Source organism: Panulirus ornatus, chromosome 19 (assembly GCF_036320965.1).
Source record: "Panulirus ornatus isolate Po-2019 chromosome 19, ASM3632096v1, whole genome shotgun sequence".
NCBI classification, from domain to species: Eukaryota; Metazoa; Arthropoda; class Malacostraca; order Decapoda; family Palinuridae; genus Panulirus; species Panulirus ornatus.
The window spans coordinates 4,209,627-4,353,805 of record NC_092242.1 but is presented as its reverse complement, the minus strand read 5'-3'; the positions used below and the strand labels follow the sequence as shown (position 1 = coordinate 4,353,805).

At 39.3% G+C, this 144,179-nt stretch overlaps 6 protein-coding genes across 12 annotated transcripts in view; 2 read left to right on the top strand and 4 right to left on the bottom strand.

Moving 5' to 3' along the window:
• LOC139755340 (uncharacterized) overlaps positions 1–5,566 on the bottom strand; it is a 28,976-nt gene extending 23,410 nt beyond the window's left edge. For 2 of the 4 annotated variants that reach the window (XM_071673499.1, XM_071673496.1), the window contains exon 1: positions 5,383–5,553. In XM_071673499.1, coding sequence (XP_071529600.1) covers positions 5,383–5,455 — 73 coding nt within the window. In that variant the 5' untranslated portion in view covers positions 5,456–5,553. Of the gene's footprint in view, positions 1–5,382 lie in introns of all 4 variants that reach the window. The other 2 variants (XM_071673500.1, XM_071673498.1) reach the window with 2 other exon arrangements.
• A 35,663-nt stretch (positions 5,567–41,229) lies between these two features.
• On the bottom strand, positions 41,230–63,522 carry LOC139755339 (uncharacterized). Of its 2 annotated transcripts, none has more exons than XM_071673494.1 (6): positions 61,831–63,522; positions 61,466–61,621; positions 54,367–54,486; positions 45,441–45,565; positions 44,884–45,033; positions 41,230–41,577 (listed from the first exon to the last, which is right to left on the bottom strand). In XM_071673494.1, the coding sequence occupies exons 1-6, from the start codon at positions 63,197–63,199 to the stop codon at positions 41,350–41,352; spliced, it is 2,148 nt and encodes a 715-aa protein (XP_071529595.1). In that variant the 5' UTR covers positions 63,200–63,522; the 3' UTR covers positions 41,230–41,349. The 2 variants fall into 2 exon arrangements, with proteins under 2 accessions (XP_071529595.1, XP_071529596.1); XM_071673495.1 differs by having other exon boundaries at positions 61,933–63,481.
• Positions 63,523–67,648: 4,126 nt separating this feature from the next.
• On the top strand, positions 67,649–77,646 carry LOC139755336 (serine/threonine-protein phosphatase 2A activator-like). The gene is made up of 7 exons (XM_071673490.1): positions 67,649–67,806; positions 68,441–68,523; positions 68,988–69,191; positions 71,882–72,099; positions 72,343–72,568; positions 73,525–73,632; positions 76,771–77,646. Exons 1-7 carry the CDS (start codon positions 67,791–67,793, stop codon positions 77,260–77,262), a joined length of 1,347 nt encoding a protein of 448 aa, XP_071529591.1. The 5' UTR covers positions 67,649–67,790; the 3' UTR covers positions 77,263–77,646.
• A 3,024-nt stretch (positions 77,647–80,670) lies between these two features.
• On the bottom strand, positions 80,671–96,342 carry LOC139755337 (uncharacterized). 3 transcript variants are annotated; one of them, XM_071673492.1, is made up of 5 exons: positions 96,029–96,165; positions 94,096–94,213; positions 92,990–93,092; positions 92,033–92,149; positions 80,671–87,980 (listed from the first exon to the last, which is right to left on the bottom strand). In XM_071673492.1, exons 1-5 carry the CDS (start codon positions 96,030–96,032, stop codon positions 87,804–87,806), a joined length of 519 nt encoding a protein of 172 aa, XP_071529593.1. In that variant the 5' UTR covers positions 96,033–96,165; the 3' UTR covers positions 80,671–87,803. The 3 variants fall into 3 exon arrangements, with proteins under 3 accessions (XP_071529593.1, XP_071529592.1, XP_071529594.1); XM_071673491.1 differs by lacking the exon at positions 96,029–96,165 and adding an exon at positions 96,176–96,342 and having other exon boundaries at positions 84,797–87,980; XM_071673493.1 differs by lacking the exon at positions 96,029–96,165 and adding an exon at positions 95,886–96,023 and having other exon boundaries at positions 87,672–87,980.
• A 1,307-nt stretch (positions 96,343–97,649) lies between these two features.
• On the top strand, positions 97,650–115,737 carry LOC139755335 (uncharacterized). Its single transcript, XM_071673489.1, has 5 exons — positions 97,650–97,758; positions 100,460–102,429; positions 106,343–106,470; positions 111,706–111,841; positions 115,567–115,737. Exons 1-5 carry the CDS (start codon positions 97,746–97,748, stop codon positions 115,690–115,692), a joined length of 2,373 nt encoding a protein of 790 aa, XP_071529590.1. The 5' UTR covers positions 97,650–97,745; the 3' UTR covers positions 115,693–115,737.
• A 2,430-nt stretch (positions 115,738–118,167) lies between these two features.
• The window catches only part of Pdzd8 (PDZ domain containing 8), a 65,769-nt gene continuing 39,757 nt past the window's right edge, over positions 118,168–144,179 (bottom strand). Inside the window, exons 12-16 of the mRNA XM_071674316.1 lie at positions 141,366–141,539; positions 134,068–134,256; positions 131,325–131,534; positions 130,369–130,549; positions 118,168–127,540 (exon numbers count right to left, since the gene is read on the bottom strand). Coding sequence (XP_071530417.1) covers positions 130,445–130,549; positions 131,325–131,534; positions 134,068–134,256; positions 141,366–141,539 — 678 coding nt within the window. The 3' untranslated portion in view covers positions 118,168–127,540; positions 130,369–130,444. The remainder of the gene's footprint in view (positions 127,541–130,368; positions 130,550–131,324; positions 131,535–134,067; positions 134,257–141,365; positions 141,540–144,179) is intronic.

The window sequence follows — 144,179 nt, the reverse complement described above, 5'->3', positions numbered from 1 at the left end:
CTAACCCCTGACTTCACTCCCCAGACATTTCCAAACCACTCTTCCCCTTTACCCTTGAGCTTCGTTTCACTCAGAGCCAAAACATCCAGGTTCCTTTCCTCAAACATACTACCTATCTCTCCTTTTTTCACATCTTGGTTACATCCACACACATTTAGGCACCCCACTCTGAGCCTTCGAGGAGGATGAGCACTCCCCGCGTGACTCCTTCTTCTGTTTCCCATTTTAGAAAGTTAATACAAGGAGGGGAGGATTTCCGGCCCCCCGCTCCCGTCCCCTCTAGTCGCTTTCTACGACACGCGAGGAATACGTGGGAAGTATTCTTTCACCCCTATCCCCAGGGATAATATACATATATATATACACATACACACACATACGCACATACACACACACACACACATACATATATATACATATGAAAAATGTAAGAATTTAGAAAACAAACTTTTAGCTTGAAATGAATGAAAAAATGAACGTCACATAATGGTTCAACCTCTGGCTATGGAAAAGGAAATGTACAATTTATTCACACAAACGTCAATAGCAGTTCTCATCAATTTCACCACTGAATCAATAAGCTTCAATGTCTAAGCTACATTTTTCTCCAACTTCACTATTTTCTTGTCAAAACACCATGCATGAAAACTATCACTCCAGTAACACAACTATAAACATTTTCTTCCCCTTTAAAAAGTTATGAGCCCGGCCGTTGTCCACAGATTTGAACGCAGCGTCGATTTTTCATATGTATATATATGTATATGTGTGTGTGTGTATATGTGCGTGTGTAGGTGTATGTATATATACATGTATATATATATATATATATATATATATATATATATATATATATATATATATATATTATCCCTGGGGATAGGGGTGAAAGAATACTTCCCACGCATTCCTCGCGTGTCATAGAAGGCGACTAGAGGGGACGGGAGCGGGGGGCCAGAAATCCTCCCCTCCTTGTATTTTTAACTTTCTAAAATGGGAAACAAGATATATATATATATATATATATATATATATATATATATATATATATATATATATATATAAGACAACAAAGGCCCCGTTCGCTCACTCAGTCTCCAGCTGTCATGCAATAATACCCGAAACCACAGCTCCCTTTCCACATCCATGCCCACAAAACTTCACATGCCCTAGTTCAATCCACTGACAGCACGTCGACCCCGGTATACCAAATCGTTCCAATTCACTATTCCTTGTACGCCTTTCACCCTCCTGCATGTTCAAGGCCCCGATTGCTCAAATCTTTTTCACTCCATCCTTCACCTCCAATTTTGTCCACTTCTCGTTCCCTCCATCTGACATATATCCTCTGTCAATCTTTCCTCACTCATTCTCTCCATGTGACCAAACAATTTCAATAAACCCTCTTCTGCTCTCTCACTCACTTTTTATTACCACCCATCTCTCTTACTCTTTCATTACTTAAACCACCTCACACCACATATTATCCTCAAACATCTCATTTCCAACACATCCGCCCTCCTCCACACAACCCTATCTATAGCACACACCTCGCAACCATATAACATTGTTTGAACCACTATTCCTTCAAACACACACACAATATATATATATATATATATATATATATATATATATATATATATATATATATGTTTTTTTTTTTTTTAATTTTCCAAAAGGAACAGAGAAGGGGGCCATATGAGGATATTCCCTCAAAGGCCCAGTCCTCTGTTCTTAACGCTACCTCGCTAATGCGGGAAATGGCGAATAGTATGAAAAAAAAAAATATAATTATTTTTTATTTATTTTGCTTTGTCGCTGTCTTCCGCGTTTGTAAGGTAGCACAAGGATACAGACGAAAGAAATGGCCCAACCCACCCCCATACACATGTATATACATACAAAGTCAACACACAAATATACATATACATTTCAATGTACACATATATATACACAGACATATACATATATAAACATGTACATAATTCATAGTCTGCCTTTATTTATCCCCATCGCCACCTCGCCACACATGGAATAACATCCCCCTCCCCCCTCATGTGTGCAAGGTAGCGCTAGGAAAAGACAACAAAGGCCCCATTCGTTCACACTCAGTCTCTAGCTGTCGTGTAATAATGCCCGAAACCACAGCTCCCTTTCCACATGGACCACAGGGGTGAAGAACTGTCAAGGGACCAAACTAGGGCAAATGAGTAGAGCAGAAATGGGAAACCATGGAAAGGTCTGCAGGGCCTGGTTATGGTTAGGGGGTCTATGGTTTTGGTACACTGCACATGACAATATGGTAAAAATATTGTATACATAAGTTACGGATACTTCATATAGCCATGGTATAATGCTGAAGCTAAAGATGAAATCTTGTTTTATAAAATTCAATACATGCGATTGTAAAATATACAAGAAATAAATGTAGACACATTTAGTACGACCATGGGAAGGTCTTGCGTATGTGTGCATTTAACATCTACATTATGTAGGCGAATTACTTGTAAATGTATAAAGTATGCCAATATACTTCACATGGCCACAATGTAAAACAACTAACAATTGTGCTAATTAAAAGGGGCAGAAACCAAGGGCACACCAAATATTTATAAAAATATCAGGATATAATGGCATGCAGTTGAGGTACAATTACACAAAAATCAGCACTATATGTGCAACTGGCGTGTCCTAGATAGCATACATACATACATGTCTCAAGTTTAAGGGATTCAGATAAAAGTAAGACACCTGAAAAAAAATAAAACCCTAGTCAATATGCAATCCAAGTCACACCCACACCAGTACCAATACTATGAGCAGCAAGGTGATCGACGGCAAAGCTATGCAGTATTTCAATTATTTTTGCTACTATACGATTCATTTACAAGATTCTTAATATATGTTTTTTTTTTTTTTAATTTTCCAAAAGGAACAGAGAAGGGGGCCATATGAGGATATTCCCTCAAAGGCCCAGTCCTCTGTTCTTAACGCTACCTCGCTAATGCGGGAAATGGCGAATAGTATGAAAAAAAAAAAAATATAATTATTTTTTATTTATTTTGCTTTGTCGCTGTCTTCCGCGTTTGTAAGGTAGCACAAGGATACAGACGAAAGAAATGGCCCAACCCACCCCCATACACATGTATATACATACAAAGTCAACACACAAATATACATATACATTTCAATGTACACATATATACACAGACATATACATATATAAACATGTACATAATTCATAGTCTGCCTTTATTTATCCCCATCGCCACCTCGCCACACATGGAATAACATCCCCCTCCCCCCTCATGTGTGCAAGGTAGCGCTAGGAAAAGACAACAAAGGCCCCATTCGTTCACACTCAGTCTCTAGCTGTCGTGTAATAATGCCCGAAAACCACAGCTCCCTTTCCACATGGACCACAGGGGTGAAGAACTGTCAAGGGACCAAACTAGGGCAAATGAGTAGAGCAGAAATGGGAAACCATGGAAAGGTCTGCAGGGCCTGGTTATGGTTAGGGGGTCTATGGTTTTGGTACACTGCACATGACAATATGGTAAAAATATTGTATACATAAGTTACGGATACTTCATATAGCCATGGTATAATGCTGAAGCTAAAGATGAAATCTTGTTTTATAAAATTCAATACATGCGATTGTAAAATATACAAGAAATAAATGTAGACACATTTAGTACGACCATGGGAAGGTTGAAAAAGGTCTTGCGTATGTGTGCATTTAACATCTACATTATGTAGGCGAATTACTTGTAAATGTATAAAGTATGCCAATATACTTCACATGGCCACAATGTAAAACAACTAACAATTGTGCTAATTAAAAGGGGCAGAAACCAAGGGCACACCAAATATTTATAAAAATATCAGGATATAATGGCATGCAGTTGAGGTACAATTACACAAAAATCAGCACTATATGTGCAACTGGCGTGTCCTAGATAGCATACATACATACATGTCTCAAGTTTAAGGGATTCAGATAAAAGTAAGACACCTGAAAAAAAATAAAACCCTAGTCAATATGCAATCCAAGTCACACCCACACCAGTACCAATACTATGAGCAGCAAGGTGATCGACGGCAAAGCTATGCAGTATTTCAATTATTTTTGCTACTATACGATTCATTTACAAGATTCTTAATTTCATGCAGGTTTTACCAACTTTTACATAAACCCAACATTTTCCAAGCAATACATAAACCCACAGATCACTATCAAAATAAACATGGTCCACATATAGTATTCTCTTAGAAGTAACAAAGCAGAAAAAATCCAAAGCTAACATATAATACTATACAAAAAAATTACAATACACTCAGAGAATCAACTTGCCCTTACATGTTTCTGAAAGTAACATGACCCTGTACAATCTGATGACTCAAACATGAAATAAAATTCATTTACCTACACACTATTGATTTTTGAATATGAAATAAAATTCATTTACCTACACACTATTGATTTTTGAATAAGTATTAGTAACCAACATTTGCTCATGAAGGAAAAATAATTTTGCAAAAACGGTGGCACAACTACAAGAGATAAACATCCAAAATCATAATACAAAAACTAATTCAACACAGAATAACCCCTGAAATTCCAAACACCATAGGCATGTAATCCAACTTGTATGCCATCTTGCTATACAATAGCACACACACACACGTTTCTTCTTACCGGTGAAGGCGCGAAAAGTTGGTCTAACATCGACATGACTCGTGCAGTTATTGTTACAACGTTCCAAAAAATCACGTTCCTCTACTGGCACCATCATCTCGTTCCTCTACAGAATCCATCACAAATGCTTTGCATTCAATCACTTTACACATTCAACTACTTCCGTCCATGTTACCCACCATTAGAGTCAGTGGCCATTTCGTAGGTGGTTAATAAATTACCAAACTATCCACCACATTCGTCAACACAAGGGGTATAATTACCTAAATTGTAATGAAAACCATTTTACGATGAACCGGTTCTACAAGTCCTAGTATTCTATGAACGTGTAAAAGAATCTTCGATATAGTGAGCAAAGTTACTGGTGCGAAACAATATTTTCATTTTAAAACACAAGCGTTAGCATTTACACTGGTTGAGTCTTGCAGCTCCACCTTCCACCCACAGTGACAATTTCCAAACACTTTCATAAATTCTTGAGAAGGTACGCATCACCAGTAACATACGCAAGTTATCCGCCATTACTAGTCCTACTTAGGTAAAGAAACATCGAAATGCAAGGTATAAAATCTCAGGTGCGACAACACCACGTGCTCGACACGCTAGCCATGGCTGCCGGTAGGGCAACCTCGTCCACCATCACCACTTTATTTACGTTTTCTTCACTCTCGGGAACTTACCAAGGACTTCTTTTTCTTTAACAGGAGCCTTGGGTTGGTCTTCAGGCTGTGTTTGTGTCTCCGGGTCCGCCATGGTGGTATAGATGGAAAATGGGTGGTTTATTGGGTGATACCCCTTCCCTGATGTTTCCTTCACTCGGCTCTTGCTCTTCCAGCCAACATGGCACGAGGGAGCCGCAAATACACCTCGGTCCACACGCGCGCTGATTGGTCGGCATGATCCTAAACGCTCACCAAAACATAGCCTCATTGGTCCACCTTCAGTCCACTTTCTTACGCAATTGTTGATTGGTCATGCTATATCGTACTATGTTCGCTTTCTCATAGACTTTTAACATATACGGGTTCTCAAATCGAATTTCAAAACATCAGTTTTATAAAAACAAAATTGCGTTGTTTTCCTATTTATTCTATAATCAGAAAAATTACTTGTGACTTTCTGAAAATAAATCTCTTGAAAACTATACACATTTACTCATTTACCTTGAGTCACTGTTAAAGATTTACAAAAATGCCATAAAGTAGTGATTACATAAAAAAGTGTAATTCAAGTTTCTAATTCATCGTAGTTTAAGTTAAGTACATAATTTTCAAATAAATTGTACTACCTTTAAAGTATCTAATGCCAGATGAATCTTTCACCTGGACATTTTCTCCTTGAAAATAAACGTCAACCCTATTTCGATAGAACTGCATTTATTCATGTGATGTTTATCTTTAATTTATGTTTATAGAGACAAAACCAAAGAGGGTTTCCCCACCAATATCGATTTTAACTTTACGGAACCCAGATGCACGACAAATGGACCTCCAACTCAGCTTTATCAACTGTGAACTCTGCATTAAAACTGAAACCTTCGCTACCCCTAGACTCGTCCTTACCCTGAACAATAGTATCTATTAGCTGACACAGCCATTTTATGCTTTCAACCAAAAAGGAAGGTGTAGAGTTATGGCAGCCGCCCCACAGCAGCCTTACATGTGTTGAGGAGCGAGTTTCCTGGCCCAATTCACGTTTGATTTTCATCCTTGATTCCTCAGTGCCTGAGGGTGAAAGTGGCGAATTTTCAATCGAGCATGATATACCATTCATACTCACGCACTTCATTTTGATCCTTTTGGGCTGTGTGTATACGGGCGACAGCCGGCATGGGGTGGTGTCCTACCTACGCTCTTGCACTCCTACAGTGATCATCTGAATGCTGCTTTATGGTAAGATGTTGGCAAATAGACTGGATTATCATGAACAATATCTACTATGAACTACAGTCACAGATAATAAATGATTATGTCCCCAGCAGATGTTGCAATTACTAATTGGACCACATCATGATTGCCAGTATACTCATGCATGAGCAAGGTTATAAGGTATAAAAAAAGAAAAAAATAATTGTGCTTCGCAACCCATGTATTAACGGGTAAGCACGTTCCTATAAACTGACCTCAATCAAATAAAACTATGGCGTATATAGATAACAATAACCCCTCAAGCATCAATTTCCAAAGTAAAATTTCCTTTACTCTGACAATCTCAAATCTCAAGGCGTTTGTTTGAGGTGAAAGAAAGATATCCCAGATAACAATGACAAGCTTTAGATATACACAACCTTTTAACCTACCAAGAGATAGTGGTGAACACAGTTTGAACAAGCGATGTCGGTCATAGTACAATACAGTCACTCTAATTTATCATTGATCTCCCTCCGAAATATCAAGGGTAAAAATGCTAACGTTGTAATATGAAGCTAAAGTTCGTGTTGGTGGCAGGAACCAGTGAAACGAACAAACAAGTGGAAAGCTCGAGTGCTTCTCCAAGAATACGTTCCCATGGCTAGCGGCCGCTTGTGAAGCCTAGCCTAGTAATGACATTGATCCAGCCACCGCGGCATCATAGCATTCCAAGATTATAGAAGAGAGGGAGAGAAAGAGAGCGAAAGACCTGGGCTGTAGATGAAGTTTGAAGAAAGTGATTTTTACACCTATGAAAAACACCTGCAAGAAAAACGTTGGAGAGAGACGTCGTCCGACCGAATATTTTCGGATTCTATATACGTCTGGCAAGTTACAGAAAACAATGACCCCGACATTCCAAATCTAGTCTCTGCTCAGCACCTGATACTCACTCACTCCAAGACTAATAACGCAAAGTGCCTTAAAATCAGTTATTTGGGCCCGGGGGTAGGAGACCCCGTGGACACCACATGTATCAATTCTCCAACTTCAGTTGGCATCAAGTGCCGTGAGTCATTTTATGTAACACGCAATTGTCATTCTCACCCAGTAGATTTATAACTCCCTCGCTGTACGTCATGTATACTGCACACAAAGTATTTTGACAATTCTGTCCTCCATTACCAACAAAGCCAGTAACCTGCTCACCCGCACCGACGGCATAAGGATCCAACACGGGTCCTTGGGTACGCTGAGGTCACCTGTCACCCTCCTTTGTCAATATTCTGTGCCCACTACAGGCTCCATGCATGCCTCTTTCTAGCTAGTAATAAGTGATATAACCTTTAATTACACTCTTGAGTACGACCATACGACCCTTGAGAAAAATGGCTTGACCTACGACCTCATCCAAGGAAGTCAGGTTAAAGGCGAGGCCACCACACACATGGGTCGTGCCGATGTGTAGAAATTGAGGATTTTTCTTTCTTCACATATCTGCAAGTAGGTTATGATTCTCCACCATTTTTTACACATTTCTTACATTTTACGCATTTCTTACCAGTTCTTATTCTATTCCTATGTTCCGTCTAACGATTCTCATAACCGTTGAAATCTTAAAGGAAACAGATTCTAATAGAACTTCGAGGAAAATAACCACTTTTAACATGAACTTCCCAGGATCAAATAGCCAGTTCTCGTAGAAATTATGTAGTGGACATATAGTGCAGGCAGCCGCACTGAAACACACACACACACACACACACACACACACATATACATATGTACATATATATATATATATATATATATATATATATATATATATATATATATATATATATATATATATACATATATATTTCCCAAAACGTCAAAGCAAATCTTTTCCGACTTTACAAAATTTCCTTCATTCTTTCTGTATACCTTAACCTAACCTTCATTAACCTTGTGTCTCGCTTCCATCTCCATAATCAGCTACGCTTGCTGCTTTTGCAAAACTTACCAAATTTACCATTAGATTTCAGAAGTATCGTATGAATAAATGTGTAATTCATCTTCCTCCTCTCTTGTCTTTCCTCGGTTTAAGAAAAAATTGTTTGGGGAACACACTGGACAACATCTCGAGAAAAAGAGTTAATTCAACTATGTTTAGTGGAGAGAGCATAGACCCCGATGAACCTGTAGCCAAATGACGGAATTTGGATATAAATGACTGCGACTTGTTGGCTAAGTGGAGCTAAATTTATGTATTTTCACGTAAAGATGACAATACTACCACTAATAAAATGATAGCTATTATTTTATTATTATCACTATTATCATTATTATTATTATTATTATTATTATTATTATTATTATTATCATCATCACTATTATTATCATTGTCATTATCATTATTATTTTCATTATTATTATTATTATTATTATTATTATTATTATTATTATTATCATCATCATTATTTTGACCTACACATCAGTACGTTTTTAAGTAAAAATACCTAACCATTTTCTGACAAGGAAAAAAAAAGCCAGCGCTTTAACTATATTTGTGACCAAGGATACGTAATTTGCAAGCACATCGAAAGGTGAAGTGTGGATGTTATACGTGCCATATGCAGTGTGGTGGAGTGCCACCACAGGCGTGGTGTAGAGCGTGACGGGGAGCGGCTGTGACGGAGGTCGTTAGTGTGACGCCCCGCCTCGCGCCACATACTTGTGGTCGACAATTTTTAACGTAATGTTTGAGGAGACGAGAAGGCTTGTTTGATCTTGACAACATGTAAAGTGAAATACCTCTATGTCTAATCAATATACGGAAATGTAAGTGCAGAGCGTGAGCTGGTCAGGGGCGTTACGCAACCTGGAATACGATTGTAGACCGTTACTGAAGGACGCACCAGCCTTGTCATATGTTCCCTCCATCACAGACGCTGACTTTAAGTATTATATAATCGGCCGAGTCTGGAAAGACCTTTCTATAACTTCGGCTACAGGGGTTTTCTGTGTTGACCTTATATAAATTCTGGTTTATATAATATCATCTAGCAAGACAACTACTTGGTGTGGAAGACTCGTCCACTTTTCCATCAAACCTAGCCTCAGCCCAACGCTGCCTCCTACAGATACTACAGATCAGACTGTCATGTAATCTATGGTAATGGCCGACCTTTAGAGCTAAGATGCCATAATTCTTCTGTAAAATGGTTGAAAACTTCTTAAGAGAGCAGTCAGGCGTGAACTGGAAAGAACTAAATTAAATAGTGAATGGATATAATAATAATAATAATAATAATAATAATAATAATAATAATAATAATAATAATAATAATAATAATAATAATAATAATAATAATAATAATAATAATACAACCCACTCAATGGGCTCGTGTCTTCGGAACTGAGACTCGTGTAGAGGAATACGGTAACACCCATCATATGTATATATATATATATATATATATATATATATATATATATATATATATATATATATATATATATATTCCCCGGGGATAGGGGAGAAAGAATACTTCCCACGTATTCCCTGCGTGTCGTAGAAGGCGACTAAAAGGGGAGGGAGCGGGGGGCTGGAAATCCTCCCCTCTCAATTTTTTTTTAATTTTCCAAAAGAAGGAGCAGAGAAGGGGGCCAGGTGAGGATATTCCCTCAATGGCCCAGTCCTCAGTTCTTAACGCTACCTCGCTAACGAGGGAAATGGCGAATAGTTTGAAAAAAAAAAAAAAAAAAATATATATATATATATATATATATATATATATATATATATATATATATTATAAAATTCTTGTTTGCCGTTTCCCGCCTTAGCAAGGTAGCGCCATTTATAAACGAAGAAAAGGCCTAATCCCCCCCCCCCTCACATGTTGTCTCTATTATAGCTGTCCTGTATAAATGTAACAAATTAAGAGCCCCCTATCCATAACCAAGTCCCACAGACCTTTTTGTCGTTTCCCTCCGCTGCTTCATACTCACTGGTTCAGTCTACCGACAGCATGTCGGCCCTCGTATAACACATCGCTCTAATCCAATCTATCCCGTGCACATCTTTCACCATCCTGCATCTTTAATTTCAACGGTGTTACTGGGTTACTGGACTCCACTTGCTAAGGAATCCATCCTTTTCCTGCTCCTGCGTGGAGAGCAGTGTCGAAGTGCAAAAGTCCTGTTAAAGGGGCCCTAGGATTTTAGTAAAAATAGTAGTAGTAGTAGAGGTGTACTGGTAGTAATAGTAGTAGCAGTAGTAATGATAATAATGATAATAATAATAATTTTCCAAAAGAAGGAACAGAGGGGGCCAGGTGAGGATAATCCAAAAAAGGCCCAGTCCTCTGTTCTTAACGCTACCTCGCTAACGCGGGAAATGGCGAATAGTTTAAAAGAAAGAAAAAATAATAATAACAGTAATAATGATAATAACAATAATAATAATAATAATAATAATAATAATAATAATGATAATAATAATAATAATAATGATTTTAGAAACCTACATTTGTTCGACTCCAGTCCCACAAACAATGGATGGCACGAGGCTAAAAGAAAAAAAAATAGCCGAGGTTTCTTTAACATGCAAGAGTAACGGAGTCCAGTTGTGGAAGCAGCCGTTCCAGGCAGGCAGCACAGTGTGGACAAAGATTAGGAAAAGAAGGGAGTTAGGATGATCAAGCTTGCCATATGACAGGATATGTGGCAAGCTTATGACAGGGCACCACGTCACAGGATATGAAGAAAGCTTTACATTAGTAATGCAGTCAGGAGGTAAATCATAAATGAAAGAAGGCATGAAACTATATGCGAGATTACGGAAAAGCATTCTAGAAACAACCAGGCATGGTGTTAGAAACGGGATCAGAAATAGAACTATTCGAGATAAAATACTTTACGGGAAAAGAAGGAAAGGAAACCACATTCACGAAAACAATATATTGTAACAGGCTCATATATATATATATATATATATATATATATATATATATATATATATATATATATATTCCCTGGGGATAGGGGAGAAAGAATACTTCCCACGTATTCCCTGCGTGTCGTAGAAGGCGACTAAAAGGGAAGGGAGCGGGGGGCTGGAAATCCTCCCCTCTGTTTTTTTTGATTTTCCAAAAGAAGGAACAGAGAAGGGGGCCAGGTGAGGATATTCCCTCAAAGGTCCAGTCCTCTGTTCTTAACGCTACCTTGCTAACGCGGGAAATGGCGAATAGTATGAATATATATATTTTTTTTTTTTTTTTTTTTATACTTTGTCGCTGTCTCCCGCGTTTGCGAGGTAGCGCAAGGAAACAGACGAAAGAAATGGCCCAACCCCCCCCCCCCCCCCATACACATGTACATACACACGTCCACACACGCAAATATACATACCTACACAGCTTTCCATGGTTTACCCCAGACGCTTCACATGCCTTGCTTCAATCCACTGACAGCACGTCAACCCCTGTATACCACATGACTCCAATTCACTCTATTTCTTGCCCTCCTTTCACCCTCCTGCATGTTCAGGCCCCGATCACACAAAATCTTTTTCACTCCATCTTTCCACCTCCAATTTGGTCTCCCTCTTCTCCTCGTTCCCTCCACCTCCGACACATATATCCTCTTGGTCAATCTCTCCTCACTCATTCTCTCCATGTGCCCAAACCATTTCAAAACACCCTCTTCTGCTCTCTCAACCACGCTCATTTTATTTCCACACATCTCTCTTACCCTTACGTTACTTACTCGATCAAACCACCTCACACCACACATTGTCCTCAAACATCTCATTTCCAGCACATCCATCCTCCTGCGCACATCTCTATCCATAGCCCACGCCTCGCAACCATACAACATTGTTGGAACCACTATTCCCTCAAACATACCCATTTTTGCTTTCCGAGATAATGTTCTCGACTTCCACACATTTTTCAAGGCTCCCAAAATTTTCGCCCCCTCCCCCACCCTATGATCCACTTCCGCTTCCATGGTTCCATCCGCTGACAGATCCACTCCCAGATATCTAAAACACTTCACTTCCTCCAGTTTTTCTCCATTCAAACTCACCTCCCAATTGACTTGACCCTCACCCCTACTGTACCTAATAACCTTGCTCTTATTCACATTTACTCTCAACTTTCTTCTTCCACACACTTTACCAAACTCAGTCACCAGCTTCTGCAGTTTCTCACATGAATCAGCCACCAGCGCTGTATCATCAGCGAACAACAACTGACTCACTTCCCAAGCTCTCTCATCCCCAACAGACTTCATACTTGCCCCTCTTTCCAGGACTCTTGCATTTACCTCCCTTACAACCCCATCCATAAACAAATTAAACAACCATGGAGACATCACACACCCCTGCCGCAAACCTACATTCACTGAGAACCAATCACTTTCCTCTCTTCCTACACGTACACATGCCTTACATCCTCGATAAAAACTTTTCACTGCTTCTAACAACTTGCCTCCCACACCATATATTCTTAATACCTTCCACAGAGCATCTCTATCAACTCTATCATATGCCTTCTCCAGATCCATAAATGCTACATACAAATCCATTTGCTTTTCTAAGTATTTCTCACATACATTCTTCAAAGCAAACACCTGATCCACACATCCTCTACCACTTCTGAAACCGCACTGCTCTTCCCCAATCTGATTGAGAGGGTGAAGGCATGTACAGAGCATCAGAATATATATATATATATATATATATATATATATATATATATATATATATATATATATATATTTTTTTTTTTTTTTTTTTTGCTTTGTCGCTGTCTCCCGCGTTTGCGAGGTAGCGCAAGGAAACAGACGAAAGAAATGGCCCAACCCACCCCCATACACATGTATATACATACGTCCACACACGCAAATATACATACCTACACAGCTTTCCATGGTTTACCCCAGACGCTTCACATGCCTTGATTCAATCCACTGACAGCACATCAACCCCGGTATACCACATCGCTCCAATTCACTCTATTCCTTGCCCTCCTTTCACCCTCCTGCATGTTCAGGCCCCGATCACACAAAATCTTTTTCACTCCATCTTTCCACCTCCAATTTGGTCTCCCTCTTCTCCTCGTTCCCTCCACCTCCGACACATATATCCTCTTGGTCAATCTTTCCTCACTCACTCTCTCCATGTGACCAAACCATTTCAAAACACCCTCTTCTGCTCTCTCAACCACGCTCTCTTTATTTCCATACATCCCTCTTACCCCCACGTTACTTACTCGATCAAACCACCTCACACCACACATTGTCCCCAAACATCTCACCTCCAGCACATCCATCCTCCTGCGCACAACTCTATCCATAGTCCACGCCTCGCAACCATACAACATTGTTGGAACCACTATTCCTTCAAACAAACCCATTTCTGCTTTCCGAGATAATGTTCTCGACTTCCACACATTCTTCAAGGCTCCCAGAATTTTCGCCCCCTCCCCCACCCTATGATCCACGTCTGCTTCCATGTTTCCATCCGCTGCCAGATCCACTCCCAGATATCTAAAACACTTCACTTCCTCCAGTTTTTCTCCATTCAAACTCACCTCCCAATTAACTTGACCCTCAACCCTACTGTACCTAATAACCTTGCTCTTATTCACATTTACTCTTAACTTTCTTCTTTCACACACTTTACCAAACTCAGTCACCAGCTTCTGCAGTTTCTCACATGAATCAGCCACCAGCGCTGTATCATCAGCGAACAACAACTGACTCACTTCCCAAGCTCTCTCATCCCCAACAGACTTCATCCTTGCCCCTCTTTCCAAGACTCTTGCATTCACCTCCCTAACAACCCCATCCATAAACAAATTAAACAACCATGGAGACATCGCACACCCCTGCCGCAAACCTACATTCACTGAGAACCAATCACTTTCCTCTCTTCCTACACGTATACATGCCTTACATCCTCGATAAAAACTTTTCACTGCTTCTAACAACTTGCCTCCCACACCATATATTCTTAATACCTTCCACAGAGCATCTCTATCAACTCTATCATATGCCTTCTCCAGATCCATAAATGCTACATACAAATCCATTTGCTTTTCTAAGTATTTCTCACATACATTCTTCAAAGCAAACACCTGATCCACACATCCTCTACCACTTCTGAAACCACACTGCTCTTCCCCAATCTGATGCTCTGTACATGCCTTCACCCTCTCAATCAATACCCTCCCATACAATTTGCCAGGAATACTCAACAAACTTATACCTCTGTAATTTGAGCACTCACTCTTATCCCCTTTGCCTTTGTACAATGGCACTATGCACGCATTCCGCCAATCCTCAGGCACCTCACCATGAGTCATACATACATTAAATAACCTTACCAACCAGTCAACAATACAGTCACCCCCTTTTTTAATAAATTCCACTGCAATACCATCCAAACCTGCTGCCTTGCCGGCTTTCATCTTCCGCAAAGCTTTTACTACCTCTTCTCTGTTTACCAAATCATATATATATATATATATTTATATATATATATATATATATATATATATATATATATATATATATATATATATATATATATATATATATATATTTTTATACTATCCGCCATTTCCCGCATTAGCGAGGTAGCGCTAAGAACAGAGGACTGGGCCTTTGAGGGAATATCCTCACCTGGCCCCCTTCTCTGTTCCTTCTTTTGAAAAAAAAAAAAAAAAAAAAAAAAAAAAAAAGAGAGGGGAGGATTTCCAGCCCCCCGCTCCCTTCCCTTTTAGTCGCCTTCTACGACACGCAGGGAATACGTGGGAAGTATTCTTTCTCCCCTATCCCCAGGGATAACATATATATATATATATATATATATATATATATATATTTTTTTTTTTTTTTTTTTTTTGCTTCGTCGCCGCCCCCCGCGCCCGCGAGGCAGCGCAAGGAAACAGACGAAAGAAACGGCCCAACCCACCCCCACACACATGCACATACACACGTCCACACACGCAAACACACACACCCACACAGCCCTCCATGGTCCACCCCAGACGCCTCACACGCCCCGACCCAACCCACCGTCTGTTTCCTTGCGCTACCTCGCAAACGCGGGAGACAGCGACAAAGTATAATAAAAATATATATATATATATATATATATATATATATATATATATATATATATATATATATATATATATATATATAAGGGAGGAAAGTGATTGGTTCTCAGTGAATGTAGGTTTGCGGCAGGGGTGTGTGATGTCTCCATGGTTGTTTAATTTGTTTATGGATGGGGTTGTTAGGGACGTGAATGCAAGAGTTTTGGAAAGAGGGGCAAGTATGAAGTCTGTTGGGGATGAGAGAGCTTGGGAAGTGAGTCAGTTGTTGTTCGATGATGATACAGCGCTGGTGGCTGATTCATGTGAGAAACTGCAGAAGCTGGTGACTGAGTTTGGTAAAGTGTGTGAAAGAAGAAAGTTAAGAGTAAATGTGAATAAGAGCAAGGTAATTAGGTACAGTAGGGTTGAGGGTCAAGTCAATTGGGAGGTAAGTTTGAATGGAGAAAAACTGGAGGAAGTAAAGTGTTTTAGATATCTGGGAGTGGATCTGGCAGCGGATAGAACCATGGAAGCGGAAGTGGATCATAGGGTGGGGGAGGGGGCGAAAATCCTGGGAGCCTTGAAGAATGTGTGGAAGTCGAGAACATTATCTCGGAAAGCAAAAATGGGTATGTTTGAAGGAATAGTGGTTCCAACAATTTTGTATGGTTGCGAGGCGTGGGCTATGGATAGAGTAGTGCGCAGGAGGGTGGATGTGCTTGAAATGAGATGTTTGAGGACAATGTGTGGTGTGAGGTGGTTTGATCGCGTAAGTAACGTAAGGGTAAGAGAGATGTGTGGAAATAAAAAGAACGTGGTTGAGAGAGCAGAAGAGGGTGTTTTGAAATGGTTTGGGCACATGGAGAGAATGAGTGAGGAAAGATTGACCAAGAGGATATATGTGTCGGAGATGGAGGGAACGAGGAGAAGTGGGAGACCAAATTGGAGGTGGAATGATGGAGTGAAAAAGATTTTGTGTGATCGGGGCCTGAACATGCAGGAGGGTGAAAGGAGGGCAAGGAATAGAGTGAATTGGATCGATGTGGTATACCAGGGTTGACGTGCTGTCAGTGGATTGAATCACGGCATGTGAAGCGTCTGGGGTAAACCTTGGAAAGCTGTGTAGGTATGTATATTTGCGTGTGTGGACGTATGTATATACATGTGTATGGGGGTGGGTTGGGCCATTTCTTTCGTCTGTTTCCTTGCGCTACCTCGCAAACGCGGGAGACAGCGACAAAGCAAAAAAAGAAAGAAAAAAAAAAAAAAAAAAAAATATATATATATATATATATATATATATATATATATATATATATATATATATATATATTTGTTTCCTTGCGCTACCTCGCAAACGCGGGAGACAGCAACAAAGCAAAAAAAAAAAAAATATATATATATATATGAGAGAAGACATTAGTCGCATTAGGCGACTAAAAGGGGAGAGAGCGGGAGGACTGGAAATCCTGCCCTTGTTTTACTTTTCCAAAAGAAGGAACAGAGAAGGAGGCCAAGAGAGGATTTTCCTCTCTAAGGCTCAGTCATTTGTTCTTGACGCTACCTCGCTAACGCGGGGAATGGCGAATATGTATGAAAAAAAAATTACTCGCATTTTTTTCTATCATTATTGATGCTTACGGATCAACCTTTGACTTTAATACAGCCATCTGCAGACCTGGACTGACTTCATGGCTCAGACAGAGCCTTCGGAAATTATAATAATGCCAGAGCACGCGTGAAAAACGTAAATATTCATGTGGGTCATGAAATCCAATGATTCGTGTGTTCTCGCTGGTTAGAACTGGCATGAATTTCGTTAACTGCCAGCATCTAACAGTTGCAAAGTTGCCGTCGACTTTCATGGCCGATAATTAAGGTTTCACAGGGAAAAAAAAGAATGATCACATGTTAGTGTCAGATATGAATATCTTTAAAGAGATAATAAGGAATATATGTAAGATCTTCCTTAATTCTAATATCCTTGTTCTCAGTGTAAGAAGAAACAGGTATTCTCTCCTTCGCGAACGGGATAAAGTCGGAAATAACAAAGTTGAGATCTTCGTTTTCAGTGATGACGTACTGGTCTCTCGTAAAAAAAAAAAGGGACAAACGATAATTATATTGATAGTCACAATGGATTCATCATGGAATTGCGTCGTTCACCAGTGAGAGTTCTCATAGCCTAGCCTTCACACCCGTCGTGCTCAAGGATCGTCCCGTTGTGCTCATGGGATTATAACGATATGTACAACTTCAAAACCGGCATCCAATTTCTGACGTCGGTAGGATTAACACAAGCTATTGCGGTAAATAAATATGATGCACAGTGAGTCATGGCGCTTATTGTGGTGATCCGACCGTTAATCAAGTTTCGCACTGAGAAATTGAACCACCGGGAACTTCTCATCAATATGCAGTTTTTTTTTTTAATGTTTACGTACGAAACTGAAAATATTCTCTCAATTCATCGTTATAAGATATGTCGCCCTAAAAAAGACATGGTTCTGCGGATGAAAAAGCTTGTGGCCCAGAAAAAAGTATGTGTGTGTGTGTGTGTGTGTGTGTGTGTGTGTGTGTGTGTAAAACCACACGCGTTCCAGTCAAACCTATCTTGAAGAAATACTTTGGTCACGAGAACAAACTCGGTCATGCGATCTAGTGACTCGCATTCAGGACACAACGACAGAGATGTTGAGTCACAGTGTTGAACGAGGTGGTCCCAAGTTTGGTATGAAAGGTAGTTACGGGTTGGGTTCTGAGATGAAGGCCTTCCAGTCATGGTTTTAAACCACGACAGCAAGTTTCGGGGGATGTTCCTAGACAAGTTTCGGGTCGTGTTCTGCTCAAGACAAGAAACAGTCACTACAGAATTAGATACGAAATTTGCGGTAGCGTTCTAACACGTTTCGGGTCACGTTCTAACTACAACTTTCAGGTTATGGGCTGACTTATATATAACTTCCGCGTCAAGTCTTTGCTAAGATAAAAAAAAAAAAAAAATCTGATCGGGTGCTGACTAGTAGTTTTGGGTCGCGTTCTGAATAAATGTGTATTCTCCCCCCCCCCCCCCCAGACGCGTTCTGATCAAGACCACACATTCCAAATGACTTTGATTTAAAGCGCGCGAGTTGGTTCCAATTCTAGTAATGACAGGTTCCACCTTAGTTTCCGCGGTTAAAATCGTCTCGGTAGTCATGTGATTGAACACAATTAAGTTTACAGATGTCGTTGACCTGCGAAGATAATTAAGGGTTTTGATCTAAGTACTTGATTAGGTCAAAGGTCAAAAGAGGTCATATGAGGGAGGGGGGTGGTCAAGTCGACCAGGAAGCCAATCAAACAGTTCCTTTACCTCTCAAGTGTAAAGTGTAATCATTCATAAATCTACAAAGTCTAATGATTATCAGATATGTGAACGAGAGTGACAACACAAATCACGTGACTCAGGAACAATAAATATATAAAAGTTTCTTCACGATGAGACTGCCATTATAGTCACTGTATTATCATCTTTTTTATCAAATCTACCTTTCACTGAACACTAGTCTTCACATCAGTTCACCGCCACTATAAAATATATATCTATATACATCTAGAGACCGAGTCTGAACGAATGTGGCATTTGTTGTACAACCTTTCCTTGCACTACCTCGCGCGGGGGAGGGGGGGGGGGGGGGGGGCATTACGTGTATGGCGGGGTGGCGACGAGAATAGATGAAGGCAGCATGTGTGAATGTGTACTTGTGTGTGTATATATATATATATATATATATATATATATATATATATATATATATATATATATATATATATTTATACTAATCGCCATTTCCCGCATTAGCGAGGTAGCGTTACGAACAGAGGATGAGGACTGGGCCTTTGAGGGAATATCCTCACCTGGCCCCTTTCTCTGTTTCTTCTTTTGGAAAAAAAAAAAAAAATGAGGGGAGGATTTCAAGCCTCCCACTCCCTTCCCTTTTAGTCGCCTTCTACGACACGCAGGGAATACGTGGGAAGTATTCTTTCTCCCCTATCCCCAGGGATAGGGATATATATATATATATATATATATATATATATATATATATATATATATATATATATATATATATATATATATATATATATATATCCCTGGGGATAGGGGATCAAGAATACTTCCCACGTATTCCCTGCGTGTCGTAGAAGGCGACTAAAAGGGGAGGGAGCGGGGGCTGGAAATCCTCCCCTCTCGGTTTTTTTTTTTTTTTCAATTTTCCAAAAGAAGGAACAGAGAATTGGGCCAGGTGAGGGTATTCCCTCAAAGGCCCAGTCCTCTGTTCTTAACGCTACCTCGCTAATGCGGGAAATGGCGAATAGTTTGAAAGAAAAGAAAATATATATATATATATATATGTCTGTGTATGTATATGCATGTATACGTTGAAATGTATAGGTATGTATATGTGCATGTGTGGGCGTTTATGTACATACATGTGTATGTGTGTGGGTTGGGCCATTATTTCGTATTTCCTTGCGCTACCTCGCTAACGCGGGAGACATGCGGCCAAGTATAATAATAATAATAATAAAATGTTTTTTTTTTTTAATTTTCCAAAAGAAGGAACAGAGAATTGGGCCAGGTGAGGGTATTCCCTCAAAGGCCCAGTCCTCTGTTCTTAACGCTACCTCGCTAATGCGGGAAATGGCGAACAGTTTGAAAGAAAAGAAAGAATAAAATGTATATATATATATATATATATATATATATATATATATATATATATATATATATATATATATATATGTAGGTTTGCGGCAGGGGTGTGTGATGTCTCCATGGTTGTTTAATTTGTTTATGGATGGGGTTGTTAGCGAGGTGAATGCAAGAGTTTTGGAAAGAGGGGCAAGTATGAAGTCTGTTGGGGATGAGAGAGCTTGGGAAGTGAGTCAGTTGTTGTTCGCTGATGATACAGCGCTGCTGGCTGATTCATGTGAGAAACTACAGAAGCTGGTGACTGAGTTTGGTAAAGTGTGTGAAAGAAGAAAGTTAAGAGTAAATGTGAATAAGAGCAAGGTTATTAGGTACAGTAGGGTTGAGGGTCAAGTCAATTGGGAGGTAAGTTTGAATGGAGAAAAACTGGAGGAAGTAAAATGTTTTAGATATCTGGGAGTGGATCTGGCAGCGGATGGAACCATGGAAGCGGAAGTGGATCATAGGGTGGGGGAGGGGGCGAAAATCCTGGGAGCCTTGAAGAATGTGTGGAAGTCGAGAACATTATCTCAGAAAGCAAAAATAGGTATGTTTGAGGGAATAGTGGTTCCAACAATGTTGTATGGTTGCGAGGCGTGGGCTATGGATCGAGTAAGTAACGTAAGGGTAAGAGAGATGTGTGGAAATAAAAAGAGCGTGGTTGAGAGAGCAGAAGAGGGTGTTTTGAAATGGTTTGGGCACATGGAAAGAATGAGTGAGGAAAGATTGACCAAGAGGATATATGTGTCGGAGGTGGAGGGAACGAAGAGAAGTGGGAGACCAAATTGGAGGTGGAAAGATGGAGTGAAAAAGATTTTGTGTGATCGGGGCCTGAACATGCAGGAGGGTGAAAGGAGGGCAAGGAATAGAGTGAATTGGATCGATTTGGTATACCGGGGTTGACGTGCTGTCAGTGGATTGAATCAGGGCACGTGAAGCGTCTGGGGTAAACCATGGAAAGCTGTGTAGGTATGTATATTTGCGTGTGTGGACGTATGTATATACATGTGTATGGGGGTGGGTTGGGCCATTTCTTTCGTCTGTTTCCTTGCGCTACCTCGCAAACGCGGGAGACAGCGACAAAGCAAAAAAAAAAATATATATATATATATATATAATACATGTCCAACTTTTCCCGAATCAATTGATTTTATCTTAATATTCTTCTTGTTCTCTTTTCTTTTAAATGTTTTTTTTTTAGCCACTTGTGAAACCTTAGTTTAAATACTCGTTATCATATTTTACTCCGAGAATCTTGTATGGTTCCGTCATACCTCCCTTCAATATGGCTGCGAATTATCTGAATGCTCTCAGTATTTCTTTATACATAGGAAAAGCACTACGGTTTAGCACTCTCTCTCTCCTCCTGCAACTATAAACGGATTAACTGACCAGGGTAGTAAATAATAGGCCAATACGAGCACTGAGTTTATGGTACAATTTTTTTTCTATCGCTTGTCCTTCAAAGAAAATCATGTCATCATACTATTTCACGAGGAACCTCTCCAGAGTAGGCCTAGACCTACTTACTGACCCTGGGAGGGCGCGGTAATACCCTTCTTAATCAATCTTTAATAACATTATAAGGGTGTATTTCAGATGCGTATATATATACATATATATATATATATATATATATATATATATATATATATATATATATATATATATATATATATACATATATATATATATATATATACATATATATATATATTTTTTTTTTTTTTTTTTTTTTTTTCTTTTGTCGCTGTCTCCCGCGTTTGCGAGGTAGCGCAAGGAAACAGACGAAAGAAATGGCCCAACCCACCCCCATACACATGCCTTGATTCAACCCACTGACAGCACGTCAACCCCGGTATACCACATCGCTCCAATTCACTCTATTCTTTGCCCTCCTTTCACCCTCCTGCACGTTCAGGCCCCGATCACACAAAATCTTTTTCACTCCATCTTTCCACCTCCAATTTGGTCTCCCTCTTCTCCTCGTTCCCTCCACCTCCGACACATATATCCTCTTGGTCAATCTTTCCTCACTCATTCTCTCCATGTGACCAAACCATTTCAAAACACCCTCTTCTGCTCTCTCAACCACGCTCTTTTTATTTCCACACATCTCTCTTACCCTTACGTTACTTACTCGATCAAACCACCTCACACCACACATTGTCCTCAAACATCTCATTTCCAGCACATCCATCCTCCTGCGCACAACTCTATCCATAGTCCACGCCTCGCAACCATACAACATTGTTGGAACCACTATTCCTTCAAACATACCCATTTTTGCTTTCCGAGATAATGTTCTCGACTTCCACACATTCTTCAAGGCTCCCAGAATTTTCGCCCCCTCCCCCACCCTATGATCCACTTCCGCTTCCATGGTTCCATCCGCTGCCAGATCCACTCCCAGATATCTAAAACACTTCACTTCCTCCAGTTTTTCTCCATTCAAACTCACCTCCCAATTGAATTGACCCTCAACCCTACTGTACCTAATAACCTTGCTCTTATTCACATTTACTCTTAACTTTCTTCTTTCACACACTTTACCAAACTCAGTCACCAGCTTCTGTAGTTTCTCACATGAATCAGCCACCAGCGCTGTATCATCAGCGAACAACAACTGACTCACTTCCCAAGCTCTCTCATCCCCAACAGACTTCATACTTGCCCCTCTTTCCAAAACTCTTGCATTCACCTCCCTAACAACCCCATCCATAAACAAATTAAACAACCATGGAGACATCACACACCCCTGCCGCAAACCTACATTCACTGAGAACCAATCACTTTCCTCTCTTCCTACACGTATACATGCCTTACATCCTCGATAAAAACTTTTCACTGCTTCTAACAACTTGCCTCCCACACCATATATTCTTAATACCTTCCACAGAGCATCTCTATCAACTCTATCATATGCCTTCTCCAGATCCATAAATGCTACATACAAATCCATTTGCTTTTCTAAGTATTTCTCACATACATTCTTCAAAGCAAACACCTGATCCACACATCCTCTACCACTTCTGAAACCACACTGCTCTTCCCCAATCTGATGCTCTGTACATGCCTTCACCCTCTCAATCAATACCCTCCCATATAATTTGCCAGGAATACTCAACAAACTTATACCTCTGTAATTTGAGCACTCACTCTTATCCCCTTTGCCTTTGTACAATGGCACTATGCACGCATTCCGCCAATCCTCAGGCACCTCACCATGAGTCATACATACATTAAATAACCTTACCAACCAGTCAACAATACAGTCACCCCCTTTTTTAATAAATTCCACTGCAATACCATCCAAACCTGCTGCCTTGCCGGCTTTCATCTTCCGCAAAGCTTTTACTACCTCTTCTCTGTTTACCAATTCATTTTCCCTAACCCTCGCACTTTGCACACCACCTCGACCAAAACACCCTATATCTGCCACTCTATCATCAAACACATTCAACAAACCTTCAAAATACTCACTCCATCTCCTTCTTACATCACCACTACTCGTTATCACCTCCCCATTTGCGCCCTTCACTGAAGTTCCCATTTGCTCCCTTGTCTTACGCACTTTATTTACCTCCTTCCAGAACATCTTTTTGTTCTCCCTAAAATTTAATGATACTCTCTCACCCCAACTCTCATTTGCCCTTTTTTTCACCTCTTGCACCTTTCTCTTGACCTCCTGTCTCTTTCTTTTATACGTCTCCCACTCAATTTCATTTTTTCCCTGCAAAAATCGTCCAAATGCCTCTCTCTTCTCTTTCACTAATACTCTTACTTCTTCATCCCACCACTCACTACCCTTTCTAATCAACCCACCTCCCACTCTTCTCATGCCACAAGCATCTTTTGCGCAATCCATCACTGATTCCCTAAATACATCCCATTCCTCCCCCACTCCCCTTACTTCCATTGTTCTCACCTTTTTCCATTCTGTACTCAGTCTCTCCTGGTACTTCCTCACACAAGTCTCCTTCCCAAGCTCACTTACTCTCACCACCCTCTTCACCCCAACATTCACTCTTCTTTTCTGAAAACCCATACAAATCTTCACCTTAGCCTCCACAAGATAATGATCAGACATCCCTCCAGTTGCACCTCTCAGCACATTAACATCCAAAAGTCTCTCTTTCGCGCGCCTGTCAATTAACACGTAATCCAATAACGCTCTCTGGCCATCTCTCCTACTTACATAAGTATACTTATGTATGTTTCGCTTTTTAACTTTCTAAAATGGGAAACAGAGGAAGGAGTCACGCGGGGAGTGCTCATCCTCCTCGAAGGCTCAGATTGGGGTGCCTAAATGTGTGTGGATGTAACCAAGATGTGAAAAAAGGAGAGATAGGTAGTATGTTTGAGGAAAGGAACCTGGATCTTTTGGCTCTGAGTGAAACGAAGCTCAAGGGTAAAGGGGAAGAGTGGCTTGGGAATGTCTTGGGAGTAAAGTCAGGGGTTAGTGAGAGGACAAGAGCAAGGGAAAGAGTAGCAGTACTCCTGAAACAGGAGTTGTGGAAGTATGTGATAGAATGTAAGAAAGTAAATTCTCGATTAATATGGGTAAAACTGAAAGTTGATGGAGAGAGATGGGTGATTATTGGTGCATATGCACCTGGGCATGAGAAGAAAGATCATGAGAGGCAAGTGTTTTGGGAGCAGCTGAATGAGTGCGTTAGTGGTTTTGATGCACGAGACCGGGTTATAGTGTTGGGTGATTTGAATGCAAAGGTGAGTAATGTGGCAGTTGAGGGAATAATTGGTATACATGGGGTGTTCAGTGTTGTAAATGGAAATGGTGAAGAGCTTGTAGATTTATGTGCTGAAAAAGGACTGATGATTGGGAATACCTAGTTTAAAAAGCGATATATATATATATATATATATATATATATATATATATATATATATATATATATATATATATATATATATCCCTGGGGATAGGGGAGAGAGAATACTTCCCACGTATTCCCTGCGTGTCGTAGAAGGCGACTAAAAGGGAAGGGAGCGGGGGGCTGGAAATCCTCCCCTCTCATTTTTTTTTTTTTCCAAAAAAAGGAACAGAGAAGGGGGCCAGGTGAGGATATTCCCTCAAAGGCCCAGTCCTCTGTTCTTAACGCTACCTCGCTAATGCGGGAAATAGCGAATAGTCTGAAAAAAAAAAAAAAAAAAATATATATATATATATATATATATATATATATATATATATATATATATATATATATAATCTTAAGCAGCAACGGCTATTACCGACTTTCCATTGTCAACTGCAGTGTCCAACTGCCTAGTTACTCCTAAACTAATTCTTTTAATTTTCGAACCAAAGATAACACTGCGTCTGTACTTACAACTGATTTCTTTTTCTGACATATACTGGCCTCCTTTCTTGTTTTGAATTACTGGAATATTAAATGATGAGGATATTTCTCCATTCCCCTGCTTCCTCTTCCTCCAAGCTGTTTGTTTGTGGAACATTTTGAGAATCGTCCACGCATATTTACAGAAGTGGAGCTATTGAATATCTATTTCATACTATTCTCACGTATAACCCACGAAATCGACTAATAATTATGTTCCACTAGTGGTCTACTTTATGCCAACTCCCCAAACACCACCACACACTGATGTAAACAGGTAACTAACTACCTTAGTGCACTCCCCTCTGGGGCCTCAGAAGGGATGCTTCACGTTGCTGCGGGCTCGAGATGTTGCTGACATAACACTTCTCCAGTTACCAATTCTTCGTTCAGATATGAAACTTGATGTTAATAATGAATATGAAAATTCTAATCGAGAAAATGCTGTCTCTAATTGTCTACAAGTCCCAACTCCCTGCCATACACAAACTACAGAAATATGACTTGCATTTTGCTGCAAGGCTCCAGATAAGCTTTCAGCCGTGCTACCAGCCCACCTCAGGATCGAGTACTGCCTGGTGGTGTGTGCCCTGCTGACAGGCAGACGTTGAGGGAGACACACTCAGCCATGAAGATGTCAACATTATACCCGACCAACACCCACCTCACCCGCCCACTAGCTAATATTTCTGAATCGTTCCACCATATTATTCAATATGTAAATGTTTAACCGTTGTCAGTGAACGCAGTTGCTCTAAGCTTTAGTGGTGTCTTTCATAAGAACAGCTTCTCTCTAGTGGTAATCACCTTGATTATAAAGTGTAGTTGGTGTCCTCCAGGTGGGAACTTGAGGCGCCACTACGCGGTTCCTCGAAGTCAGCACTTTTCTAAAGGGTGATGTTTACCGCCCTACCAACCATACATCACTGATCATACACTAAACAACTTACTCATCACACCCATTAACAATCATACATCTCTAAATCACCCTTAATCACTCACCACATAACAACCAGCGTCCGCTTGTTATCACAATACGAATACAATATTACGCGTTATAACAAGCATCCGAAAAATATTTGACACCATCTGAATTTCAGAAGACATAACAAGGTCACCTCCTTAATGATTTTTCCTTTTTCGTTTCTCTCCAGTTAATGGTAACATATATATTGGAAGTAAGAGTTAGTCTCTTCTTGAATAAATAGTTTGTTTTGATATACATATAAGTATCAGGCACCTTAACACAGTCGATATTGACCCCATTTGCAAAGAGCTAGTATTTTCCTCCATCATCTCTTAGCTTCAGATGTTTCTAGTCATAAGATCCCCATGCACTCTGAATACTTGTATCCATACCGAGGTCATTATATATACAGGATGTCCCCCAAAAAATTTACTCGCTTTTTGACACCCTATAACTCACTGAAGTTGAATCATTTCAATCATCAATCTTGTTTCTAAGTCAATAAACACTCGATATATATTGTCATTTAAAGAGTACATTTTTGGGGGAGTTCTGCCATTTTTAGAGTCAGTTGGATCTGGAAAAAAGAAAAGAAATTCAGTGTTATAGGGTGTCAAAAAGTGAGTACACTTTTAGGGATTTTGTGTACTCTAGAAGACCTAATTTAGTCTCTGATTATGAAGAGGTCAGAATGCTTCCGCATATTCAAAATATGCCCTAACTTGCGAGTCATAGATCGAACTGGTGTTTAATGTTTAGTAGCGAGATTCTTGTGGTGATTCAGAAGGTTCTGCTGGCTCTTAAGCTGAAGGTTTACTTTGTAATCGTTACTGACAATAACCCTAAAATCCCTCTTGTCTTTGACCTCTCAAAGACCTTTTGCCACCTGTATATATATATATATATATATATATATATATATATATATATATATATATATATATATATATATATATATTTTTTTTTGCTTTGTCGCTGTCTCCCGCGTTTGTGAGGTAGCGCAAGGAAACAGACGAAAGAAATGGCCCAATCCACCCCCATACACATGTATATACATACGTCCACACACGCAAATATACATACCTACACAGCTTTCCATGGTTTACCCCAGACGCTTCACATGCCTTGATTCAATCCACTGACAGCACGTCAACCCCGGTATACCACATCGATCCAATTCACTCTATTCCTTGCCCTCCTTTCACCCTCCTGCATGTTCAGGCCCCGATCACACAAAATCTTTTTCACTCCATCTTTCCACCTCCAATTTGGTCTCCCTCTTCTCCTTGTTCCCTCCACCTCCGACACATATATCCTCTTGGTCAATCTTTCCTCACTCATTCTTTCCATGTGCCCAAACCATTTCAAAACACCCTCTTCTGCTCTCTCAACTACGCTCTTTTTATTTCCACACATCTCTCTTACCCTTACGTTACTTACTCGATCAAACCACCTCACACCACACATTGTCCTCAAACATCTCATTTCCAGCACATCCATCCTCCTGCGCACAACTCTATCCATAGCCCACGCCTCGCAACCATACAACATTGTTGGAACCACTATTCCTTCAAACATACCCATTTTTGCTTTCCGAGATAATGTTCTCGACTTCCAAACATTCTTCAAGGCTCCCAGAATTTTCGCCCCCTCCCCCACCCTATGATCCACTTCCGCTTCCATGGTTCCATCCGCTGCCAGATCCACTCCCAGATATCTAAAACACTTCACTTCCTCCAGTTTTTCTCCATTCAAACTCACCTCCCAATTGACTTGACCCTCAACCCTACTGTACCTAATAACCTTGCTCTTATTCACATTTACTCTTAACTTTCTTCTTTCACACACTTTACCAAACTCAGTCACCAGCTTCTGCAGTTTCTCACATGAATCAGCCACCAGCGCTGTATCATCAGCGAACAACAACTGACTCACTTCCCAAGCTCTCTCATCCCCAACAGACTTCATACTTGCCCCTCTTTCCAAAACTCTTGCATTCACCTCCCTAACCATCCATAAACAAATTATGTACATGTGCACACATGCACATGTCTGCGTGTGCATATATATGTGTACACCGAGATGCACAGGTATGTATATTGTGCATGTGTGGATATGCATGCATACATATATATATATATATATATATATATATATATATATATATATATATATATATATATATATATATACATATATATATATATATATATATATATATATATATATATATATATATATATATATATATATATATATATATATATATATATATATCTGAAGTACGTTGCTCGACGCGTTTACAATATCAAAACTATTCCTGATATCTTCGCCATTACCTGTTTCGACATCTTCAGCAAATCTAATGGCATTAGCAAATTTAATTTTAGATCACTAATAAAAATATGCCTTATAGCACTGCACTAGTCCTCTTAAGAATTCCGTTGTTCTATTCAACCCGGCTCGTTTGTTTTCACTTAATAAGGAATTTTTTTTTATCCAATTCCAATTGTTTCTTAATTTCATTTGGACAGAATCCACCTCACCTAGCAAACTAAACGATATCTACCAACCTTCACACAGACACATTTATATGTAAACCTCTATGTGGTTGATAACATTACTGACCGTCACGCATGCATGGGCCGCCTGGGATCAAACCGTAATTGGTTCGAATCCTAGTTCCGGCACCAGTCCACAGGCCACCTAACCGTTCATCTTCCTCAGCGGGCTGGTTTATAAACACACACACACACACGATAATCACAAATTATAATTACATACACAATCACGCAATCAATGGCGCAGTGCTAAGCATTAAGGGGTCGCACGCGCAAGGATTTGTTTACACAGAGTGGCAGTCAACCTATAACCAACCCTGGTGTTCGTACTCTCCTCCTACCTGGTCGATAAATTGGTACCTGATTGGGTGTGTGTCTGTGGGTACAAATATACATAGGTTTGAAGACGTTGTATATATATATATATATATATATATATATATATATATATAGGAAAGTGATTGGTTCTCAGTGAATGTAGGTTTGCGGCAGGGGTGTGTGATGTCTCCATGGTTGTTTAATTTGTTTATGGATGGGGTTGTTAGGGAGGTAAATGCAAGAGTCCTGGAAAGAGGGGCAAGTATGAAGTCTGTTGGGGATGAGAGAGCTTGGGAAGTGAGTCAGTTGTTGTTCGCTGATGATACAGCGCTGGTGGCTGATTCATGTGAGAAACTGCAGAAGCTGGTGACTGAGTTTGGTAAAGTGTGTGGAAGAAGAAAGTTAAGAGTAAATGTGAATAAGAGCAAGGTTATTAGGTACAGTAGGGTTGAGGGTCAAGTCAATTGGGAGGTGAGTTTGAATGGAGAAAAACTGGAGGAAGTGAAGTGTTTTAGATATCTGGGAGTGGATCTGTCAGCGGATGGAACCATGGAAGCGGAAGTGGATCATAGGGTGGGGGAGGGGGCGAAAATTTTGGGAGCCTTGAAAAATGTGTGGAAGTCGAGAACATTATCTCGGAAAGCAAAAATGGGTATGTTTGAAGGAATAGTGGTTCCAACAATGTTGTATGGTTGCGAGGCGTGGGCTATGGATAGAGTTGTGCGCAGGAGGATGGATGTGCTGGAAATGAGATGTTTGAGGACAATGTGTGGTGTGAGGTGGTTTGATCGAGTAAGTAACGTAAGGGTAAGAGAGATGTGTGGAAATAAAAAGAGCGTGGTTGAGAGAGCAGAAGAGGGTGTTTTGAAATGGTTTGGGCACATGGAGAGAATGAGTGAGGAAAGATTGACCAAGAGGATATATGTGTCGGAGGTGGAGGGAACGAGGAGAAGAGGGAGACCAAATTGGAGGTGGAAAGATGGAGTGAAAAAGATTTTGTGTGATCGGGGCCTGAACATGCAGGAGGGTGAAAGGAGGGCAAGGAATAGAGTGAATTGGAGCGATGTGGTATACAGGGGTTGACGTGCTGTCAGTGGATTGAATCAAGGCATGTGAAGCGTCTGGGGTAAACCATGGAAAGCTGTGTAGGTATGTATATTTGCGTGTGTGGACGTGTGTATGTACGTGTGTATGGGGGTTGGGCCATTTCTTTCGTCTGTTTCCTCGCGCTACCTCGCAAACGCGGGAGACAGCGACAAAGTATAAAAAAAAAAAAAAAAAAAAAAAAAAAAAAAAAATATATATATATATATATATATATATATATATATATATATATATATATACGGGTTTTCAGAAAAGAAGAGTGAATGTTGGGGTGAAGAGGGTGGTGAGACTGTCAGGAGAGACTGAGTACAGAAAGGAAAAAGGTGAGAACAATGGAAGTAAGGGGAGTGGGGGAGGAATGGGATGTATTTAGGGAATCAGTGATGGATTGCGCAAAAGATGCTTGTGGCATGAGAAGAGTGGGAGGTGGGTTGATTAGAAAGGGTAGTGAGTGGTGGGATGAAGTAAGATTATTAGTGAAAGAGAAGAGAGAGGCATTTGGACGATTTTTGCATGGAAAAAATGCAATTGAGTGGGAGATGTATAAAAGAAAGAGACGGGAGGTCAAGAGAAAGGTGCAAGAGGTGAAAAATAGGGCAAATGAGAGTTGGGGTGAGAGAGTATCATTAAATTTTAGGGAGAATAAAAAGATGTTCTGGAAGGAGGTAAATAAAGTGCGTAAGACAAGGGAGCAAATGGGAACTTCAGTGAAGGGCGCAAATAGGGAGGTGATAACAAGTAGTGGTGATGTGAGAAGGAGATGGAGTGAGTATTTTGAAGGTTTGTTGAATGTGTTTGATGACAGAGTGGCAGATATAGGGTGTTTTGGTCGAGGTGGTGTGCAAAGTGAGAGGGTTAAGGAAAATGATTTGGTAAACAGAGAAGAGGTAGTAAAAGCTTTGCGGAAGATGAAAGCCGGCAAGGCAGCAGGTTTGGATGGTATTGCAGTGGAATTTATTAAAAAAGGGGGTGACTGTATTATTGACTGGTTGGTAAGGTTATTTAATGTATGTATGACTCATGGTGAGGTGCCTGAGGATTGGCGGAATGCGTGCATAGTGCCATTGTACAAAGGCAAAAGGGATAAGAGTGAGTGCTCAAATTACAGAGGTATAAGTTTGTTGAGTATTCCTGGTAAATTATATGGGAGGGTATTGATTGAGAGGGTGAAGGCATGTACAGAGCATCAGATTGGGGAAGAGCAGTGTGGTTTCAGAAGTGGTAGAGGATGTGTGGATCAGGTGTTAGCTTTGAAGAATGTATGTGAGAAATACTTAGAAAAGCAAATGGATTTGTGTGTAGCATTTATGGATCTGGAGAAGGCATATGATAGAGTTGATAGAGATGCTCTGTGGAAGGTATTAAGAATATATGGTGTGGGAGGCAAGTAGTTAGAAGCAGTGAAAAGTTTTTTCGAGGATGTAAGGCATGTGTACGTGTAGGAAGAGAGGAAAGTGATTGGTTCTCAGTGAATGTAGGTTTGCAGCAGGGGTGTGTGATGTCTCCATGGTTGTTTAATTTGTTTATGGATGGGGTTGTTAGGGAGGTGAATGCAAGAGTTTTGGAAAGAGGGGCAAGTATGAAGTCTGTTGGGGATGAGAGAGCTTGGGAAGTGAGTCAGTTGTTGTTCGCTGATGATACAGCGCTGGTGGCTGATTCATGTGAGAAACTGCAGAAGCTGGTGACTGAGTTTGGTAAAGTGTGTGAAAGAAGAAAGTTAAGAGTAAATGTGAATAAGAGCAAGGTAATTAGGTACAGTAGGGTTGAGGGTCAAGTCAATTGGCAGGTAAGTTTGAATGGAGAAGAACTGGAGGAAGTAAAGTGTTTTAGATATCTGGGAGTGGATCTGGCAGCGGATGGAACCATGGAAGCGGAAGTAGATCATAGGGTGGGGGAGGGGGCGAAAATCCTGGGAGCCTTGAAGAATGTGTGGAAGTCAAGAACATTATCTCGGAAAGCAAAAATGGGTATGTTTGAAGGAATAGTGGTTCCAACAATGTTGTATGGTTGCGAGGCGTGGGCTATGGATAGAGTTGTGCGCAGGAGGATGGATGTGCTGGAAATGAGAAGTTTGAGGACAATGTGTGGTGTGAGGTGGTTTGATCGAGTAAGTAACGTAAGGGTAAGAGAGATGTGTGGAAATAAAAAGAGCGTGGTTGAGAGAGCAGAAGAGGGTTTTGAAATGGTTTGGGCACATGGAGAGAATGAGTGAGGAAAGATTGACCAAGAGGATATATGTGTCGGAAGTGGAGGGAACGAGGAGAAGTGGGAGACCAAATTGGAGGTGGAAAGATGGAGTGAAAAAGATTTCGTGTGATTGGGGCCTGAACATGCAGGAGGATGAAAGGAGGGCAAGGAATAGAGTGAATTGGATCGATGTGGTATACCGGGGTTGACGTGCTGTCAGTGGATTGAATCAGGGCATGTGAAGCGTCTGGGGTAAACCATGGAAAGCTGTGTAGGTATGTATATTTGCGTGTGTGGACGTATGTATATACATGTGTATGGGGGTGGGTTGGGCCATTTCTTTCGTCTGTTTCCTTGCGCTACCTCGCAAACGCGGGAGACCGGGGGAAAAAATATATATATATATATATATATATATATATATATATATATATATATATATATGTTGGGGTGAAGAAGGTGGTGAGAGTAAGTGAGCTTGGGAAGGAGACCTGTGTGAAGAAGTATCTGGAGAGACTGTGTACAGAATGGAAAAAAGTGAGAAAAATGGAAGTAAGGGGAGTGGGGGAGGAATGGGATGTATTTAGGGAATCAGTGATGGATTGCGCAAAAGATGCTTGTGGCATGAGAAGAGTGGGAGGTGGGCTGTTTAGAAAGGGTAGTGAGTGGTGGGATGAAGAAGTAAGAGTATTAGTGAAAGAGAAGAGAGAGGCATTTGGACGATTTTTGCAGGGAAAAAATGCAATTGAGTGGGAGAAGTATAAAAGAAAGAGACAGGAGGTCAAGAGAAAGGTGCAAGAGGTGAAAAAAAGGGCAAATGAGAGTTGGGGTGAGAGACTATCAGTAAATTTTAGGGAGAATAAAAAGATGTTCTGGAAGGAGGTAAATAGGGCGCGTAAGACAAGGGAGCAAATGGGAACTTCAGTGAAGGGCGTAAATGGGGAGGTGATAACAAGTAGTGGTGATGTGAGAAGGAGATGGAATGAGTATTTTGAAGGTTTGTTGAATGTGTCTGATGACAGAGTGGCAGATATAGGGTGTTTGGGTCGAGGTGGTGTGCAAAGTGAGAGGGTTAGGGAAAATGATTTGGTAAACAGAGAAGAGGTAGTAAAAGCTTTGCAGAAGATGAAAGCCGGCAAGGCAGCAGGTTTGGATGGTATTGCAGTGGAATTTATTAAAAAAGGGGGTGACTGTATTGTTGACTGGTTGGTAAGGTTATTTAATGTATGTATGACTCATGGTGAGGTGCCTGAGGATTGGCGGAATGCGTGCATAGTGCCATTGTACAAAGGCAAAGGGGATAAGAGTGAGTGCTCAAATTACAGAGGTATAAGTTTGTTGAGTATTCCTGGTAAATTATATGGGAGGGTATTGATTGAGAGGGTGAAGGCATGTACAGAGCATCAGATTGGGGAAGAGCAGTGTGGTTTCAGAAGTGGTAGAGGATGTGTGGATCAGGTGTTTGCTTTGAAGAATGTATGTGAGAAATACTTAGAAAAGCAAATGGATTTGTATGTAGCATTTATGGATCTGGAGAAGGCATATGATAGAGTTGATAGAGATGCTCTGTGGAAGGTATTAAGAATATATGGTGTGGGAGGCAAGTTGTTAGAAGCAGTGAAAAGTTTTTATCGAGGATGTAAGGCATGTGTACGTGTAGGAAGAGAGGAAAGTGATTGGTTCTCAGTGAATGTAGGTTTGCGGCAGGGGTGTGTGATGTCTCCATGGTTGTTTAATTTGTTTATGGATGGGGTTGTTAGGGAGGTGAATGCAAGAGTTTTGGAAAGAGGGGCAAGTATGAAGTCTGTTGGGGATGAGAGAGCTTGGGAAGTGAGTCAGTTGTTGTTCGCTGATGATACAGCGCTGGTGGCGGATTCATGTGAGAAACTGCAGAAGCTGGTGACGGAGTTTGGTAAAGTGTGTGGAAGAAGAAAGTTAAGAGTAAATGTGAATAAGAGCAAGGTTATTAGGTACAGTAGGGTTGAGGGTCAAGTCAATTGGGAGGTGAGTTTGAATGGAGAAAAACTGGAGGAAGTGAAGTGTTTTAGATATCTGGGAGTGGATCTGTCAGCGGATGGAACCATGGAAGCGGAAGTGGATCATAGGGTGGGGGAGGGGGCGAAAATTTTGGGAGCCTTGAAAAATGTGTGGAAGTCGAGAACATTATCCCGGAAAGCAAAAATGGGTATGTTTGAAGGAATAGTGGTTCCAACAATGTTGTATGGTTGCGAGGCGTGGGCTATGGATAGAGTTGTGCGCAGGAGGATGGATGTGCTGGAAATGAGATGTGTGAGGACAATGTGTGGTGTGAGGTGGTTTGATCGAGTAAGTAACGTAAGGGTAAGAGAGATGTGTGGAAATAAAAAGAGCGTGGTTGAGAGAGCAGAAGAGGGTGTTTTGAAATGGTTTGGGCACATGGAGAGAATGAGTGAGGAAAGATTAACCAAGAGGATATATGTGTCGGAGGTGGAGGGAACGAGGAGAAGAGGGAGACCAAATTGGAGGTGGAAAGATGGAGTGAAAAGGATTTTGTGTGATCGGGGCCTGAACATGCAGGAGGGTGAAAGGAGGGCAAGAAATAGAGTGAATTGGAGCGATGTGGTATACAGGGGTTGACGTGCTGTCAGTGGATTGAATCAAGGCATGTGAAGCGTCCGGGGTAAACCATGGAAAGCTGTGTAGGTATGTATATTTGCGTGTGTGGACGTGTGTATGTACATGTGTATGGGGGGGGGTTGGGCCATTTCTTTCGTCTGTTTCCTTGCGCTACCTCGCAGACGCGGGAGACAGCGACAAGGTATAAAAAAAAAAAAAAAAAAATATATATATATATATATATATATATATATATATATATATATATATACAAGGTTAAGATACTGGGCAACACAAGTGTAAACTCCCTACCTCCCCTTCCCCATAACGTGCACTATCTATATATATATATATATATATATATATATATATATATATATATATATATATATATATATATATATATATATATATTTTTTTTTTTTTTCTTTTTTTTTTTTTTTTCCAAAAGAAGGAACAGAGAAGAGGACCAGGTGAGGATATTCCCTCAAAGACCCAGTCCTCTGTTCTTAACGCTACCTCGCTATCGCAGGAAATGGCGAATAGTATGAAAGATATATATATATATATATATATATATATATATATATATATATATATATATTCATATTTATTATACTTTGTCGCTGTTTCCCGCGTTAGCGAGGTAGCGCAAGGAAACACGAAAGAATGGCCGAACCCACCCACATACACATGTACATACATACACGTCCACACATGCACATATGCATACCTATACATTTCAACATATACATACATATACATACATACACATATACATATATACACATGTGCATAATTCATACTTGCAGCCTTTATTCAATCCCGTCGCCACCCCGCCACACATGAAATGACAACCCCCTACCCCCCTCACGCGCGCGAGGTAGCACTAGGAAAAGACAACAAAGGCCACAGTCGTTCAGTGCACCGAAACAACAGTTCCCTTTCCACATCCAGGCCCCACAAAACTTTCCATTGATATATATATATATATATATATATATATATATATATATATATATATATATATATATATATATATATTTTTCTTTTCTTTCATACTATTCGCCATTTCCCGCATTAGCGAGGTAGCGTTGAGAACAGAGGACTGGGCCCTTGAGGGAATATTCTCACCTGGGCCCCTTCTCTGTTCCCTCTTTTGGAAAAAAAAAAAAGAAAAAAAAAAGTGAGAGGGGAGGATTTCCAGCCCCCCGCTCCCTCCCCTTTTAGTCGCCTTCTACGACACGCAGGGAATACGTGGAAAGTATTCTTTCTCCCCTATCCCTAGGGATATATATATATATATATATATATATATGTATATATATATATATATATATATATATATATATATATATATATATATATATATATATATATATATATATATTTTTTTTTTTGCTTTGTCGCTGTCTCCCACGTTTGCGAGGTAGCGCAAGGAAACAGATGAAAGAAATGGCCCAACCCACCCCCATACACAATGTATATACATACACGTCCACACACGCAAATATACATACCTATACATCTCAATGTACACATATATATATACACACACAGACACATACATATATACCCATGCACTTAATTCACACTGTCTGCCTTTATTCATTCCCATCGCCACCTCGCCACACATGGAATACCATCCCCCTCCCCCTCATGTGTGCGAGGTAGCACTAGGAAAAGACAACAAAGGCCCCATTCATTCACACTCAGTCTCTAGCTGTCATGCAATAATGCCCGAAACCACAGCTCCCTTTCCACATCCAGGCCTCACACAACTTTCCATGGTTTACCCCAGACGCTTCACATGCCCTGATTCAATCCACTGACAGCACGTCAACCCCGGTATACCACATCGATCCAATTCACTCTATTCCTTGCCCGCCTTTCACCCTCCTGCATGTTCAGGCCCCGATCACACAAAATCTTTTTCACTCCATCTTTCCACCTCCAATTTGGTCACCCACTTCTCCTCGTTCCCTCCACCTCCGACACATATATCCTCTTGGTCAGTCTTTCCTCACTCATTCTCTCCATGTGCCCAAACCATTTCAAAACACCCTCTTCTGCTCTCTCAACCACGCTCTTTTTATTTCCACACATCTCTCTTACCCTTACATTACTTACTTGATCAAACCACCTCACACCACACACTGTCCTCAAACATCTCATTTCCAGCACATCCACCCTCCTGCGCACAATTCTATCCATAGCCCACGCCTCACAACCATACAACATTGTTGGAACCACTATTCCTTCAAACATACCCATTTTTGCTTTCCGAGATAATGTTCTCGACTTCCACACATTCTTCAAGGCTCCCAGGATTTTCGCCCCCTCCCCCACCCTATGATTCACTTCCGCTTCCATGGTTCCATCCGCTGCCAGATCCACTCCCAGATATCTAAAACACTTTACTTCCTCCAGTTTTTCTCCATTCAAACTTACCTCCCAATTGACTTGACCCTCAACCCTACTGTACCTAATAACCTTGCTCTTATTCACATTTACTCTTAACTTTCTTTTTTCACACACTTTACCAAACTCAGTCACCAGCTTCTGCAGTCTCTCACATGAATCAGCCACCAGCGCTGTATCATCAGCGAACAACAACTGACTCACTTCCCAAGCTCTCTCATCCACAACAGACTTCATACTTGCCCCTCTTTCCAAAACTCTTGCATTCACCTCCCTAACAACCCCATCCATAAACAAATTAAACAACCATGGAGACATCACACACCCCTGCCGCGAACCTACATTCACTGAGAACCAATCACTTTCCTCTCTTCCTACACATACACATGCCTTACATCCTCAATAAAAACTTTTCACTGCTTCTAACAACTTGCCTCCCACACCATATATTCTTAATACCCTCCACAGAGCATCTCTATCAAATGCCTTCTCCAGATCCATAAATGCTACATACAAATCCATTTGCTTTTCTAAGTATTTCTCACATACATTCTTCAAAGCAAACACCTGATCCACACATCCTCTACCACTTCTGAAACCACACTGCTCTTCCCCAATCTGATGCTCTGTACATGCCTTCACCCTCTCAATCAATACCCTCCCATATAATTTACCAGGAATACTCAACAAACTTATACCTCTGTAATTTGAGCACTCACTCTTATCCCTTTTGCCTTTGTACGATGGCACTATGCACGAATTCCGCCAATCCTCAGGCACCTCACCATGAGTCATACATACATTAAATAACCTTACCAACAAGTCAACAATACAGTCACCCCCTTTTTTAATAAATTCCACTGCAATACCATATATTCGCCATTTCTCGCATTAGCGAGGTAGCGTTAAGAAACATTGGAGTGAGCCTTAGAGGGAATATCCTCCTTGGGCCCCTTCTCTGTTCCTTCTTTTGGAAAAATAAAAACGGGAGGGGATTTCCAGACCCTTGTTCCCTCCCTCCTCTAATCCGGCAGTGATCTGATAAATCACAAATTTAATGCAAATTGTGTTTTCTTACAGATATTTCTATTATGTTCAGAAAGTAATACCAAATACATTATTTAACAGCAGTTACTAAAAACTTATTACTTTTGGTTGATTGATCAAGTTTCACTGAGAACAGCTGTTTCCTGATTTCCTAAGGTTTGCAGATGGATGGATTTTGGGTTGAGAATACTATGTCATGTCATTAATACCAATACTTTGTAACATATCACCAGATCCCTTGCTCTTATAAAGTTTATGTGTTTGATATAAAATTTCTAAATACCAAGACTGAGGTTTTCCTTTTCTAAATGTCAGTTGTAGCTACATTCAGGCATTTCGTTGTACTTAAAGAAAAACCTTTCATATGAATATTCTACTAGTTCCAGATACTGTAACACATTCTGGGATTTCTACTTCTGACACTGTGCTTTTATCTTTTATGTTTATCTGTGACTCTGGTGCTATAATCATTGCTGGGAATCTAAAATATCATACATAATCAGCTAGTATCTAAGACTTACGGTTTACCAAAAAAAGTCTCATTTCTCTGTTTTATGTTACCATCATGGGGTGGATCAGTTTCATTAAAGCCTCTTTCTCTGTCACATGTATCCTTAACAAGTGAGATTAACATCCTTAATCACATTGTTACCTTAAAAAAATCTCCATTGCCCACACTCAAAATCTAATCTCTGAAGTCAACTGTAATACCTCCAGCCCAAAGTAATTTACTCACTGCTTTGGTCCATAATTTACATTCTAACCCTTTTCCTTGTACCCTCAACTTTACAACCATATATCTTTATCCTAACATCTACCATGCATCCTACATGACCGCAACGTCTTGGTAGGTATCTTTGCATCCAAGCATGATTTTCTCAGGTTCTACTAATTACATATCTTTTCCTTTTTGATCTACATGAGCTGGACTCACTCAAAACAAATGCTTTAGAAATGCCTTGGGCTACAACAAAATATTCACCAAAATCCCTAAACATGGGTGACCTGAGGTGTATCACAAGGAAGAGACATCAGTAGACCTTGCACCAAAAAAGCTGTTCTGATGATTTGGGGGAGGGAAACAAGATTATGGTAAAGAAAGCGAGAGTTTATATGAGCTTCAAACATTTTGGAAATAACAGAGGTATGAGTGATGGAATTTAGAATAGTTTCATTTCTTGGGGATGGGCTGGACCATGTCCTACTTCCAAGTGAGGTGAAACAGGTAAGCAAGGCTGAAACCTTGTTCAGAAACATACTCCTTTAAGATGCAAGGAAGTGTGCTACATAATTACTATTTGTGTTATGAGGAGATGGTTCCACACTAGTGTTGCCCTGTCAACCTTGTATATATGTATCATGTCTTTATCCCTAATTATGTACATACACACACACCCCAGCCGAAGCCAGGTGCCTATTTGTTAACCAACCCCAGGCAGAAGATGAACACCTGATTAGGGTGTGAGCCAACTGCCAAGCCCAGGATGAGAGGTATACACTGGATAAAATGAATGGATGTGTTATATAGGAGGGTAAAGTGCTGTCAATGGGCTGAAACAGGAAATACAAAGGGGTGAAGGTAAAGTATGGATTAGATGAGTTTGTCTGGATTGAATATGGATGTCTTTATACATGATGTTTTGACTGGACATGTAAAAATGAGGTCTATGTTTGTTCATGACATTACCTCACTAAAGGAAAGAGGGTAATTAAGTATAAGAAAAAAACAATAATTTATATTAGTTACTGCATTAGACTATCTGGCTTTAGCCCCCATGAAGAACTGAAGATTGTTCTGCAATACATTAATTGTTCCTTTCTTAAATCACATTCACCCTACAGTAACTAAATGGTTTAGCAATGAAGATGAATTTCTCATCTTTCAAAGACAACCATATGTCACCCTTGTGCATTTTTTGCTTTCCTTTTTTTCTATAATAATTTTCTAATCCTTACTTCTACTTTACAGCTTCTTTTAAACCTCCTCAAGCAGTCCTTACTCTTCCTCCAGCCCATTTTTAACACTGCACTATAAACATTTGAAGCTTACATCACTTACAAGACAGGAATAACATGCACAACTTTTCAGGATCACACTCTACCATGCACCTTCAATACATGTAAAGTATGAAGATGGTCTAATAATAACCTAACTGTTTAGGGAAACTCTATTTACTATCCAACTTGATATATACGAAACATAAACAAAAAAAGAAAAAATAATTAAAATAATGTAATGTATACACACAGCAACTACATCTAAAGGATAATAATACACATATTATATAACTTATGTAATCCAATAAAAATACTAATATAGTTTTTCTTGCAACATCAATTATATATGACCTATTTCTCCACACAAACATTTTACTGCAAAGTTTCCTCAAGTGTAAAAATGTCAGTCTAGACTTCTGTAGCCATCATACCTTATCTGATTTACATTTCTATTCAACCCCAGGTAAGAGAGAGCTTTGTTGAAAAATGCTGGAAGTTTGGCCTCAATCGTTATATTCCTTCCATCCACAATTTCAGGTAACAATATGGACCGACTATGGAGGAACATGGGCAATTCCCTTACTTTGCTTTGTTTTAACATCAGATGATCCAAGATGTCCCCAGGAAGTCGCTGGTGAGAATGAGAGAAACAGATTGAACAGATGTAAGTGGTAATGAAAATTAAAGTCACTTTCAAGCCAATGAATCATATCTAACAAAACTTTTTATCAACAGTATAATTTTTGTACTAAAAGAGGGACACAGGATAAGGAGAGAGAAGGAAACAAATATTCATGTATAGTTTGACTTTTAAGACCAAATTTTTAGGCAAATAATTCAGGGGTCGACCTGTATGTGGGTAATAGTTTTGTTAGGTTAAAATCTGTGAATGATGGGAATGGCTAGGAGCAGCTTTTAGCTTCAAACATGAAAAATATTTACCAGTTACTGCCAGTAAACAATGGAAACGTAAAATATGCAACAGTTAGTAATTAAAAGTACCGTAACATTGTATCACATATTTCTGGAAATAAGCAGCAAGACAATAAAAGTTTTTTTTTTTTTTTTTTTTTTTGCTTTGTCGCTGTCTCCCGCGTTTGCAAGGTAGCGCAAGGAAACAGACAAAAGAAATGGCCCAACCCACCCCCATACACATGTATATACATACGTCCTCACACGCAAATATACATACCTACACAGCTTTCCATGGTTTACCCCAGACGCTTCACATGCCGTGATTCAATCCACTGACAGCACGTCAACCCCGGTATACCACATCGCTCCAATTCACTCTATTCCTTGCCCTCCTTTCACCCTCCTGCATGTTCAGGCCCCGATCACACAAAATCTTTTTCACTCCATCTTTCCACCTCCAATTTGGTCTCCCTCTTCTCCTCGTTCCCTCCACCTCCGACACATATATTCTCTTGGTCAATCTTTCCTCACTCATTCTCTCCATGTGCCCGAACCATTTCAAAACACCCTCTTCTGCTCTCTCAACCACGCTCTTTTTATTTCCACACATCTCTCTTACCCTTACGTTACTTACTCGATCAAACCACCACACACCACACATTGTCCTCAAACATCTCATTTCCAGCACATCCATCCTCCTGCGCACAACTCTATCCATAGCCAACGCCTTGCAACCATACAACATTGTTGGAACCACTATTCCTTCAAACATACCCATTTTTGCTTTCCGAGATAATGTTCTTGACTTCCACACATTCTTCAAGGCTCCCAGTATAAACACAATTTCATTTTTTTTTTCACTGCCATTTCCCACATTAGCGAGGTAGAGTTAACAACAGAGGACTGAGCCTTTGAGGGAATATCCTCACTTGGCCCTTTCCTCTTTTGGAAAATTAAAAAAAAAACGAGAGGGAAAGATTTCCAACCCCCTGCTCCCTCCCCTTTTAGTCGCCCTCTACGATACGCAGGGAAAGGGCCAATGCAAAAGTAAAGTATTCGTGACCAGGGCTATGTTGTATTTGCTAGACAGTATGTGTTTTTCAAATCAGATCATTTTCAGTTTAAAAAACTTACATCAAAAGTATATTTTACCATAACTGTGCCTGAATGAATATATTCTCAGAAACAAATGGTAGTTTTGTTGAAACATGATATGTTTCAATGTACAATAGGATAAAATACACGACAAAAACAAAAACCTTTACCTACAGTAACCTTTCCATGTTCAAGAGATGTTACTTGTTTTTTTAATAGTTTCTGGTTCAAATAAAATTATATTACGATGATATTCTACTCGTACTAAGCTTGATATAATATACTCATGGTAAAGTAATATTTTTGCTGAAATGATGCACGTATTACGAAGGAAAGTGGGATAAAATCATCATGAAAACAAATGACTTTCACTTTCTTTCACTGTTCAAAAGATGTTACCGTAATTGCCTTTTGAATGATTTTCATTTGAAAAAAAAAACTTGTATTACAACAATATTCTATCCTAACTGACTTGAATAAATACTTGAGTGGAAATATACAATATTTTTGCTGAAACTACCTGGATTTCAGTGAAAAGTGCTGTTATAATAAATGGCAAACAATTTGCCTTTGGTGCTCAGTGTTTCAAGCTCAGCGAACCTCAGTTTATAGAACATAGAGTGTTTTTTAGTGAGGACTTTCTGAGAAGAGTTTTATATGCCATAAAATATAATGCTTAATTACCCTGACTTGTTGCTCCATTACCCACAAAAACCTGGGTCGACCTATACACAAGGCATAACATAAATTAATGATTTATTGGCAAAAAATCAAGGGTCAACCTATACACAAGGTAGACTTGCAGATGAGTATATAGGTAAATGAAAGTATGAAGGATACAAACAAATTTCAAGGAAGCAAATGAGGAAGTATGAGGATGTAATGATGAGGTAATATGGGTAAACACAAAGAATGGGCAGAGGAGGAATTATTTCGTATGAAAAAATAAAGAAAAGTATGAGGAATGACAGAGTACATGTAAATCATATCATAGAGTAGTCCTTACTATACAGAAATGAGGAAAATCAAAGGTGAAGGAGTGATTGGACAAGGGAGTATGACAGACTGAAAGCATGTGCCCCAAGGGACAAACATATGAATGACTGCTGAGTGACAACATCAACTGCTCTTAAAAAAATTTACTAAACAGTGGTCTATATTACTCTTAAAGGATAGTATGGTCATGTAGAATGTATTGCAGAGGAAAGGTTGGTCAAGGAAATAAAGAACAGTACAGCAAACTGTACAAGGAAAAGAGGCAGAGCATGGATGTGTATGAGAGAAGCTGCGTGAGAACTGATTAAAGCTATGCATATTTCTGATGAAAATGTTAAGAGGACTGATTGGGGATTTGATGCAAAGGATGTATTCTGTGTATGAAAGAGAATGATTGGAGGTATTGGTCTCACTTGATAACTTAGTGTGTAAAGTGAAACAGTAAGAGGTGCTCAGGCAAAGCTGGCAGCCCCTGATTCACTTTCAAAATGCACTGAAAATGGGTTGACCATGTATGTAAGTGATTTTAGAGGCTACATGTAACTGATCCACACCATGAAAACTGGGAGTGGTATTAATGGTGAGTTAGTTATGCAACCCCAGGACCCCATTTCTGGGACTCTAGTAGCTTAAGGCTGAACTCTATTTGGGACACAGCAAGATGAGTTCCTTTTGGGGTGGGAAGGTCCTTTAATAGGCTGTACTTCCTTCTGGCCATGTCCAATGACGATGATATAGCCTTGTCAGAAAAGACTTGTCAGAGTCATCACTTGCAAGAAGAGCCCAAGAACACCAGGTAATGATAAAACAGATAAATACAGAATTACAAATAATAAGTATATCAACAATACCCTGTGATAATATTTCAAGTGCATAATGCTCCCATTTATGCCTAATAATACATGCATTTGATAAATTTAACAAGTCTCACCTGAGGAGCCAACTTCCGCAAGTGGGAGTATTTATGATCGCCAAGAACAGGACAAGACAGCCCAAAGCCAAGATGGACCCGGAGTTGGTGCTTTACTCCAGTCATAGGCAACAGTTCAACAAAAGCTGCACTGTTAGATTTTGCCAGGACCTGTGGATAATCAATTACAGTTAAGTAAGAAATGAGTACTAATGCTACATTAGTACTTTCAAGGACCAGAGTTAGATCACAAATTCCTGGTAAAGGTCCAAAGGGTATTTCATTCAAATTTTGACATAATGATCAATATGCCACTGTAAGATGGAGAAGCTAATTGTTCCCTGTCTCTAACTTTCATCCAGTTTAGTATGAACTGCTGTAAACACTGGTATTCTTTTGTTATCTAACATCCACTAAGGAATTAAGCAGTTGATGAAAACAGTGCATAATTCTTTGTGACGATGAGATAATTAATAACTACCATATAAATTCTGTTTCCTTGACTGTTGATATGCAACCAATCTTTACCTATATCTTAGACTGGGGATCTCTCATCAAAGATTTATGTGTCCACTTACTCTGAAAGTGGTAACAGCCATATGACTGTTACGAGCAAAGGTTTTTATTCCTTCAACATTTGGTGTTAGGATCATGCGGCGTCGACCATCAATGACACCTTCTGCTACTGGTATGTCAATAACACCTATAATGATAAAATCTATCACTTACACTTTAACTGATTCACTGCTTAAATTCTTAGATTAACTATCAAACTCACGTTAATCTAACATTAAGGTGTGTGAATTACAAGATTAAACATACCCATATGAAGGTATTGAAACCACAGGGCCTTTTTTGAATATCTCATGCCTTATATGCCTTCACTCTCAAATCAAATAAGGAGAGGGAGATTTCAGCCTCCGCTCATAATTTTATCGAATTACTCAATTAACTACCATATGAAATTTTGAAGCCACACTGCTTCCAATCTCATGCTTGTACATGCTCACCTCTCAATCCACTACCTCCAATAATTTACAGGAATACTAACAAATTAAGTAATTGAGCACTCATTTATCCCATTGCCTTTTGCAATGGCTATGCACGCATTCGCCAATCCTCAGGCACCTCACCATGAATCATACATACATTAAATAACATTACCAACCAGTCAACAATAAAGTCACCCCCTTTTTTAATAAATTCCACTGCAATACCATCCAAACCTGCTGCCTTGCCGGCTTTCATCTTCCGCAAAGCTTTTACTACCTCTTCCCTGTTTACCAAATCATTTTCCCTAACCCTCTCACTAACCCCTGACTTTACTCCCAAGACATTCCCAAACCACTCTTCCCCTTTACCCTTGAGCTTCATTTCACTCAGAGCCAAAACATCCAGGTTCCTTTCCTCAAACATACTACCTATCTCTCCTTTTTTCACATCTTGGTTACATCCATACACATTTAGACACCCCAATCTGAGCCTACGAGGAGGATGAGCACTCCCCGCGTGATTCCTTCCTCTGTTTCCCATTTTAGAAAGTTAAAATACAAGGAGGGGAGGATTTCTGGCCCCCTGCTCCCGTCCCCTCTAGTCGCCTTCTACGACACGTGAGGAATGCGTGGGAAGTATTCTTTCTCCCCTATCCCCAGGGATAATATAATATATGGGGATAGGGGATGAAGAATACTTCCCACGTATTCCCTGCGTGTCGTAGAAGGCGACTAAAAGGGAAGGGAGCGGGAGGCTGGAAATCCTCCACTCTCGTTTTTTTTTTCTTTTTTCTAATTTTCCAAAAGAAGGAACAGAGGGGGGCCAGGTGAGGATATTATACAAAGGCCCAGTCCTCTGTTCTTAACGCTACCTCGCTAATGCGGGAAATGGCAGATAGTTTAAAAGAAAAAAAAAAGATATATATATATATATATATATATAGGGGTGAAAGAATGCTTCCCACGCATTCCTCGCGTGCCGTAGAAAGCGACTAGAGGGGACGGAAGCGGGGGGCCAGAAATCCTCCCCTCCTTGTATTTTTTTAACTTTCTAAAATGGGAAACAGAAGAAGGAGTCACGCGGGGAGTGCTCATCCTCCTCGAAGGCTCAGATTGGGGTGCCTAAATGTGTGTGGATGTAACCAAGATGTGAAAAAAGGAGAGATAGGTAGTATGTTTGAGGAAAGGAACCTGGATCTTTTGGCTCTGAGTGAAACGAAGCTCAAGGGTAAAGGGGAAGAGTGGTTTGGGAATGTCTTGGGAGTAAAGTCAGGGGTTAGTGAGAGGACAAGAGCAAGGGAAGGAGTAGCAGTACTCCTGAAACAGGAGTTGTGGAAGTATGTGATAGAATGTAAGAAAGTAAATTCTCGATTAATATGGGTAAAACTGAACGTTGATGGAGAGAGATGGGTGATTATTGGTGCATATGCACCTGGGCATGAGAAGAAAGATCATCAGAGGCAAGTGTTTTGGGAGCAGCTGAATGAGTGTGTTAGTGGTTTTGATGCACGAGACCGGGTTATAGTGTTGGGTGATCTGAATGCAAAGGTGAGTAATGTGGCAGTTGAGGGAATAATTGGTATACATGGGGTGTTCAGTGTTGTAAATGGAAATGGTGAAGAGCTTGTAGATTTATGTGCTGAAAAAGGACTGATGATTGGGAATACCTGGTTTAAAAAACGAGATATACATAAGTATATTTATGTAAGTAGGAGAGATGGCCAGAGAGCGTTATTGGATTACGTGTTAATTGACAGGCGCGCGAAAGAGAGACTTTTGGATGTTAATGTGCTGAGAGGTGCAACTGGAGGGATGTCTGATCATTATCTTGTGGAGGCTAAGGTGAAGATTTGTATGGGTTTTCAGAAAAGAAGAGTGAATGTTGGGGTGAAGAGGGTGGTGAGAGTAAGTGAGCTTGGGAAGGAGACTTGTGTGAGGAAGTACCAGGAGAGACTGAGTACAGAATGGAAAAAGGTGAGAACAATGGAAGTAAGGGGAGTGGGGGAGGAATGGGATGTATTTAGGGAATCAGTGATGGATTGCGCAAAAGATGCTTGTGGCATGAGAAGAGTGGGAGGTGGGTTGATTAGAAAGGGTAGTGAGTGGTGGGATGAAGAAGTAAGAGTATTAGTGAAAGAGAAGAGAGAGGCATTTGGACGATTTTTGCAGGGAAAAAATGATATTGAGTGGGAGACGTATAAAAGAAAGAGACAGGAGGTCAAGAGAAAGGTGCAAGAGGTGAAAAAAAGGGCAAATGAGAGTTGGGGTGAGAGAGTATCATTAAATTTTAGGGAGAATAAAAAGATGTTCTGGAAGGAGGTAAATAAAGTGCGTAAGACAAGGGAGCAAATGGGAACTTCAGTGAAGGGCGCAAATGGGGAGGTGATAACAAGTAGTGGTGATGTGAGAAGAAGATGGAGTGAGTATTTTGAAGGTTTGTTGAATGTGTTTGATGATAGAGTGGCAGATATAGGGTGTTTTGGTCGAGGTGGTGTGCAAAGTGCGAGGGTTAGGGAAAATGAGTTGGTAAACAGAGAAGAGGTAGTAAAAGCTTTGCGGAAGATGAAAGCCGGCAAGGCAGCAGGTTTGGATGGTATTGCAGTGGAATTTATTAAAAAAGGGGGTGACTGTATTGTTGACTGGTTGGTAAGGTTATCTAATGTATGTATGACTCATGGTGAGGTGCCTGAGGATTGGCGGAATGCGTGCATAGTGCCATTGTACAAAGGCAAAGGGGATAAGAGTGAGTGCTCAAATTACAGAGGTGTAAGTTTGTTGAGTATTCCTGGCAAATTATATGGGAGGGTATTGATTGAGAGGGTGAAGGCATGTACAGAGCATCAGACTGGGGAAGAGCAGTGTGGTTTCAGAAGTGGTAAAGGATGTGTGGATCAGGTGTTTGCTTTGAAGAATGTATGAGAAATACTTAGAAAAGCAAATGGATTTGTATGTAGCATTTATGGATCTGGAGAAGGCATATGATAGAGTTGATAGAGATGCTCTGTGGAAGGTATTAAGAATATATGGTGTGGGAGGCAAGTTGTTAGAAGCAGTGAAAAGTTTTTATCGAGGATGTAAGGCATGTGTACGTGTAGGAAGAGAGGAAAGTGATTGGTTCTCAGTGAATGTAGGTTTGTGGCAGGGGTGTGTGATGTCTCCATGGTTGTTTAATTTGTTTATGGATGGGGTTGTTAGGGAGGTGAATGCAAGAGTTTTGGAAAGAGGGGCAAGTATGAAGTCTGTTGGGGATGAGAGAGCTTGGGAAGTGAGTCAGTTGTTGTTCGCTGATGATACAGCGCTGGTGGCTGATTCATGTGAGAAACTGCAGAAGCTGGTGACTGAGTTTGGTAAAGTGTGTGAAAGAAGAAAGTTAAGAGTAAATGTGAATAAGAGCAAGGTTATTAGGTACAGTAGGGTTGAGGGTCAATTCAATTGGGAGGTGAGTTTGAATGGAGAAAAACTGGAGGAAGTGAAGTGTTTTAGACATCTGGGAGTGGATCTGGCAGCGGATGGAACCATGGAAGCGGAAGTGGATCATAGGGTGGGGGAGGGGGCGAAAATTCTGGGAGCCTTGAAGAATGTGTGGAAGTCGAGAACATTATCTCGGAAAGCAAAAATGGGTATGTTTGAAGGAATAGTGGTTCCAACAATGTTGTATGGTTGCGAGGCGTGGACTATGGATAGAGTTGTGCGCAGGAGGATGGATGTGCTGGAAATGAGATGTTTGAGGACAATGTGTGGTGTGAGGTGGTTTGATCGAGTAAGTAACGTAAGGGTAAGAGAGATGTGTGGAAATAAAAAGAGCGTGGTTGAGAGAGCAGAAGAGGGTGTTTTGAAATGGTTTGGTCACATGGAGAGAATGAGTGAGGAAAGATTGACCAAGAGGATATATGTGTCAGAGGTGGAGGGAACGAGGAGAAGAGGGAGACCAAATTGGAGGTGGAAAGATGGAGTGAAAAAGATTTTGTGTGATCGGGGCCTGAACATGCAGGAGGGTGAAAGGAGGGCAAGGAATAGAGTGAATTGGAGCGATGTGGTATACCGGGGTTGACGTGCTGTCAGTGGATTGAATCAAGGCATGTGAAGCGTCTGGGGTAAACCATGGAAAGCTGTGTAGGTATGTATATTTGCGTGTGTGGACGTATGTATATACATGTGTATGGGGGGGGTTGGGCCATTTCTTTCATCTGTTTCCTTGCGCTACCTCGCAAACGCGGGAGACAGCGACAAAGTATAAAAAAAAAAAAAAAAAAAAAAATTTTTTTTTTTTTGCCGGTTTCCCGCGTTTGCGAGGTAGCGCAAGGAAACAGACGAAAGAAATGGCCCAACCCACCCCCATACACATGTATATACATACGTCCACACACGCAAATATACATACCTACACAGCTTTCCATGGTTTACCCCAGACGCTTCACATGCCCTGATTCAATCCACTGACAGCACGTCAACCCCGGTATACCACATCAATCCAATTCACTCTATTCCTTGCCCTCCTTTCACCCTCCTGCATGTTCAGGCCCCGATCACACAAAATCTTTTTCACTCCATCTTTCCACCTCCAATTTGGTCTCCCACTTCTCCTCGTTCCCTCCACCTCCGACACATATATCCTCTTGGTCAATCTTTCCTCACTCATTCTCTCCATGTGCCCAAACCATTTCAAAACACCCTCTTCTGCTCTCTCAACCACGCTCTTTTTATTTCCACACATCTCTCTCACCCTTATGTTACTTACTCGATCAAACCACCTCACACCACACATTGTCCTCAAACATCTCATTTCCAGCACATCCATCCTCCTGCGCACATCTCTATCCATAGCCCACGCCTCGCAACCATACAACATTGTTGGAACCACTATTCCCTCAAACATACCCATTTTTGCTTTCCGAGATAATGTTCTCGACTTCCACACATTTTTCAAGGCTCCCAAAATTTTCGCCCCCTCCCCCACCCTATGATCCACTTCCGCTTCCATGGTTCCATCCGCTGACAGATCCACTCCCAGATATCTAAAACACTTCACTTCCTCCAGTTTTTCTCCATTCAAACTCACCTCCCAATTGACTTGACCCTCACCCCTACTGTACCTAATAACCTTGCTCTTATTCACATTTACTCTCAACTTTCTTCTTCCACACACTTTACCAAACTCGGTCACCAGCTTCTGCAGTTTCTCACATGAATCAGCCACCAGCGCTGTATATATATATATATATATATATATATATATATATATATATATATATATATATATATATATATATTTTTTTTTTTATACTTTGTCGCTGTCTCCCGCGTTTGCGAGGTAGCGCAAGGAAACAGACGAAAGAAATGGCCCAACCCTCCCCATACACATGTACATACACACGTCCACACACGCAAATATACATACCTACACAGCTTTCCATGGTTTACCCCGGACGCTTCACATGCCTTGATTCAATATATATATATATATATATATATATATATATATATATATATATATATATATATATATCTTTTTGCTTTGTCGCTGTCTCCCGCGTTTGCGAGGTAGCGCAAGGAAACAGACAAAAGAAATGGCCCAACCCACCCCCATACACATGTATATACATACGTCCTCACACGCAAATATACATACCTACACAGCTTTCCATGGTTTACCCCAGACGCTTCACATGCCCTGATTCAATCCACTGACAGCACGTCAACCCTGGTACACCACATCGATCCAATTCACTCTATTCCTTGCCCTCCTTTCACCCTCCTGCATGTTCAGGCCCTGATCACACAAAATCTTTTTCACTCCATCTTTCCACCTCCAATTTGGTCTCTCACTTCTCCTCGTTCCCTCCACCTCCGACACATATATCCTCTTGGTCAATCTTTCTTCACTCATTCTCTCCATGTGCCCAAACCATTTCAAAACACCCTCTTCTGCTCTCTCAACCACGCTCTTTTTATTTCCACACATCTCTCTTACCCTTATGTTACTTACTCGATCAAACCACCTCACACCACACACTGTCCTCAAACATCTCATTTCCAGCACATCCATCCTCCTGCGCACAACTCTATCCATAGCCCACGCCTCGCAACCATACAACATTGTTGGAACCACTATTCCTTCAAACATACCCATTCTTGCTTTCCGAGATAATGTTCTCGACTTCCACACATTCTTCAAGGCTCCCAGAGTTTTCGCCCCCTCCCCCACCCTATGATCCACTTCCGCTTCCATGGTTCCATTTGCTGCCAGATCCACTCCCAGATATCTAAAACACTTTACTTCCTCCAGTTTTTCTCCATTCAAACTTACCTCCCAATTGACTTGACCCTCAACCCTACTGTACCTAATAACTTTGCTCTTATTCATATTTACTCTTAACTTTCTTCTTTCACACACTTTACCAAACTCAGTCACCAGCTTCTGCAGTTTCTCACATGAATCAGCCACCAGCGCTGTATCATCAGCGAACAACAACTGACTCACTTCCCAAGCTCTCTCATCCCCAACAGACTTCATACTTGCCCCTCTTTCCAAAACTCTTGCATTCACCTCCCTAACAACCCCATCCATAAACAAGTTAAACAACCATGGAGACATCACACACCCCTGCCGCAAACCTACATTCAATGAGAACCAATCACTTTCCTCTCATCCTACACGTACACATGCCTTACATCCTGGATAAAAACTTTTCACTGCTTCTAACAACTTGCCTCCCACACCATATATTCTTAATACCTTCCACATAGCATCTCTATCAACTCTATCATATGCCTTCTCCAGATCCATCTTTTTATTCTCCCTAAAATTTAATGATACTCTCTCACCCCAACTCTCATTTGCCATCTTTTTCACCTCTTGCACCTTTCTCTTGACCTCCTGCCTCTTCTTTTATACCTCTCCCACTCATTTGCATTTTTTCCCTGCAAAAATCGTTCAAATGCCTCTCTCTTCTCTTTCACTAATAATCTTACTTCTTCATTCCACCACTCACTACCTTTTCTAATCAACCCACCTCCCACGCTTCTCATGCCACAAGCATCTTTTGCGCAAGCCATCACTGCTTCCCTAAATACATCCCATTCCTCCCCCACTCCCCTTACCTCCTTTGTTCTCACCTTTTTCCATTCTGTATTCAGTCTCTCCTTGTACTTCCTCACACAAGTCTCCTTCACAAGCTCACTTACTCTCACCACTCTCTTCACCCCAACATTCTCTCTTCTTTTCTGAAAACCCCCACAAATCTTCACCTCTGCTTCCACAAGATAATGATCAGACATCCCTCCAGTTGCACCTCTCAGCACGTTAACATCCAAAAGTCTCTCTTTCGTGCGTCTATCAATTAACACGTAATCCAATAACGCTCTCTGGCCATCTCTCCTACTTACATACGTATACTTATGTATATCTCGCTTTTTAAACCAGGTATTCCCAATCACCAGTCCTTTTTCAGCACATAAATCTACAAGCTCCTCACCATTTCCATTTACAACACTGAACACTCCATGTATACCAATTATTCCCTCAACATTACTCACCTTTGCATTCAAATCACCCATCACTATAACCCGGTCTTGTGCATCAAAACCACTAACACACTCATTCAGCTGCTCCCAAAACACTTGCCTCTCATGTTCTTTCTTCTCATGCCCACGTGCATATGCACCAAAAATCACCCATCTCTCTCCATCAACTTTCAGTTTTACCCATATCAATCTAGAATTTACTTTCTTACACTCTATCACATACTCCCACAACTCCTGATTCAGTAGTGCTACTCCTTCCCTTGCTCTTGTCCTCTCACTAACCCCTGACTTTACTCCCAAGACATTCCCAAACCACTCTTCCCCTTTACCCTTTAGCTTCGTTTCACTCAGAGCCAAAACATCCAGGTTCCTTTCCTCAAACATACTACCTATCTCTCCTTTTTTCTCATCTTGGTTACATCCACACACATTTAGACACCCCAATCTGAGCCTTCGAGGAGGATGAGCACTCTTCGCGTGACTCCTTCCTCTGTTTCCCCTTTTAGAAAGTTAAAATACAAGGAGGGGAGGGTTTCTGGCCCCCCCCGCTCCCATCCCCTTTAGTCGCCTTCTACGACACGTGAGGAATGCGTGGGAAGTATTCTTAATCCCCTATCCCCAGGGATATATATATGAAAAATTCTCCTACTTGCTATATAGTACAGCTACTGCAACTGCGTATCAGACATGAATAATATGAAGAAATTATGACTTTAAACTACAATGGTTTCAAGACATATTCAATTCTTAAAGAAATCTCAATTTTTGTCTTAATTCTTAAGTTCTGAAGTGATTTCTAATAGTTTTTATTCTAACTGTTAAAAAATGAAATATAAAAGTACTTGTCAGTACTGAGATAATCAATCAATAGAAAATTATAAAGCAGGATGTACAAAAACATTAGTAAAATCAATATTCATTAATGGTTTATAACACATTATTCAGATTGGCGAAGTTCTTAGTGTCTGCTGACAACAAAATTTTTCACCTTGAAGTGGGCTTGGAATGCCTTTAGTGATAGCCCAGTATGTCTTCTTTAGTTGTTGCTCCTTAAACATTTCCTTCAAAGTGTCTGCCATAGCAGGAGTACGTGCCATCAGTAACACTCCTGGAAGAGAGATGAGGTGCATCAATAAAAACTGGTAATGATGAAGTCATTTCAAGAATATGGCTATAAATAAACTCGTTCATAGCATGACAGACCAGCAGGTCTACCTTTTAAACAATGAATGAGATCATATGAACCATCCACTACTAAACTCTAAAATGTCGAGTTAAAGCATACATGGTGGAAATGGTGACCTGTGAAACTGAGAAGAATATGACTCAGAGAGCTGAAGAATGTGTGCTGAAATGGTTTGCACATATGAAGAGGATGAATGAGGAGAGGTTTACAAAGAGGGTATTTGTGTTGGAAGTTTTTTTTTTTTTTTTTTTTTTTTTTTTATACTTTGTCGCTGTCTCCCGCGTTTGCGAGGTAGCGCAAGGAAACAGACGAAAGAAATGGCCCAACCCCCCCCCCATACACATGTACATACACACGTCCACACACGCAAATATACATACCTACACAGCTTTCCATGGTTTACCCCAGACGCTTCACATGCCTTGATTCACTCCACTGACAGCACGTCAACCCCTGTATACCACATCGCTCCAATTCACTCTATTCCTTGCCCTCCTTACACCCTCCTGCATGTTCAGGCCCCGATCACACAAAATCTTTTTCACTCCATCTTTCCACCTCCAATTTGGTCTCCCTCTTCTCCTCGTTCCCTCCACCTCCGACACATATATCCTCTTGGTCAATCTTTCCTCACTCATTCTCTCCATGTGCCCAAACCATTTCAAAACACCCTCTTCTGCTCTCTCAACCACGCTCTTTTTATTTCCACACATCTCTCTTACCCTTACGTTACTTACTCGATCAAACCACCTCACACCACACATTGTCCTCAAACATCTCATTTCCAGCACATCCATCCTCCTGCGCACAACTCCATCCACAGCCCACGCCTCGCAACCATACAGCATTGTTGGAACCACTATTCCTTCAAACATACCCATTTTTGCTTTCCGAGATAATGTTCTCGACTTCCACACATTTTTCAAGGCTCCCAAAATTTTCGCCCCCTCCCCCACCCTATGATCCACTTCCGCTTCCATGGTTCCATCCGCTGACAGATCCACTCCCAGATATCTAAAACACTTCACTTCCTCCAGTTTTTCTCCATTCAAACTCACCTCCCAATTGACTTGACCCTCAACCCTACTGTACCTAATAATCTTGCTCTTATTCACATTCACTCTTAACTTTCTTCTTCCACACACTTTACCAAACTCAGTCACCAGCTTCTGCAGTTTCTCACATGAATCAGCCACCAGCGCTGTATCATCAGCGAACAACAACTGACTCACTTCCCAAGCTCTCTCATCCCCAACAGACTTCATACTTGCCCCTCTTTCCAGGACTCTTGCATTTACCTCCCTAACAACCCCATCCATAAACAAATTAAACAACCATGGAGACATCACACACCCCTGCCGCAAACCTACATTCACTGAGAACCAATCACTTTCCTCTCTTCCTACACGTACACATGCCTTACATCCTCGATAAAAACTTTTCACTGCTTCTAACAACTTGCCTCCCACACCATATATTCTTAATACCTTCCACAGAGCATCTCTATCAACTCTATCATATGCCTTCTCCAGATCCATAAATGCTACATACAAATCCATTTGCTTTTCTAAGTATTTCTCACATACATTCTTCAAAGCAAACACCTGATCCACACATCCTCTACCACTTCTGAAACCGCACTGCTCTTCCCCAATCTGATGCTCTGTACATGCCTTCACCCTCTCAATCAATACCCTCCCATATAATTTACCAGGAATACTCAACAAACTTATACCTCTGTAATTTGAGCACTCACTCTTATCCCCTTTGCCTTTGTACAATGGCACTATGCACGCATTCCGCCAATCCTCAGGCACCTCACCATGAGTCATACATACATTAAATAACCTTACCAACCAGTCAACAATACAGTCACCCCCTTTTTTAATAAATTCCACTGCAATACCATCCAAACCTGTTGGAAGTAAAGGAGACAAAGAGAAGTAGACTGAACCACAGATGGAGGGATGGAGTGAAATAGGTTCTGAGGGGTAATAGCAATATAGCATTCTGGGGATAACATGCTGTTAAAGACAGCCAGAGAATAAGAAGTGGTCGGGGAAAAACACAGAAAGGTCAGTTAGGTCTAGCTGTGGATAGGAGACTATGTTTTTAGAGCGTTATACATTCAACCTGGGTAAGGAAAGTGAGCAACTAATGCCATTCTTTCAATTATTATTAAGTTTAGCAGAGTTAAGAGACAGTTTAGTTAGGGTATAAGTTTGAATGTACAAAAACTAGAGTAAGAAAAAGTTTTCAACACCTGGGAGTTAACATGGCAGTGAATGGAACCATGGAAGAAGAAGAGAGTCATTGGATGTATGAGAGTCAAAGGTTCTGAGAGTGCTGAAGAATGTGTGGAAAGAGAGATCATTATCTGGGAGGGCAAAAATGGGTGTTTAAAGGTATAGTAGTCCCAACAATATCACATAAAAGCAAGGCGTCAACTGTATATAAAGCTGTGGAAGGGTCTGTGGGGCCTGGATGAGGATTGGGAGCTGTGGTTTTGGTGCATTAAACATGACAGCTTGAGAAAGAGTGTGAACAAATGTGGCCTTTTTTGTGTTCCTAGCACTGCCTCGTTGGGGGGAGGGGGATGCTATTTCATGTGTGGCGGGGTGGATACAGGAATGGACGAAGGCAGCAAGTATGGATATGTACATGTGTATATATGTATATGTCTGTGTATGTATATGTATGTATACATTAAGATGAATATGTATGTATATGTGCGTGTGTGGGCATTCATGTATATACATAAGTGTGTGGGTGGGATGGGCCATTCGTCTGTTTCCTTGCACTACCTTGCTAACATGGGAGACGGCGTTTAAGTATAACAAATAAAAAAATATAATATATGTATATATCTTTTTTCTTTCTTTTAAACTATTCGCCATTTCTCGCGTTAGCGAGGTAGCGTTAGGAACAGAGGACTGGGCCTTTTTTGGAATATCCTCACCTGGCCCCCTCTGTTCCTTCTTTTGGAAAATTAAAAAAAAAAAACAAGAGGTGAGGATTTCCAGCCCCCCGCTTCCTCCCCTTTTAGTCGCCTTCTAGGACACGCAGGGAATACGTGGGAAGTATTCTTACTCCCTTATCCCCAGGGATAATATGTATATATATATATATATATATTATTTTTTATTATACTTTGTCGCTGTCTCCCGCGTTTGCGAGGTAGCGCAAGGAAACAGACGAAAGAAATGGCCCAACCCCCCCCCCATACACATGCATATACATACGTCCACACACGCAAATATACATACCTACACAGCTTTCCATGGTTTACCCCAGACGCTTCACATGCCCCGATTCAATCCACTGACAGCACGTCAACCCCGGTATACCACATCGCTCCAATTCACTCTATTCCTTGCCCTCCTTTCACCCTCCTGCATGTTCAGGCCCCGATCACACAAAATCCTTTTCACTCCATCCTTCCACCTCCAATTTGGTCTCCCTCTTCTCCTTGTTCCCTCCACCTCCGACACATATATCTTCTTGGTCAATCTCTCCTCACTCATCCTCTCCATGTGCCCAAACCACTTCAAAACACCCTCTTCTGCTCTCTCAACCACGCTCTTTTTATTACCACACATCTCTCTTACCGTTACGTTACTCACTCGATCAAACCACCTCACACCACACATTGTCCTCAAACATCTCATTTCCAGCACATCCATCCTCCTGCGCACAACTCTATCCATAGCCCACGCCTTGCAACCATACAACATTGTTGGAACCACTATTCCTTCAAACATACCCATTTTTGCTTTCCGAGATAATGTTCTCGACTTCCACACATTCTTCAAGGCCCCCAGGATTTTCGCCCCCTCCCCCACCCTATGATCCACTTCCGCTTCCATGGTTCCATCCGCTGCCAGATCCACTCCCAGATATCTAAAACACTTCACTTCCTCCAGTTTTTCTCCATTCAAACTCACCTCCCAATTGACTTGACCCTCAACCCTACTGTACCTAATAACCTTGCTCTTATTCACATTTACTCTTAACTTTCTTCTTCCACACACTTTTCCAAACTCAGTCACCAGCTTCTGCAGTTTCTCACATGAATCAGCCACCAGCGCTGTATCATCAGCGAACAACAACTGACTCACTTCCCAAGCTCTCTCATCCCCAACAGACTTCATACTTGCCCCTCTTTCCAAAACTCTTGCATTTACCTCCCTAACAACCCCATCCATAAACAAATTAAACAACCATGGAGACATCACACACCCCTGCCGCAAACCTACATTCACTGAGAACCAATCACTTTCCTCTCTTCCTACACGTACACATGCCTTACATCCTCGATAAAAACTTTTCACTGCTTCTAACAACTTTCCTCCCACACCATATATTCTTAATACCTTCCACAGAGCATCTCTATCAACTCTATCATATGCCTTCTCCAGATCCATAAATGCTACATACAAATCCATTTGCTTTTCTAAGTATTTCTCACATACATTCTTCAAAGCAAACACCTGATCCACACATCCTCTACCACTTCTGAAACCACACTGCTCTTCCCCAATCTGATGCTCTGTACATGCCTTCACCCTCTCAATCAATACCCTCCCATATAATTTACCAGGAATACTCAACAAACTTATACCTCTGTAATTTGAGCACTCACTCTTATCCCCTTTGCCTTTGTACAATGGCACTATGCACGCATTCCGCCAATCCTCAGGCACCTCACCATGAGTCATACATACATTAAATAACCTTACCAACCAGTCAACAATACAGTCACCCCCTTTTTTAATAAATTCCACTGCAATACCATCCAAACCTGCTGCCTTGCCGGCTTTCATCTTCCGCAAAGCTTTCACTACCTCTTCTCTGTTTACCAAATCATTTTCCCTAACCCTCTCACTTTGCACACCACCTCGACCAAAACACCCTATATCTGCCACTCTATCATCAAACACATTCAACAAACCTTCAAAATACTCACTCCATCTCCTTCTCACATCACCACTACTTGTTTTCACCTCCCCATTTGCGCCCTTCACTGAAGTTCCCATTTGCTCCCTTGTCTTACGCACTTTATTTACCTCCTTCCAGAACATCTTTTTATTCTCCCTAAAATTTAATGATATATATATTTGTATATATATATATATATATATATATATATATATATATATATATATATATATATATATATTCTTTTTCTTTCTTTCTTTCAAACTATTCGCCATTTCCCGCATTAGCAAGGTAGCGTTAAGAACAGAGGACTGGGCCTCTGAGGGAATATCCTCACCTGGCCCCCTTCTCTGTTCCTTCTTTTGGAAAATTAAAAAAAAACAAGAGGGGAGGATTTCCAGCCCCACCGCTCCCTCCCCTTTTAGTTGCCTTCTACGACACGCAGGGAATACGTGGGAAGTATTCTTTCTCCACTATCCCCAGGGATAATATATATATATATATATATATATATATATATATATATTTTTATTCTTATTATACTTTGTCGCTGCCTCCCACATTAGCGAGGCAGCGCAAAGAAACAGACGAAAGAATGGCCCAACCCACCCACATACACATATATATATACATACCCGTCCACACACAGCACATACATACCTATATATCTCAACGTATACATATATATACACACACATACATATATACACATGTACATAATTCATACTGTCTGCCCTTATTCATTCCCGTCGCCACTCCGCCACACATGAAATGACAACCCACTACCCCTGCATGTGCGCAAGGTAGGGCTGGGAAAAGACAACAAAGGCCACATTCGTTCACACTCAGTCTCCAGCTGTCATGTATACTGCACCGAAACCACAGCTCCCTTTCCACATCCAGCCCCCACACAACTTTCCATGGTTTACCCCAGACGCCTCACATGCCCTGGTTCAATCCAATGACAGCACGTCGACCTTGATATACCACATCATTCCAATTCACTCTATTCCTTGCACGCCTTTCACCCTCGTGCATGTTCAGGCCCCGATCACTTAAAATCTACTTCACTCCATCTTTCCACCTCCAGTTTGGTCTCCCACTTCTCATTCCCTCCACCTCTGACATATATCCTCTTGGTCAACCTTTCCTCACTCATTCTCTCCATGTGACCAAACCATTTCAAACCACCCTCTTATGCTCCCTCAACCACACTCTTTTTATTACCACACATCCCTCTTACTCTTTCATTACTTACTCAATCAAACCACCTCACACCACACCACATATATATATATATATTATCCCTGGGGATAGGGGAGAAAGAACACTTCCCACACATTCCCTACATGTTGTAGAAGGCAACTAAAAGGGGAGGGAGTGGGGGGCTGAAAATCCTTCCCTCCCATTTTCAAATTTCCAAAAGAAGGAACAAAGAAAGGAGCTAAGTGAGGATATTCCCTCTAATGCTCAGTCTTCTGTTCTTAATGCTACCTAGCTAATGCGGGAAATGGCCGAGTGAAAGAAAAAAGAAATTGTGTTTATACTCTTATTGTCTTGGTTAGCTACAACAAACACTCAACACTTACACAGTAAAACAAACATCCTCCCAATGAAATTGCATTTCAATACACTCAAGCTTGAGGAAATGTGCAGAAACATCATTTTGCATTTGTGCTGCTTACTTTTGTGCCCTCAGGAATCATGGGCCAAATTATACCAGTCCTATTTCTGAAGAAATCTGCACATTGATTTGACCATCACATAATGAAGCAGTCATTCACAATTACATTGCACAAGATATGATCATGAGAAATACAAATAGGATACCATCAGTGTGCAACTTCAAAGTATACAAAAGGGAAGGAGTAACACCAGAGAAGTAATGAAAAAGCTAAGAATGTTTTAGTAAACAGATTGATCTTATTAGTCAATGGGTAATAAAATCAAAATAAGAATATACCTGTGGTGTTTGCATCAAGTCGGTGGACTGGGTACAACTTTTCAACATTCAAATGTCTGGCTAACTCAGGAAGGTAGTCCAAGAGGACATGGTAGGGACTATTTGGTCCTCCATGCACAGACATGCCATAAGGCTTGTACAAGCCAACAACATCATCTGAAAATGAGAATGGATGAATCATGTTTATGAAGAAAACATCACTCTATCCATGCAAGACAGACATATTCTAGCTCATAAACTTCATCCAAACAAAATGGCAAATTCAACAAAAAAAATCTTCAACAGCATGTCAAAATAAGATTTTATAAATCTATCACAAGAAAGGAACTTTACATTTACATTACAAAAGATACATATATACCTACACCTATCGTATATCACACTCTTCTTAAGTAATTTACTAATTTCGTACTTTGTACAATTTTCTTTCTTCTGTATGTTCAATAAACTTAAAATTTTGTTCACACCTCTTCTTCCTTTGCCTCCATGCACTGTGTCCATACCATGACTTTCTTCATGCAACTCTTTCCTCTTCTTTATTACAAATTCATAGGCCGATTTTGGCAATGTGTCTGCCGCTGGAGAATTAGGAATGGTTTTTTCTTGTGCTTTTACAACATGTATATGAGGTGCTTCCTCTTCCTCTGATTTCCCTATCATGTATGACTCCACTGCAGGAGTACTATTCTTTTTGAGTACTTTCCTCAAACAAGACTCGGTTATGGTTTCTGTATCTTTACTTTTGGTCCTACTTGTTAAGTTATTGTCAACTTCTGGGATTTCAGCAGCAACTTCTCCATTCTCGCTTAAGGTTTCTGACGAGTCCTGAAAATAAACTTTGTCAATGTAACCTAGATCACCATCTTCAAGTGATTTTTGTTTTACATTGAACTGTTCGCTATCAATATGGATGGGTTTCTGAGATGCATTTACATTACGGTTATCACCATCATTGTGTCTTGACACGGCGCTGCCAAATACACACTCATCAATGTAATTCAGATCACTGGCATGAGCCGTACTTGTCCTTATCATCTTATTTATTTCTTCACCCTGATTATCACGAGTCTGAGAATGCCTCTCCACCGCTGTTCCGAAGTATAAATCATCTATGTAATTGATGCCATCATTGTCATTTAATGCTGAGCTATTACTACTTGATGATATATATGCTTCTTTTCCTTCTTGGAAGGTACTTTGTGAGACTGATAATCCTACCTGATGTGTTGCAGGAGTGGACGTGTGTGACGCGATCTCAGTTTCACTTGGAGACTCATTATCCACCTCATTATTCAATTCTTCACCCTTAATGTCTGCTTGTGACAGCTTCTTCTCCAATAAAACTTTCATGTCAGGGCCATAAGTACTATCATACTGTCCATGCACGGACGGCACATTTTCATTATCGAAACGAATACTGCCAAAGTTGGTCATATAAACTTTTTCTTGTACGTGTTCACCATCACGGATATCATTGATAAAATTGGTATATTTCAGTATCACAGGATCGATAGTGTCTATCGGTCGCAAGTCTCTATGAGCCTTGGCTTCCAATTCCCTTGCAAGGGCATCGCTCTCAACCTCAGCTTCTCCAGCATGATTTATTCGCCTTCTTACAAAGCTCACTGAGCCTCGAGGAAGATAACTGACACACTGAGTCCTCAAGTTCCGAAGAATCTCCAGAATTTCATTGTTCCTTTGCCGAAATCTTTGACTAAGAATACTTCTCAACATCACTACAGCCTTTATGTCTTCCTTGGAAATTGTCTGGTCTAAAATTCATGCGTGGCACCGGAATTCACGACGACATTAAAAGCACACGGTCAATCAACCTTATGTTGTTCTATCATGTTGCAGTCTGGCTGGGTGGTACGAAACTCCCACATAAGCCGGAATGTGCTGAAATACATCAGAATAACAAAGTGTATTACATCTGACATACTGAAATTGTGTTCAAATGAGCTGCCTGAACAACGTTTAGCTTAAAACCTGAAGATCCGTAGCCAATTAAAGAGAAAAAATACTCATTTCCACTTTGTTTACATCATGTCTGTCTCCCAAATATTGACATACATGGTATTTAAAAAATGTACCATTTTTTCCCTAAAATAAAAAACATAAAAACACAAAAAGCGATATAGGCCTATATACTGAAGAAGGATACAAAAAGATATTGAGGTTGCGTATTTGTAAGATAGCAGTGAGCGATATGAACAGTAACCCACCTCGACATTTGTTTACTGTTTAGGTTTAGTAAACTTGCCCTTATGGGGTCAGGGGAGGGTGTCTGTATCGTTGTATAATCCAAGCTGGCATCTAGCACCAGGTTTGCCAAATCTCTAAGGAGCAATAAGCCTCAGAGTCTTACTAAGGCGTTGGCAAGGGAATGCTCAAGAGCATCCCCCCAACCCCCTCAAAAAAAAAAAAAAAAAGAAATGAGGGTGTCTCTCCCTGGAGGACAGCCAAGTACTTTAAATAAGGGTTATTTGTTTTTTTTTTATCAATTTATTACGCTCAAGGAGCGACAGACCTTGTACATGAAACGTTCTGTATATACAAGTGACTCATGACTCGTAGGACAAGCCATTACATATACATGCTGTTGTTTACCGTACACTTAACACCCACCAAAGTGAAGGTGTCTCAAGAGAATTAAGTCTTAAGTGATTGTCCCTTTGTAGGTACTCATATACGTCTAATAAGGACTGTCCTTGTGGTAACAGTTCTGTAACACTGGGACATTCAGGGCAGTAATATTGAAGATTTTTGGCACTGGGTGTGTTGCACAGTTTACATGAGTATTGTGGCACATCTGCCTCAGCCACCTGCCACACTGGTCTGTATCGTAACCCAAGACGGCAGGCACCACGTTATATCTGCCAACCATAACTCAACGTCGACGGTACTTGTGGGGACGAGGGATAAAGTTGTCGTAATGCTGTATGGTCATACTCTGAGCGACAGGACGTATCATCCTCTTGTAGGAGAGGGAGCCGGGTGAGGAGGAATTAGCTGCAGGCGAAGCCAGTTCACAGGCAGTCTTTGCGAGGGGTTCACCTGTCTCGTTCGCTAGTATTCCCACATGGTCGATTTCCTTCACGGAAACATTGATATTCAGCCTCCCTGCCAAGGCCTGAGTAAACGGTTTTACCTAGGCTACCACCACCAGGTCGAAGTCAAGGCCTAGGTGCATTGAGGTCGAGTGAAGTTCTAATGATGTTAGAGCAGTGAGGAGGAAGAAGAGGAGAGTGAAGGTATGTAGCAGTTGTGAGGGAGAAGATTCTATTCTCCGGGGAAATTACGAGGCCACATGAGGAAGAAGACACAAATAACACGAGTGAAGGAAGCGCTGGAGATCTGGAGAGTTAGAATGAATGCAGATATCGTCAGCGAAGCAGGTAACTGTGGTTCCGGGGACGTCAGGGAGGAGGGAGAGGAGCTGGTGCATGAGAATATTAAAAAGGGAAAGGGACTAAGGACACCTCCTTGTAGGATACCCACTTCGAAGTTCCTCGTAGTGCTACGAGTCCACTTAATAAGAACGCGGGAGGATACAGGTAACCTTGCATTCATCATAAAAGGTTTCCTTTAACGTCAAAATCTACTAGCTGGTCGAGGCTGATTTCTATATTCGCGACATCAAATGCATTTTTCAGATCAATAAAGGCTACAACACTGGTAGGGGAGAGGCGGGTTTCCAGCGACAGGAGACAGTGATGTGTGCTTCGTTGTGACAAAAATCCATCGAATCCGGGTGAGAGCTTTTCCCTGAGCCGGAACAAGAAGCGGGTAAGGAAAATACGCTTCAGTACTTTGCTGAAGTAGGTCGTGAGGGAAATTGCTCTGAATTTACTGGTGCCAGGCATAGGAATGGGTACAATCAAACTTGAGGTCCAGGCTTGCGGCATGTACCCCTGTCGGAAGCCAAGATTGTAGAGCCGGAGAAGGGGGTCAACAGGTACTTCCAGAAGCAGGTGAAGGACTGAGTGTGGAACGCTGTCACCACCACCAGGAACTGTTGTTTGACCACTGGCAAGAGCATGACATAATTCGTCCTTGGTTATAGGTACATTATCCTGTTCGTCTGTCTTCAGTAATGGTGTAGTCAGGCGGAGTGCACAATGACTTTTCCGAAAGGAGAGCGTCTCTTGTATGTGTGTGTGTGGGGTTGCATACCCTAGTTTGCTCATACCATGCATCAATGAAGTCTTGAGCATATTGAGCAGGACTATGGTGTAGGGGACTGGTAAGTCTTCTCCCTTATTGCCTAAATGAGATGCCACACGGATCCTACGCTTGTTTGATGACTGATGCTATTTGTAAACTTGGGCCAGGTATCGGTTTGGCCACATTGTTGTAGGGCAACTAATGCATCACTGGACAACTGGTAGAGTTGGTTGCCTCTGTTAGGTGAGACCATCCTCCACTGCCCTCCTCAACGCTTGGATGATGCGACTATCGAGCATCCAACCATGAGCTTTTGATTAACTCTTGATGTGTGGCCTGCTGGACATATCAGGTGAAGAAGTCGTGCGTGGAGCTGACAAGAGAGAAATACAGTTCTTTTCAGGAGACTATAATTCAAATGTAGGAAGAAGGGTAGATGTATATGTAATGTAGATAGGGCAATACTTAGGAGGACCACTGATGCAGGCACGATGGTAGCAGACAGGGGAAGGGGCAGTCGGGACCGAGTAACGAAGGTTTAGGGCAAGGTGATCTGAGAAGATGGCAGATACAGAGGAACACTTCACCTGGGACGCCAAGAGTCCGGAAGTAAGGATGTGGTCAAGAATGCCTCCCGCGAGAGTGCGTGGCTCCACCTGTGTCCCAGCGAGAGTGCGTGGCTCCACCTGTGTCCCAGCGAGAGTGCGTGGCTGCACCTGTGTCGCAGCGAGAGTTAGTTGAGGCATATGTAATCAACAAGTCACGTCCCGTTTCGGTTCACAGTATTTGAGTGGTCACCTAGAGCAGGATGTCGGGCACGCCCTCGGCGCCACTTGAAGGGGGACGCCACTAAACAGGTTTGTTTTTTGACATATGATACTCGATTGATAGTTTGTATTCTGCGTAACATTATTTCTTTATACTCTTCTTCAGTGAAAATGTACAATGTTCTGTTGCGAAACTGTACAAATTACGTTAATGCTAGGAATTAAGTTCATACACTAACATTTCCCTACCATATCAATCGGCCTCTGAATATGTAATTAAGAAGAGGAAAGATTTGTATGCAGAAAGTAATGGTATAGACGCAATGCATGGAGGCAAAAGAAGAGGAAGACGTGAATAGAATTTTACGTTTATTGAATGAGAAGAAAAAAGAAAATTGCACAAAGTATGAAATTAAGAACACTCAAGAGTGTCATATATGAGAGATGTAGGTGTATATACATCTCATGCGATAGATGTATGAATCCTTATTTTGACGTCAAAGTTGCTCATTGATTTTGAAAACTTAAATCTGTTTGATTCTGCATATCACTATTGAGAAACAATTCCTGTCGATACCTGTTTTTGTTTCGAGCAGTAGAGTGATGTGAATCACTTCAACACAAATCGGCGAATTTGGATATCACAGACTATGTAGTTATAGTAAATTTCGGCTAATTCTGAATATTTACTAGTGTTTTCTCACACTGTGCAATATTGATCATATTTACATGAGAATGTACATAGATGACTGTTGTAAACTCTGTTTTCCATAGCATCTAGGAAAGCCAGCGAATATGTCTCCACCAGCAGCAAACATGTACAGCGAATATACAACTACCGAAAAGCAGCGAACAAAATGAAAGAAGAGGGTATATACAGTACATAACATTCATTTGGCATTGCAATTTTCATTTGTTTATATTGTATTATTCTTTTCTAAGTCCTACATAACTGATGATGACAGAAGGCTGAATTGTCGATTATGATAAGATTTCTTTTCTGGTTTATAGTTCTGTTTTCCTCAACAGTTAGATGGTACACTGCAAGAAAAAGAAATGTAGAATTCTTTATACTCTTCTTCAGTGAATAATGGAACCAAAAATGTTTCAGGAATATGATGGGGGTAACTTAAAATGTGATTCTTATGAAAAAGGGAAAAGGATACCAAATCAGGCTCTTGAGAGACATGGATTAGAGAGAGACTGTCTCGTTGTTTACTGGTGGGCGACATATTCTTCGCCTTTATTGATCGCTGGCAGTGTTCGCTCGTAGGACACAGTGGTGACATCAATGTTCTTCGGATTTTCTTAAAGTGACGTGCAATTTACGTTAAAAATAGGAAAATAAGAGTAAGGTGAACTCCTGGAAGTGAGAAATCGCCTACGAGAAGATGGTTATTGAGTGTGGTAAGTTATGTTAAGTGACACTTTATTAATTGTCGAAGTAATATTGAGTACCGCAGGCAAGAGGAACTTTAATGTCTTAAACTATCTTTGATTTACCTTCGATGACTCATCTTGAAGGAAGAGCAGCCTTCTTATTGCTAACTTATTGGGTCTCCCTGGTGAAATGTATGGCAACACGTTCCTACTTGACGCAGAATTGGAAATGATATCAAAGTAAATTAGTTTGAAAGGACATAGTGGTTATTTTGCCGACTATGATGTTTTTGACATTTCTTTCTCACCTATGTGTAAGTAGGTTAGGGTCCGGGGCTGTGGGGTAGATTGCCCCGAATTAATGGTTAGGTAAAGTTGGTTGGTTTGACAACCCAGCACTTTGCTTTAATCTCAAGATGTCGAAGGGTATGGGCTTTCTAGTGACCCTGGTTGACTTAATGGTAGAACTGGTCCTCACTCATGAGGGTTTGTATTTGTATGATCTCGTTGGTAGTAAAAATAAATCTGATCAAAAAATCAAGAAACCCAGTAAAAAGAAAGTTTGAGAAATGGAATTAGTTGGTAAAATAGGTTAGTTAATTGAATTATATTCATTTTACATATGATGCATTGTCATTCCATTTTTTTTCTTGTCAAACAGGAAATCACAAGTTTGAGATACCAAAACGTTCTGTACTTCTACCTTCGGATGTCAAGAAATGGGAGCACTCAAATGCTTACCAGGTAACAACCAGTTAATGAACTCCTCAACTTTGATGTAGATCTTTGAAAAGGCTAAATGTAAAAGATATATCCCTTTGTATCAGTTCCTGTCTTGTTGTAGACAAGATTTCTTAAACATGTATGTCTATCTAAAGACCATTATTTTATCATGAATTCTGTAATAAACTTCATGAGCAATTTTTTTCTACCCATTCAGTGTATGTTTGACTTTATTTCCTTTTCACACTGTTTCTTCTCAGCTTTAATTTCAGTATAGATATTTTTTAACTTAGTTGTAGAAAGGTCTTGCACATCAGAACAGTTTCTTGAAAAGAATATTTTTTAGCAAAGAAGATAATTGCAGTTAATGATTTTAATTGAACCATTCTTGCAGACATTAGGGAGTGGTTATGTTAAAGAATGAATTGATCTTTGAATATGATATTTATCTCAAGATGTTAATGGATATATACTTTCTACACCAGGACATACTAGGCTTTCTGACAGCAATGAATAAAGCAGTAGGAGGCAAGAAGCTAAGCGCAGAATGTGTTGAGAGTCCAGTGACAACGGGTCTCCTTAAGATGCTGGATACACTTAGCCAGTGGATAGATGGAATACCACCAGTTGATCAGCCTCAGCGTTTTGGCAATACTGCATTCCGTGACTTCTATTATAAACTTAAGGAGGTATTTGAATGTACATTTATACTTAACCCTTGTTAGGAGTTGATTATATTTTGCTTATTTGATGATTGCAGAAATATTTTATGAAAAACTACAAAAAGAAATTATGGATTGTATTTGTCATACAGAAATTCTTGAAAGGTTTTTTGAGTTAAGATTTAGTCACTATTGAAGATATTTACAAATTTTTACGTCTGTTTTTTCAAAGTGTATTGTCTATCGCCATTAAAATAGTGTCAAAGGCCCAACGGCACTACTCAGAACTCATATTGAAGTCTTATGTAATTACATGTTTGTTACCTGTCTGTATTTTATGGGGAAAGAACTGTACTTTCATTGGGCCCTTTCTCCTGACTGTCTGTGTCATCAAGTGGCCTCTTAAACTTTTGGAGACTACTGGTATCCAGTCCCCTTGGTCTCTTTATACCACCTATCTACCACCTTTATGCTAAACCAATGCCTCTTAGCATCCTTTCTAACAAATTTTTTAGCCTAACTTCTTGTCATGCCCCTGGTTATTTTGGTGTTGCATCTCTTGAAATTGTTCTCTGCCAGTATTGCATAGCTGATTTAGAAATGAAGATCAATATTAGGTTCCCTCTCTCCCTTGTTACCCCCATGGTAGACAGCTTGATATTCCTCTGGTTCTTAATGTAACTTAGTCCATTTAATTCATGTAACTACCATTTTAATTGCCATACTCTGTATGCTCTCAATCAAGTCTTAGTACTTATTTAGGTGTGATGACTAGTTGTTTGAGGAATAGTCCAGTTTTCAATGGTGCAAATGATTTACTGAATGTATCCTTATGCACATACTGTACTGAATATGATTCTGATGTTCTCCAGTAGACACTTTGCCTCTTTCACAGTTTTCCTGTGCAGCTTTAATGACAGATTATGCACCATGTTGACCCTAGATCTCTGTCACAAATAGATTCCTAAAATTTGTTTTTGTGTTGAAGGTTCCAGTCACAGACGAAAGTCCACATGAAGGCTGGGCCTTAATTAGAATATAGAGAGAATTATGAAATGGAAAAAAGGAAAGACACGGGAAAGTATTTACGAATTTGTGAGAAACTAAAACCCAGTCTTTTGAAAAGTGCTAGGTCATACTTATTGCGAAAGACATGAGAGGGTAGAGAGTTCCAGAGCTTCAACATGAAGGGAAAGAAACAGGTATCAAAATGGCCTTCCCTTGAGTTGCTGATGGCCACACGTTAACCATGTGATGCAACAGATTGCCGAGTATTACATGATCTAGCTAGTGTTGTGGGCACATGAGCAGCCAGCTCTTGGGAGAAAAACCAAAGTACAAACTATAGAAGATGGAAAGTGAACCAACATTGTGGCATAGGGCAAAGGGGTCAAGTTTGGAAGTTAGCCTGGGACAGTTTATAAGGTGTATTGCTTTCAACTCTGTCAAGTAAGGATGCGGAGCTAAAACTACCCAAAAGTGAGAACAGTACTCTATACAAGGACAAATCAATCCTTTGTATAAACTGAGCACTTGTTCAGAAGAGAAGTTTCAGTATTTAATAATTATACCTAGACCTTCTTTCACTCTGTCCCATACTCATTATCTAGTGCTTACTTTAATTGAATCTCATCACCCATTTTTCTTATCGTCTTTGGAGTTTGTCTGGGTCACTTTCTAAGTTAAAGCTGTTGTCATTATTTCTTATTCTTCTTATGATCATGGCATTATCTGCAAAATGTTTAGGAGGTGATCCAGTCCATCAAGCAAGTCATTAATGTGCACCAAGAGTACCTCTGAGCCCAAAACTGATCCCTGCAGCATGCTGCTTTTGATCCCAGCCCACTTTTAGAATGTGCCTCTTACCTGAGTCGTTTGTTCTCTTCCTTTAGTCTTCTGTCCAGTGAAGCAGTATGTCCCTAATTCCCTCATATGGTTCTAGTTTTTGGACTAACGTTTGCTGGGTGTTTGTCGTTAGAGGCTTTTTGACAAAGAACACATTTTACCCATCCTTATCTTTGATATAGGATGGAGCTTATCATGTCATAGAAGCATAACTTATAAGATTGGTTTTGCATGAATTTTCCCAAAAGTTGTGGTGCTTTTTGATTAGGTATTGTATTTTCTCTTTTGCAAGTTATCATTCACTGCTCCCTGGGTATCTATTCTTTTGTTTACAAATCATGCTTGTTGATAAAATTGGCTTGTATCTCAGAGCAGTTTGCCAGTCACCTCTTCTAAATTTTTAGAACTATACATCCCTCAAGTAATCTATTGAACAACATTTTGAATGGCTTAGGACACATTCCTTGAGCACCTGTGGGGAGACTTCATCAGGACTGTGGGCCTTGTGTGGGGCATTATTTTAATAGCTTGATTATAATATTACTGTCAATTTCTGTTTGCTTCCCTCTTAGTCACTCCCATTTGTCCTTTTGCTTTCCTCACATTGTTGCTGTGACATATCATCACTGTTGGGTTGGTGAGCCCCAAAAGTAAGTATCAGTCCTTCCACACTTATTTTTGGAGGATGAAGTTTGGGGGTGGGGGATTTTTCATGAATTCCCTTCACTTTTGTATGAGAGGTGGATAGATAGAATCTAACTTTTTGTGTGCAAGTGCTGTTTCAGCTGATCTTAGGTCCATTCCTTTGGCAGAGAAGTGGCTTTTCAGTCCTCAGACTTACATATTTCCCCAGTTTTTCTTTTATTTCTCAGAACAGTGAGCAGGTAGTAAAAGAGGCTTTACCAGAGGAGTTTCATGCAGCTGTCCCTGAGATAGCAGTCTATCTTGTGGAAAGTGTTGGCAATTCTACCCGTATTGACTATGGAACTGGACATGAGCTATCCTTTATTATGTTCCTTACCTGCATCTTCAAAATTGGAGCACTTAAGCAGGAAGACTCCATTGCAGTTGTTACAAAAATATTTAATCGGTAGAGTATTGTTACAGGATATTACTGGAATGTGATAATATGTAAATGTTATTGAAATAAAATTATGATAATATTTTGCATTTAGGAAAGTTAAAGCTAAAATTTAATTACCTCTTGTTTTTCAGTAGTTTTTTCTTATCAAGTCATATAGTAACAGTAAGTATGTGTTGTATTATGTGACATTTTGATACAGATCATGAGTGTATTATTATATGTATTACATGTTACGCTACCTGTTTTTAGGTACCTTTCCCTGTCCCGTAAACTTCAGATGATATACAAGATGGAACCAGCAGGTAGTCAAGGAGTTTGGAGTCTTGATGATTATCAGTTCCTTCCATTTATATGGGGATCATCACAGCTACAAATGCACCCCAAAATTTCCCCTGAGATGTTCGTGAATGAAAAGATTGTCAATGAGAACGCAGATGAATATATGTTTTTCAGCTGTATTAAGTTCATATTATCTGTAAGTTTTGTAATACGTACTTTATAATAGTAAGTAATTTAATATCTTCAACTCAATTTCAGATTAGATTTTAATATGGAAAGCAATTACATATCCATACAGTTCTCTCTACATTTATTCATGACTGAATTTCATTCACATGCTCTGCTAAATTGTGTCAGATTTTGATTTGATTTTGGTGTTTTCTTGGCTTAGACACTGCAGCTGAAATTCAGTTGGAGTTAAATCCTGTATTCTTACGTCCACTATTTAGAGAGGTACTTTTTCTGTTGTCCTGCATGTTCTTAAATATTCTTTTTGATGAAAACTTCAGTAAACATTTAACATTAGCTATTTGATGGAAGACTGGAATTTGTTTTTTATGGATGATGGTAAAGAAGATACGTAGGAACAGCGTAGAAGGAAGTGGACTGGAGAAAAGATTGCTTGCATCTAAGGGAATGAAATGTCAGGAAATTTATTGAGAAAAGGACTAATGAACTTGTGCGGGAGATCGAGCGAGAAAGGGAGGTGTGGTTGGATTGGGCAGTGAGGGTACTTTTCTGCCGTGCATTCCCATATATGAATTTAACATTTATTTAATGAATTAAAGACAATTAGCATCTACATCATATCAAGGATGTAGTCAGTATGATTGTTTGGTCTTTAAGCTGTAAGAATAAGGACCAAAGTTTGTGTAATATTTTATAGTTCTTTTCCATGAACTTTGATTCTTTTCCTGAGTAGCTGAACCATTGAAAGGTAAATGTTTTAATAGGGCTGCTTTAAGGCTTTAGATATATATAATCACACAAACATCCTTTATGTAAATTATATTGAACTAGGTTAAGTCTGAGAAAATTTGCCATTTTCAGGTTCTTCAGTGTTATATAAATATGTTCTACAGAAATGACATCTTCAAAGAATTAGTGATATGCATTAATGTTTAAGTGCTCACTATGACTTTCATCTTCCAGGTAAAAACTGGGCCGTTTGCTGAACATTCTAACCAGCTTTGGAATATCAGTGGTGTTCAGTCATGGAGCAAGATTAATCAAGGCTTAATCAAGATGTATAAGGCTGAGGTATTTTATTTACAATAGTATGGCTTGTTAGTGATGTTGTGTCCTACTTAGGGTGGTAATGAGGTTTGTGATTGTTCTTGAGGATCATGCAAATGTGGAGGGTTTATGTGTGGTAGAGGTCACCTGATTTAAAAGAAGAGAAAGCTTTAGGGATTGGTCTCAGTTTGCTTTTATTAGGTTGATTAACATTTAGCAGCAGTAGATTGATTTCTGACTGCTGAGTATAATTTTGATTTTTCTACACTTAATTGCCTTTCATGCCTTCACAAGGTAATAGCAGGAACAGATGAATGACAGCCTCCTTTGTACCTTCAAAGTCTGTAGCTGTCATACATAAGTTGCCAAAATCAAAGTTTACCATCTGCTGTGAAGCCCCAGAGATTACTTCATGTTTCTCCCTTTTCACTTAATATGCCCTGATTCAGCTCAGTAAGAGCTTTTTACCCCTGTACACCAAATAAAATTAACTGTTTGTATCTATTGCATACTTCTCACTCGTGAATGTTCAGGGACTTGTATCACAAAGCACCCTTCGATCTACCCTTCATCCTTCCATCTTCAGAGTCTGTTCCTCTCTACTCCTTTATCTTGATGTACAGATGAAAGTTTTCATTGAGGCCAGGCCTTCAGAGGAAGCGAGAAAAAAAGTTGTCTAAAGAGTTTCAGAGAAAATAAGAATTGTTTTATCCTTCTTGGGACAATTGATATCATAGGTACAGGTATGGTTAAACCTTACAACAGTTGTGGGCCAAATTTTCTAGTCCATGGTTGAAAGATCCATAGCCTCCTGTACTAACTAGATGTATGTCACTCTCAGCTCTGACAAGCACACAAATTTTTGTGATGTGGCACCACTTACTCCCAGGTGAGCAGGTCCCTGCTATACTATGTAGTGTGAATTAATGAGATTACATGTGGTGCGTGATGTTTCCATGGTTGTTTAATTTGTTTATGGATGGGATGGTTAGGGAGGTGAATGCAAGAGTTTTGGAGAGAGGAGCAAGTATTCAGTCTGTTGTTGATGAGAGGGCTTAGGAAGCGATTCAGTTATTGTTCTCTGTTGATACAGCACTGGTGGCTGATTCATGTGAGAAACTGCAGAAGTTGGTGACTGAGTTTGGTAAAGTGTGTGAAAGAAGAAAGTTGAGAGTAAATGAACAAGAGCAATGTTATTAGGTTCAGTAGGGTTGAGGGACAAGTTAATTGGAAGATAAGTTTGACTGGAGAAAAACTGGAGGAAGTGATGTGTTTTAGATATCTAGGAGTGGACTTAGCAGCAGGTGGAACCATGGAAGCAGAAGTGAGTCACAGGGTGGGGGAGGGGGCCAAGGTTCTGGGAACGTTGAAGAATGTGTGGAAGGTGAGAACATTATCTCTGAGAGCAAAAATGGGTATGTTTGAAGGAATAGTGGTTCCAACAATGTTATATGGTTGCAGGGCACGGGCTATAGATAGGGTTGTGCGGAGGAGGGTGGATGTGTTGGAAATGAAATGTTTGAGGACAGTGTTTGGTGTGAGGTGGTTTGATCGAGGAAGTAATGAAAGGGTAAGAGAGATGTGTGGTAATAAAAGATTGTGGCTGAGAGAGCAGAAGAGGGTGTGTTGAAATGGTTTGTACACATGGAGAGAATGAGAGAGGAAAGATTGACAAAGAAGATATATGTGTCAGAAGTGGAGGGAAGGAGAAGCGGGAGACCAAATTGAAGGTGGAAGGATGGAGTGAAAAAGATTTTGAGTGATCGGGGCCTGAACATACAGGAAGGTGAAAGGTGTGCAAGGAATAGAGTGAATTGGAATGATGTGGTATGCCGGGGTTGATGTGCTGTCAGTGGATTGAACCAGGGCATGTGAAGCATCTTGGGTAATCCATGGAAGGTCTGTGGGGCCTGGATGTGGAAAGGGAGCTGTGGTTTCAGTGCATTACACATGACAGCTAGAGACTGAATGTGGCTTTTTTTCGTATTTTTCTGGCGCTACTTCATATGCGGTGGGGTGGCAATGGAAATGAATGAAGGCAGCAAGTATGAATATGTACATGTGTATATATGTATATGTCTGTGTATGTATATGTATGTTTACATTGAAATGTATATGTATGTATATATGCGTGTATGGGCTTTTATGTATATACATGTGTACATGGGTGGGTTGGGCCATTCCTTGTCTGTTTCCTTGCGCTACCTCACTAATGTGGGAGGTGGCGATTAAGTATACATATGGTTCTGATGAAAACAACCAAACATCCTATTTACACATTACAAGACCATTAAGACTGATTCTGTTTATAATCCTAGTGGAATGCTTAACCTGTAAGCACAGTGGACTTCACTAGAGGGATGATTATATGCTGTAGTTGTTGGGTGTACAATCAAATTACACCGAGCTGGGATGGGAACATTTAACGGTCTTAGTGGGGATTCAAGGTTTAAATGTCTTTGATGCTGTGTTTAAATGAATTAGTTTGTTTGAATGTCTCTCTGATGATGTGTTATAATGGCTGGGATTGAATTTGGGCTTGTCATAGGTGTTAGGAGAAATCTTACAAACAATAACAAAAGTAAGGATGGTATGAAAAAGAATGCAAAGTTCCATATTAGCTTATCCCTGAATCCATGACACAGACAAGTGTTTAGATGCTTTTCTTTTGGTAATTGTATATATGTGTAGCGACTGTTTCTTTGTCCCTTTGTAAAAATAATTGTACCTTTGATGAAGTTCTGAGAATTTGCTCTCATTTCAGAGAACGCAGATTTTGTCTTATTGTTCTGCAAATTCTTTAGCAACCATTGTGCAGATCATGGCTAAGGTTTTGGATATCCTATGAACGAATTATCATGGATATTGATTTTGTATCCAACCCTTGGAGAAGCTTTTGTTACATATTTATGTTATTTATTCTGTGTTAATCTTGAAGTGCCAGGAGTGCAAAATTTGTAAGGTAGCTATTTCATGTGTCAGCATCATACAATGCTTCATAGTTTTATTTTTGCAAAATATGGTATTCAGAACTTGCTTTCATTCTAAACATGGGGAAGTTATTCATTTCAAGAAGCATAAAAAGATAAGTGTAGAATATTGGAAATATAATAGTATAAAGATCACAAATATTTTTGATGTCTATTTAAAGATATTTTGCAGGTTCTCCATAAATTTCCTGTTGTTCAACATATGCTATTTGGGACCATTTTGTCAATATCTCCAGCAACAGAGATCACCTTCCTTCCACCAGGCTCTGATATGCCAAGTGGAAGAATGTCTCAAATAGTGGGTAGGCAAGGATTTATGCCACCCGGTGTGAATCCTATGCCTGTGTATGGAGCAACATCTGCAGTGGATGAGATGGTCAAGAGTATGCCTCGTCTTGGAAGAACACCACAAGACATACCTTACACTGAAAAGATCTCATCAGGTATGTCCCCTGTTAGCAAACAGTCTCAAGAACTAAACCTTGAAAATAAAATAGGCTGTGGCATGGATTCTTCTTGCACTAAATCCACAGATGTACCATGCATAGAAAAAGGACATCCAACAGTGCCATTAGTAAATTCCTTACCTCCTGGAACATTTCAAAAGCAAAACACAAGTACCGGGGTGACGAGTAGAGAAAGTCCAAATGCCAACTTAAAATAATGATAATGCTCCAGGGTAAACCATATAAAGTATTATCTTCAGGTAAGTCAGACCGGAAATAGAAACTTGTATTTACAGTTCTTTATACAATCAGTGGAAGTGTCTTCTTGTAACCAATATTTACTCATTTTACATCAAAGGAACTACTCTATATTTAATGATAAATGATGAGTAGAATATATCTGACATAAATATTGTTATGTTGTTACAGTCTTCACTTCGTGTAACTGGTGACTGTAAAGCTCATTTTTAAATACCTGTGAAACAATCTAGGCAGGAAGTTGATGGCATAAATTTTCAGTACCATTAACAATTATTTCTCATTCCCTGCTACCTTCCATAGCAAAATGTATAATTTTTACAATAAAAAACAAATATACTGTTTGTGTTCTTTCTATGGAACTTTTTTCATACTTTTTCAGTTTCCCACATCGGTGCAGTAGCTCCAGGAAAGAGATAAAGAAAGACACATCCACTCACATACTCAAATATACACACATACATATACATAAATATATGAACTTGTACATATTCATACTTGTTCACTATCATTACTATTTTCCTGTGGGGTTGGGTGGCACCAGAAATGGATGAAGACAAGCAAGTATGAATATGCACATGTATATTTGTATGTCTTCGTATGCAAATGTATATGTATATATGTTGTTATGTATATGTGCATGTATGGGCATTTATCCCTAGGAATGGGGGAGAAAGAATACTTCCCACGCATTCCCTGCGTGTTGTAGAGGACGACTAAAAGGGAAGGGAGTGGGGGGCTGGAAATCCTCCCCTCTCGTTTTTAGTTTTCCTAATGGAGGAACAAAGGAGGGGGCCAAGTGAGGATATTCCCTCAAAGGCTCAGTCCTCTGTTCTTAATGCTACCTTGCTAATGCGGGAAATGGCGAATAGTATGAAAAAAGGGGGGCATTTATGTACGAGAATGGTTTGGTAAAGAGAAAGGTAGTGAAAGCTGTGCGGAAGATGGAATGCGGCAAGGCATCGGGTTTGGATGGTATTGCAGTGGAATTTATTAAAAAAGAAGGTGATTAAGTTGTTAATTCGTTGGTAAGGATATTTAGTGTATGTATGGACCATGGTGAAGTGCGTGAGGATTGGCAGAATGCATGCATAGTGCCATTGTACAAAGGCAAAGGGGATAAACATGAGTGTTCAAACTACTGAGGCATAAGTTTGTTGAGTATCCCTGGGAAATTATATGGGAGTGTATTAATTGAGAGGGTGAAGGCATGTACAGAGCATCAGACAGGAAGAGCTGTGTGGTTTCAGAATCGGTAGAGGAAGTGTGGATCGGGTGTTTGCTTTGAAGAATGTGTGAGAAATACTTAGAAAATGGATGGATTTGTATGTAGCATTTATGGATCTGGAGAAGGCATATGATAGGGATGGAGATGCTTTATGGAAAGTTTTAAGAGTATATGGTGTGGGAGGTAAGTTGCTAGAAGCAGTGAAAAGTTTTTACCTGGGATATAAGGCATGAGTACAAGTAGGAAGAGAGGAGAGTGATTGGTTCTCAGTGAATGTTGATTTGTGGCAGGGGTGTGTGATGTCCCCATGGTTGTTTAATTTGTTTATGGATGGGGTGGATAGGGGGTAAATGCAAGTTTTGGAGAAAGGGACAAATATGCAGCCTGTTGGGGATGAGAGGGCCTGGGAAGTGTCAGTTGTTTGCCATTGATACCGCTCTAGTGGCTGATTCGTGTGAGAAGCTGCAGAAGTTGGTGACTGAGTTTGGAAAAGTGTGTGAAAGGAGAAACTTGAGAGTAAATGTGAACAAGAGCAAGGTTATTAGGTTTAGTAGAGTTAAGGGACATGTTAATTGGGATGTAAATTTGAATGGAGAAAAATTGGAGAAAGTGAAGTGTTTTGGATATCTGGGAGTGGACTTAGCAGTGGATGGAACCATGGAAGTGGAATTGAGTCAAAGGTTAAGGGAGGGGGCAAAGGTTGTGGCAGTGATGAAGAATGTGTAGAAGGAGAGATCTTTATCTCAGAGAGCAAAAATGGGTATGTTTTAAGGAACAGTAGTTCCAATAATGCTATATGGTTGCGGGCCATGGGGTATAGATAGGGTTGTATGGAGGAGGGTGGATGTGTTGGAAATGAAATGTTTGAGGACAATATGTGTTGTGAGGTAGTTTGATTAAGTAATGAAATGGTAAGAGAGATGTATGGAAATAATAACGAGTGGTTGAGAGAGCAGAAGAGGGAGTGTTGAAATGGTTTGGACATATGGAGAGAATGAGTGAGGAAATATTGACAAAGAGGATATATGTGTCTGAGGTGGAGGGAACAAGGAGAAGCAGGAGACCAAGTTGGAGGTTGAAGGATGGAGTGAAAAAGACTTTGAGCAATTGGGGCGTGAACTTACAGGAGGGTGAAAGGTGTGCAAGGAATAGAGTGAATTGGAACGATGTGGTATATTGGGGTTGATGTGCTGTCTATGGATTGAACCAAGGCATGTGAGGTTTCAATGCATTAAACATGACACTTAGAGACAGTGTGAACAAATGTGGCCTTTTTTTGTCCTTCCCTCGCTGGAGGTGGGGATGCTATTTCATGTGTAGCGGGGTGGTGTCAGGAATGGATGAGGGCAGCAAGTATGAATATGTACATGCGTACATCTGTATGTATACATTGAAATGTATATGTATATGTGCATGTGTAGGTGTTTATATATGTGTATGTGGGTAGGTTGGGCCATTCTTCGTCTGTTTCCTTGCGCTACCTCACTATCACGGGCAACAGCGATTATAATAACATATATACTATGAAAATAGTACTTTTAACCCTTTAATTGCATATTTATCCTGTTGTGTGTATTCCCAGGGCACACACACAAAAAATCCTGTATACAGTATGATTTAAGTTATTCTCTCGGCTATTTTTTGCCACATTTCCTTGTTTGTAATACCCAGAGGGTTTATTGATTAAACTAAATAAAAAGAAGGTCCATCACATGATGGAAAAGTACAAAAGGATTGCTGAAAGCAACAATGGAAAACAAAAAGTATTTAATAATTAGGCCTGGGCTGGTTGTTGTGTTTCTGTGAATAAGCATAAGTTGGCTGCTAGACATGATGCTTCAAAAGGGTTAAATCTTGGAGCATACACCATATTTCAGGATAGTGTAGTGTTTTAACCTCCTTGTGTGCAAATGCTTTTACTGATGCTCATTAGGTTTAGGCCAAAACCAAAAACAATTGAGTTATATTCCACCAAAAATATTATACATCCACCCTATGTTAAATTCTAAAATATAATGCTGTTTCCTTCCAGGAATCTGTGAATGTTCAACATACCTTTTCAACAATATATAGACAACAAAAACAAAAAAAAATAGAAAAGTTACCACTTTGTAGTGAAAGGATAATTATTCTACATATATGAATTTGTGTAATATGCAATAATTTTATTAAGCTCAATTGTGTCTTAGTTCTTAAAAACTAACTTTTAAAGTAACAAATATTCATTTAAAATTTCAGATCTCAGAACTTTTCAGGAGACTTGCTTGAATATATATAATGGAAACCACATACAGATGAAAGGAATACTAAAACTCTTTAACCTTTTCACCCATACATCTACCAGTCTCTGAGAAAACTTTCCACCCATTGATCTATTGGATGATACATATGGGTGCTTTAGTCATCCTCCAGACAAGAATGTGGGTTTTAACATATGGTTTGTGTAGATGATGCCCCATTGTTACAAATTTCACTATTTTAGCTGACAGACAAAATACCTGTATAGATTTACTGATAAAGTCTGTAGATAAATTATAATATAAAAAAATAATCATTCAAATAACGTATATATATACTAGATCAAATAATGATAAAAATGCATTGTGGCAGCACTGTCCACCATTACCTAAAACAGTGACCTTGTACACCAGCAGTTTGTGCTTTCTACATGCCTTGATTTACTTTTATCTCTCAGTCTGCAAGGATAAAAATGCTTTTTATGTCACTTTAAAAAAGGCACTTTACAAGCATCATGTGAAGGTTTAGTTGTGAGGTTTTAGGGTTAAGAATATATTTGTGAGAACTATAACATCGTCTTAAAAAGCATCTTAAAGCTTTTGTTACACGGTTTATATAAAATTGAGACTATCAAATAACAGATACAATGGGAAAATATCCATGATCTGATATATATCAACTGAATGAATAATACACACTACAATTATTGTGACAGATTATTCATTATACTCATTTGCTTTTGACACCTTTTCTCATCTAGAGAGGCCTCAGGAGTAACTCCAAACATTCCACAGTAACTTGCTATGAGTACCAAATCCAGTTCAATGTTCTACTTTTGTTTGGCAGTTATATATGTCAGATTCACTCTGTTTTATTTGGCAGTTACATCTATGTTAGATACACTAATGTCTTAATGCTACAAAATCAGTCTACTCAAAAATATGAAGCAGACTTAGTTAACTGGACTATGTAACACAAACTTTCAAGTTCTTTTTATACAGGACAGGCTTACCTCAGATATGTTGTGGAACCTGCTTTGAAAATCTAAAAATGGGATGAATACTAATTCTAAAACACTATGGTTCACATGATAAATGTGATATTAGTATAGCTTAAATGGACAAAAGTACACCAATGTTTCCTTCTACAATTTCTACCTTCTTCTGTTGCTGTACCAGAACTGAGAAAAGATTTGTGACACCATAAGAGTTTTACAGCTCGCACCAGTTTAGCAATGTTCTGTTGTATGCAGCATTTTTAATCATATGCAAGGTCATAATCAAAATACTTTATACCACCAAAGTATACTTTTAAAATGCATATTTATCACAAGTATTAACAAGAAGTACAGTAAGGACACATTTGGACTACCTGTTGCTATCTTGTTTGTGTACAGTAACTTAGAATTCTGAATAATAATGGAGATTTATGTTATTACATTAACACCTTTTCATTTTCTTACAATATGTAAAATATTAACACCTTTTAATTTTATTTCAATCTGTGAGATTTTGAGATCAAATAATTTTCTTCACTTCAATTCATTCATTATTTGCCAAAGTATAATATGAAATGACATAGAACAAGATATAATAATTACATATAAAAGAAAAATCGGAAGACAAAACACTAGACCGATCTTTTTCATTTAAAATATAAAGCTTATGTAAATAAGAGTAATAGCAGTTCATAAATCATCACTCAGACATCAGTTACCAATGTGCTTTGGTTGGTAAGGTTATTTAATGTATGTATGTCTCATGGCGAGGTGCCTGAGGATTGGCGGAATGCGTGCATAGTGCCATTGTACAAAGGAAAAGGGGATAAGAGTGAGTGCTCAAATTACAGAGGTATAAGTTTGTTGAGTATTCCTGGCAAATTATATGGGAGGGTATTGATTGAGAGGGTGAAGGCATGTACAGAGCATCAGACTGGGGAAGAGCAGTGTGGTTTCAGAAGTGGTAGAGGATGTGTGGATCAGGTGTTTGCTTTGAAGAATGTATGTGAGAAATACTTAGAAAAGCAAATGGATTTGTATGTAGCATTTATGGATCTGGAGAAGGCATATGATAGAGTTGATAGAGATGCTCTGTGGAAGGTATTAAGAATATATGGTGTGGGAGGAAAGTTGTTAGAAGCAGTGAAAAGTTTTTATCGAGGATGTAAGGCATGTGTACGTGTAGGAAGAGAGGAAAGTGATTGGTTCTCAGTGAATGTAGGTTTGCGGCAGGGGTGTGTGATGTCTCCATGGTTGTTTAATTTGTTTATGGATGGGGTTGTTAGGGAGGTGAATGCAAGAGTTTTGGAAAGAGGGGCAAGTATGAAGTCTGTTGGGATGAGAGAGCTTGGGAAGTGAGTCAGTTGTTGTTCGCTGATGATACAGCGCTGGTGGCTGATTCATGTGAGAAACTGCAGAAGCTGGTGACTGAGTTTGGTAAAGTGTGTGAAAGAAGAAAGTTAAGAGTAAATGTGAATAAGAGCAAGGTTATTAGGTACAGTAGGGTTGAGGGTCAATTCAACTGGGAGGTGAGTTTGAATGGAGAAAAACTGGAGGAAGTGAAGTATTTTAGATATCTGGGAGTGGATCTGGCAGCGGATGGAACCATGGAAGCGGAAGTGGATCATAGGGTGGGGGAGGGGGCAAAAATTCTGGGAGCCTTGAAGAATGTGTGGAAGTCGAGAACATTGTCTCGGAAAGCAAAAATGGGTATGTTTGAAGGAATAGTGGTTCCAACAATGTTGTATGGTTGCGAGGCGTGGACTATGGATAGAGTTGTGCGCAGGAGGATGGATGTGCTGGAAATGAGATGTTTGAGGACAATGTGTGGTGTGAGGTGGTTTGATCGAGTAAGTAACGTAAGGGTAAGAGAGATGTGTGGAAATAAAAAGAGCGTGGTAGAGAGAGCAGAAGAGGGTGTTTTGAAATGGTTTGGTCACATGGAGAGAATGAGTGAGGAAAGATTGACCAAGAGGATATATGTGTCGGAGGTGGAGGGAACGAGGAGAAGTGGGAGACCAAATTGGAGGTGGAAAGATGGAGTGAAAAAGATTTTGTGTGATCGAGGCCTGAACATACAGGAGGGTGAAAGGAGGGCAAAGAATAGAGTGAATTGGAGCGATGTGGTATACCGGGGTTGACGTGCTCTCAGTGGATTGAATCAAGGCATGTGAGGCGGCTGGGGTAAACCATGGAAAGCTGTGTAGGTATGTATATTTGCGTGTGTGGACGTATGTATATACATGTGTATGGGGGTGGGTTGGGCCCTTTCTTTCGTCTGTTTCCTTGCGCTACCTTGCAAACACGGGAGACAGCGACAAAAAAAAAAAAAAAAAAAAATATATATACTTGATCACCATTTCCCATAGTGGCAAGGTAGCACCAGGAAACAGACGAAGAAAGACACATCCACTCATATACACACACACACATATCTATCTATCTATCTATATCTCTAACACCTGCTTCAACTGGAACTCCCTCAACAGGGTGACTCTCTCAATGGGGTGGCCGTGGCAACAGAGTCTCCATAACTAAAGAAATCCACTGCCGCTTCTTAACCTTTAGTGCCTCACCCTTAACAGGTCCCTGGCAGAGGGCAAGTCTAGCACAGTGTTTGCAGGAGCTCCTACCTAATGTTCCTAATGACTACTATTTAATGCTCCTACCTAAATTTTCATACCTTCTACTTCTATCTACTGCTCCTACCACTTTGCCAAAAGGCTGGGCTAGCGCACAGTGCGCACCGCACCATATATACATATAGTACCAGGAAACAGACAAAGAAAGACCCATCCACTCGTATACACAAATATATACATACACGCACATACATGTACATACACATATACATATATAAACATGTACATATTCATACTTGCTTGCCTTCATCCATTCCTGGTGCCACCCCACCCCAAAGGAAATAGCATCACTACCCCCTGCATCAGTGAGGTAGCACTAAGAAAACAGACAAAAAGAAAAAGGCCACATTCGTTCACACTCAGTCTCTAGCTATCATGCATAATGCACCGAAACCACAGCTTCCAGGCCCCACAGACCATTCCATGGTTTACCTCATATAACATCTCAAAAAAAAAAATTAATTGGACTCTGGTCTGAGTGCATGCACATCTCAAAAAATCATCAGTGGGATATTGGTCTGTCCGAGAGCAAGATCTGAAGTTTTAGTCCAAATGCACTAGTCCTTACTGCATATAACAGCCCATCAGAGGAAACTTACTTTCGCCACAAAAATCAGTTATGACTTACTAGCATATTCTAATAAGTAGAGAAATAAGTGAAAAACATCTTATTCTATTACAGTATTTACCACAACTGAATACTGTATAAACAGTTCTCCTGAGTATTTGTAATCACCAGCTTCTGCAAAGAAACTTCAGTTTATGAGATTATTCACAGTCATTATCTGCACAATATAATCTAGTATAGAATGACAGACAATATATAAAATCTGAGGTAAGCCAAGTACAAATATCTACAAAACAGCTTTATGAATACATGTGATGCATTTACAAATGAAATGAAAACAAAGCCTTTACCTGTTCTGACTTCACATTTGAAAAAATGAGCTTTAGCTTAATATTTCTTCCTAATATACATCCAACTTCATTCAGAACTTATAATAAATTTACATCTGGTGATGATTAAACTTATCATATGGCACCAAACTGTAAGAATACTTAATGAGTAAACTTCAGCATTATTTCACCAAGAATAAAGCACAAGTATATAAAAAAAAATATAGATTCTAGCAAGAAGTTTTAGTTTTGAGCACAGCAAAAAACTATTTCAGGTATTAACTTTCAAGGCAACCAATTTTACTATATTGCCTATGTCTATGATAACTAACAAAAGGGTGGCTTTGATAAAAATAATTATTATAAACTAAAAAACAATGCTTAACATTAATATATGGAAGACCAACATGCAACAAGAACATTTGTTCCGTTTAAACATCGAACAATACTCATAAACTCTTCACTGTATAACAAATACATTTAGTTTCTTTCCTACAACAAATACTATATTTGAACTTGTCTGATATGACTGGTTACCTAATCTTATGGTTCACTAAAATCAGTGACTACTGGTGTTATTTCTTCATATGATACTGATATATAAGTATAGTGATCGTGAATATATGGAAATTATTATTAAAAGAACAAAATGCAATAACTGAAGCCTTCAAGAATGCATGGCTATATTTTTTCTATAATTTAACATGACTAAAAAAAACATGCATACATACACATGGAGGTTTGTCAGTCATCTGACAGTTTGCTCTTGCTAATATTTTGGATATGAAGCACTTAGCTGCAATATGTATATTACAGCTGCAATACAGTAGTATTTCAAAAGAAAGCAATGAATCATCCTGACACTGCTGAGTAGAGTAAATTACTTTTTGAGAAATTCATCAGAGCAACTTCAATAAATTTCATCAGATGGAAAATCCAAACGCTATTTGTTTTCCTAATCCATGTTAAGGACACTGACATCAGGTGCTGATTTTATGATTGAAGTTGCTTAGCCTGAACTTAGAGTTATGAAGGAATATTCTCCCACATGACCCTGATGTATATATAGATGATGCTGACCATTATGGTAATTTACTTTTCATGAGTGGAAGGCCACAAAGAATCTGGCCTTGCCAACTGTAATACTAGCTATCATTCAGGTCCATGGGTTTCAACATTTCTTCTAACATCTTCATGCTTTTGTTATACATAATTATTTAATGTGCAAAAGAACAGCTAACTATGTAAGCAATGTACTGATATAATAAAAAACTTAAATCTATCTGAATTTCACTTGCAGTATCATAATATTTCATACTGTAACAAGAATACCAGTAATACCAAGCAAAGAATCCTTCTTATAATCTAAATTCACCACTACTCAACTCAGCATTATTATGATATATAAATTGTATGAAATATCTGCTTAAATTCAATACCAGTGAGCTTATAATACTACGGTAAACATTGTTGATAATGATACTGTTCCTTATAGATAACTAGCAATATTTCTTTTTTATAAGTCTACCTTAAGAATATGAAAGAGAAAAAAATCTAACAAAGAATCATTATAAAATATTCAAAGTTCTGCATTCAGTCCAGCAAGCTATGTCTGTGCTTTTCATGAAGAATCCAATATACTTTACAAGTGATTTTTTTTACTGAATCTTACAACAATCAACTAAACGAAATTGTAACAGTCTGTAATTTACATTTATAACTATCAAACAAATGTGATTATCCACAAAAGTTGGGATGAACACCATTATATATAATTTCACAGCCCCAGAACCCCTTAATGGGGCTCCTAAAGTAAAGCAGCTTCAAAGCTGTACGCGTCCAATAAAATGGGTCCTGGGACAGTATAACAATAATTTCCCTTTTTATATGTGTATTTTTACTTTTTAAAAACATTTGATTTGATTTGATAAATTGTTTATCAACTGACCTCTGAAAGACAGTCATAAAAAATTACAGAAGTTGGGAGATGAACAATATATACAACTTAAAGCTTGACTCAGAATCATTTTTCTCTCAATGTATTTATAAACAAGATTTTCCTTTTCAAAAGGAAGTGGCTGAGTAATGACAAGTATTAATGGAAAACAATATTTGTAAGCCTCTAAAGAAGTTGGGAAGAATGCCCCTCTCATCAATTCTTTCTTAGAACTATAAGTTTATGCATTCTGCACCTCCAATTCACGCACTTGAGACGGTGTAAAATCTATATCTTGGCATAAAAATGTTTTTTAAATGTAATTTTTTTGTAGCAAAAAATAATGACAAACATCAAAAATACTAGAGGCCTTTTGAAATGGAAAACCCTAAATATATTTAATAAAAAAGCTTCTGTTTCTCTAACTCAGAAGGTTTATGTCAAACACTTATCCAATAGTCATAATAATACTGATAAAGTTTAGCGTCAAGGTACATTATTAATCTGTGTATTTCCAACAAAGTAACACTTACCACAAACACCAACCTATCACAGGGAGCACTTTAAGTATACAAATTACAATGCGCGATGGAATACATAGTGCACACAGAATTAGTTGAATTTTCCTTGTAGAACTTGTCATTCTCATCCAGTTTTGATCCAATCACTAAATTTCGCAAGTTGCAGTAGTTTACCCCAAAGTCAATAACTGCAAATGATGCTGCTGACTCACTGTATGCCTACAAATATGAAAAAGCATAAGAAATACCTGTAATTAAACAAAACATTTGAATTTTTTTTTTTCGCTGTCTCCCGCGTTTGCGAGGTAGCGCAAGGAAACAGACGAGGAAATGGCCCAACCCACCCCCATACACATGTATATACATACGTCCACACACGCAAAATATACATACCTACACAGCTTTCCATGGTTTACCCCAGATGCTTCACATGCCCTGATTCAATCCACTGACAGCACGTCAACCCCAGTATACCACATCGATCCAATTCACTCTATTCCTTGTCCTCCTTTCACCCTCCTGCATGTTCAGGCCCCGATCACTCAAAATCTTTTTCACTCCATCTTTCCACCTCCAATTTGGTCTCACACTTCTCCTTGTTCCCTCCACCTCCGACACATATATCCTCTTGGTCAACCTTTCCTCACTCATTCTCTCCATGTGCCCAAACCATTTCAAAACACCCTCTTCTGCTCTCTCAACCACGCTCTTTTTATTTCCACACATCTCTCTTACCCTTACGTTACTTACTCGATCAAACCACCTCACACCACACACTGTCCTCAAACATCTCATTTCCAGCACATCCATCCTCCTGCGCACAACTCTATCCATAGCCCACGCCTCGCAACCATACAACATTGTTGGAACCACTATTCCTTCAAATATACCCATATTTGCTTTCCGAGATAATGTTCTCGACTTCCACACATTCTTCAAGGCTCCCAGAATTTTCGCCCCCTCTCCCACCCTATGATCTACTTCCGCTTCCATGGTTCCATCCGCTGCCAGATCCACTCCCAGATATCTAAAACACTTTACTTCCTCCAGTTTTTCTCCATTCAAACTTACCTCCCAATTGACTTGACCCCCAACCCTACTGTACCTAATAACCTTGCTCTTATTCACATTTACTCTTAACTTTCTTCTTTCACACACTTTACCAAACTCAGTCACCAGCTTCTGCAGTTTCTCACATGAATCAGCCACCAGCGCTGTATCATCAACGAACAACAACTGACTCACTTCCCAAGCTCTCTCATCCCCAACAGACTTCATACTTGCCCCTCTTTCCAAAACTCTTGCATTCACCTCCCTAACAACCCCATCCATAAACAAATTAAACAACCATGGAGACATCACACACCCCTGCCGCAAACCTACATTCACTGAGAACCAATCACTTTCCTCTCTTCCTACACGTACACATGCCTTACATCCTCGATAAAAACTTTTCACTGCTTCTAACAACTTGCCTCCCACACCATATATTCTTAATACCTTCCACAGAGCATCTCTTTCAACTCTATCATATGCCTTCTCCAGATCCATAAATGCTACATAAAATTTTAAATGAGAATTTTATCTTTTAACTAGAAGTAGGGTTATCATGAGACTTGGTCATCTAGTTAATTTCTTTAAGCTAAACTAACAGACTTTTTAAAGTGAAATACTGATGAAAAAAAGAATAAAAAGATTCAGTGCATGCGAATCCCCAAACACAAGATTCTGTAACCTGTGACTCGCTGCTATCACCTATTGCTTCATTCTTTTCAGAGAGAATGCTTCATATATCTGAGGGTACCTACAAAAAGACATGAAGCAGGGTTTGTGCATAGCATTCACAATAGTACTGTTGGTATCTACTGCCATACCTATATCATAGTTAGGAACCTTTTGGTTCATCTGACATCACTTTCAGCCTTCTATCTAGTCTTCTCTTAGAGGTTTCAAAACTCACCCTGTCAAGCTTATTTCACTGGGCAAAATATAAAAGTCTTTCTATCATTCATATACTCCTGTTAAGTGCCTTTCTGATATGTTCTAAGGAAAGCTTATGGCTTTCATTCTTCCATATTGTTAATTTTTTATTTTATTGTCTTTTCTTTTAATTCCAATAAATTTTGCTGTGCATATTTTACCAAACATCATTCTCTTCTTTCTAGACTGTACCAATCCATAAATTCTGCTTGTACAGTGCTTCTGAATCCTCTAAAGTTTATCTATTTCAACTTTTTTTCCTGATCACATGTCACAGCAGTATGTCACACATGTGGCCTGACTTCACATATATGATCAGGTCAGAGGCATTGTTGCTCAGGTTCTAGCGGGTCAGGCGAAGGGCCTGATTTCTAGATAGTGGAGGGTTAGACAGCAAGCTTTTTTCATTTAGTTTTGTTTACTTTGTATTATTCCTTCATAATTTCCCTTGAAGAGGTTTTGAAAAAATGAACAAAAGCTTGAGATGTTTTTCTTCATTTTTCCTGTGAATTTTGAAATTTACTAAAATGGTAACCATCATCAATAAAGTGCCAAGCTCCTCATGCCAACCTATAGTGCTCTATGCTCATCAGCACCATTAACTTCTTTTGCTAAAAAAAATACTGAATAATTCATACAGTTGCTTACAAGTTTTATATGCCCTAGATGTATGCATTTATTATGTTTTACTTCTCTAAAATGTCCACAACCAGAAATATTGTCTGGGGAAAGGCACCTAGAACATAAATCTCCTTGTTTGGATATTTTTTTTTTTTTTTTTGCTTTGTCGCTGTCTCCCGCGTTTGCGAGGTAGCGCAAGGAAACAGACGAAAGAAATGGCCCAACCCACCCCCATACACATGTATATACATACGTCCACACACGCAAATATACATACCTACACAGCTTTCCATGGTTTACCCCAGACGCTTCACATGCCCTGATTCAATCCACTGACAGCACGTCAACCCCGGTATACCACATCGCTCCAATACACTCTATTCCTTGCCCTCCTTTCACCCTCCTGCATGTTCAGGCCCCGATCACACAAAATCTTTTTCACTCCATCATTCCACCTCCAATTTGGTCTCCCTCTTCTCCTCGTTCCCTCCACCTCCGACACATATATCCTCTTGGTCAATCTTTCCTCACTCATTCTCTCCATGTGACCAAACCATTTCAAAACACCCTCTTCTGCTCTCTCAACCACGCTCTTTTTATTTCCACACATCTCTCTTACCCTTACGTTACTTACTCGATCAAACCACCTCACACCACACATCGTCCTCAAACATCTCATTTCCAGCACATCAATCCTCCTGCGCACAACTCTATCCATAGTCCACGCCTCGCAACCATACAACATTGTTGGAACCACTATTCCTTCAAACATACCCATTTTTGCTTTCCGAGATAATGTTCTCGACTTCCACACATTCTTCAAGGCTCCCAGAATTTTCGCCCCCTCCCCCACCCTATGATCCACTTCCGCTTCCATGGTTCCATCCGCTGCCAGATCCACTCCCAGATATCTAAAACACTTCACTTCCTCCAGTTTTTCTCCATTCAAACTCACTGTTTGGATATATAGCTACGAATTATTTGCTTTGTCTTTTCTATGAATATAACTCCCATTTATAATGAGGGGGGCCTTTAAATATATTGTTAAAGTATTAAGCTCTTTAGTACACTTTTCTTTAACATCCCAGAGATTTTTCATGACATCAAAACAGCAACATTTAGGGAGGAACTTAGATCCTCCCTCCACTGTGTACTGGCAACATGTACCGATCTGCTATCTTCAACAATACTACTACTTCCAAGGCTATTTCAACTGGCAGTTTTGTTGGTTTCAACTTATAGCTAGTAGTCCATCTAACTCCAATGTTTAAGTTTTCTGGAAATGTTCTTATGCTACCACTGTCATTTTAGTTCATTCAATACATGAAACCATTCTCATCAAACTAATCATATATTTTGTTTTCAACATTTTCTTTTCTTAACAACTTGTAATGAGTATTGACCAATACTTATATGATAGCATCCTGCTTATTTTTTCTTTGTTCACTGCTATGCGAGTCCATTACTGATGAAAGAGATAAGTGAAGTATGGGAAAGTGGATAAAAAGCAAAATTACAAATAGAGGGGAGGGCAAAGTATGAAATATCTGTCTGAAAAGATGGTTTATAAAGAAGCGTGTGATTAAAAGTCTAGGATAACTGCAGAAGTCAATCCAAGAAACATCAGATTATTGATGGCAAGAGTGCATTAGATATACAGAATATATTACCTTGACATGACAATTTCCATCATCACCATCACTGAGCGTAAAGTTGAATCTGTCTAAAAAAGACAGCCATGGTGTTATGTGAAGGCCTCGAATGGTGCTGCCAACGTCATCTAAGAACTAAAATGCAAAGTAAAAAAATTGGGACTAGTATTCCAGTATCTCATGCTGGACTCCAAAATATTAATGTCATAAATAAAAAAAATCAGTAAATATATCAAAAACATTAATTACTATTAATTTGACAAAGGAGAATTGATAAAAAAAATTATCAGTACTGCTGAAGGTTATGGACAACCGAGTTTATTTGGAGTATCATCTAATACTTGAATGAAAATGTTCTATTACAAGCACATAATTAACCGATTGATACACTGGATACCCATGCATATAGATGACTAAATCATCACCATGTTGGACTGTAAAACAAAGGTGTGGGAACCTTTGCTATATTTCTTAGTTTAGGCTCATTAATATAATATACCTCATCATGCCTTTTCTTTTTCCAATTTCTATAATACATAGTACAACAACTAAAAAAAATAAGAACAAACAGAAGTTGGCCAATTTCTATAATACATAGTACAACTAAAAAAAATAAGAACAAACAGAACTAATACAGCAAAAAAAATGATGATCAATGTACATGCAAGAAGGAAAGCAGAAACGTACATACAAAGTACGAAAAATTCTATAAACAACAAAGAACCTGAAATCCCTCTGGAGGTATGAAGTGCAGTTTGAGTGTGTGTGGTAGTCTACAATGAATTTAGCCCACAAGGCAAACCATAGTATGACAAAAGGACAATTCATCAATTTTTCCCAATGTAAGGCTTCCAAGGATGATGAATTCCACTAGGTCTATCACTGGACTTTCATAAATCTAAAAAGTCTTCAGATCAATCCCATTAATACCTTACTACTGTACCACACATTCACAGAAATACATGGAAACTATACCTCATAGTTGCACTGCTGCTTGAGTGAACAGTCATTATGATTCCAGGCCTCAATTTGATTAATTAGTGTAGATTTCACCGTAGAGCATGACTTGCCAAATATCCTGATGGAAACATAAAATTAAAAGTAAACTAAACAATTACTGAATTTTGTGATTTAAGGTATAAATGGAAGCATGTGGCTGAAGCAGATGAACAAAATAATGCCCAAATACTGTTTCCCAAGACAACAACAAGGAAAAGATAATTTCATTTATACAGGCACATTTAATGAATGCAATAACTCTCCATAGGGCAGACGAAAAATAAAGAAATAAAACCATGAAATATGGGTTAAAGTCACCAAAAATATTAATCTTATTACCAATATCATTTTACTAATAAACCTAAATTTTCTCATTAGAATTTGGTAACTTCACTGTTGAAAGGTTTGTGGATACTCAACGTTGCTCACCCATGAAGATTGGTTGAAATCCTTCCACGTGGTGTGATATTGCTGGTAGTTGGGGGGGACCCTAACATTTTCCATTTTTCATGACCTGGAGCAAATCTGCAACCACCCTACCAATTTTTCAGATTGTCAGAATCTTTTGTCTCCAATCCTTCATGCTATAGTAGCACAATCATGCCTCTTATTTTGTTCATCTGACCACCCTCTTATATATGTCTTCTTACTAATTGAACTTCTTCCAATGGATGCCCCCTCTAAATGTCAATACAGTAGTGACACTACATTAGCAGTAACTGGACCAACTTAAGAAAACTCTTTTACTTTACATGGGAAGATTAATGCCTATCTTTGGGTGACACTTCTATCTTTGTCATATGTAGTGTACAAGAAAATGTGGAAGGAATGGGTCATACATCCCCTCTCCATCAAAAACATCTTTTCTTCCAATCAACAGTTCAATCATTCTTGTTCTTAGGCCATACCATTTCTTCCAGTCTGATCTCAAAAGTTGATCCAATTGCCCTACTGTACAGTACAGGTTCTCTTTCTCTCTTCTATTGTTATAGGTTTCTGCTTCAGAGCATTGGATCCTTGCTAGCTCCTGCCATATAAGACAATACTATACTTGTGACATATCAACATAGAATTAAGCTTACCAATCAACATGACAAGATGCATGGCTGGGATATGGGAAGAAAGCTGCAAAGAGACCCATGCTTCCAGCAATGATGAGGACAGTCACAAGGAGGAGTACACAACAACATTTACAGCAACCTGAAAGAAAATGATTACACAATGAATTGCAAGTGTCTAACATAAGGGCTCCTAAATATGCTTGTTACAAGCAAAGTCACAAGGAAGAAAAACATTGGGATCAAGCACAAAAACAAAAACATTTTCCATGTATATAAAATCAGATTTACCAAGACATAAAATCCTGTTCATTAAAGCTTTACTGACTGAAGTAAAAATCATGTTTGTAGCCTTCACAGAAACTCATTTGAGCTATGGGTATTAAATCACCCCATATACAACAGTGACAAAATAAAAAGGACCAAGCAGCAAAAATCTTTAAATCATGTGGCGAAAGTTTTAGCTGAAACTAAAAGAAATGAAGTTGTTGCACTTATCTAGAGGTCATCAGACAGAAAACCGCAAAAATCCTTAGAACCAAAGAGCCTGGAATTTTGCCCTTATAATCTTAGAAACCCAGTTCTAAGTGTAACTCCTAAAGTTTGATCTACCACACCTATAATGGAACTGAATATGAAATGCCTTGGATTTATAATGGAAATGAATAGGAAATGCTTTGGATTTATAATGGAACTGAATATGAAATGTCTTAGATCTAGTACAGACAACAACAAAATAAAAGGAAATCACTTAGAATGTTTGAGAAGTTCATTCTCAGCCAGAAAATAAGAGAACCACCGAGGAAGGAAAATATGTTAGACTATATTTCCACAATGATAAAGAAGTAATAAGTAACATCACCACCTCAAGTACATGAATTAATTTAGAAAAAAAGCTAACTTGGATTTGTTAACATAGCAAAACAATACACAATGCAGCCATCAATCTGTACAGTTCAATTTCAACAAAAAAAATTATCAAGCATGGATAAATAAATGGTGAACTATCTATGGTTCAACAAGTCATTAACATTTATGATTTGCCAAAAAATATACAGTGGTATGGTTGAAAAGAGAAGGCTGAGGAGGAGCTCCCATTTTTCTAGTCAGAGATGACCTACACTTTCAGACGCTGCTCGTGACTTATGAAACAGGTTCTAAGGATAATTTGGTTTCATTTGTTTTTGTCATCACTGCACTAAAGAACTCACAATACACCCTGTTTTTGTATTGCAAAAATAATGTGTGGAAAAGCACAATGCAAAGCAAACCCATACAAAGTGAACCTAATTTCAACCCATACAAAGTGAACCTAATTCTAAACATAAAAGAGAGGAGATTATGTTCTAGGTCCCCTAGACCTAACATTCACAATCTGTCTTAAAAATGCAGACACAAAATAGATACATTTACAGGCTATAATAACAAAGTCCAGCTACAATAATATATCCGAAACTCACTGATCTTTGCTGACAGTAAATATTTCAACCTAACAAAACTTAATGAAAATATCTACCATCAATTGTCAGTTCACACCAGTTATAAACTGGACCTTGCATCATTATACTGCTACCACGCTGTCAATTAAATTAGTAATGCACTGTTTCACTCACTCTTAAACCACTGCTCCAACACCATGTGCCAGATCTTCACAAGAACCTGCATATATTAAGAAAAAGTTCCTTTTCACGCGCCAAGAACAGTGAATCAACCATAATATGAAACTTACACGGCACAAATATATCATATTGACAATAATCCATTCTTGCAACTGTGTTATTTGTCAAATGCTGAAAACACACTCCCATTCCTACCCATTATATGCAAGCTGTACGACAGAGAACTGCTCCATGGACAACCAACGACCAAACTTCCAGGAACACTGCCTCGTTAATCCCTCCTACATCCTAAGTGTTATATCCTGTACGGTTAAGACGTTGACTAAATGGATTTGTACCCATTGCAGGTGAAGCTCTAGTAGGATCTGGACGGGATTATTCACTACAGCAGCAAATCTTAGAGCTGCGTAGATGGTAGGAAGGTCAGGCGAAAGTCCTTAAGCGTAAGTGATACATCCTGTGTCAGCTGACCAGGTAAACAACACCTCTGCCTCTCCTCTGGGATTTAACTTCCTTCATCTTGCGCCTTATGTCCTTCTATGAACATTTCTCATGATGGAAACACACACATATTTTGTGGTGATCATTAAGATAAATGAATCTTCAAATAACCATATTGTTTTCAATTGCTTTGTTATGTAGGATACGTGGGCGTTCGAGATTGAGAGTAGAATAAGGAAATGACAACGAGTTATGCAAATTACACTTGATAAGCATCAGTAGTCAAATAGCAATAAAACCCTATTTAATAAGCTCACAAAGAGAAATACTCAAAAGTGAAAAATAAATGGGGAGGGAATCTTTCAGAAAAGTTTCACAGGACGCAGCCTCCTCATGATGTCTACGTACGTACACTTGCTTACAGGTTATCAAGAGGCTCTAGTCTGTACTACTGATCTAAGGTTCCCATTCCATTTCTTTTTTTTTTTTTACTCTGAACCTCAGAATTACTATTTTATTTATTCGTTAGATATAATACTGATAGCGATATTTGGTCGCTAAAAATTTCTGTAAAAGTTCACCTGCCTGGGTCTTCAAGGGGGTGAACTAGAACTATGGTGCAACCCCAGAAGTGGTACATGATCAAAAGACATTATATCTGGACTTGAATCCATATTTCAGACACCTCAAAATAAAATAAGTGATCTTTTTTTTGAGAAACTGTCCTCTGGCGAAGGTGAGCAACATGGGCATGAGGGTCTTCACTTGCATAGCTCACTCAGAAATTCTGCTGGATGTATGAGGGAACCTTTCCAACACGTTCTGCAAGATTGTTGTCTCCAAAGCGAGAATAGTGTCTTATCAAGAAATTCAAAACATCTTGATCATCAAAGCTTACAAGATTTTGTATTTAGCAGTGCTGATAATCAGTGAACTGACCAGCCCGTGTAGAGCATGATCACACTGGCCATCACTGAATTTAGCAAAGTAGTAAGAGTGAGCTGATCAAGAGTGATCCAGTTATATACCTTTCGTTTACAGTTAGTCGTGTTGATAAATCTAACCGTCGGTGTCGGTGAGATTCTTTTGAGAGAGAGAGAGAGAGAGAGAGAGAGAGAGAGAGAGAGAGAGAGAGAGAGAGAGAGAGAGAGAGAGAGAGAGAATGTTAGTGGTGCATATAAAATCTGAATGTGATATTGGATGGTCTTGATGACAGAGTCAGGAAAGGAATAAAAGGAAGTCCAGGAAAGGTGCCCATCTGAAAATCTAGCTGATAAGTAGATAGACTTAAACAGATATAAAACTAAGTATTCCCGTCTGGAGGCATGCTAGAACAAGATGATCATCTGTGTATGTCAATAAATGCATGGAATGTATTATCATTTTACGTGCTCGTTGGCTTTTATACATAGATCACAGAAATGCCTTTGATAATAATTCATGGCAGTCAGAATATGTGTGAGAGAGAGAGAGAGAGAGAGAGAGAGAGAGAGAGAGAGAGAGAGAGAGAGAGAGAGAGAGATGTTTAGTGCGCATCTCAAGTGTCACATGTCTTCGGCCATCTTTCTTTACGTATGTGATCTGTAAGGTCTTTCTAGTGCATCAACAGGGGCAATGCCGCCGAAAAGTGAGTTTCTTAACAAATTTCCTGACTTTTTTTGTAATATACACGTCCAGAGTGGAGTAGAATGGGACGAATGATAGTCCTCAGACAGATATGTAATATAAAGTAGATGTATTGGTGGGATATTATATGTTATAAATGAATTAGTAGCGAGAATCATTGGCCAGACCCACGTGCAGATGTCAACAAGCTCAGGTAGAGTGAAGCACTTCCCACCCGGCTTAACATAACATAAGTCAGGACATTGGAAGAGACCTATTGGCCCATGCTAAGGAGTTCCTGAGTTTTCACCCTATATCAACCGCCTGAACACGTCCAACCTTCTATAAAGGCTACATAAAGACCTAGCTTCCACTACTGAACTTGGCAGCTTGTTCCATAAATCTTGCTACCCAGTTCCGGAACCAATATTTACCCTTATCCAACCCGAATTTTTTTTCTAATCTAAATACATTATTTCATGTCCTATTCAGTGGCGCCATTGTATGGACATACTTAATTCAAGATACCTTTTCTAAAAGCCCTTCACCCATTTAAAGCGAGTGTAAGTTCGGTCTTTTTAACATTTCTTCACAAGTGAGGTTTCTAATTTCAGGAATCATTTTTGTTATTCGCCTCTGTACTTTCTAAGTAATCTATATCATCTGCATAGTATGGAGCCCAAAACTGTACCACATAATCCTAATGTGGTATCACCAACACAAGATAAAGTTGCAATAATATTCTAGGAGTTTTATTGATAAGTCCTTACATCATGTTAGTCTTATTACACACTTTAATACATTGTTGCCGCGGCTGAAGATCCTTGCTCACTAGTATTCCTAAATCTCTTTTACATTGTTTTACCAATAGTATTATTATTATTATTAAGGTTGTAATCAGTGTTTTTGTTTTACCAATAGTATTATTATTATCAAGGTTGTAATCAGTGTTCCTGTCTTTACTCACATTAAGTGTTGTGCATTTATCTGTCTTGAATTCCATTTTCCATTCGTTGAATTTTCGTCTGTCAATTATGGCCCCTAATTTTGTATTATCTGCAAATTTACTTGTCGCTGGTTATTCCCATATGAAAATTGTTGATATATGCAGAGAACAAGAGCAGTCCCAAGACTGACCCCCTGATGAACACCACTGGCTCCATTGCCCCGTCTGATGTAACTCTGTTGATCCATACCCCTCTTGTTTTCTGTTGGTGAGCCACACCAAAATCCAGTTAAGTACCCAACTCCCGATGCCATATTCTGGTATTTTTGTAAGCAGATACTCATGAGGAACTGTCAAAAACCCTACTTAAGTATGCATCATAACTTCCCCTGATCAACAGTTTTTCATTACTAAAGAAGAAGTTACTGAGACATGACTTCCCTTTTGTAAACTCATGATGAGAATCCTTGAAATCATGATTCTCCATATGTTCCCATATTTTGTACCCTACAATTGATTCAAGGAATTTCCTTGATAGATTTCAAGCTGATAGGATGAAAATTAGCGGCAGTGGATCTATCCCTTCTTAAAGATGGGAACGACATTTGCTGTCCTCCATATCTTAGGAACTGTGCCTGATACCAGAGACTGAAAACATTGAAAAGCAGAACACTTACTTCCTCCTTACATTCTGTTAAGACCTTCACACAAATACCATCTGGCCCTGGACTCTTGTTTACTTTCAATTGTTCTGTTTGTTTCAAAATTTATTTTTTTATCGCATAGGTTTTGTCTGGCCCTATTAATTTGCTCTGGAACCAGAATGTTTGTATTCTTCTCTAGTGAAAATACTGATATGAAGTGATTGTTTTAAAACTTCACACATTTCAATCTCATTATCAACTAATCTACCATAATGCGATTTGATAGGTGCAGTTTTCTCCTTAACCTTTCTGTACATTTGAAAAAAATCCTTTGCTATTGTTTTTTGCTTTGTTGATTATCTTAATTTTGTAATTTCTTTTAGCCACCATAATCTCTGATTTTGCTATTCTCTTAATTTGCATTTGCTGATCAGTAAACTGTTTCCCCCAGTTTTCCCTTGTACAAGCCCTTCTGCCTGATAAGGTATTGGAAGAAGGGTAAGCTGTTGTGTTGAATTAATGCTCCAAACATTATCCTGTTATGTTCAAGATGGGAATAATGGAGTTTGAACATAATGGGGATAGGTTACAGCGGTATAAAATCTCGTCACAAAATCAATGTTCTTGAGGAAAAACTATTTTGTTTTTAAGATATTTAGGGATAAGAGGAAATTTCCATCCATTTGTCTTGGAAAAAATAAATTTAAAGGTGTTAGAATGGTTTGTTTGAATGTATGATTCTTCTTATGTCAGGGTTTAAGGTGCTCACATATACTGCTGTTTTACTATAATGTTTTTCCTGGTAACTGCTTCACTTTGCTTTGGAAGGCTCTTAAATTTTGAAATTAATATTTTTGTGTACCTCAAGTATATAGGGCCACTCAAGTTGGTTATCATCTCTTGTTAATAATTTTTTAAACTGAAAGCTGAACCGATTGAAGTTCTTGATGCATAGCAGTTCTTCTCTGATGACATTTTGAACTATTTTGTGGTAAACAAGTCTTTAGTGAGAAGTTTAAATAGGCCCACGAGGGGATTTTCTTCTAGATTTTAATTTAAGGATTGTTTAGTAGACATTTAAGTTACAGATTTTGTAATTGATCATGGAATTAATTTTTATGTAATCATTTCAGAGGAAAAAAAGCCTGCTGATGGTGATAAACCAGCAGCTGGTGCAAAACCAGCTGCTGGTGCAAAACCAGATGCTGGTGCAAAACCAGCAGCCAGTGCAAAACCAGATGCTGGTGCAAAACCAGCTGCCAGTGCAAAACCAGCTGCCAGTGCAAAACCAGCTGCCAGTGCAAAACCAGCCGCCGGTGCAAAACCAGCCGCCAGTACTAAACCAGCCGCCGATGCAAAACCAGCCACCGGTACTAAACCAGGCGCCAATGCAAAACCAGCCGCCGGTGCAAAACCAGCTGCCGGTGCAAAGCCAGCCGCCGGTGGAAAGCCAGATGCCGGTGGAAAGCCTGCCGCCGGTGGAAAGCCAGCCGCCGGTGGAAAGCCAGCCGCCGGTGGAAAGCCAGCCACCGGTGCAAAGCCAGCTGATGGTGCAAAGCCTGATGCCGGTGCGAAGCCAGCCGCCGGTGGGAAGCCTGATGCCGGTGCAAAGAATGCTTCCAGTGCAAAGAATGCCGCCGGTGCAAAGAATGCTGCCGGTGCAAAGAATGCTGCCGGTGCAAAGAATGCTGCTGGTGCAAAGAATGCTGCCAGTACAAAGGCACCTGCCGATGCCAAGCCAGCCGCCGATGCCAAGCCAGCCGCCGATGCCAAGCCAGCTGGCAGTGCAAAGGCAGCTGGTGGTGCAAAGGCAGCTGGCAGTGCAAAGGCAGCTGGCGGTGCAAAGGCAGCTGGCAGTGCAAAGCCAGCCGCCGGTGCAAAGCCAGCAAAGCCAGCCGCTGGTGCAAAGCCAGCCACCGGTGCAAAGCCAGCCGCCGATGCAAAGCCAGCCACCGATGCAAAGCCAGCCACCGGTGCAAAGCAAGCCGCCGGTGCAAAGCAAGCCGCCGGTGCAAAGCAAGCCGCCGGTGCAAAGCAAGCCGCCGGTGCAAAGCAAGCCGCCGATGCAAAGCAAGCCGCCGGTGCAAAGCAAGCCGCCGGTGCAAAGCAAGCCGCAGGTGCAAAGCAAGCCGCTGGTGCAAAGCAAGCCGCCGGTGCAAAGCAAGCTGCTGGTGCAAAGCAAGCCGCCGGAGCAAAGCCAGCCGCCGGAGCAAAGCCAGCCGCCGGAGCAAAGCCAGCCGCCGGTGCAAAGCCAGCCGCCGGTGCAAAGCCAGCCGCCGGTGCAAAGCCAGCTGCTGGTGCTAAGCCAGCCGCTGGTGCTAAGCCAGCTAAAGGTGCAAAGCCAGCTAAAGGTGCAAAGCCAGCCGCTGATGGAAAGCCAGCTAAAGGTGCAAAGCCAGCCGCTGATGGAAAGCCAGCTAAAGGTGCAAAGCCAGCCGCTGATGGAAAGCCAGCTAAAGGTGCAAAGCCAGCTAAAGGTGGAAAGGCAGCAGCTAAAGGTACAAAGCCAGCAGCTAAAGTTGCAAAGGCAGCAGCTGGTGCAAAGGCAGCAGCTGGTGCAAAGGCAGCAGCTAAAGGTGCCAAGAAAGCAGCACCAAAGCCTGCTAGTGCAAAGCCTACAACAGGTACCAAGAGACCAGCTGAGTCTGGTGCTAAGGGCCCTGCTGCCAAGAGGCCTGCAAATGCAGCGGCAGCAAAGAAGGCTGCACCCAGTGCAGGGGCAGCAAAGAAGGCTGCACCCAGTGCAGGGGCAGCAAAGAAGGCTGCACCCAGTGCAGGGGCACGAAAGAAGGTTGCACCTGGTGCTGGGGCACGAAAGAAGGTTGCACCCAAGAAGCCTGGAGTGAAGGCACCAGCAGGAAAAGGGCCTGCAGCAAAGGCTGGAGTGAAAGGTGCTGCAGTTAAGAAGCCAAGAGCAAAGGGAGTTGGAACTAAGGCTGGTGTGGGCAAGAAGCCAGTTGCTCTTCGTTCCAAGGTTGGAGTGAAAAAATTAACTGTTGCTGCCTCAAAAGACCGGAAAGCAAGAGCCAAGACAGCTAAGGGTATTGCAATCAAGAAAGCTAAGGGTGTTGCAGTCAAGAAAGCTTTGCGAGTTGCTTTGAAGGTATGTTCAGCTACAAACTAAATAGTAGTGGTTAGTCTTTTTGCAGCTGCAGCTTATTTCAACTGTTTACAAAAATAGGAGAATTCATATACCTTGTCTGTTTTATGTGCCCATGTCCATCATTGATGGTATGATACCCCCTACTCCATCATGTACCATATTAATGTAATTCTGTTCCATTGATACCTCATTTTGTCTCTCACATATGTATAATTTCTTAGTGCTTCATTGATATTTCTGTTTTTCTTAGCTTTATATTCAAGGCCCAGTGCACTTGAAACACTTGGGATTTCTCTACACCCATCCCTTCCTTTATTTGGGATCAGTATATGCGATTTAGCTACTGTGTGGATGTATGCAGTATAAAGTGCCATTTTTCTCTATGTATATTGGAATGTCATATGTTATTTCTCTAAGGTTTTTACAGATGGGTGTCCCTACAAACATACCAATATTTGCCTTAACAGTTGCTGACCTGCTCCTTAATGCTCTCAAGACTTTAGTCTCTTTCCATCTCATGATTATTTCATTCCCATGGTCCCATTCTCTGACACATCCACTCCCAAGTACTTGAAGCACTTCACCTCATATTCTCGAGGTAGGTCATCTCCTTTGAAACTATATCGAAGTATTACCCAGATTGTTACACCACATTAGTTGTTCACATTTACAGTGAACTTTCTCCTTTCACATCACATACTTCTAAGATTTTTCTGCTGATTCTTGAGTTTCTGTTTTGATTAGCCATCAGACTTGTGTCACCCTCCTTCTGCCTTCCTCTGTTCTCCAAATACTTCTTGCATAAATACTCTGTTAAAAAGAAAACCTCTTTACACCTACTTCTGAAGTGACAGTGTATTCCTCACTTCAGGTTCTGTACCATTTCCCTCTCATTACACTCATGTGCTCCAAACCAGGTTTGTTAGGTAGACATTAACATTTGTTGTTCAAACATTCACTTTTGCACCTATTAACTATATATAAAGGCACTATATATGCAATGTCAGTCATCAGGCGCTTCAACTTAGGCCATTTAGATTTTGAATAGTTAGATTAACGAGTATGCAACACTTGTCACCCCCTTGCATGAGAAACTCAATTGCAGTCCCTTCCATTCCTGCTGCTTTGCCATTCAACATTATAAGCAAGGAGAGGATGAGTACAGAAGACTGAATTAGAGGATATACATGCCAGAATTGGAGGTGAAAGGATAGAGTGAAGGAGCCTTTTGGGTAGCAGTGAGTGATCATTCAGGGAGATGAGAAGCATGCATGGGATAGAGTGAATTGTATTGATGTGGAATACATGGGATGACATGCTGTCAGTAGACACAACCATATCTGAAGTGGTTAAATCATGAAGGAGTGTGTAGGGTTTGGCTGTGGGTGGTGGGCTCTTTTTTCATCACATTTTGCATGACAGCTTGAGGGTAGATATATGCAGGTGAGGCCATTCATTTGTTTTTGATATTACCATACTATGACAAAGCAGTGTATGTGTTAAGAAATAATATTTTATTTGATACCCCTGGACCCCCATTTAAGATGGGTCTTCATTGTTAATCCAGGACCTCTTTTTCAAGGGCTCCTGCAGCTCCCTGTTGCACTACACTATGTAGCAGGAAGAGGTTGGACTCCTTTGAGGTGAAAAGTTCTTTAATTAGATTACACTCCATCACCTGACAATTGTTAGCTCACCAGGTATCTAGCTTTTTTTTTTCTTTTTAGACCAGTCACAGACAGAAGTCCTTGTTAAGGCCTGACCATAATTGAAATATAGAGGATAATTTAAGGGAAAAAGAAGAGACAGTGGAAAACATTTTGGAGGAAATAGAAAAACATCTTTTAAAATGTCCCAGGTTATAGGTACTGGGAAAGACATTGAGAAGGTAGAGTGTTCTAAAGTTTCAGATTATAGGAAAAGAAAGTTATCAAAATGGACCCCCCTTGAGTTGCCAATGGCCATACTGTAATCATTATAGGGAGTCTTGTAGTTGCCCTTGACATATCTAAGGCTTTTGACAGGGTGTGGCATTGGGGTTTTATCTTTTGGCTTCACTCCTTCATATCTCGCTTCCTTTCCAGTTGGTCTATCTCTGTGGTTATTGATGGATCAGCCTCCCCCCATCTCTCCATCAACAGTGGTGTCTTTCAAGGTTCTGCCCTCTCTTACACTTTTCCTCTTTTTCATCAACGATTTCTTCTCCACGATAATCCAATGTATTCATGCTGACAGCTCAACTCTGCATTCATCCTCATCCTTCAATTCTGCTCCCCATTCTGTCACTCGATCTGTATCTTGTCTTGACACAGCTTCCACAATAAACTTAGACTTGGACAGGATATATCAGTGGGGTAGACAAATCATGTTAAATTTAATGCCTCCAAGACCCATTTTCTACCCATCTCTTGAAAACCCTTCACAATTTGCACCTCTCCTTTGACAGTTAAAGTAATTCTGCCTCTTGACTCAATGAACATACCTTTATATTACTGTAAGAGCCACTCTTTCTTGGAAACCCACATTACAGGAATAGCTAAATCTGCCTCTTAAGAAACTGGGTGTCCTGATTAGATGTCATAAAGAGATTGATTTATCCTTGTCTGGAGTACTGCTCTCACATTTGGGGTGATTCTATCTCTGTATCCTATCTTAACAGAGTTGAGTCAAAAGCGGTCTGACTTGTAAAATGTCCCAGGCTAACTTCCATATTTGACCCCCTTGCCCTCCACCATAATGTTGGTTCACTTTCCTTTTCTTCTATAGGTATTACTTAGGTTTTTGCTCTCGGAGGTTTTTGCTCCCGAGAGCTGACTGCCTTTGTGCCCCCACCCCTAGCTAGACCATGCAATACTCTGCAAGTTGCAGTGTTACATGATTATTGTGTGGCCATCAGCAACCAAGGGGGGACCATTTTGACAACTGCTTCTTTCCCTACACTTCAGAGCTTTGCAACACTCTACCTTCTCTTGTCTTTCTTAGTATGTATAACCTGGCACATTTCAAAAGACAGGTCTTTCACATCCTCAAAAATTTGTAAATACTTTCCCTTGTCTTTTCTTTTTCTGCTTCATAATTCTCTTTATTTCACTTAAGGCCCAGTCTTGATGTGGACTTTCATCCATGATTGGAGCCTTCAGTTTGAAAAAAATTGACCAACGATGCGTACTGCATAGTTTAGTTAGCGGTGGAGGCACATAAGTAGCCAGCTCTTGGGAGCAAAAACCAAAGTAATACCAGTAGAAGAGGGAAAGTGACCCATCATTATGATGTATGGCAAGAGGGTAAAGCTTTGAAGGTAGCCTTGGAGAGGAGTATAAGTCATACCGCTTTCAACTTTGTCAAGTAAGGATGCAGGGCTAGAAAAGAAATTTCAACATCTATAAAGGACCCCAGTTTCTTAGAGGTAGACTTGGTTTCCATAATGTGGGGTTTGCAAGAAAGAGTGGATGTTACAATAATACTAAGTTCATTGAGTTAAGAAGTGGAATTACAGAGCCATCAAAGGAGAGACCAGAGTTGTGAGGAGTATTTGATTGAGGAAGGGGTAGGAAGAGGCATTAAACTTAGCTAGATTTAGTGTACCCCACTAAGATATCCTGTCCAAGTCAGAGTTGCAGATCAGATGAGAAATGGAGCAGAGGGATGTAGATGAATGCAGTGTTGAGTCATTAGTGTATGAATGCATTTGGTTATTTGTGGAAGAGAAGAAATAGTTAAAAAAAAAAAAAAAAAAATGTAGGGGACAGGACAGAACCCTGAGGGCCACCACTGTTGAAGAAAGTGGGGGAAGGTTTGAAAGATGCTAAGGGTAACACCAGGACTTTCTTAGAAAGAGGTCTTGGAGTAATTATGAATAGATAAAGTATCGTATGTAAAGTATTTTGAACTTTATTTGAAATTTTTTTTCTAGGTTGTTAAAGGAACACATGGAACGAGGATTAAGAAGATCAGGACCACAGTTCGGTTCCGTCGTCCCAAGACCTTGAAGTTGCCACGTAATCCCAAGTACCCTCGCCGCTCCGTTCCTCGTAAGAGCAAGTAAGTTGTTAGAGGGGAAATTTTGAAAAGGATTCAGGAACAGAAACTGTAAAGGTTGATACTTATCAAGGAGTGTGTTGAGTAGAAAATACTTAAGTATGCTTTGAAGTATCAGGTATGGTTTAGTCTGAACATATAAGGTTGTGGACAGAATGCTAAAACTTTTGATTTTGCAAGATATTGTTTTGATATATGCAAAACTGGCAGCAGATGGAACCATGGAAGGGGAACTGAATCATAGGGTGGGGGAGGGAGCGAAAATCCTGGGAGCCTTGAAGAATGTGTGGAAGTCGAGAACATTATCTCTGAAAGCAAAAATGGCTGTTTGAAGGAATAGTGGTTCCAGCAATGTTGTATGGTTGCGAGGCGTGGTCTATGGATAGAGTTGTGCGCAGAAGGGTGGATGTGCTGGAAATGAGATGTTTGAGGACAGTATGTGGTGTGAGGTGGTTTGATTGAGTAAGTAATGTAAGGGTAAGAGAGATGTGTGGAAATAAAAAGAGCGTGGTTGAGAGAGCAGAAGAGGGTGTTTTGAAATGGTTTGGGCACATGGAGAGAATGAGTGGGGAAAGATTGACCAAGAGGATATATGTGTTTCGGAGGTGGAGGGAACGAGGAGAAGTGGGAGACCAAATTGGAGGTGGAAAGATGGAGTGAAAAAGATTTTGAGTGATCGGGGCCTGAACATGCAGGAGGGTGAAAGGAGGGCAAGGAATAGTGAATTGGATCGATGTGGTATACCGGGGTTGACGTGCTGTCAATGGATTGAATCAGGGCATGTGAAGTGTCGGGTAAACCATGGAAAGTTGTGTGGGGCCTGGATGTGGAAAGGGAGCTGTGGTTTCGGGCATTATTGCATGACAGCTAGAGACTGAGTGTGAATGAATGGGGCCTTTGTTGTCTTTTCCTAGTGCTACCTCACACACATGAGGGGGAGGGGGATGTTATTCCATGTGTGGACGAGGTGGCGATGGGAATGAATAAAGGCAGACAATGTGAATTGTGTGATGTGTATATATGTATGTGTACATTGAGATGTATGGGTATATATGTTTGTGTATATGGACGTGTATTTATATACATGTGTATGGGGGTGGGTTGGGCCATTTCTTTCGTCTGTTTCCTTGTGCTACCTCGCAAACGCAGGAGACAGCGACAAAGCAAAATGATGATAATAATGATATGCAAAACTACTACTGAATATCAATTAGTGTATATTTGATAATTGAGACCTTGCTGAACAAGATGATAGATAGAGAGACTGCCTTGTAAGACCCACTGGCATTGCCTAAAAACATGTAGATAAGATGAAAGGATGGTGTAAAAGAGACTTTTTAGGTATCATGGCTTGAGGGTGCGAGGCATGCATGGTGCAAAATGAATTGGATTGATGTTGTATACAGGGGTCATTTTATTGCCTGTAACTGAACCAGGGCACATGAAGAGGTAAGGTAAAATCACAGAGCAGTGTGTGGGGCTTAACAGTGGATGGTGTATTATATAAGAGCTAGGCATAGGATTTAAGCAAACATCAGACAGGCACAAAAAAAATACATGGATATATATATGCTTGTAGGTCAAGAGAAAGGTGCAAGAGTTGAAAAAGAGGGCAAATGAGAGTTAGGGTGAGAGAGTATCATTAAATTTTAGGGAGAATATAAAGATGTTTTGGAAGGACTTAAATAATGTGCGTAAGACAAGAATAAGAGCAAGGTTATTAGGTACAGTAGGGTTGAGGGTCAAGTCAATTGGGAGGTGAGTTTGAATGGAGAAAAACTGGAGGAAGTGAAGTGTTTTAGATATCTGGGAGTGGATCTGGCAGCGGATGGAACCATGGAAGCGGAAGTGGATCATAGGGTGGGGGAGGGGGCGAAAATCCTGGGGGCCTTGAAGAATGTGTGGAAGTCGAGAACATTATCTCGGAAAGCAAAAATGGGTATGTTTGAAGGAATAGTGGTTCCAACAATGTTGTATGGTTGCGAGGCGTGGGCTATGGATAGAGTTGTGCGCAGGAGGATGGATGTGCTGGAAATGAGATGTTTGAGGACAATGTGTGGTGTGAGGTGGTTTGATCGAGTGAGTAACGTAAGGGTAAGAGAGATGTGTGGAAATAAAAAGAGCGTGGTTGAGAGAGCAGAAGAGGGTGTTTTGAAGTGGTTTGGGCACATGGAGAGAATGAGTGAGGAAAGATTGACCAAGAGGATATATGTGTCGGAGGTGGAGGGAACAAGGAGAAGAGGGAGACCAAATTGGAGGTGGAAAGATGGAGTGAAAAAGATTTTGTGTGATCGGGGCCTGAGCATGCAGGAGGGTGAAAGGAGGGCAAGGAATAGAGTGAATTGGAGCGATGTGGTATACCGGGGTTGACGTGCTGTCAGTGGATTGAAGCAGGGCATGTGAAGCGTCTGGGGTAAACCATGGAAAGCTGTGTAGGTATGTATATTTGCGTGTGTGGACGTATGTATATACATGTGTATGGGGGGGGGTTGGGCCATTTCTTTCGTCTGTTTCCTTGCGCTACCTCGCAAACACGGGAGACAGCGACAAAGTATAATAAAAAAAAAAGACAAGAAAACAAATGGGAACATCGGTGAAGGGAGCAAGAGGGGAAGAGTAATGGAGTAAGTATTTTGAAGGTTTGTTGAATGTGTTTGATGATAAAGGAGTAGCAGATATAGGGTCAGGGAGAATGATTTGGTGAAGGGAGAAGAGGTAGTGAAAGCTTTGTGGAAGATGAAATCCAGCAAGGTGGCAGATTTGTATGGTATTGCAATGGAATGTATTGATAAAGGGGATGACTGTTTTGTGGTTGGTAAGGATATTCAGTGTATGTTTGGACCATGAAGTGCCTGAGGATTGGTGTAATGCATGCATAGTGTCATTGTACAAAGGCTTAGGGGATAAAGATGAGTGTTCAGACTACAGGGGTATAAGTTTGCCGAGGATTCCGGGGAAATTATATGGGAGGGTATTGATTGAGAAGGTGAAGGCATGTACAGTGTATCAGATTGGGGAAGAACATTATGGTTTCCAAATTAGTAGAGGATGTATGGATCAGGTGTTTGTTTTGAAAATCTATGAGAAGTAGGTAGAAAAACAAATGGATGTATATGTAGCTTTTATGGATCTGGAGAAGGCATATGATAGGGTTGATAGAGATGCTTTGTGGAAGGTTTTATGAATATATGGTATGGGAGGTAAGTTGCTAGAAGCAGTGAAATGTTTTTACCAAGGATGTAAGGCATGTGTACGAGTATGACGAGAGAGTGATTGGTTCCCAGTGAATGTCGTTCTGTGGCAGGGGTGTGTGATATCCCCAAGATTGTTTAATTTGTTTATGGATGGAGAGCTTAGGGAGGTAAATGCAAGAGTTTAGGAGAAAGGGGCAAGTATGCAGTCTGTTGTGGATGAGAGGGCCTGGAAAGTGAGCGTTGTTGTTTGCTGATGATACAGCTCTAGTTCATGCAGAGGTTTGTGATTGAGTTTAGAAAAGTGTGTGAAAGGAGAAAGTTAAGAGTAAATGTAAATAAGAGTAATGTTATAAGGTTCAGTAAGGTTGAGAGACAAGTTAATTGGGATGTAAGTTTGAATGGAGAAAATTTTGAGTAAGTGAAGTGCTTTAGATATTTGGGAGTGGACTTAGCAGTGGATGGAACCATGGAAGCGGAAGTGAGTCACAGAGGGGGCAAAGGTTCTGGGAGCGATGAAGAATGTGTGGAAGGAGAGGGTGTTATTTCAGAGAGCAAAAATGGATATGTTTGAAGGAATAGTATTTCCAACAATGTTATATGGTTGCGAGGCATGGGCTATTGATAGGGTTGTACGGAGGAGGGTGGATGTGCTGGAAATGAGATGTTTAAGGAAAATATGTTGTGTGAGGTGGTTTGATTGAGTAAATAATTTAGGGTAAGAGAGACTTGTGGAAATAAAAAGAATATGGTTGAGAGCAGAAGAGGGTGTGTTGAAATAGTTTAGACATATGGTGAGAATGAGTGAGGAAATATTGACAAAGAGGATATATGTGTCAGAGGTGGAGGGAAGAAGAAGTGGGAGACTAAAATGGAGGTGGAAGGATGGAGTGAAAAAGATTCTTAGTGTTCGGGGCCTGAACATACAGGAGGATGAGAGGTGTGTAAGAAATGGAGTGAATTGGAACGATGTGGTATACTGGGGTCGACGTACTGTCAGTGGACTGAACCAGGGCATGTGAAGCGTCTGGGGTAAACCATGGAAAGGTGTGTGGGGCCTGGATGTGAATAGGGAGCTGTGATTTCAGTGCATTACACATGACAGCTAGAGACATGAGTGTGAACAAATGGGGCCTTGTCTTTATTCCTGGTACTGCCTTGCTGAAGCAAGGGATAGCGATGTTATTTCTGTAGGGGCGGGGTTGCGACAGGAATGGATGAAGGCAAGCAGGTATGAATATGTACATGTGTATGTATATGTTGATATGTATGTATATGTGCATATGTGGGTGTTTATATACACATATGTGCATAAGTGGATGGGCCATTCTTTGTCTGTTTCCTGGGGCTACCTTGCTTACACTGGAAACAGCAATTATTTATTTATTTATTATACTTAATCGCCATCTCCCGCGTCAGTGAGGTAGCGCATGGAAACACGAGATATGGCCCAACCCACCCACGCACACATGTATATACATAAACACCCATACATGCATATATACATACACATTTTTCAGTGTGTACATACATATACATACACATACATTTCAGTGTGTACATACATATACATACACAGACATTTACATCTATACACATGTACATATTCATACTTGCTGCCTTCATTCATTCCCGTTGCCACCCAGCACACATGAAATAGCATCCCACCCACCACCACCACCACCACCACCACCACCAGTGAAGTAGCACCAGGAAAAGACAAAAAAGCCACATTCGTTCACACTCAGTCACCAGCTGCCATGTGTTATGTATGATGGTAATAAACGTTTGTAGATTGAATTTTTTAGACCTTATTGCCTTTCCACCCCAACAATGTAGCTTCAAGAACAAATGAGGACTAACCCCAGGTATACAAATGCACTTTAGCTGCATTTATACTATAGTGTTTAAGTATTTATGTTGGAGAGGTTATAGATATTGGAAATATAGAGGAAATAGGTCATTTTCTACATGTTATTATTTCTTCCAGAAATTATTTATTGAGACAGAACAGGTAATTTTCTACAGAAATTTTTATTTCTTCTAGGTTGGATGCTTTTAACACTGTCAGGTACCCATTGACCACTGAGTCTGCCATGAAAAAGATTGAAGATAATAACACCCTAGTCTTCGTTGTTGATCGTCTAGCCAACAAATTCCAGATCAAAGCTGCAGTGAAGAAAGTAAGTTCAGATTTTTTAATTATTTGTTAGTATTTATTATGTGCCCAAGCACGTCGACCCCGGTATACCACATCGTTCCAATTCACTCTATTCCTTGCACGCCTTTCACCCTCCTGCATGTTCAGGCCCCGATCACTCAAAATCTTTTTCACTCCATCTTTCCACCTCCAATTTGGTCTTCCACTTCTCCTCGTTCCCTCCACCTCTGACACATATATCCTCTTGGTCAATCTTTCCCCACTCATTCTCTCCATGTGACCAAACCATTTCAAAACACCCTCTTCTGCTCTCTCAACCACACTCTTTTTATTTCCACACATCTCTCTCACCCTTTCATTACTTACTCGATCAAACCACCTCACACCACACATTGTCCTCAAACATCTCATTTCCAGCACATCCACCCTCCTGCGCACAACCCTATCCATAGCCCACGCCTCGCAACCATACAACATTGTTGGAACCACTATTCCTGCAAACATACCCATTTTTGCTTTCCGCGATAATGTTCTCGACTTCCAAACATTCTTCAAGGCTCCCAGAATTTTCGCCCCCCTCCCCCACCCTATGATTCACTTCCGCTTCCATGGTTCCATCCGCTGCCAGATCCACTCCCAGATATCTAAAACACTTTAGATATTTGTTAGTATGTTATATTTTAGATATGAATGGGAAAAGATCCAATATTGTTATTTTTTTTTTCTTTGTTGCTGCCTTCCGCGTTTGCAAGGTAGCGCAAGGAAACAGACGAAAGAAATGGCCCAACCCACCCCCATACACACGTACATACATACACGTCCTCACACGCAAATATACATATCCATATATCTCAGTGTACACATATATATATACACACACACACACGTACATATATACACATGCACACAATTCACACTGTCTGCCTTTATTCATTCCCATCGCCACCTCGCAACACGTGGAATAACATCCCCTCCCCCCTCATGTGTGCGAGGTAGCGCTAGGAAAAGACAACAAAGGCCCCATTCGTTCACACTCAGTCTCTAGCTGTCTTGCAATAATGCCCGAAACCAGAGCTCCCTTTCCACATCCAGGCCCCACAGAACTTTCCATGGTATACCCCAGACGCTTCACATGCTCTGATTCAATCCATTGACAGCACGTCAACCCCAGTATACCACATCGATCCAATTCACTCTATTCCTTGCCCTCCTTTCACCCTCCTGCATGTTCAGGCCCCGAGCACTCAAAATCTTTTTCACTCCATCTTTCCACCTCCAACTTGGTCTCCCACTTCTCGTTCCCTCCACCTCCGACACATATATCCTCTTGGTCAATCATTCCTCACTCATTCTCTCCATGTGCCCAAACCATTTCAAAACACCCTCTTCTGCTCTCTCAACCACGCTCTTTTTATTTCCACACATCTCTCTTACCCTTACATTACTTACTCGATCAAACCACCTCACACCACATATTGTCCTCAAACATCTCATTTCCAGCACATCCACCCTCCTGCACACAACTCTATCCATAGCCCACGCCTCACAACCATACAACATTGTTGGAACCACTATTCCTTCAAACATGCCCATTTTTGCTTTCCGAGATAATGTTCTCGACTTCCACACATTCTTCAAGGCTCCCAGGATTTTTGCCCCCTCCCCCACCCTGTGATTCACTTCCACTTCCATGGTTCCATCCGCTGCCAGATCCACTCCCAGATATCTAAAACACTTTACTTCCTCCAGCTTTTCTCCATTCTAACTTACCTCCCAATTGACTTGACCCTCAACCCTACTGTACCTAATAACCTTGCTCTTATTCACATTTACTCTTAACTTTCTTCTTTCACACACTTTACCAAACTCAGTCACCAGCTTCTGCAGTTTCTCACATGAATCAGCCACCAGCGCTGTATCATCAGCGAAGAACAACTGACACTTCCCAAGCTCTCTCAACAGACTTCATACTTGCCCCTCTTTCCAAAACTCTTGCATTTACCTCCCTAACAACCCATCACACACCCCTGCCGCAAACCTACATTCACTGAGAACCAATCACTTTCCTCTCTTTCTATACGTACACATGCCTTACATCCTCGATAAAAACTTTTCACCACTTCTAACATTAACTTGCCTCCCACACCATATGTTCTTAATACCTTCCACAGAGCATCTCTATCAACTCTTATCATATGCCTTCTCCAGATCCATAAATGCCACATACAATGGAAAAGATCCATTGATATTATTATTTTATACTTAATCACTGTTTCCCATGTGAGCGAGGTAGCACCAGGAAACAAACGAAGAATAGCCCATCCACTCATATACACATATATGCATAAACACTCATACTCACTTATATTTATTTATTTATACCTCGCAAACGCGGGAGACAGCGACAAAGCAAAATAGTAATAAAATAAATGTATGTATATACATGTGTATGGGGGTGTGTTGGGCCATTTCTTTTGTCTGTTTCCTTGCGCTACCTCGCAAACACAGGAGACAGCGATTAAGCAAAATAAAAAAAGTAAAAAATTATTTTATTTTGTCGCTGTCTTCTGCATTAGCGAGGTAGTGCAAGGAAACTGACAAAAGAATGGCCCAACCTACCCACATACACATGTAAATACATACATGTCCGCACATGCACATATACGTACCTTGTTGGAAAGGACCACTATTTTGCGCATGATCAAGATATTCCTATGAGTCCACGGGGAAAATGAAACACGAAAAGTTCCCAAGTGCACTTTCGTGTAATAATCACATCATCAGGGGAGACACAAGAGAGAAATATAACAGTCAGTTGATATACATGGCGTCCTAGCTTCGTCTCTTCGATGTATATCAACTGACTTATATTTCTCTCTTGTGTCTCCCCTGATGATGTGATTATTACACGAAAGTGCAGTTGGGAACTTTTCGTCTTTCATTTTCCCCATGGACTCATAGGAATATACATACCTATACATTTCTATGTATACATATATATACATACACAGACGTCTACACATATACATAATTCATACTTGCTGCCTTTATTCATTCCCATCGCCACCTCGCCACACATGAAATAACAACCCCCTCGCCGCCCTCTTGTGTGCGAGGTAGCACTAGGAAAAGACAACAAAGACAACATATACAGCCATATACATACTCACTTGTTTTCATCCATTCTCGGTTTTCCTGTCTTGCTGAAGAGTCAGGGAATGTACTTCCAACACAAGTGTTTCAACCATATGTGATTTAGTCTGTCCACTAGAGGAAACTTCATTGACAATTAAAGGATATCCCTTGAATGTCATGTTCTGAACTCTGAAAAATGTGTTCGGATTGCTTCTTTAAACCAGGAATAGAGTGCCTATTTACTTAATGATGTGAGTAATTAGATGCTTAGATTGGAGGCAGAATTGTAGGGGGGGGGGGGGTCATATCATCAGCAGAGATAGCAAGCAGGGCTTTTTGATGGGATTGGTAGTGTTTGTATACTCTCAAGTAAGCAAAGGGCATAGTAGATCCCTGAGGCGCTCTAGAGGCACTTCGTATTAAGAGATTGTTTCCATTTTCCAAAGTAGCTTTTAAGCCACACAAAGTATTCAAGCTTGTGTAAGAATGTTAGATTGTATCATATGCTTGTGAGAAACCCATGAAATATAACACATTTGTGTACGTTGTGCTTTTATAGTTGGTGAATTTGTTCAGTGCACATCCTTAACTTTTGTGTACATTTTTTCACAGTTGTATGAGATTGATGCTGCACGTGTAAATACACTACATAGACCTGATGGACTCAAGAAGGCATATGTGAAGCTTGCTCCTGACTATGATGCTCTTGATGTTGCTAATAAGATTGGTATCATTTAAACATTGTGGTTACCATGAAAAGGTTTATTAAAAAAAAATGCCATAGATGTATTTTAATTTCCTAGAACTGAAGTGCATTTGTTATATGTTATATCCTTTAATTACTCTGAGCTAGTTCTGACATATGGAGAAGAGCAAAAAGAGGATGACTAAGAGGATGCACGTAATTATGTGTTTGTAGTATATGGAGAGGGAGTTTCATGCCTGAGAGGCCCCACATCTCTTAAAACATTTTCTGATACAGCTACTTAAATGTATGTATTGCCTTTACATTAACTGTGTCCTTGGTAATGACAGTCTGTTCCATTCATCCACTATTCTAATAAGAATATTACTTTACATCCTTTTTAACAAGTTTCTCAATTTCGTTTTATGTTCTTTGGTTGCTCTATCCATGCATCTCTAATAAATGTTAACACTGTTGTTAATATTAATAACTTAAAGGCTGTGATCAGTTCAACTCGCACTCTTTGCTCTTCCAAGGGGTGCAAATGTAGACTCCAGTTTGGCTTCACTTAAAAATGTCGTAAGTGGAACAAGCAAGGTGGAGTGAGTGACCAAGATGGGAGACTAAAGTTAACGAGACTTTTAGGTAAAATAGTTAAGATATTCATGAATTACCACCAACACTGTGCTTCGGATAAAATAAAAAAGATAACAGTGAAAACAAACAATAGACAGGAATAGGGCCATTACCATGTCTATCTCTTTTAACAGAAGCTGTCATTCACGTTATTCGTACCCTTCAGAGCACTGCATGGTACAGGTTCAGGCCATTGTAAAGGTGTCTTATCTATATCTGGCACCTGTTCCAGTTGGAACTCCCTCAAGATGGTGGCCACGGCAGTAACTAGTGAACTCTGCTGCTGCTCAACCTTTAGTACCTCACCCTTATCAAGCCACTGGCAGAGGGCAACTCTAGTTCAGTGTTTGCTGAGGCTCCTGCCTCATGTTCAAACTGATTACTACTAACTAATGCTCCTTACAACTACTACTACATAATGCTCCTGCCTGAATGTTCCTACCTACTGCTCCTACCTAAATGTTCAATACCTACTATATCTACTGCTACAATTTTGTCATAAGGCAGGGCTATTGCATCAAGCTCGCCAGAGGAAAATGTAATTATGAAGATAGCTATGTGAGCTAAGTGTTATCAAGTGTTACATATGACAAGGAGAGATTGCACATTTGTGGACAGAATGTCAATAGTCCATTTGTTAGTGAGGCAGAAAGAAAAGACAGCAACCTGGGTCGGAGGACTGTAACTTTGCAACCACTAAAGTGCTGGCTCACTAAGCAGGTATCACTAACACTCCTTATACCCACGCTGGTAGTATTGGTAATACACCTCCCAGGTCATTGACTGCCTATCAACTATTATCCACATAAAGGTAATGTATTAATATAACTTTGATTTTTTTTCAATGCTTTTTTTTTACATAAGGAATTTCCAAGCTATACTTGCCATTCAAGGGATGAGTTGTATGGTAGTGTACATAGCAAAGGACAGAACTATGGGAACTGAAGTGAATCATTGGATGGGAGAGGGAACAACCATTCTGGGTACATTGAGGTGGAAGGAGAGGTCACTGCCTGTAAGGGGCAAAGATTGGTATGTTTGAGGATACTGTAATTCTGACAGTGATGTATGGGTGGAAGTTTTGGGCTTTGAAAGCAGAACAGACAAGGATGACAATGAAAATGAAGGACAATCTGTGATATTAGTAGGGATGATTTTGTAAGGAATGACTGTGCGAGACAGAGGTATGGTAGTAAGCACAGTAAGATTAATAAAAGGGCTGACCAAGGTGTGCCAACATAAGGGGATGAGAAAGGCTTGCAGATATACATGTCAGATGTGGAGGAAGAAGCAGACCAAGGATATACAATGATAAGGGTTTTGAGTTATCAGGGCCCTTTTTGGGAGGAGAGGCATGCATAGGATAGATTGGAGGTTTACAGGTGATGACTCGCTCTCAATAGGCCAAACCAGGACGTGAAATCTATCTGCCTATATCTCTGATGCCTGTGTCTTTCTGGAACTCCCTAAAGGGGCTAGCCATGGCAATAGCCTCAATAACTATTGAACTCCAGTGCCACCTCTTATCCTTTGGTACCTCACACTTAATAGGCCTTTGGCAGAGGGCAAGTGTTTGCAGAGGCTCCAAACTAATGTTCATTATAACTATTTCTACCTAATATGAAATGGGCAGTGTAAACTTTGGAATGGTGTGGGGCCTGATAGAGGGTGGAGCTCTGCTTTCAGTGCATAATGCATGCCAGCTGGAAAGTGGATGTGAATAAGTGAGGCTATATTTCATTTGTTCCTGATGCAACTTCACGAACATGGGAAAGGGCAAACAGGTACAAAGAAGTGTATCTCTTTCCAAGTACTTTTTGCTTCTCAAGACATCTTTCCATTTGCTGAAGGTAAATTTTAAGATTTTATCAGTTGGATCAAATAAATGGAAATGTTCAAAAATTTTATTGAGAACTTACAATACTTGGTCAACTTAAAATATGAATCAGTCTTTCTTTTGGCCAGGAATATTGTATTATCTAAAATTAAATTTACTCTGGCAAGATCTCTGTTTGCTGATATAAGATTATCAACAGTGTTTTTCATGTACACATACAACTGATATTATGCATGAACAAATTTCTCATAAAATATACAAAAAAAAAATCCCTCAATCACTTAAACCAAATTACAGAGTGAAATAGTTTTAAAAGGCAAGTATTTTAATCGATAAAGCATGTGAATATTGCTCTTAAAATTTTTTTAGAATGCAAATGAAATCTTATGTGCTTATATATTGTGCAGACTTTTAAGCATAGGTATACTTGTATGTGCACACATAGATGAGAATATGTAACGGTAACGTTTGATAAACAAAGACTATGATTACATGGGTAATATAGTACAGTACAACACAGTATAGTATAAAAAAATACAGTATTTGTAATGTAACTGTAAAAGAAATTCTTTTGTAAGTTATATCTTCACCCTGTAAATAGTTGTCTGTAATTGCAATGTTTTGCTCTTGATTAAATTGGAAAATATTAAGGTAAAAGTTTTATGCACATGAATACTACTACTACACCCAGAGGTTGTCTTGTAGAGAAGCACAACGATAGATTGTCTTTTAGGAGAATGCTTTGTCATCTGGCATAAAAATAATCTTGAAATTACTGGCTTATGGCAGTTTTAACAATACTGTCAACATCATTTATTCAACTAATTCTCCAATGACTGCATTCACTGAAGCAGTGAATTAAATATTGGTTAAAAAATCCTGTGCAAAGTAGACAATAACATGATTTTTACAGTATAAAAAAAGTTCATACTTTGTGGGAAGTTCATGAAAGTGTAAAGAACATGTAAAAGTCCAACACAGACCACCAATAATAATCAGATTCGTTAGTCTATTCCCATGTCCCAATCATGGTATTGGAAAATAACCATATGAATGATTTCGGATGTAGTGCATAAACATTTTGTGGTTTGTCTTTACACTGGAAAACCTTTTATTCCTAACTGCATGTACAACAATAATTGTTCATACTGAGATGGAAAAGTAATTACTTTATTAATGAAACCACACATCTGATGATGCAATGTTTTGCTTCAATATTAATGAAATATGTTCCCATAGGTGCACTGTATAAAGGATTAAAGGCTACATAAGTATTTTTTTTTTTTTTTTTTTTTGATTTGGAGTCCAAAGTGCTAATCACATACAATATACAGGTGGCTAGGTGGTGTAGATTGGCTGAACCAGGGAATATGGGTCGAGGTAAACCATGGAACAGTCTGTGAGGGTTGCTTATGGATGGTAGGCTCTGGTTTTGGTGCATTATACAAGACAACTCCAGAGTGGATAAGTGCAAACGAGGTTGTTGTTCCTCTGGTCCTGACGCTTCCTTGCTCAGGTGGGAGAACAATTGTGAAAGAAAAAAAAAATCATATGAAGGAAAGAAAATATTCATATACTATATGATGGGCATTTTCAGCAAAGTTTTAGGCTATAGAATGAATTGCCAAATTCACAATTGGTCCCTGCCCTCATGAAATCTTAAGGATCTTATTTTTATTTGAATATCATCTGTTCTTTGAAATATATATCATATGTGGTATCTGAAAATCATTTTGCATTTCTATCCATTTTTCTATGGGCTCTAAAAAAAGTATCATTTGAATAATAATTCAGAATCTATATACATATAATTCAATGTAATAAAGAGTCACTTATTACATAATGGTTACATAGAGGTCCAACAAGTTTCATGTTTAGATTAACAATTGAAAAACTGGAAAGACCCAAAAGATACATTAGGTTAGTCGGAAGTCTTCAACCTTTAATGTGAAAGTAACACTATTGTATTGATAATTAACCTAGAACCAATTTCTGAGTCCAGGTGTTATTCAAGACTCCTTCCTATAGGATCCTGCAGCTCAAGGCTGTGCAACTTCCAGTAATAGGGAAATGTGTACTGTCTTGGTGTGAGGAGTTCTCAGACAAGATTACAGCCTTACCAAAAGTGACTTTCCAATCAAGGCTCAGCCCATTAACACCTGAAAGTTCTACTAAACATATGTATTTCTCTTAAGTTATTGAAGTTCAAAGGTAAGTACTTTATACATATAATTCTTAATATTGCACCAAGACAAATAGCCATTAATACTTATAAGTAAAAGATATTCTAGATAGCCTCTGATGTTTTACAAATTTGTAATTCGTTTTGTTGAAGTTGTAAAAAAAGACGCAGTTTGAAGAATTGTTTTACAAAAGTGAAGAACATCCTTCCTTTTCATCACTAACATTTATATTTTATGTGCAACATTATTTTAATATTAAAGACAAATTTGCTGGTGATAGTTATGTAGTTAATGCTTTTAAGCATTAACTGGTTTAGAGCTACAAATAGCAAAGAAAGTACTATTTCAGAGCTTGAGGTAGCAGATTTGTTTTCTGGGTGATGAAATGGCAGTGATTACCATGCAACACAATTCTCCTCTGCTTAAAAGAGGCAAACTATAGATGCTGAGTGCTATATGGTATGGTATGCTGTACATCCTGGTAACTGCTAATTTCATACAAAAAAGGAAGAATATTTTCAAACTGCTGGTGAATGAACAACTATGGCAGCAACTATGAATATAAATTAAGAGATGACCAAAAAAATATCTAGGTTTTATATACACTTTAAGTGCCAAATATTACATCAAAAGATGAATATGAGAAGACTATTCACATAATCTCTTGGAAAAATGAAGCTGTCTTCCTCAAGGTAATACTGTATCACCCAAGAAGACATACCTAACAATTTTTACATTGTACACAGGATACAAACTATAACTAAATTTTCCTATGGGATAGGATTCATGGTTACATACCTGGCTAAAGTCAAATGTTCAAATTTTGATATCCATATTGGCTAAAAGTCTTCGTCTTGTACAATTTCTTAACGAAAAATATTCATACGATTTTCAACAATGAAGTTATGAATGTGACATTTCTTGGTGTAGGGTAATTCAACCTTGCCAGAATGTGATAAAGGACATCTAATTAATACACACAATACAATATACTAGTATAATTATTCAACATAACTGTAAAAGGCAATTCAGTTTATCATAAAAATAGATTGATTATAAAAGACTAATGAGTATTATAAAGAAAGAATTACCATATTGAGAAGCAAACACCAAAGCTTTACTAAAGAAATTTTGTGTCCTAAGTCTATACACTCTTAAAATCCTATTTTCTACACTAATCTTAGCATTAATAGTATGAGATCAGAGCATTCCAATAATGCAGTCTTCCACAAAAATATGCTACAATAACTATCAAGATGAGACAAATACCTTGAAATTAAAGCTTGCTAACCTGATCCATAAACCCGTGCAAAAGTAAAGGTAGTCTTATTTTAGTTTCATAATTTTAATAGTCTACAGAGAAATTTTCCTGGAAGAATACATAGCTAAGAACCTGTATGAGTATATTTCATTGCTATACAGTATACTGAAGTGTATGTACATATGTGTATTTGCGTTCTTAGAAGATGCACGCTCTACATCCAAAAATGAAGTGCAGAAATGAAAGTCAATGTATACTCTTTATCTTTTGAGAAATGTCATAACCAAGACCATAACACCACTTATTTCAATATATGCATATGCTTACTTTTAACTGTTACAGAGCTTAAAATGAGATCATAAACAACTAACAATAAGATCACAGAATGACATGGAATGGATTAAGACATTTTTACATCCGCATTAAGTGTACTTATATTTGGTCAATGGTCATATCATCACAGCAATAAGTTGACATAGCTACCATAAAGAAAAAGAATTGTTCATGATCCACTGGGAAAAAAAAGACTACTCCCCATATATATGTTATAACATGATAAAAATCTAATATAATTCAAAAGGGGAATGGTTAACAATTGCAGCGTCAATTTAAACACAACGAGCATGGACCACCTTATTTATAAGATATGTGTTTACCCTTCAGTATCCACAAAAAGCTTTGTCTGCCCCCACATATCTTCAAAGATAAAACATGACAAGGTTTATTGTGGGTACAAGCACATGATGCTCTCAAGGTGAAATCTAACTGTGCGCTCAGGCTACCTCTAAGGAAGGATACTTTTTCTTTACTCCTCCAGGCTGCCACTTCACTTTAGGAATTTCTCTTCTGGGCATTATATTTCTTTTACCTGTGCTCTTACCTTTCTAAGGCAAAGAAAGCATGAATTCTTGCCTGGAAGCATGAAAATGTGGGTATATGTGAGATCTAGGCGCACTGGAAATTTAGACGTTACAATCAGGTGGGTGATTCCTGCAACACCTCACCAAAACATGAACATAGGATGTTTCAGGAATCTTATTAATTCTGTACCTAGACATCTGCAGATGGTAATCATAGTCAAAGGAAAGATGACAAAATACTAAAATGTGCAACATTGCCTTTGAAAATATATTGGGAGTGGGACAAGGCCTTTTGCAGACACTGTACTTGTGACATACGGAAGTCACTTCATGTATGGAGGACTTGAATATCCTTTTTAAGAAGTTCTATCATCTCCCATACAGCATTAGGATTTTCTCAGGGAACCAATACTCCAGTCTACTAAATCTAGTTAAAATATTCAAATCAAAGGTGACCATAAGGTTGCTGTGGTGTTACCTTATGGTTAACTGAAGGGAGGGTGAGTTGTCACAGGTAAGACTGGCTTTGCTCATTTCTTACACACTAATGGACTGGTTCATTATGCTCAGCCAGTACTTCATACATGATGTACAAATGTGGCTGTCTCGTGTAGCAGGAGACTGAAAAAATAGATGAATGCGAGTTTTCTCAATGTTTATGTTATCTTCAGTGTTTTGAATGCGCTGCTTTTCTAATACTTATATACATATATATTTGAAGCCAACAGCTATATTTTCTTTCATCAGTAGGATCTTCAACATTGTTGTACTTTATCTTTAAGAAGTGGGTCTTGCTGGCAGTCTACTATACAGGAAAACAAGTAAAAATAAAAATTGTACAGTTAAAATAGGTTATTATATCAGTGTGTGGGTAATAAGCCTATTATTTACATGGTATATTAGAGGGTAGTCACTGAGACCACTCCAAATACAACTAAGTGCATGTTATTCAAACCTATCTGTCTTTTGTGTAAAATAAGTAGCATTAGCCACCCACTTTAAACTATCATGGAATTGGAATGGGATTTCTTTCTCCCATGGGTGGTTCTTTGGCCAGACTTGCAGACTTCTTGGTCTACCACACACAGTCTTAAATTCCACACTACCCTGTAAAGATTGCTATAGCCTTTTTATTCCATCTTTATCTCTTCCTTCTCTCTCTCCTCCCTGTGTCCTATTGCTGATACAATGCTCAATTTTCCCTCAAATTCTTACTTATCAGTTTATGCAAGAGGTGGCTGCTTCCAATCTACAATGGTATGGACATTATTGTTGGCTTTTTCTGTTTAAAAGTGAAAAGAAAGTGGTTTACAATGATAAGTGAGAGGTTTTCAGTGTTAGGAACTTATAAGTGTGACCTCTTCTGGACTTCATTATCATGTACCTCTCTCAACTGTCCCTTACAATGGGGCTGTCAACTACCCACTCTGGTAGTGCATTCCAACAATCTATCACAGTAATTGGGAGCCCAAGATACTGCCTGTGTTCATGGCTAATTTCAAGCAAATGCTTTCTAGCTTTTCCTTACTAATCTCCAGGAAGAACTGAGAGTTATTTACATTTTTAAACCAATGCAGAAGTTTAAAATTAACATGAATTTGGATTCCCAACCCTCTACTACTCTAGAGTTGTCAACCCATCTTCATTTTATGTTTCTTTATACAGCAAGTTAGCTTTAAGACAACTTTTGAGGCCCTTCTCCATACTCTCTCTAGCCTATAAATGTTTCAAAAGTAGAAAAGACCACATATGTACTGCATATTCCTCTAGGGAACACACTAAATTGTAAAGACCCAAGAAAAGTTATTTACTAAGATGTTTAGGAAAAGTCTGCAAGAGATATTAAACAATTGTTTAAAGGGAAAAATATGCTAGAGCTACTGATAAACATAGACAGGTGTATAACATTTCTAGCCTAATAACTTGGTTCAACTATGTTTCCTACACATCAAAACTATAATAATTTTTTTCACCATACATTTGCAACAGGATGATGCATTATCAACTTGGAAATTTAGTATTCTCCAAGGCACCAGACAATCATTGAGGTTACACTGAGTAAAATGCTTGACAAATCTGGACTTCACAAGATTTTACCATGTCTATAAAATAATACATTATTTGCCATAACCTTAATGAAAATTGACCATAAGTATGCGATTAAACCATAATGACTATTGTTATGTAATGCCCTCAAAAATTAAATATTCTTACTGTTGCTTGTTACTCCAAGGAAACTACACTAGACAGTTTATATGTGGCCTGCAGACTTTTCCTTAGAATACTTTTACATATGAAGCATATTTCAACAAATATATATGCATGTGTAAACAAGCAAACAGTCTTCAAAATAAAAAATAACGGGTCAGTACACAGATGCAGTAACGGATTGGGCAGAGGGTCAAAAAAGTTATGGTTTAATAAAATACAGTAAAAAGGCTGAACAAGTAAGGATTTACCAAGAAGAAGATATAGATGACACAACAGTAAGGCAGCATTTGAATGGCATGAGAAAGTTGTGCAGGAAACTAAGAAATATTAAAAGACCTTGACTGCAAACGAGAATCCAAAACCTTTCCATGAGTTCTCTAGGAGTAACTTACTATTTAAAGAAAAAGTACAATAATCAGATAATTTTAGAAATCAAAACAAGAAAATATGTGAGGAGGTGAATCTTGGTTTCTATGCATATTAACAAGGCATTTTACCACTTACTGATGAAGTCAGATCAAAAAGAGGCCATGGAAAGCATTAGGATTGTTTGATAAGATATAAGTAGGATATTAAAGTATAATGATTCTTCAAAGATGCATGGACCTATCAAAATATATTCATGAGTATGCAAAGTATGGGCAGATCACTTGAAATGTTAGAAAAATTATGAAAAAGGAATGAAGGCAAGTAAATGTGCCTGTATTTATGAAAGATGTGGAAATGGCACTGAACTACAGACCAACATCTCCAATTAACATGGCATGCAGAATGGGGAAGATTATAAGAAAGGAAATGGAAGACTATTTCCAAAGGAGAAATTACATGAGTAACAGTATGGGTTAACAGGAAGGAATCATGCATGAATAATCCTTTAGAATTCTAATTCAAAGTAAACAACTGTTTAGATAAATGAGAGAGGTGGGTGGACTTCATGTTCTTAGGCTGTCCAGAAAGAATCTGAGAATATCACACTGGAAATTGAAAAATAGATGGATTCTTAGGCGGGAATACTAAAAAGACCACCGTATTGGAATGGAAATTATCGGAGTGGAAAGAAATGGAGGACACTTGTCAGGGGTGCCTTTTGTAACTAGATTGCAGTAACCAGTGATGTTCCACACAGCTCAGTCTTAGGGCCAATGTTACTCTCAATCTTTGTAAATCATCTGCAAATACTATAGTTATGTTTGTGGATATCTAGAGGCAAGAGAGAAATAAGAAATGACGAACTGCAATCACCCACAAAGCTGTAGTCAGATGAATGGTTAATGAAGTTCAACCCAACCTAATGCAAAGAGGAAAAGATGAGATGCAGTCAAAAAAGGCCTAGTTCATGATAACAATGTTGAAGGAAACGAATTACAGGTATCTAAATGTGAAAGGGGGTTTGACATGTCACCTAACCCACATCAGAATTGTTGAGGAGGAAATTATTTATTGGTTAATACTTAAGCCGTATATTAGTACATGGATAAAGAGCGTTTCATAGATGTACTACATGAACATAGAATATACATCACAAGTTTGATTATCCCATTTGATAAGCCATTCAAATCTGACAGAGGTCAAACAGAAGGCAACATTGCCTGAACCTGAGAAGGGAGGAAAAAAAGCCATGAATAGCTTATTTAATTGGGATTGAATGGCTGATGAACTGAAAAAGCTGGTTCTTCCTAGGGGAAGCTACATGGAGAGGACAGAATCCATATATCTGCTCATCTTGGAAGGAAGAAAAAAAACAAACATGTTTATAACTTCCTGACTAGGCCTTTATAAAAGGAGGGAACTGGTAAACTAGAGGACAATAAGAAAGTTAAGCTGAAGATATACCAAGGAGTGCATATATATTAATGGAGTAGTCAATGAACCAAAGGAGAAAAGTATAGAAACAGTGAATGCAGACAGCACTAAAATGTTCAAGAAACATGTAAGACAGAAAACGGTTAAAAGATGGGGTGATGGGGTCCCAGGAATATAGAACTTCCTCCATGTAAGCATATGAGAACTAAATTTATGTTTTCTTTGATCCTCCAGAACTTGTAAATAAACTTAGCTGATGTGAAAAATCTTACACTTTGTTAAACAACCAGCGAAAAGATGGCAAATTCATGATAAACAGAATGGAACCTACTTTAAAATTTATGAGGGTATCATGATTATTTACAACGACAGCCTTCGTTTATCATCACGTACTTTTCTAAAACTAATGTCTTTTACTGGTACTCTATTGAGGGGTTAGTGTGGTATGAAGCTTCTGACGTACTGTAACTAGAAATGCAGTACCTTTTTCAAGTTTCAGTTTACTAAGCAACCTTCACAACAGGCCATCATGAAAACAAGTAATGGTAACAGAAGCTAAACAATGCCCCATTATAAAAAGAGTGCCATTATTAGTAATACTGCATTCTGTGGAGAGTTGCAACCCAACAGATTAGAAACAAAATCCTAGAATATTATACACAGGTATACACAGCATGATAGAAATAACATTTGCATGAGCATTCTCTGGAGTTTTGTTTCAGTGGTGATTTTAAGGATAAATGGCTTTATTCCCATGATTTTAAGGATAAATGGCTTTATTCCCATTGCTAAGTTATCAGCAATTGTGAATGTCAACTGGATGTCCAGTTTACTCCTTATAAGAATTTATTATGAAATAAAGTTATTCACATCATTTTGTTTAACTAAAGCCTTTAATTACTCAACTGAGTTATAGTTCTACTCATAGTTATTTAAAAACTACTACCTTGAATTTGTTAACTAACCTTATGAAACAGTAGTAATACTGAAAATTAAGCAGAATCCAAATAACTGGTCTACTCTAGCAAAAATAATAATTTCTATTTACAAAAACAGATATTAACAACGCAACTAAAATCTTGAAAGTAGCAGGAGTTCCCTCAATTCATCCTGTAAGAAAAAAGGTAGAGTACTTCATTTCATGTGTACACAGATACTTTTATGTAATTCAATACAGAAAATATTTCTTTTTCACTAATACTAAATATATCATGTGCTTCTATTAGGCCATGGACATTTACAATGAAATTTATGTAACTGTATGATGAAAATCAATTTCAATTAGCTCTAATTTTAACCTAAATAATGGTGACATTTGTTGCATAGCACAATGCAGGAGGTTGTGGTTTAACTATATAATAAATGATAATTTTAAAAACTGCTCAAGTGCTCACTATTTGTAACCAAAACCAAACCTGTATTTCACTGTCATTGTCTTGAAGCCACAGAATTGACTAATTCCTTATTTATGATACTGCTGCCAAAGAATGTACTGCACTACAAACTGCTCTAACAAATGAACTTGTAATGTTCAAGAAATGTAAGAGAATTCCCTCAGCATTATAGAAAATATTAACAAATGTCTAATTCACACATTTCCAAAGGTGAAAAATGCAGATGATCTATACTCTGAGAAACATATATAGAACAAGAATTAATACCTCACTAACAACAGTTAATCAAGCTAATTTTAGGAGATGAATGCTGGATGAAAAATATTTTCTGTAAAACATCCATTTCAGCAACCTGGGAAAATGTATATGGCTCAACCTCCTTATCTCTTGTAACAACCATTAATCAAATGAAAATTCCGTAACCTTTCCAAATAATTTTCCTAAATCACTTTCAAATGGAGAGGCAAATAAAAAGTTTAAAATAAATAAACTACAGGAATAACAAAATTAAACCAAGGTGATGTATCAGAAGGATGAAGTGATCTATAAGAAGTAGAGCCCTTAGAGAAATGCTTGCATATGTATTCCTGTATATTTTGAGTGCATCCACTAACAGCATAAATATCCTTTCCAAGGAGCCTTCCCAAGATACCTTGGTCCTGATTAGTATTGAAAGAAAAATCACTTATGTAAACATCCAAGCGATATGTGAATAAAGCTCAAACACCAACTGTCACTCATCAGGTGATAGTAAAGTACATCACAAAAGCAACTCAATTGAATGAGCCAAGAAGTAGTAAAAAATATAACAGCAAAACGGCACCATAGTACAATCATTTTCACCATCATAAGCAATATCATAACTGCAAAGATTAGCAAGGTGTTCCATATTAGTGATTAATTTAGTGAAACATGACTACCCCTTTCCTTGACAAATACAGGTGCCTAAGTATTAGTTGTCAGTCAAAGAAAGGAAAGGGCCTATGTTATCACCCATGTTATGCTATGATTATGGAGGAGTAGCAGTACAATGTTTATCCCTGGGAATAGGGGAGAAAGAATACTTCCCACGTATTCCCTGCATGTCGTAGAAGGTGACTAAAAGGGAAAGGAGTGGGGGGCTGGAAATCCTCCCCTCTTGTTTTTTTTTTTTTTTTTAATTTTCCAAAAGAAGGAACAGAGAAGGGAGCCAGGTGAGGATATTCCCTCAAAGGCCCAGTCCTCTGTTCTTAACACTACCTTGCTAACGCAGGAAATGGCGAATAGTATGGAAGCAGTACAATGTTATAATCAGCTGGACCAAAGAAAAAAATTTTGCCTAAAAACTCTTAACCACTTTCATGAAAATACGCCTTAAAAAAAATCTGCTACAAACTAGGTCAAACTGAATTCCCTGATTTTTGGCTCTCATTGCAGTGGGTCCCCAGAGACATTTTTCAAATATCTGTATTTGCATCATCTGTATTTTTGAGCAAAGTGGACACCCATCTTCAGGAGGAAAGATTTCATATCCCCTGGTATTAATTTCAGTCGTCATCAGACTTGGCCAGAGAACACAAACAAAATTTGTAATGGTACTTACCATAAAGACCAGTAGCTTTCATAAACAAAACTTAGTTTAGATGGTTACCAGGTAGTAACTATACAGAAAAAAAATCCTCGAAAAAACAACTATTTTAAGATTTTCATCCATTTTACTTCCAAGCCAGTCTTTAAACTCCCAGTATTGAGCTGGGGAGGCATGGCTGTCTAGTTATATTTGTTTAACATATTTCTGCAAAAGACCTATCACCATCTGAACATAATAACCCAGACAAATCTAAAAATGAGAGCACTAACACTCAGAAGACATCCATATCACCTCTCCTTGGCCTCAGATGATTTTTCAATTGCATAACTATTGGAAAATGAGGAAAGTTGACATCTCTTACAATATTTAAAGAAAAAACTCTCAAAATGCAAGAAATGACTGAAGGACTGGTAGAAGCAGAACAACGTCTCTTTTTTAATGTGAAATTACCTCTACATATTCTAAGACACTTAAGGTGATGATGATGTGTTCAAGGTTGTTTTTAATGTTCTTTTTAAAGTGTGGATAACAGAAATGTGGCATATAACCATATGCATATAAATGTTGTTTGCAACTAGAGCAGCAAGACATTCAGCATGGTGCTTAATGCCCCACCTTACAAATAAAACTACTGTACACATGAAGAGATTAATGGGCCAATCATCTAGTAACGTGTAATCAATAGCACATTTTCAAGAAATATTATTTAAGTTTTGAGTGTGTTTACAATTTAATAATCCACTACCAGGCTCAGTGAGCACACAGGAGGCATACTTCAAGACAGATGATATTGCACTACAAGAAAATGCTACCACTTTACTAAGCTAAATGTTTTCAATGATAATTTCTCTTTCAATATCTGAGACTTGAGTCAATCATACAAGTTCAAATTCATCATCAGCGTGAAGATGTAATAATAATCACCTTTTCTATATCATGAATTCTAAACTCTCTTCTATCACATTTTACAATACCTTTTTGAGTACTAATTTCTTCTCATGGTGAAAGTCTTTTCTTAATCATGAAAAGTGGCCGGCAGTACTTGCTATGTCACCCTTCAGCTTGTTTCTCTTTTTTTGTTGGTGAATCCTTATTCTTGCTATTGTAATTCTCTTGATTTGAAGAAGAATCTTTCTTAACTTCTTCACCATCATCCTATTGAAAGTATGTAAAATTCTGTATGAACAATGTGGTGTACATGAAGTACCATAGTACCATATATACTTTTTCTGTCCTGTTATATATGTTCATTAATCAACCTAATTCCCTTATGAATGATAAATATTTTCAAAACTCTTTAATAAAATCTGAACACAGTATAGCTTCATCAAGTAAATTCTCTTAATACTGAATCACTGTTTGTTTTACAACCAAGTTACATCCACAAAGAACTGGAAAACTTTTACCTGATATGCAATAAAATAAGATGTCAGCACATCAGTACATCCCAGTGTTCAACTGTGTAGAGAGTCAAAAGTATGGTTATTTGTGTGGGTGTGGCTGGTTGGGGTTGGATCAAATGGCAAGAAAGTTGAGCTGAGGTTAACACACTTGAAGTGGCAGCAGTTTCAATGTCAAAGTTGTGTGTTGAGAATGTAATGTGTGAATGTAGCCATATAAAAGTCATCAGTGGGGAAAGGGAATACACTATAATTTCTCTTAGATAGTACTTCCATGGCTGACAGTAGCTAGTGAGTGTGTACTCAGAATCCCTGTATTCACACCATGCACAGTACACTTACAAGTAATACTTTCATGAAATCCACTTCTACCATATTCAAGTCTTTTCATATTTCATAAAACTAAACATTTACATACCCGAGGAAACCTTGTAACACTCAGACCAATTATAGTCTGACTGGCTACCACAGTCAATTAACACTGGTTAATTAGCCTGATGGATGTAAAATTGAAACATGTTACTTTCTACCTTGAAATCTGTGGTACAGTACTGAAGGGCTGTGCAATAGTGCAGGGTTAGCAGCGCCAGTGCCTGGGTTCGAGCATCACACTGAGATATCTGAAGAGCTATGCTGGCACGAATTAGATCATCACCTCCTTCACAAGCTTCTCTTTCTTGTCGTGCCAGGTCCACCCTAACTTCTCCCTCATTATCAATTGCAGTTTGCAGTTTTGCCAACTTGAGGAAAAAATGAGTAAAATATCAAGTATCTAAAACCTTATGGATATTTCTGACTAAAGATACATCAGTACAAAATGCTCTGAAGAGTGAAAGAGTAATTTCTATGATGTGGCACATAAGGTGCTGAGCTCCCAGTGAACCATCACCCCCAAAATTCCCTAGGATCTTACCAGTTATCAGCCAGACTGATCCAATTTCAGTTTTTACATATTCACTAACTCCATCCAAACAGGCCCTCTGTCCAACAGACAAAATAACCCTTTCCCTAATAAAATCACTGAACCTGTCAATGCTAGAGTTGGCACAAAAACAATAAATAAGTGGACAAATCCTACAGTGCTCTACTTTGTCTAAGAAGCTATTCCTTCATGCTTTCAGTGATGGCTGTAAGATACTGACTTCTGCAAAAGACAGCAAAATACAAAGGAAGTCTGAACAAAATTCATACCACTCTGCTTATTCAAAAAGAATGAAAAAAATCCCTTGTGAAAAAGGAGAAGGAGAAATGAGATAAATCAGGAAAAAAATATCCCTAATGCTCTAAGCTAATACAGGTATAACACAAAATTTAGATACTGTACCTGGAACCTGGACATTATGTATCCAAATAAAAGAATAATCTAACACCATCAATTGCACCAATATGGCAGTATACTTTCCTCATGCTGCTTTTCTCATAACTGGTATATGCAGCGTCATAAATCTTGTAAATAAAGTACATACAGTAAAAATAATGCATAAGGTAAAAATCATTCCAAACCTGAAGTTTCTCCAGTCCTGGTGTTTGGATTTTCTTAATGTTTCTGTATTATGTAAGGTTTTGATTCAAGTGGAATAAAATTCCTTCAGTTTTACTAAATGGAGTGACAGAAATTTTCATTACATGCATAAAAAATTTTCAGATTTACTAGATGGAGAGACTGAAATTTGCAAGTTAGACCATCAATTTCAACATTTGTAATCATGTACAAAAATAGAGTTCTGTACTGAACTCTGCCCTCACTAAAAAAAGAAATATACTTTGTACTGGGATTGCATCGTTTAGTAAAATAAAATCAATTCTGGGATTTACAAAAGTTTACTTTATTCTAAAGATAGCTGAAGTGAATCTGTTATAATATTTCAGTACTGCTTCGGCATTCTAGTAAATCTCGAACTTTCTAATCACATACATTAAATTTAAACGAAAAATACTATTTACTGTATTCTTAAGGAAGGGGCTAAAGGGAAAGAATATGAGGATTTGGTTGCAGCACTGATGAATACTGGTCAAAAAAAAAAAAAAAAAAAAATGCTTAAATCATAAAATTTTGTTGTAACTCGAGTTACTCACAAGTAAAGCGCATTATTCATTAAATACCCTAACATTCTGAAGAGTGAAAGCTGTGTAAATTAAAGAAAGAATACCCAGGAGAGAAGAGAACCTCCGCTTATCTGATACTATGTCCTCTGCTTGTCTGATACAATGTAAAGACTGAAAGAAACACAGTACTCGACTTCATCATCATCAGAGTTCAAAATAAAAGGCAAGATTGAGGGGTGTAAGAACACATATCCCTCTTGATCCATTATCTTCAACATCTTTCACTCTATCCCATTTACATGGTGTGGAACAAAAAGAAGCAGTTCATGCAATCACATTCTCAACTTTTATCCAATGCTCCAAGGAGATCTAAGGCTAGCACACTACTTTTTTTCACTGTCTGTGACTATCATTTCTTCTCATATACAAAACAACAGACTATCATTTCTACTCATATACAAAACAACTTTGATGTGCATGACAAAATCATTCCCTTGGAACACTCATCTAAAACACCTCTAAACCTACAAACTCGCTTCCTGCATTAGTTCAGTCCTTTCATGTTCTACCTATTGCAAAACAGAGAAGCTGTTCTTAGTAGCTAAACAATCAAATGGTAACTGACAAACTTTTCTGGTAATACAGATTTTTTGCAAAATAAGCCTTGCTATTGTAACAAAAAGGTTGAATAACTTACCGACAAATCTTTGGAACCTCTTTGAACTTCTAGCTGGCTGGCACCAGTTAAGCACACTTATGCTAAGGAAGGTGATCTCTCACTTATCTTTATGACTTCTTTATACAATTATGACAACAAAAACCTAGACAATAATGACCCTGCTATATAACTCAGCACATTCAGACAACCATTAAAGACAAAAAAGTAAACAGAAAAGATATAATCTCGCATATTTCAAAGCATTTTCTTTAACAGCCCTTAATTCCCTGTTGTTTTTGGCTCTCTATTATTCCAACAATCTTTAAACTTTTACTAAAACTCTCACAATTAACCAAAACTGCTCCCATTATTCAATCAAGTTATACATCAGACCAACACAACACCACTGTGTTTAAACAGTTTACAAAAAAATATTCATGCACTTCCACTTCCACCGTAATGATTCACCTCATGGAATATAGATACTACCATCTTTTACAGCATTAAGTACAAATAATTTCCTTAAGTCTACTGATTCTTTAAACTATGTTCTTAAGGCTGTTTCTTACTGTTTCATTGATTTTCTCCGTGCGCTCTGGTTCAGGCAGAAGAGAATGGAGGTCCTTGGCTGAATCCCTGGCTAAAGTGACCAAACGTTCATCATGTGGGAATCCCATCAAGCGGTCCAATACTGACTGAATATTGTCTCCCTTGTCCCAGTCTACAACAAATGGGTTGGAGCTCTCACTGAGAGATGCCTTTAAGGAATAAAAGTGGAAAAATGGTTAAGTGCAGCACAACTCAAATATAAAGGAAAGACACATGGGAATATTCTTTATTCACCAATAACAAAGTAGGAGGAATTGTGACTATACTAAACTATGGTCAGCATGGATGGAAGAAATTACCATCTTTTTACAAAAACATAAAATCAGAGAAGATTAGAATTTAATATTCTACTGAAATTTTGGTCATGAAGTGTGAATCTTTGTACAGTACCTTAATGGTGAACCAAAATATAGGAGGGTGATTATTTTCTTCCCTTGCATAATCTTATCTCTGGATTGTCTTATAAAAGGAAAGCTGCCAAATCAACACTAAAATGAGCAACATGTGCAAAATTATCTAGTCTGGGCAAGGTAAGATCAGGCTACTATAGTGTGAAAATAAAGACCTCAACTAACCTGACCTAATCTAATTTAGTTTACATAACAATATAAAATAAAATGATAATACATATTTATATATATTCATTATACTTCATCACTGTTTCCCACATCAGCAAGGTAGTGCCACGAAACAGACGAAGAATGGCCCATCCATTCATATAAACATATATGCCCATACATGCACATACACATACATATGCATATCAACATTATATTATATTTTGTTATACTTTGTAGTTGTCTCCTGCATTAGCAAAGAAGCACAAGGAAACAGACGAAAGAATGGCCCAACCCACCCACATACACATGTATATGCATACACGCCCACACACACACATAAACATACCTATACATTTCAGCGCATACAGACATATACATGTATACACATGCATATTCATATTTACTGCCTTCATCCATTCCTGTCGCCACCCCGCCACACATGAAATGGTACCCCCCTCCCCCTGCACATGCACAAGGTAGTGCTAGGAAAGGAAAACAAAGGCCACATTCATTCACACTCAGTCTCTAGCTGTCATGTATAATGCACCAAAACCACAGCTCCCTTTCCACATCCAGGCTCCACAGAACTTTCCATGGTTTACCTCAGACGCTTCACATGCCCTGGTTCAATCCACTGGCAGCACGTCGACCCCGGTATACCACATCATTCCAATTCACTCTATTCCTTCCATGCCTTTCACCCTCCTGCATATTCAGGCCCCGATCACTCAAAATCTTTCTCACTCCATCTTTCCACCTCCAATTTGGTTTCCCACTTCTCGTTCCCTCCACCTCTGACACATATATCCTCTTTGCCAATCTTTCCTCCCTCATTCTCTCCATGTGACCAAACCATTTCAAAACACCCTCTTCTGCTCTCTCAACCACACTCTTTTTACTACCACACATCTCTCTTACCCTTTCATTACTTACTCGATCAAACCATCTCACACCACATATTGTCCTCAAACATCTCATTTCCAGCACATCCACCCTCCTCCGCACAATTCTATCTATAGCTCACGCCTCGCAACCATATAACATTGTTGGAACCACAATTCCTTCAAACATAACCATTTTTGCTTTCCAAGATAATGTTCTCGACTTCCTCACATTCTTCAATGCTCACAGAACTTTTGCCCCCTCCCCCACTCTATGATTCACTTCTGCTTCCATGGTTCCATCCGCTGCCAAATCCACTCCTAGACATCTAAAACACTTCACTTCCACCAGTTTTTCTCCATTCAAACTTACCTCCCAATTGACTTGTCCCTCAACCCTACTGTACCTAATAACCTTGCTCTTATTCACATTAACTCTCAGCTTTCTTCTTTCGCACACTTTACCAAACTTAGTCACCAGCTTCTGCAGTTTCTCACATGAATCAGCCACCAGTGCTGTATCATCATTGAACAACAACTGACTCACTTCCCAAGCTCTCTCATTCACAACAGACTACATACTTGCCCCCCTTTCCAAAACTCTTGCCTTCACCTCCCTAACAACCCCATCCATAAACAAATTAAACAACCATGGAGACATCATGCACCCCTGCCGCAAACCAACATTCACTGACAACCAATCACTTTCCTCTCTTCCTACTCGTATACATGCCTTTAATCCTCGATAAAAACTTTTCACTGTTTCTAACAACTTGCCTCCCACACATATATTCTTAATATACACAAATGCCCATATATGCACATTTACATACATATATGCATCAACTTTTTTTATATATGTATATTATATACAGTCACTATTTCCTGCATCAGTGAGGTAGTGCCAAGAAACAGATGAATAATGGCCCATCCACTCATATACACATATACATACATAAACACCCACATACGCACATATACATACATATACATATCAACATATACATACATATAAATACACATATGCAGACACTACATACATACATACACATGTACATAATCATACTTGCTAGCCTTCATCCATTCCTGTCGCTACCCCACCCACAAGAAAACGGCATTGCTATCCCTGCTTAAGCAAGGCAGCGCCAAGAATACAGACAAAAAGGCCACACTCATTCACACTCAGTCTCTAGCTGTCATGTGTAATGCACCGAAACCACAGCTCCACATTTCAACATATACATACACACACATACATATACACACACACACACACACACACACATACATATACATACACACACACACATACATATACACACACACACACACACACACACACACACACACACACATACATATACATACACAAACACACATACATATACATATTTGCTTGCCTTCATCTATTCATGTCACTACCCCGTCCCAAAGGAAACAGCATTGCTACCCCTTGTTTCAGCAAGGCAGGTCCAGGAAAAACATACTAAAAAAGGCCATATTCATTAACACTCAGTCTCTAGCTGTCCTGTTTAATGCACCAAAACCACAGCTCCCTATCCACATCCAGGCCCCACACACCTATCCATGGTTTACCCCAGATGCTTCATATGACCTGGTTTAGTCTACTGACAGCACGTCAACCCTGGTATAACACATTGTATTGCTGTCTCCTGTTTTTTCAAATTTTGAGCATGCAGGTCTAGACAACTTTGACAACTTTCCTTCATTGGGGTATGATGATGAACCCAAAAAAGTGCCACAAGGAAAGTAAATAGCTTCCTAAATGATGACCATATACAGCTTTCAGTAAGTAAACATTCAAGTGAAAAGTGAAAGAATATTCAATGTTCCATCATCCTTATTCATAGCAGACTGGAATATGTAAAATTTTTCTCCACTTTGGTTACTATCCCCCCACTTTTAATTACTGAGGGTTGAACTAGATTCAAAATATGTGCTGCTGAGAAATTTTGCTTCTCATACTGGCTCATAGTTAAGTGAAGCCAAAGCATTTTGCTTGTACAAAGTAAAAATAAAGGATGAGTGCTAGCTCAGTAAATGTGAATATCTGATAAAGAGTGAAGATACAGAAAAAGACAAAGAAATGTGTCATGGAAACAAAAAAGACAAAGAACTTGGAAGACTGCAGTGCCTGAATGGATTATGTGGAGTTCAAGAATGTGTGACAGATCATTAAACAAACTATCTTACAGAAAATGGGCATTTCTTTTCCTTTTCCTTGAGTAGTGCTTCCAAAGGTAATTACGTTCAACAGGTTTCTGTTCCTTCACAAGAATTATGAGTCAGAGTGGGCAACTCTTTAGCCTAAGCTGGAGGATCAAAGTATTAGTGGAACTGGGGAATGTTATGCTCTCCTGCGATAAAGGTCAACGTCTTTCTAGTCTACATAGCAATTACAGGACACTGGGAACATTCTGCCTTCAAATGTACAATTCAAACAGAAAGAAGGGCATTCTTTCCTCATCTGTGATACAATACAAACATTGAAGGGGTCAAACATGTCCCTGCATAATGCACACATCAAAGCTAAGCTTTATTGTGTCTTTCGTAATAATTCTTATTATGTTTTACATGACAATACTGTACAGCTGTAGTCTAAAAAATTCTATCTTTCTCTGTTCTTTACACACTACTATTCACAAGGAAAGCAAGATGGTTCATGCAGTAATCTTTCAAAAGTTTTTCATCTAATTTCCATGTCAGTAACAAATAAGAGCTACTTAAATGTAAAATATGACAAATGTATATTACAGCGTCCCCCCAAAAAAGTTATAAAAAAATGCATTTCTAAGCAGCACAAATCTAAATTATAATGAAAAGGTGATGCATTATGATCATATCACTGAAATTAGTACCAGAATATAAATGAAATGTCTACTGTGAAACTAAATAAACTTATGATAACACATCACAAAATAAAGTTGGTACACTACACCACATTACATCATCTCATTCAAATGCAAAGCACTATCTTACTCATATTCTTTCTTTTTCTAGCTTTGATAGGCTTCTTTCTCTGCACAAACTATAATACTAGCTACCTGACTGGTACCATGAGCCAGTTGAATAATTTATTATCTAACAACATATCTATTATACACTAGTATGAAAATAAGTGGACGGTACCAAATGTCCAAAGCAAATCAAAACAGTTACTGAACATAGCCATCACCCACTGCACACATCATTGTCACACTCTGGCCCAGCTCAAACACTTCTGTTCATTCTAAAGAATTCATGTCAGGCCCTCAGCTCCACCCTCATTAGAGGAAATCTTTTCCCTTTCGATCTATCTTTCATTTTTCTAATTTTCGGGCTGGTGAATTTTCTTTACAGTATATACATATATTTTCATATCATGAAGAGGTGAGACAGGCTACATAGACAGAACAGCATGGCCATGAGAAATAAGATGTCATAACTACAGTATTGAATTTTTTAATCAGTGAAGAGATTCTCCTGAGTGATGAACTGCAAAGGGTGTTCAGGCACCTTGTGTGTTATTACAAAAAATCAGAGTATGAAAGAGAGCAAGTAAGAAGAAAGTATGACCTACTTTTGTTAGAAAATACAGCAGTGGAGATGCAGTTTATGAAGAAAGAAATGCATCATGAATTATCAAAAAATGTACAGACAAAACAGAATACAAATTAAAAGAAAGAGAAGTAGAATCAGCTTGTGAAGTCAAGAAAAACTGTTTAAAAGAGTATGAAGGAGGTACAAAATACACCTGAATGTTACACAATTTTTATAAGGAGGATCCTTTTTTTCTCCAGTGTAAACAGTCAATTCAAATATCATGCTTGCCACAAACCTGCTACACCAAGCTGATCCAGACTATTTTGATGAGCCAAGTGCACATCATTTGCCTACATAACCTTTGACAAGAACAAAGATTACTTGTATGTTCAGAGTACCATCTTAGGGGCCTATGAGCTGATTCCCAAACACTACTGCCATAGTCATGGATACACAAGGATGGCAGAAACAATCTTACACAGAATGTGCAGCATAAATCATTCTTTATGGAAGAATTCAAGCAGGCAGGTCCAGTGGAGACTAGTTTGTGCTTAAGAAAATCCTAACAACTTTGCCAGCTATGGTAACCTTAGCTGACACTTGAATCACTACTCAACATCAATCTTAGTGGAACAGTTCAAGCAGGCACTTCCAAGGTAGATAAAGTTGTGCCTGGATGAGGTGCCTATATAAGAAGATTCTCACACCATTGCCAGATATGGACACCTGAGCTGACACCTGAATCACTTATCATGCTGCCCTGAATCACTTCTCATGCTGCCTCCCTAAGGTAGATACCAAGGTCACGCCTAGTAGCCACACACGTCATAATATTGACATGCAATTGAAAAAACTTGTATGAATTAGAAATGCTATTACAACTCCCAATGTGACCCAGTCAGTCAGGTACATATAAGTCCCATTGTTTAATGGAAAGGACACAGCTTTATCAGTTCAGCTGTACAATAATGATGATGTTTTGAAACAGTAACTTGCAATAAGAATAATATGTTTACATAACTGTGCTGCAATTCATACTCCTTTATCCTATCCTATTACAATACAAAGTAAAAGGGACTCTCAAGATGAGGGACAATGTGAGAACATAAAAAGAAATGATTGAATATTAGTGGACATATGGAAATCTTGCTTAACTTACCCTTCATGATAAGATTGAACTTATTTCCAGTGTTATACATCAGAATGTCTACAGTTATCCTTAATATCCACAATCCACAAGGGTCAATTATCCACATATTGTCATTTTCCAGACAATATCTATTAAAAGGGAGAATATGTGCTCAATATGGGGATACTTCAAGAAACTGTGGAACTCGTCACATCAAGTTGAATTGCCAGCACATAGCCAGCAATCAGGATTGCACAGGAGTCTTTGAGATAATTTTATATGCTATAAAACAAGAGTCTTAGTCAATCGGAATCTGCCTTGAAGACCCTAATATTACTGTAGTTGTTAATGATGCGTAAATCTCCAACTCTTACACAGGTCTGAACCACAACTGCATGCAAGCTCCACTGTGGTAAGGAATTACTGGGGAGGATGGTGCAGGTTACTAGGCACATGACACAGTAATTTTCAACCTAAGTAATAAGTCATCACCCACCCTCACATAAAGGTGAGTAAAATTAATTACTCAGCATCTACAACTGGTATGGGTCATTCATCATTAAACAACCACTTCACAGTAATTTTGGTATGATAAAAAATCAATTGGAGTTCACCAGTTATGAAGACTTTTGCTCTCATCACCATGAGAGAGTTCCCAAAGGGAATGGGCATCAGATATATAGACAGAAAGATAGATGGATAGAAAATTAATTTAAATCATATAGCAATGCAGAGACTGAAGTGTACAGTTATTAGAAGAATAGTGAGGCTGGAGTTGTGACAGGGTGTACCAATAATCTCGTGCAGCAGGAGTATGGTTTTTTGTTGATTAAAGGAATTTTAATTGGATGAATGGAAAAGTCTAGTTATTTTCTTACCATTATGAAAGTTTTCTAAACCAGCCAAAATTTACCTGACTAACTCTTGGCATCAGCTAAATGAGAGGCTAGCATGTCTTGCAGACAAAAAAAATTCTATTATCATAGTACCTATAAAAGAAAAAAGTGACATGAGCATCAATTATTTGTGAAAGAAAAGAAAAAAAAGCTGAAATTGAAATTATCTGTAACATATTAAAATACAAATCTTGAAGGTAAGTCTTACAGGTGGTGATTGTGTCACAGCTATTCAAGAACTACTCCTACCTTCCTACTATGCTGGGGTGAGTGGGGAGGGGAAGGGGGAAGTGAACGTGAGAGTGTTCCACCAGGGGATGGGTTTGGGGGGGCCAGGTTATGGGCTGAGCCGGCACGCTTCAAACTACCCTTGCTGGCACTCGCCACCTGAGCAAACAAGCTGCCAAGGGTACGGCGTTGGGTCTGTGGAGTGCCAAGATATGAGAGGAGAACAGGTGTCAATGGTCATTATTTCACTTTCATGGCTTAACAGAAATGAAAAAGAAATTAATCCAAAACTGCATTGCTAGTACATATACATATATTTACCAATAAAAGTTTTAGTGAAAAAAAATTAAATCTAAAATACATGTACACAAAAATATTAACCAAGTTCGTCTACAAAACCAATTCTAAGCATAGAATGTTTAGGTGGAGTGTACTCTACTTTCATGTTGGAAATAAGTAGTAGATAAAAAAAGTCTACAAATATGTAAAAATTCTATTTTGTAGGAATCCTCAATACAGAACTGCACATTCACATATATGCTAAGAAATTAAATCAAATCAGAGAATTTAAAAGTAAGAAGGTTAAAAAGCAAAAAAGAACTTGAAGAAATGATGCTGAAGACAATAATAATATTTCAAATACAATTCAAAAACTTGTTTTCTTATTCAGAAAAATATGTCAACTGCTTCACAAAAACTGTATACGCATTAACCAATTACAAGTCCTAAGTTAAGAATGCTTAATACTTTTTTAAATTAGGGGTAACTGGTGAGATAAGAGCACCACTGACATTGATACTGATAATACAACTGTGTCAGGTATTAAGTAAAATTCTTACCTCTGCTCTCTTTTAAACATCATAATCTGATACAGTATGCAGTGTGAAATATGCATCATAATGAAAATTTATAATTATACATATACTGAAGTTATTTCAAAGTATTCTTGCATCATGATGGTATACTTCAAAGCATTTATTAACCCTTAAAGGAAAGAGCCAAGAGAATCTAAGTAAATCTCCAGGAGGAATGATTATCAAAAAATTAGAAAAAAAATCAGTCTTAACAAAAAATTTAAAACCACTGAAAGTTACAAAACCAGGTAAATTAACATTATTTCTGGTGAACAGACATTTAAACTTGGTAAGTTGCAAACACTCAGCTTATTGCTGTTATTTAATACTTGTTGACACTCCCATCTTCATTTCTTCTCCAGTATCACCAGTGGAAAACTGGTGTGAAAAAAAAGTTTATCAAGTGCTAACAGTTAAGCATCAAATAAATTGTCATTACTGACACTCTAGGATTCTTTTCCAGTGCTAAATGAAGTTGTTTGTGACACAAGGCCAGAAATCCTCCCCTCTTGTATCATCACTTTCAAAAAGATGGAGCAAAGGAAAAAAACAAGGATTTTTCCCACAAGGATGATAAGTCATTTGTTCCTAGATTACTTCACTAAGGTGGAAAATGATAAATAGGTGTAAAATTTCTTTAAATTCATGGGGCCGACTATATGTCCATATTTATAAACTACTGTACAGTTGAATCTAGATATATCAATCCATCTATCTACCTGTCTCTACGACTATGTATCTATCTATACTTCCTCTGGACTGGTTCTAGTTCAGGTAAGTCTTGAACCAATTATGAAATTCAGTCCAATTTCATTCATTTATGATGTTACAAAACAAAGTTGACATGAGAAATCTAAACAATCCCCCTGATTTCCTCTCCCTCCATCCTTCCTCAATCCTTTCACATACCTGTTCATCAAGTCACATCCAATATGCCCATTCTTAAGTTACTGACACATTTAGCCTCCCATTCTCAACATCATTTTTATCAAACTAGTGAGGGAGTGCAGACAATTTGTGTAACACTTGACAGAAACTTTGTGCTGAGGAACAGGACTTGAGACTAAAGAAATGAGAGTAATATTTGGATAAAAGAAGGTAGGGTCACAAATGAAGAGCTTTAGTATATCAAATATCATATGATCTACATTCTAGATATATGTGATTTCCCTGTATGTATACAATACTTCTTATACTGAGGCAGCAGGAGGATGGAAATCCTACCCTCCAGTCTTTACTTTTCCAAAAGAAGGAATGGAGAAGGGGGCCATGTGAGGATTTTCTCTCTTAGGCTCAGTCCCCCATTCTTACTTGCTAACACAGGAAATGGCGAATACTATGAAAAAAGATAATAATATGTAGATGTGTATATATGGATATATGTATATGTCTCTGTATGTATATGTATGTATAAGTGCATGTATGGGCATTTAAGTGTGTATATATATATTTATTTATTTATTTATTTTGCTTTGTCGCTGTCTCCCGCGTTTGCAAGGTAGCGCAAGGAAACAGACGAAAGAAATGGCCCAACCCACCCCCATACACATGTATATACATACACATCCACACACGCAAATATACATACCTATACATCTCAATGTACACATACATATACACACACAGACACATACATATATACCCATGAACACAATTCACACTGTCTGCCTTTATTCATTCCCATCGCCACCCGGCCACATATGGAATACCATCCCCCTCCCCCCTCATGTGTGCGAGGTAGTGCTAGGAAAAGACAACAAAGGCCCCATTCGTTCACACTCAGTCTCTAGCTGTCATGCAATAATGCCCGAAACCACAGCTCCCTTTCCACATCCAGGCCCCACACAGCTTTCCATGGTTTACCCCAGACGCTTCACATGCCCTGATTCAATCCACTGACAGCACATCAACCCCGGTATACCACATCGATCCAATTCACTCTATTCCTTGCCCGCCTTTCACCCTCCTGCATGTTCAGGCC

What these genes read in the sequence shown, in the direction of transcription:
- LOC139755339 (XM_071673494.1), bottom strand. Translation starts at nt 63,199, where the DNA reads ATGTTGAGAAGTATTCTTAGTCAAAGATTTCGGCAAAGGAACAATGAA. An exon ending in ACTTGATGCAAACACCACAG is followed by an intron (nt 54,487 to 61,465) that starts GTATATTCTTAT and finishes TCTCTCTTCCAG; the next exon opens with GAGTGTTACTGATGGCACGT. An exon ending in TGCGGAAGTTGGCTCCTCAG is followed by an intron (nt 41,578 to 44,883) that starts GTGAGACTTGTT and finishes CATTCTCACCAG; the next exon opens with CGACTTCCTGGGGACATCTT.
- LOC139755336 (XM_071673490.1), top strand. An exon ending in AGCACTCAAATGCTTACCAG is followed by an intron (nt 68,524 to 68,987) that starts GTAACAACCAGT and finishes TTTCTACACCAG; the next exon opens with GACATACTAGGCTTTCTGAC. An exon ending in GTTACAAAAATATTTAATCG is followed by an intron (nt 72,100 to 72,342) that starts GTAGAGTATTGT and finishes ACCTGTTTTTAG; the next exon opens with GTACCTTTCCCTGTCCCGTA.
- LOC139755337 (XM_071673491.1), bottom strand. Translation starts at nt 96,209, where the DNA reads ATGAAGGAAGTTAAATCCCAGAGGAGAGGCAGAG. An exon ending in ATCCCAGAGGAGAGGCAGAG is followed by an intron (nt 94,214 to 96,175) that starts GTGTTGTTTACC and finishes ATTTTCTTTCAG; the next exon opens with GTTGCTGTAAATGTTGTTGT. An exon ending in AGCAGCAGTGCAACTATGAG is followed by an intron (nt 92,150 to 92,989) that starts GTATAGTTTCCA and finishes TTTGCATTTTAG; the next exon opens with TTCTTAGATGACGTTGGCAG.
- LOC139755335 (XM_071673489.1), top strand. An exon ending in TCCGTTCCTCGTAAGAGCAA is followed by an intron (nt 106,471 to 111,705) that starts GTAAGTTGTTAG and finishes TATTTCTTCTAG; the next exon opens with GTTGGATGCTTTTAACACTG. An exon ending in TCAAAGCTGCAGTGAAGAAA is followed by an intron (nt 111,842 to 115,566) that starts GTAAGTTCAGAT and finishes ATTTTTTCACAG; the next exon opens with TTGTATGAGATTGATGCTGC.